We start from the raw sequence: 113,206 nt of genomic DNA on the forward strand, positions 1-113,206 counted from the left end.
CATGGTTTTAAAACTGAAAATAGTAAATTAATTACTCCCATATTGAAGGATATTCAATATCCCAATAAAATTGTACTAATAATGCATAAGAGTGAATGTAAATAAATAACAAATATTGACAACATATGATTGATTATTCATTGTTTATTTCCTACAGTCCACATAAGTATTTTAGTTTTTATACAATTTATTATAAAACAATAGTTACATTTTTAAATTAGTTTACACGTTAAGCTATGAAATTTCAAAAAGTTTGTATTTCAGTGATATATATATAAACAATATATTATAATAATATATATATATATATATATATATATATATAATTAACAACATAGTGTACTACATAGTAATATTTATATATTATTAAGGTATAAACACATCCACGGGGACTCATATCCCCCCGAATCCACTGACATCTAAATTTCAATAAATGTTGTTGTGCCTATAAGGTTCGGCAATCAACTGCGATTAGTGGTAGTCAGTATAAACCATCCAATGCTCCCCCAAAAACTACTACCTCCCCAGGGTTGCTACACACCTCTATTGGGTGCTATCTAGTAATCTAGTAATGGTGGCGGTTGTTTGCGATCGTCAAGCCTGCATGCTACAATCGGTCCAACTTGACAATGCTTACTATTTATTCTGCAACACTAACTGTAACAGGTCTAAAGAAAATTATATTGCTCTTAAGAGAACGTACAAGGCAGAAATTAAAAAAGCCAAACTTAATCATAATAACAACATAATTGACAGTTCAAACAATAAATCAAAAGCTGCATGGTCTGTCATAAATCAGCTTAGAAATGTTAACAGTAAGCCTCCCAATATTAACGCTAATTTAACGCCTGATGCTTTTAACAATTTTTTTCTTACCAGTGTAGAACAAATTTGTAATAGCATACCAACTGATGTAAATAAGCCTAATCATAGTGTTTTTCTTGACAATAGTGAGAACTGTGCAACAGGAAACAATTCAGTAGGGCTATTCAATCTTAGAAGTTTTACAGTAGAAGAAGTCTACCTAGCCATAAACCAACTGAATAACAGCACTTGTTTTGATATATATGGCACCAATGCAGCAATACTGAAGTTATCAGCTAGGTCTATTTGTGAAGTACTAACATATCTTTTCAACTTGTGTATTAAGCAGGGTATTTATCCTGACAAACTAAAAGTAAGTAAGGTCATTCCAATACACAAAAGAGGGCCTAGGGATGATTGTGCCAACTATAGGCCAATATCCATTGTTCCGACGCTGTCAAAGGTCTTGGAACGTCTCATTCATGAACAACTTTCCTCCTTCTTGGAATCAAATAAGTTATTGTCCAAGAATCAGTACGGCTTTAGACCTAACCATAGCACTGTTGAAGCTACCCAGGATTTGATCTTGAATTGTTTTGAAGGACTGGAGAACAACCTGAACGTTCTTTTCAGATCATTTGATATGTCCAAGGCCTTTGACATAGTGTCGCATCATATTTTACTGGATAAGATGTATTTTTATTCTATTGACAACAGTGTAGTGCAGTTCTTAAGATCTTATTTGAACAATCGATGGCAATCCGTATTCCTAAATGGCTCTTACTCAAAACAGTTAAGTGTAAAACAAGGTGTCCCACAAGGGTCCATTTTGGGACCCTTGCTTTTCATACTCTATGTTAATGACCTGCCGTACAACCTAAATGCTCATTCAGTAAAATCATTTCTATTTGCTGACGATTTGGCAGTGTGTGTCCAGGGTAACAGTGCAGAAAATGTGGGTTACATAATCGACGCCAAAACTAAAACCATTCATGACTGGTGTAATGCAAATAAGTTAAGCCTTAATGACGGGAAAACTCAGGACCTTGCTTTCAGCCTTAGCAAACGGGGGGAAGTAACCCACTCAAAATTCTTGGGGTTCACAGTCCAGAGCAATCTTAAATGGCATCAGCAAATTGACAGTCTTGCGAACAAAATTTCAAAAGGCATTTTCATGATCAGAGCACTTAAAGGCAGTGTCTCTGTTGGTGTTCTGCTCTGTGTTTACTATGGCCACATACATAGCTACCTCTCTTATGGAACTTCAATCTGGGCAAACCATGGATATGTACAGAAGCTTTTTTGTGCTGCAAAAAAAAGCAATCCGTCTGATTTGTGATGTACACTGGCAGGCCCACTGTAAAGAGCTCTTCATTAGGTTAGGTGTCCTTTCATTGCCTTCTATGTATATATTTAGCACACTCTTGTTTGTTAAGAGGAACTTGGCACTTTTGCCTGCAATGTCTGAGGTCCATAACTATGCAACTAGAAACAAAAATAAACTTATAAGTGAACGATGCAGATACTCTGCAACTCAGAAGAGTTTTCTATACCAAGGCATAAAAATGTTTAATGTTTTGCCGGAAGGTATTAAAGAGCTGCCACTCACTAGATTTAGACAAAAACTAAAGAACTTTCTAGTTGCAACCTGCTTATACGATGTAACAGAATTTTACGAAGTTGTTAACTCTTTAAGTTAGGTTAAATAACCTTTTAAGTTGACTTTGTTATACATGTGAACATGTTTACAACAAATAAATATTTGATTTGATTTGATTTGGTCTGCTCGTATGAGCCGTTCTGTTTAATCAGGTACCTCTACTAAATCGTGCCACAATTCTCCCTCATGTTTGAACCATGTGCCTTACGACATAGTCACAGTGAGGACACATGTTGATTAATTTAATTGCAAGTTGTAGAGATTATTACGGTTTGTAAATTAAATTCACGACTTAAAGGTTTTTTTGGTGGAGGAAATTTGAAGTTTATTCCCATTTTCATGGCTGGAGGGGGAAGGATCCTGTAAATCATAAATCTTAGGATGTTTTCATATCTTGCAATACAGAAAGTCAACTTTAGTTATATTTTACCTAGTTTACAGAACAGATCTTCCAACAGAGAATCTGTATTCCAACATATATGAGACATTCCTCTTTTCTAACATATTTTAAGACATGTTTAGTGTGCCATTAGCGATCACTGCACTTTTAGACTAAATCATGGAATTGTTCATAGAATAGCAATAAAACCAGAAAAGCACTAATAATAATAAGCTATTTTTACATAGTATCAATATAAAAAAATGATTGATTTTGTAATAAAGACAATAATTGTAAAAAACAAATTATGATTCTATAAAAGTAAAACCAAACAGTACCTTATTTGGTAGTAAACTGGCAAGTTCCATCTCATCATAAAGCTTTGGTACTGGGGATGTTCTCTCAGTAGTTTTTTATCGCACCGACTCTCTAGTTTGTTCAGAAATTGTAAGGTGTCGCTGTAGCACTGGAACAACAACAGTTATGTATTTAACTTGTTTCATCGGGTTTAGTTTCTTCAAATTTGTTGTTAAAACAGTATCAGGTGGGTTTCTTATTATTAAAAGTAAATCTCTAAAATAATGTGGATAAAAAGTCTAAGGAAAAATAAGATATTTGAGTTATAGATGTTAAACTCTGCAATCACTGTGGTAAAAAATTTTTATAAATGCTTATAATATGAAAGCTTTATTTTACATTTTTACTTTTTACTAAGATAATTATATTTGCCTTCCTGGCAGCTATTATGTTGTGATTCTGAGTCAGTTTTGGAAGTAAATAGTGATAGAATGTTATTTTAACATTATCTTCTTACTCAATTATATATTTTATAACCTTATTCATCAAATTATATTATTTTACCTAAATAATACATTGCGTTCCCCATGCTCAACCAATTCTTTATGTCCAGGACCATATGTATAAATTTGATACACGGTTTGAGTTTAGTCAAATTTTTCCGTCTTCTAATGAAATAAAAGGAGTTTTCTCTTATATTGTTCATAAAAACCATAATGGCCTGTAGTGATTTTTTTAACCAAAATTCAGGGCTGCACTGCTAACACAGCTGTATGTGTAGTGAGTCACAGAATACTGAGCCCATCAAGATGGCAATCATAGCTCCACTCCTGCTCACACCATAAGTTATTTTTATGTTACTGTTTGATAAATATTACTGTTCTGAATCATCTTACCATGAAGAAATGATCGGGGTTACCAGGAGCATAGATGGAAGTCAAATTTAATTCAAGACGTTCTTCCACCTCTGGCCAGTAGCTATTTACCACAAAGTCAAACCCATTGATTTTACATCGCCTGCAACATACAACTATCAATTAATACTAGTTGATACAATCAAACATTTATTACAATTTAATTTTAAGAAGATATTACATGAATGAAAATATATAATTATTTGAATAAAATCTACTAGAAAAGCTGTCAATTAGAAATAGTTTTTACTTTCTAACTTATTTCTTAATTTACGTATATCTATTGTTTTTTAATTAATTTGTATAGTATAAATAATACTCTGAAACACAAATACACAATATATACACACATAAAACTTACTTGTCTGAAAGTTGTGTAGCTATACGTAATACTTTCATTTCATCGTCAATGAATGCTATCAATGAGTTATACAGTCCAGAAAGGCCTCTGGGATTACTCGCCAGTGCTTCTTCATGTATCAGTGTCCTCATTGCTGGAGATACCTTCTCTCTGCGGTAAGACCGTTCGGCCTGAGAGCTCATTCCCAAAGACAAGTAAATTCCGAGAATTCTACACAACTGATCCTCTTTGTCCTTATTTTGACATTCAACAAACTGTGTATCCAGAAATTTGTAAAGGTTTCTGCCAATTTCTTCCAAATTCTACAACAAAAAGAACTATTTCAAGTGACCCCTTTCAAATATTTATATAATTCAAAACGTGAAAAAATTTGTCTTCTAGGTTGACTATCTTATATGATTGAAAATTATAATTTATTCATGATAGAGGAAATACTCTGAGACGGTTTTAACATTGTTTTAGTGCTATAAACTATAAAATTTTAACTTTTCATTTCCATAATTTATGTAATTTTGTGATTTTTAATTTCTTAGGAGGAGACACCATGAAGGGTAAACAACATTATTAAGGTAATTCTGGCAGTGGATTTTGTCTATAAAATGGTCTTCATGGAGAATAACATCAAGTACTTCACACATGACAGGATCTTTTATTGTGCTACAATCGGAGTACATATCATGTCACAGTTCTGGTGTGCTCCCATTTTTGCTCAGCAGATTGTATTTTTGCTGTCCATACACACCTAATATAAGACCAATAATTTAATTTTGTAAATTCTATTATCAGACAAAACTAATAATTCAATAGAAAATGTGACCTTTTATGTACAAGATCACATTCCCTCCCAGTCTGTTCTTGCACACTGACAACTCCTTAGCAATTAGTACCCTGGTATTATATAGTAGTCTAAACATTTGGAATGGGACCAGGTTTACCAAGGTACCCATTTAAAGATTTCAAATGTGGAGTAATATTATGTAAGCCATGGTATTTTGTGTTTAATATTTATAAAAACTGGCTCAAAGAATAAATTTTATTTTATAGATTTGAATCATTATTTCAAGCACATATATAGCCGATTTCAAATAGTAAATTAACACTAGAGAACCATTTAAGGCACTATAAGTCACATAACTGCATTTCCTTATTTTTCATAGTACTACAAAACTGCACACATGTGAATTGTTTCAGAAAAATATTTATTATTACTCTATATGTATTTTTAACCTTTTCTGGATCAAAACAATTACAATTAAATTTTCTTTCTTTGTTGTCAAATTGATGCATAGTTTTTTTTACAATTCTCGGATTTTTTCTACCATACAAACCATAATAGTAACAAAATGCATTACAGGAGATGAGATATTATGATAGTGTTTGGTTGGCTACAATACTACCAAATTATATAAAAAATGTACTAAGAAGTGAATTCAGCTAAAAACAAACAAATCAACTTTCAGACATACAAGACGTTTAAAATAGTATGACAAATATTATTTCCACTTCGTAGATTGTTTAGTAGAACAAATACATGTAAGAACTACTCTTGAATTTTGGCTCATTGTTGTAAGGAAGTCAAGAACAAACTTTCTTCCAGACAACACAAAATATTTTCAGGCAGTTTTTTAAGTTTCAAATTTTAGAAACAAAATCCAGTGTTTCCAGTACCTCTTCCCTCTGTCACCTGTTTCAAGGCGTAATTGACAGCATACTGGGTTTGCAGACAACTCTACCTCTGTAATGTTTCATTAATTCCACATGTGGATTTATTCTAACTGTTACCATCATTAAATACTGTCATCTACCTCTGTAATGTTTCATTAATTCCACATGTGGATTTATTCTAACTGTTACCATCATTAAATACTGTCATATACCTCTGTAATGTTTCATTAATTCCACATGTGGATTTATTCTAACTGTAACCATCATTAAATACTGTCATCTACCTTGTAATGTTTCATTAATTCCACATGTGGAATTATTCTAACTATTACCATAATTAAATACTGTCATCTACCTCTGTAATGTTTCATTAATTCCACATGTGGATTTATTCTAACTATTACCATCATTAAATACTGTCATCTACCTTGTAATGTTTCATTAATTCCACATGTGGAATTATTCTAACTATTACCATAATTAAATACTGTCATCTACCTCTGTAATGTTTCATTAATTCCACATGTGGATTTATTCTAACTATTACCATCATTAAATACTGTCATCTACCTCTGTAATGTTTCATTAATTCCACATGTGGATTAATTCTAACTGTTACCATCATTAAATACTGTCCATTTACATAAAAATGTATATATATATATATAGAATCTACCTGTATTTATGTACAACTATACTAAATACTATATATTATATAGATCAAATAAAAATTTGCGATTGTCTATTTACCGCTGAGCAGCTAACATCCACGCATAGAACCAGCAGACACGCTGTTGTTGACATAGAAAATACAAACTTCAACTAAAATATTAAATCACGTTATTTTGTTATTATATGTCTATAAATAATTTTGATAAACAAAGAACTATAAAAATATGTTTTAAGAAATTGGTAATTTACCTACTGCCGATCAGTTGTCCACGAATAGACACAGCAGACTATCAACATGTCAAAATAAAAATAGAAAGTACTAATTATAATTTAAATATTATTTGTTAAACTATAGTAATTTGTTAATTTGGTTATCTATCTACATGTTTTCATATAGAAAGCACAAAAAATGTTGGCAATCAGTAATTTGTTTTCTACCAATCAGCTGTTGTATAAAAAAAGACTTGTTTGGATTCGAGATTTAGCTTCCACACATCACTAGTTCTGTGAAATCGTAATTTCCCAAGTGTATTTTAAGCACTTCTGCTGGTATCTGAATCAAAAGAAAAGAACTGTGATATAAAGTATCGGAATCAATCCATTTCTAGTAAAAATGCCAGGGACAACATTAAAATTCACGTATAATCCACACATTTTCCTGGGGCCCAAAATTCATGCAGAATTCACTTTTTCCAGACGATCATTATTGGTGGCTGCCCAAGTTATGGGCAGCCCAGGTTACAGTCCTGTAAAAGTATTATGGTCCTAAATATATCCTACTGCCGGCCAATATATGAAGAATGCATCAGAAATTTATCTGCTACAGAAATTACTGAAGTGCAGTTAATTCACGATCTGTAGAATAAGTAGACAACAGTACAGAACAGAATTTTCAATAGATTTCACTAGAATACGAGTATAATTTATTAATGTTACCAATTACTGGCTCTTAAATATTATTATATATTGTACTTGCCCTTTAATTTGAATAAAATTACTCCATCATGACAACAGAACTACAAGTAAATAAATACAAGAAAGGCTGTAGTTCAGTTGATCAGAGAACTGATGGAATTTCTACCAGCCTTCATCCAGCTAATGCTGCAGTGATTATGAAAAATGTGTGGTAAATTTGTCTAAATGGCTGTCTACAGACTGGCGATGATATTAAGCTGCATTAAGTAAAGAGAATTTGTGCAACTACTGTCGCGTAATGTGAACAAGATAGCAATTTTACTAGTGAGAACTACTTGACGTGGATGTATCGTTGGTTGTTGCGGGAGTCAATATGAAGACTGTCCAACAGATGATAATATTCACCAAACTGAACTCTAAGCCTGTTTATAGGGTGAACATTGTATCCGGCTTATTCCCGGTTGGGTGGCTATCCTGTTTACTATCAACTCTATTTTGCTACAACAAAAATAACTGAGCAATAGAGATTTTACTTAGCCTCATCCCTCAATTAAAACACATTATTCGCATTATTAATTTTGTTTAACTGTTGGTTAATAAACCACTAACTATTACATTTAACAACTGAAATTTACTTGCTTAGTATGGATGGATTACATGTTATTTTGTTGAATTATTCTATAGTTTTTTGTATAGTTATATTATTACAAATACCACTTATTAAGTACAATATGAATATCCATGTTGCTGTAACTGCCAACAATGGCATATCGAACAAACTAAAAAATTAATACAATTTAAAACAATTTGGTAATTGTTCAATAATTTGTGTATCAATAGGTGGTAGTCAATAGTCAATAGTCAAACGTCTTTATTCGTGAATCATGTACATTGGTGGTACAGTGAATAGTGTCAAAATAAAATATAAACCTAAAACAAAAAATAAATACATACTACATGCAGAAATGTTGTGTAACTACAGCTAACTATGGGAGGTGGAAAACTCATCTAATGAATAAACTGCTAAATTTATTATATATTCTTTGAGCATTTTCTTAAATTTTGACCAATCATTCACTTTTTTAATATTTTCAGGAACACATTTTAAAAATGTGTTACCTGCATATGAGGGCTTTTTCTCAAAAAATTTTAACCTGTGAGGCTGAACTATCTCATTTCTCCTCCTAAAATTATAAGAGTGGGATAATGGTAGTGATTTTGCCTCTAGTTCTTGTTTTTTGGCAATAAGAATTGTTTCAAATATATATTGACCAAAAACTGTAAAAATTTTTAATTTTTTAAAAATGTTCTCTGGCTGAATCATCACGTTTCAGCTTAAGCATAATTCTAATGGCCCTTTTTTGTTGCTTCAAAATGTTATCCATATTTAATTTTTTTGTTGATCCATATAACGAACGCTATACCGAATAAAAGGTGGGAGTGAACATGGGCAAAATATATACTTTTTAAGGTTTCCAAATTACAATAAAAGGACATTTTTGATAATGCAAAGATTCCGGAATTAATTTTAATTAAAATTTTCTGTACATGTTCATCCCAATTTAAATTCTCATCAACTGTTAAACCTAAAAAGTTAATTTGATTTTCCTTTTCAATGTTAAATGAGTTATAAGTTATTATTGGTTCTGTTGTGATTTTGTTCCGTGTTGTTTTAAAATTTATAAATTTGGTTTTCTGTGAATTTAACAATAAGTTGTGATTGTGAAAATAGTTTCCAATATTATTCAATTCCACAAATGTTAAGATTTCTATTTCTTCTGGAGAATTAGATGACATGATCAAATTAGAATCATCAGCATAAAGACATAGTTTTGAATTTTGCCTATAGGTTAAGGTATCTTCTATACCCCTAAGATAACACACAAAAAAGCAGAGGCCCTAAGATTGAACCTTGGGGCACCCCAAACTTAATCGCTCACAACCGATCTTCCATTCCGGGATCCATGCTGATTATCATCTAAAATATTAAATTTTTCAAAAAATTCAGCTAATTGTAAATGGACTGATTTTTTTATATACTTTAGAAATTGAAGGGAGAACAGATACTGGGCGATAGTTTGATATATTTTTCAGGGTCATTTTTTTATGTAAAGGGATTATTTTTGCCTGTTTTAATTTGTTTGGAAAAATGCCTGATAAAAATGAAGAATTTATTAGGTGACACAAAATTTTACTGATGCTGGTTTTCATTTGATAATTCTGTTATGATTTGTCAAATGGGTAATTTCCACAGATTGAGATCTATTTGTCAAATAAGAAGAAAACCAATTAAGAGCCCTTTTAGATATTCCAATGACATGAAGTTTTTCTAATAATTTACTATGTTTTACACTGTCGAACGCTTTGGAAAGGTCCATACATATACCAGCTGTATATTTTCCTTTGTCAACGGACTCAATAACAGATTCAATAAAAGAAACAGCGGCGCTCACAACCGATCTTCCATTCCGGAATCCATGCTGATTATCATCTAAAATATTAAAATTTTCAAAAAATTCAGCTAATTGTAAATGGACTGATTTTTCATATACTTTAGAAATTGAAGGGAGAACAGATACTGGGCGATAGTTTGATATATTTTGAGGGTCATTTTTTTATGTAAAGGGATTATTTTTGCCTGTTTTAATTTGTTTGGAAAAATGCCTGATACAAATGAAGAATTTATTAGGTGACACAAAATTTTACTGATGCTGGTTTTCACAGCTTTTATTACCGTCACAGGAATTTCATGCCCACTGGAGTGTTTATTTTTTAAAGATTGTATGATTTTTTCCACCTCCTTTTCATTAATCGGTTTCAGTTCAAACTTTGGTTTTACAAACACTGCATCAATAAAATCAGTTTCCACATCAATCTCCCCATTTTGATTATTACTATTTACATTCAAATCTGTAACAATAATTGTACTAAAATAAACTATTTCTGAATCTTGTTTTAAAATTATATTTTTAAATGGTTTCCCTTCATTTTCCCCAACTTCAGAGTTAATGAAACTCCAGACAGTTTTTTGAATGTTGTCGGAGTTTTCAATTTTTTTTTTTTTAATATTTGTTTTTAGCTTTATTTAATTCTTTTTTGTAAATAGTCTTTTCCTGATCTAAATATGTTTTAAAACTATTACTTCTTTTATTTCGATATTCCTTTGTTAATTGGATAATATGTTTTTGTTTATCTTTTAAAACTTTAGGAATCCATGTACATTTTTTATTTCTTTTTGTAACCAATATTTTGGGAAAAGCCTGATCAAAATAGAAAACGAAAATTTTGAAAAAAAACGTCATATTTTGTTTCTACTCTAGAGTTGTAGACATCGGACCACGATTCTTTAGAAAGTAATTGTGAAAAAAGATTAATGTTTTCGGATGAGAATTTGCGTACTACTTTTTTTATTGGCAAATTTACAGTTTTCACTGCATGTTTACACTTTAAATTTAGTAGCTGGCCATAATGATCAGATAAAAAAGTAATTAGGCCTTTCTACATCTAAGTTAGATAATTTTATATTTTTAATCAAAAAGTTATCTATTGGTGTCTCTGAGTTTTCTGTAACTCTTGTTGGGAAGTTGACAAGGTACCTCATATTATGACTTTTTAACATCTGTTTCAATAATCTATGTTTGCTATCTAACACTAAAACATCAATATTCAGATCACCTGCAACGATAATTTTATCATATTTTTTACAAAAATAAACAATTAAAATACTTAACCTATCCAAAAAAATATTTACATCTGATTTAGGTGACCTGTAAATACCAATAATAAGATATTTTTCCTTATTTATACTCCAAGTACAGGCACAAAATTCAAATTGCAACTCCTCAAGCAAAACATTACATAATCCATCTGGCACAGTGACCCCTCTCAACTCAAAACCCTTCTCTGCCAGAATAATAACTCCACCTTTAGTTTTCAATTTTCTAGAGAAACAAGATTTTGTTAAATAAGAATCTATATTAAGCCGTTTTATTTCTTCTGCTTTCATGTCATGTTCTGTCAATACAACTATTTGGGGATTTGTTTCGTCTAAAATTGCCTGTAATGAATTTAATCTAGAAGGGAGATGTTGAATGTTTTGGTGGAAAAGTTTGACTAAATTATGTTGTGTTTTTATTTTATTGGTGTAGTGGTTTGGAGAATTAAGTTTAAAGTTGAGAAGGATAACCGGGCCGCACCACAGCTGGATATCATTGTTTCCAACCCAGCACTGACTCCACCACACTCACCATTACTCTGCTTTACCACTTCACTGTATGAGAGGTCACCAGGTGCCACATTAACTTGCCCACTTTGTCTTGATGTCTGCGCTGTGAGTTGACCAGCCGCTCTCGCCGCCGCCATGGCTGATGGAGTTAAGTGATCCGCAGCTGGAGCAGCCGGACTCTGACTTGACTTCTTTGATGTTTCCTGGATATCTGCCGGAGACTGAGACTCCTCCACAGTTGCTGTAGGGAAGTGTGACATTTGAGCGTCTAATTGGTATAGTTCAGGATCAATGTCATCCGCTTCAAGATCGTCATTTACTTTGGGTGGTTTTGCAAACATTCCCTTATTATCGTAATGATATTGCTCTATAACGTCTGCCATATGAGCTTCAGTTCTTTGTATTGGCGCAGTTTTGTTTTTTGTCTTCAAATCTGGGAATTTTGCCTCCTTCTTCATTAATGAATCTTCATTTAATGGAAATATTTTTGCCAAAGTGTCTCTTATACAATACCCTAGTTTTTTTTTACCTGTTCGATTTAAGTGCAGTCCACGTTTGCTAAAGTGGAAATATTTAAACTTGTAAACATCCAAATCAATAAAATGCATGTTTTTAATCCTATTTGTCAATTCTCCGATATAACTGTTAACTTGATCGATTTCAAGATGCACTGGGTCCATGATATCGGCGTCAAACCTCCTTGGAACAGAAGTAATGAGTATAGTTTTATTTTCACTCAGCTCTACTAGATTTTTTTCCAGCGATGTGAATACAGATTTAAAGCCACTGCAAAACGAATCATTTGTCCCTCCCATTATAACGATAACCTCATCAGATGCTTGCTTAGCTGAATCAACTACATTTAATAAGCGGGCATTAGGGTAAACAAACCCAACTGCTTCGATTTCCCCCACTTTACAACTCTCTTCAATGAACTTCTGTACATATCTTCCTTGACTGTCTGCGAACAGTGAAAGCTTAACCTTTTTACTTAAACATGGTTCTGTTTCTTTCTTCTTCTTATTAGCTTTGTTTCCTGCTTTAGATATTTTATTATCATATTTGATTCCTTTTGTTTTGCACTGTACCTCGTTTTCCTCCAAAACTTGAAATCTGTTTGAAGTGGTGATAGTTTCTTCTTTTTCCCTTATGCTTTCCGGTGTTGACTTTGCTTTTCTATTTGGTTGCTGTACCTTCCATACAGATACATTATCATCATTAAGTTGAACTTCCCTAACATAATGGTCATCATCAGGTGATGGAGGTATTTTTATCATCATTTGAGAAACAGTATAGGAATCCACATCAAGAGTAGGGTTAAAGTACATCAGGGCCAATTGTGCCCGTTTTCCGATCAAAGTGTTTTTTTTAATATCTGTAAATGATAGTTGTAAAGAGTCAAAGGATTCTTTTTCCTTTTTGATTTTTTGTACAATTATTTCGGTAAACAGGAGCAAGTAGATCCCGCAGTCAAAACCATTACTTTGCTGAGGAACGTTTACCAGAGTGATTTTACATTTAACATTTTTGTTTAGGAATGTTTGTAAAGCAGAGCTTATCATTACTGCGTGATCAAAGTTTTTAAGACCCAATGAGTCATAGTACAAAAATTCTTCCATTTCAGCCACGTAAAGTAAAAGACTCCAGTGTGAGCCGGAACCTCCAGGCTTATCCACCGCAGGAGAATCATTCACTGGAATGACTATATGAGTTTTACCCTGCAACTCTACCTTATCTAACACATGTTCAAAATCTGATAAACATTTAATCGCTTGAGAAATTATTGGGTTCATTAGTAGAATTTTTGTGTTGTCAATTACTTTTGCAGCTAATACTTGGTAATAAAACTGTATGGATTCATCAGTTAGTCACTCATTTCCCAATATTTCCAGACTAATTTGAGTTCTTTCAGGTAACTTGTTCTGCTGTTGTGTATCATGTGTTGTAAAAACATCTTTTTTATCCAAGTTATTAGGGACTGTTTTGTCAGCAACCATCGACTCATTCATGCTCAAGGATTGAGAAACTTCTCTACAAACCTATGTGTTTAGTGGAGTGTTTGTAGTATGAGTAAATTCCTGTAGACTTTTAGAACTATCTGTCAATGAATTAACCTCTGTTTTTAATATATTACTGTTGGTTGTGTCGTTAAAACTTATATTCATATATTTTTTTCTGCCTCCTTCATTGCTTCATTGAATTTAAGATTTCTCGCCCTATGTTTTCCATAAAGTGATTTGTTCTCTTGAAATGAAGAAATATCCACTTCCTTAACTACACCAACTTCATTTGTGCCATAGAAATTTACAGTGTATTTTTTTTTATATTTTTTGAACAATCTACACCAATAATTGCCGCTGGCCAGTGTGGATACCCTTTAACTTTTACAAAAACGGTGTCACCATGATTGAATTTGTTTTTTATTTGGCTCATAATTAATAATAAAACTCAAATACACAATATCCAGTCAATTATATACAAATAAAGGTTAGTAGGGATTACAGCAATGCAATATAAAAAATAGCAGTAAGCTGAAGTCTAGATAATAAAATAAATATTTACAATTTAAAAACAACTTGGAAAGAATAGTAGAGTAAAATAAAGTATTTTATTTTATTTGTTTCTTCCAGTCAGGTGTATTAGTTCATTAATTGAGTGCAGAAAGATAAGCAAACCAGACCAGATCAGGTGAATGGATGACTCCATTAAGGTTCTGATGTTATCAGCTGTGACCTTGCTCCAAACTTCCTGGTTATCTTGTCAGCCAGTCTTATCTTGTGGGACTTTCCAATAATCACGATCTTGATTTAAATAGTTAAAACTCACACATCCTTTCATCACTAATTCGTTTCTGGTATGTAAAACTTTTCTCTCTGACAGTTCATTATCAATTTAACATTATTTAACCACTTGAATTTTAACTTTTCTTTAGAGCCAATTCACTAGTAATGGACACTATCCGCCATTTTCAAAGTGTTAAAGTCTATAGTAAAAGTTAAGTACTAAGTTAAGTACTAAAGTAAAGTCTATAGTCTATAGTAAAAGATAATTCTAATGTTTATATAATTTTTAATAATATTATTAAGTAGAATTTATAAAATAAAACTGTGCTTCAATGTTCTAACATTCTAAATAAAATATTAATGAAAGTGAAATTAAAGATGTGAAATATTATCTCCTATAGACTTTCTTGTTCAGTTCTTATTTTACCATACAACATTGGATCTACCAAAACAAAAATCTTAACAAAAAATATTTATCAAGCTTTTAGTTAGCTACATTATTATGACCAGCAAACTAAGTGATAGTTGGTAAAGCTGTAAACATTACAACAGTGTACTTACCTGGTTATCAGTTTTTGATAGGTAGCTAGAACATCTTGACACATGAAACTGCAGCTGATTGTATTCCATGGCTGCTCTCTCGAGCTGCAGACAGTTCAGAGTGAAATCCTTTTCCCTGCTCATCTCAGTTATCAAACAATTTAGTTTCTTCAAGGAACAGTGAACCCTGTTTAAACTTTTAAGGCTACGTTTCTTTTCTTGGATCTTTTTTCGCCTTAAAAGCTGAGCAGAGACTTCATTTAAGGCATCTTCAATATTATTTTGTACCACCTAAAAGCAATAGGAAATGTAACAATTAAGAATGTATATTTTAATTTAGACATTAATGTTTGTTGTATGGGGATTGTATGGAAAGTAACTTCAATTTGGTAGAGTATGAGAAATAGCATGAGTAACAAAATGGTCGCTGTATTAATGCATATAAGCCAGTAAGTCTAGAGGTGCAGTGGAGAAAATGTGCTATTTGTTAAAACAGCCTGATAAAATTAAAAAATGCAATTTAAAATCCTAGTAACTTAAATGTAAAGTATGTTCAGTAAAATAGCCAAAACCCAAAAACTTCAAATCTGTTGAGAATTATTGGGGATTTGAGGTTATATGAACCAAATTTTGATTGATATTTTGTTCAACAGTGGTGTTATATATTAAGACGTGGATTATTTACTGAGTACAGAAACTGCTCTTTTACTATTATTCAACTTCGAAAGGGATCTCCATCAGTGCCAACAACCTCTCATGATTTTTTTTTCATTAGTCAGAAGAGAGAAACTGCAAGTTCACTACATAATTGAAGCTTCCGAAGGGATTTGACCTGCAGCAGTGCCAACAATCTTTCATGTTTTCATCTTTTTTATCAGTCAGACATGTATCGGGCTAATAGTTTGGCAGATCAACAAAAAGTTCAGCGTATAAGAATCAGCGTTTCAACCCTCAAAATACTTAATAAAGGTGGTAGTAACCTTATAATCTAGTAAGATTATTTCTAAAAATTTGACATTTGATTAAATCTCCTAATCATTTTATGACAGTTAAATTTGTGGGAGCCATATATGAGTGTTTGAATATGAGTCACTCCAACAATGGTAAAAAACAACTATTTATAAATAAAATAATGTACGTAATATTCTTTAGGAGCAATGGACTGGTGAAGGCTCTAAAGCTGAAAGTGCAGAGGAATGTCATAGCCAATTGACAAAATCAACAATATTTACCACAAGTTTTTCAAGAGACTCTAATGCTGCACAGCAATACCTCATCTCGCTCTGTTGCACAAATCTTAGAAATTTGTAAGAAAAATAGTATTAAAATTATGTCTTTATTGCCTGATCTTGCTATGAATGACTACTAGTTATTATTGAACCCAAAATAGCACTTGCACGGCCATCAATTTGCCCTTGAAATTTACATTCGAATTGAATATTTTGATTAAATCCATAAATTTAGTGGTTGAATGCTTTCATCAAATGCGAAATTCGACTTTAACAGTGCACTGAGATTACATTGAACAAATGTGAAATATCATATGCCTATCATAAAACCTATTCTCATATCTCAAAATTTTTGTGACGACTCTGAACACAGCCAGGTTCTAGCAATTGATATAAGACATTACCAAAACAATGATTTTAGAGTCATTTTCTCCTCTTCGTGGAGAGGAACTCCTCGTATGAGTCCAATCAGAGTCACCTAAATCATGCTGGGCCAGACAAAAAAAATTAACTTTTTGGTTTGAATCCTGAACACAAATTCAATATTTTGAGTTATGTGGGTAACCAATATATTTTCTAAAAACATCAAATTATCTTATATTATAAATTAACTATTTCACTGTTAAATTCTTAACCTTATTAAGTTACAGCTTCTTCATTAAAGAAGTAAGGAAGAGTGAAGTGTATATTTTGGTTTATGTGCATTTCACAACAAACTTTCTAAGCTTGAAATTAGGTCTACCATGGAGATCCAGTAAATAAATAAATAAATGTTTTATTGCGAGAATATAGTACATGTTATGACAATCAGAAAACAAATAAGCTAAAACTTTCCACTCATTCTTGTATCAGTTTCATTCAAACATATAGTTTTGACATTAACTCTCTCCCAGTCATTTGAATTGTTCCACCCTTTCTCCAGTCAATAAACCAATTGTTAGGTCTCCCAATTATGTGCCATGAACTCGTCTGTACTGTAAAACGTGTTAGATAGGTGCGAGTTCTCTGGGCGTAAGCCAAAATTAGGCCTAGCCCAAATTTTAAAGCGATAAGCGGTTTCCAGGCTAGAATCCTAAGAGTAGAGGAGGTTTTTAGTGGGTATTCTACGTAAGTAGGAGTCCCACACTACAGGCTTGCCACCTGTGTGCGCAAAAGCATTTTCCTGCCTCTCCCTAAAAAAAAAAAAAAACTGTAAAATGTGTGTGCGGTCAGTGTTGTTTTTAGACGAGTCTTAAATGCTTTCAGCGTTGGGGCACTTTTAATTGAGCTTGGCAGTTTGTTGAAAAATTGAACTCCTGTCTGAGAAGGCAGTTGTTCATGAACTACCGTTCTGTCTAACAGATTGGTAGTCGTCCCTGCCTCTCGTTGCATAAGGGTGGATGTCATTATGGTTTCGCATTTAGACTTGAAAAAACATGCAAGTTTCCAAGATGCAGAGGCAAGGAAATGTCAACAGTTTCAGGTTTTTGAAAGCTGGTCTGCACGACTCTCTCCATTGCAGTTTTGCAATATTTCGGACTGCTTTTTTTTTAAAGATGAAAAGTAGTCACATTGTTAAAAGTATGAGTATATAGTTAAAGAAAAAGCAGAATCCTGCCCTACTGATTCACTTTTTATCATTACTGATTATCTTATTCTGTTCCCATTCTTTTCCTTAGTTGATTTTTTTGGTTTAATTTCCAATGTAGATGTGAGGTCTTTGCAAAATAAGCTTAATAAGGCTTCAAAGGAAATTAACCTAACCTTTTTCATAAAAAGATTTAAAAAAGCTTTTGATTGATTATACATTTAAAATAAAAATCGCCCAATAAAATTAACACAAAATTTATGTATACTGTGCAAACAAATATATAACAAATTATTATCAAACAATATAACTGTTTTTTAATCGAATTGAAAATAACAAAAATAAAAAATTTAGTGCATATGTTTGAGCACACATCTGTGACTCCATGAATTACCTTCAAGCGCAGCAATTAAATTACGACAGAAGATTTCACTAACATAAGATGTACTACTGTACAGTATCATCATAGAAATTGATATAATATTAATCTAAAAATACAGTAAAAGCTGAAGTGATTGTAGGTCTACCACCTCCACTGAGATAACAACATGCTCGATTTTAAAAAGTACAGCTTTATAAATTTTATGCAAAAGCTAATGCAGAACAAAAACCAATGATCTGTTGGTTTTTGTTCTGCATTAGCAAAATCAACAAAAAACCATGTGTTGAAAATGTTTATAGTGAAGGTAATTTATTCTATTAAGATGCTTCTGCAGGTGTAGTAAAACGTTAATTCGGATGACATTTTTGGTCAAACTTGAGAGCATAAATTTAGTTGCTCTTCCAAACCATATACAGGAATTAAGGTGAGTTCAATCAAAGGACACGCTTTTCATAATCAATTCAAATTGCCAAGTACTGTTCAAGGAGGCTCTGTTTCTGTAGTGTAACTCTTGTGTTACACATAACTTGTTGCATGAACATAATTCAGAGATTGTTGTATTTTCAGCAATATAATTGATGGATTGGTTTGAGATTTGACAATGAATCCTGATTTGAGAAAGTTGTTAAATCATTACTGGAAAGTTAGTTCTGCTCTCAGGTTCTTTGACAGAAACTACCTGTTGTCTCACATACAGAGTGTGCTGTAAATCTTTAACTTCATGCAAACAATCAGATGTGGCCAATGAACAAAACAGAATTCAGATCAAACACTTGTCAAATTTAGAGGAGAGGAATTTGCAAAATGCTTGTTAAAAGTTGATGAACAGTTTTTTGTACCGTCTTAAGGTTATTTGTTTGTAACAATTAAGTATCCTTGCAATATCAGCACCAACACTCTGAGGATTATATGAAGCAAAAGTGTCACAATCATCATCAACTTACAAGTAACTCTTCTTTCAGTTGACCAAGTGGCAGTTGTATACTAGTGATAGCTTTATCTAGGCCAATAAGATTGCTGGATAAGTTTACAAAGTCAGCATAGTCTTTATTTATCAATTCTATCATAGCTGAGCGGAGAGTCTTCAGGTAAACTCCCAAATCATCACGCATTGTCTCCAAATTGGCCATATTGCGGTGTTCTTGTAAGAACTGATCCACAGAAAATGAATCCTGAAACATAAAGTATCAGTTGTTATATATAATACGTTATATTAACAGTTAATCATACTTTTAAAGACTTTTACAATCTGAATAAAACAAATCTAATTGGCAGATTTTTAACTTAGCTAACTTAGTTATTTATCATATTTACAACAACCAAGGATATTAATTTGTAATGGCGAGATACCAGTATTTATTTAACCAAATGTTATGCTGTAGATGTCTACTTAAGATCTCAAGATTTAAATTTCCTAAATCTACCTAACATATCAACCATATTGTCAGAGGATAAAAGATTTTTAAACATTTTGTTAATCTTACAAAAATTTTATCTTCCCCTAACCAAACCATTATTCGTCCCTTTTTATTTAAAATGATGAGTCATTCTACTAAGGCAGAGTTCATATTGGATTTTTCTGTCTTTCAGAGTTGTCTTTAGTGTGTGCAGTCAGAGTTGTCTTTAGTGTGTGCAGTCAGAGTTGTCTTTAGTGTGTGCAGTCAGAGTTGTCTTTAGTGTGTGCAGTCAGAGTTGTCTTTAGTGTGTGCAGTCAGAGTTGTCTTTAGTGTGTGCAGTCAGAGTTGTCTTTAGTGTGTGCAGTCAGAGTTGTCTTTAGTGTGTGCAGTCAGAGTTGTCTTTAGTGTGTGCAGTCAGAGTTGTCTTTAGTGTGTGCAGTCAGAGTTGTCTTTAGTGTGTGCAGTCAGAGTTGTCTTTAGTGTGTGCAGTCAGAGTTGTCTTTAGTGTGTGCAGTCAGAGTTGTCTTTAGTGTGTGCAGTCAGAGTTGTCTTTAGTGTGTGCAGTCAGAGTTGTCTTTAGTGTGTGCAGTCAGAGTTGTCTTTAGTGTGTGCAGTCAGAGTTGTCTTTAGTGTGTGCAGTCAGAGTTGTCTTTAGTGTGTGCAGTCAGAGTTGTCTTTAGTGTGTGCAGTCAGAGTTGTCTTTAGTGTGTGCAGTCAGAGTTGTCTTTAGTGTGTGCAGTCAGAGTTGTCTTTAGTGTGTGCAGTCAGAGTTGTCTTTAGTGTGTGCAGTCAGAGTTGTCTTTAGTGTGTGCAGTCAGAGTTGTCTTTAGTGTGTGCAGTCAGAGTTGTCTTTAGTGTGTGCAGTCAGAGTTGTCTTTAGTGTGTGCAGTCAGAGTTGTCTTTAGTGTGTGCAGTCAGAGTTGTCTTTAGTGTGTGCAGTCAGAGTTGTCTTTAGTGTGTGCAGTCAGAGTTGTCTTTAGTGTGTGCAGTCAGAGTTGTCTTTAGTGTGTGCAGTCAGAGTTGTCTTTAGTGTGTGCAGTCAGAGTTGTCTTTAGTGTGTGCAGTCAGAGTTGTCTTTAGTGTGTGCAGTCAGAGTTGTCTTTAGTGTGTGCAGTCAGAGTTGTCTTTAGTGTGTGCAGTCAGAGTTGTCTTTAGTGTGTGCAGTCAGAGTTGTCTTTAGTGTGTGCAGTCAGAGTTGTCTTTAGTGTGTGCAGTCAGAGTTGTCTTTAGTGTGTGCAGTCAGAGTTGTCTTTAGTGTGTGCAGTCAGAGTTGTCTTTAGTGTGTGCAGTCAGAGTTGTCTTTAGTGTGTGCAGTCAGAGTTGTCTTTAGTGTGTGCAGTCAGAGTTGTCTTTAGTGTGTGCAGTCAGAGTTGTCTTTAGTGTGTGCAGTCAGAGTTGTCTTTAGTGTGTGCAGTCAGAGTTGTCTTTAGTGTGTGCAGTCAGAGTTGTCTTTAGTGTGTGCAGTCAGAGTTGTCTTTAGTGTGTGCAGTCAGAGTTGTCTTTAGTGTGTGCAGTCAGAGTTGTCTTTAGTGTGTGCAGTCAGAGTTGTCTTTAGTGTGTGCAGTCAGAGTTGTCTTTAGTGTGTGCAGTCAGAGTTGTCTTTAGTGTGTGCAGTCAGAGTTGTCTTTAGTGTGTGCAGTCAGAGTTGTCTTTAGTGTGTGCAGACATCTTATTTAGTGCAGTAACTTGGTTGGAACATGCTCTAGTCACCCTGGACTCTCTCAGGTATATGCTTGAGTTTTCTTTTACATACAATGTGTTCTGTTGTTGACCATGACTTGGATAGGTTTATCACCACATCTATATTATTAACCTTTGGAACACTAAAGTAAGAGCCACAAAAGAGTGCAGTTGGCGGTAATACATAATAAAATGGACAGGCCCGCACAACATTACCACAAAACACATCAACTGCCACCTGACAAGAAGTGCTGTGGTTTTAGCGAAGATCAAGTGTGACAATGTCGCTCATTAGCTGCTCCAAGGTCACGTGTCAAATAGGCTCCTCCATCAACTGCACTTTCTGGTGATTCCTATTGTAGATAGCTTATACATATCTTTGTTTCTTCCAAGTGTGCAATTAGTTAAAACAAAATTAATGTTAATTTTCTTAATTTTTTATTTGAATTAAGATTTCTGAAGTTAGTATATGAAGTAAAAAAATAAAACTGCTTTTTTCACTGTCATATTTTGTACAAATAAAAATGTTGGCTATAAATGAAATAAAACAATACTAACATAAAACTTTCCACTCCATTGAAAACAGAAAAAACAATCATAATTTTAAAGCAACACAACTGAAGTCCCATTTAAAGTCATCCTATAACTGTAAGCAATCATATAACACGGAATTCTAGATCGGAATCAAAGCTTGCAGATCCCAAGAATTGCTCCGTTATCCTCTCTACATGGAAAACAAATTTCAAAAACACAAGCATACAAAACAAAATGGCGTAAGATTACTACGACAACCAGTTTTGACGTGATAACAGGCGGCAGAGCGCAGTTGTCTAGTGTTCAGTTAACGCATTTTATCACTAATTTTACAGACTATAGTAGACCTACATGATGAGGGACATAAACTTTGATTGCGACATTTACTTTCATATGTGTGTAGAGTAATTTTTACCCTGCAGGATTTCCCATGATACATGTGGAAGGTTTAAAAGAATTCCTTGATGTTCAAATACCAATTTTAGGTAATCTATAAGTATTATGTTATATACACATTTGGTATTAACTAAAAAATCTTATATTCTAGATATGCCCTTTTGTGGGTTTCACATACATTTGACTATAGGGCTCTGCCTCATTGGCTTCCAAAGCTCATATGTTAATCTTATGAGAGTTGTGTAAAACAGCTAATTACAAAAGCATACATTTGGCTGGAGTATAGTAAGTGGGCACCATCAAAATAAAATCAGAGAACCAAATTATCGATTAGAAATACTAAACTCTCGAATATAAAAACATTCTAATTATAGTTAATAACAATTAATTATTGCCAGCTTTTTTAATATATTGAGTACAAATTTTGTTCCCAATTAATTCAATCGAAGTAAAATCGTGTACATGTTATTTGAGTTAATAATGGCCACAAGTAGGTACAACAGCAATGTACGTGTGTTGTTTATGTTCTATCACTGTCAGACAAGTTACCTTTCAAGAGAGTAAAACGTGACAAAATGTTACATGGTTTTGTTTGTTACATTTTATAAATAAACATCGCCTAGATAGTTTTTTATTCATAATTAAATTATTACTTTTTTAGATATTAAAACAGCTGAACTATACTGTCATTTGAAAGAGGCCTACTTATAAAGTAATTTGGTTTGACATTTTGGTTTTGGTAGTTTAGATAATCATGAATATTGATAATTCGATTGTGATGGTGGCTGCTTATTATAATGAAGCCATACGTTTTGCTCAGCAGTGACTTTCAACCCATAAACAAACTTAATATTACCTGATTTTCTACGGTATAGTATGTATTTATAGGTATAACAAACTGATTTTATGGTAGTACAAATTTTTAACAAAATGTGTGGGTAGAGTACAAAAAGTGGATCTGGTTTTATAGTGGGTCTACTTTAATAAATGGTATTGTATGATTTATTACACCCACTGTTACAATCAACCAACATTGATTAATTAATTTAATAGTTATCTTAATTCATGTCTGTACACCATAATAAACACATCTTAAGAATGTAAACATATTTGATAAGTGATCTTTTAAAATAGAAATGTTAGTTAACATTAAAAAACTAAACAAAATAGCACTGAAAGAAAATATCTGTCTTTCATGGTTTATTTTAGTTGATTTCTTTATTATTTAAATAAGATTATTCGACTATTACATATCCTAATTGTTAGTTTGATGGTTATGTTTCCTTTATTATTTATAATTTTTTGCTATAGTATATGTGAAATTAACCCTTTAAATGTCATACTTATACCATTTATTTAGTTTTTTAGACAAATAATTATATTTATATTAGGCTATTCCGTAACTTCAGTTACAATGATGAAACTAAGCGATATATATACCAGGTCCGCCTATCGTACTCTATCCAAATGTGTATTTATGTGTTATTGGCAGTGTTTAGTGAAGCATCTGCCAGTTGCAAATCGCAAAAATTTAATTTCTATCTGTTTTTAAGCGTAATAACTGTTGAACGAGTTGACCTAATGCAATGAAATTTAGAATGGGATTATATCTCGGGTAGGGTACGATAAGCGGTTTTTTATATCAAAATTGGCAAACAATATTACTTAATCACAACCATCGATATAATCAATCCTTGCTGATTAATTATTTTGAACAATTAAATTAAAAAATGTACATCAACAGCTGTAAACACTTTCAAATAATACACATAAGGTTACATTTTAATTTTACATAAGTAACATTTGATTATTAAAAATGGCAGTCAATTTTAGAAAACTACACAATATTGCTTTGACATACATGTTTTTCGTGGCTTCAACATGTTGGACTCGTACTGAAAAATCTATTGAAATTTGTAGGAAAGAAACAACTGTAACTGTGAGAGGAGCAAATATGGTCGTCTTCAGTTTTCCTAATTTTGGTTATAATAATTTGTTTGATCACTGTAAATATTAAATTCCGTACCAGTAAGATTAAACGCCGGGGCGGCAAATCACGAATTTGACGTTACCAACGTATATTCTGCTCACCCTCCTGAACAAAAAATATATATAGTACTATGGGGTGCAAATGACAAATAACATGATTTTAGGGGGTATATTGATAAGTGGTTAAGTTCCTAATGTTTTAATGTTCAGTTTGTGTGCTGTGTCTGTATAATCTGTTTACTTGAATATTATCCTGCGGCCGGGACTGATAGCAGCCTGATAACGTACCTGTTATCTGAGTTCTCCGGGGCATGGGTCAGTTCTACACAAGATATCGTGTTCAGTAGGTCGGATTGAGTGAGTGCGTTTTACAATGATGAATCAACCATCCACTAGTTCAAACCAACCCTAGTGAATTGTGTGTGTCGGAGTGTTTCGTAGGGCACGTAAAGAGTTTACGGTTTTAAACCAAAACGAAATTATCTCTTTTTTAATTGAAACATGGAATTTTTAAAAATGAGTGTATGTGTTCGTCGTGCGGTCGAGTGGTGTTTTTAAACCGGGAGACTTTGTCGTTTCGTTGTGATAGACGACTTTTTTTGTTGCTGCTGCTCAGCTGTATCCGCCAACACACTAATGGTATGTGTTCTCTGATCCATCTATATATTTGAGTTTTTCCATGATTATTTAGTTTTTTAACTTTACATAATTGCCTTTGCATTACATTTCAATTTATATTTTTGATCAGCCCCTCTAGTCTATATATATAAAAATGAAACTGTTTCGTGGTGTAACAGCATCACTCACAAACGGCTGGACGGATTCGCCTAATTTTTTTTTTAATTTGTTCGTCTTGATCTGTAGAAGGTTATAGGGATACTTTTTATCCCTTTCCCGATTCAGGATTCCGCCGCCACTGGTTACAGAAATACCCGTAAGAAATGCATTGCAGCAAACATATGTTATTAAGTGAAAGAGTCTTTTCAAATTTTTAATCAGCTGTTCTTTGTAAAACATATATAATGCGATAAAAAATATATTTATATATAAATTTCTTTACACTTATAGTTTTTAAAGCATAGAGTAAGCTTAAGAGAAACGACAAATTTTGTTTAAACTGTTTCTGCAATCATAATATATAAAAATGAATGTTTGTGTGTTTGTCCTTTAATAGACTCAGAAACTATTGGGACCGATCACTATGAAAATTTGTATTTTTCTATGTAGAAGGTTTATACGCAATTGCCCATTGATGTAACTAACCACCAGGCTGTACTGCAAGATATAAAAGTTATCAAAGCGCCTGCACATTATAAACTGCAATTACAACACAGTAAGTTACGTATATTAAAAATATCTAAACACTATTTGAAGGCAAAGAAATATACGGGCAAAGCTTAAGAGACGCGTGCGAAGCCGCGGGAAACAGCTAGTATTTTATATTTTACTGATAGGTACTATCTCGAGGGATGTTTTTCTTTATTGACATCAGCGCGGGCTTCGGCAGCACCTTCGGTTGAATGGGCCGGAGGCACTCGTAATTAAGTTTTTTCTCAAAATTAAGAAAAAACATTTATTTTTATAAAAATTCTGCTCATTTCTGTATTATTTTTCATTTACGTTTGCAAAGATGGCGGCGCAACGGTGACGTCATCACGAGGTTCAATCATTGGCCACAAAAGGTCACGTGACGCTAGACGTGGATGTAGAACATGGGAGATATTACTGAAAAGTTATTTAATTTTTCATTTTCTAGAACTTCGTTATTTCTCATTTCCACCCCATCAAACCTTATACTTTTTTGTTCTATATGACGATTCCAATAAGTTTTTAACGCAAAACTCGTATTTTTCCGCCCCGGCCGTTAATATGATAATTACCTTAAATTCATATTTAAATTTAAAACGTGTGATTGTTATTGAAGAATATAGATACTTTTATATCAATTGATAGTCTAGAATTTGAGATGCGAATATTAGATATCGATGATTACATTCTTTGATATAAAAAAACCGGGTCCGCTTATCGTACCCTACGCTATATCTCTATATCAGTATTGAAAGTTGTATAAATTGGCCTATTAGAAGTCTCAGTCTCAATTTTGTTTGCAAAAAGTGACTTAAGTTACATTGGTCTTGAGTAACCATTTTCACAAATATAACAACACAGAATTAACTAATTATTAAACATAAAATTTATTTTATTTTGTGTTTAAGTTCCAATAGCTTCATAAATTTATTTAGATTCAATTGTTTTTGTGGCCAGAATTGAATTGTAGTCCCGCAAATATATTCCTCAGCATCCTTGTCACCTTGACAACACAAAATTAAAATTATACCATTTATAGTATATATTTATTGTTAATGTTCCATGTAAGTTAGCATTGGCACTAAATTTATAAAGTCAAGGAAATACTGAACCATAACTAAGGCCTACCTTTGTGAATTCATTGCAGTTGAAACACAAATCACTTGGAGGAGATGATATAAGATTGTCCAGCAGATTTGACATTGTATTAAACAATTGTATGTTATGTCAAAAACTCAGAGACCGACACAAATTTCATTAAAATACACTACAAAATACGCCCTTTCTGAACACTAAACGAATACGACACGTCAGATAAATTTATCATGAGCGTTAACAATTATTTTAACTTGTTTAGAATTAGACAATTTGGAAATACACTCCCATTATTATTATTACCGATTACTTGTAAACATAATATTTATTTCAGTTTATTAAAAGGTAAAAAACTAAACAATTTTTACGACCAAAGGTTAGATTTAAGTTGACAATCTAACTTGACTAGTGATGGTCGTTACAGAACGTAATAGGATTTAAATAACACTATTACCACGTAGTAGCCGTCACCGTTGTAAATAGGTTACAACAAACACCCTATTATTTTTGTCACGTAAACATAACAGTTACTTAGTAAACGGCTATCTGAGAAACCAGTCTGGATCTGTCACTTCTACCCATCACCCTATTACAAAAAACTACGAGTAATACGGAACGAACGGTGTGTCACTGACACTGGATTCGTTACGTTATACCGCAGTCACTATCTATTTGAGTTTTGTCACGTCATTCACACGTGATTCACAGACCATTCGTGTCGTGTTATGACACGAAAACTTCAATGCACTTGCGTTCTGACTCTGAGGGCTACTATCGTGTTTGTGCATTTCAAGTTGGTTATTGACAGTTCTAACCGTATTAATAGTTTTAATAGTAGTGTTTTTTGGACTTTTTCCCACTAGTTTTATACATTAATAAAATTGTGTTTAATAGTTTCACTCAGTTTTTGTAGTTAAAATCTTTAATTTTGTGTGACTGGTGTGTGAAACAAAATGAACAGAAAACAGAAGACTAGTTATTTGTGGTCTTTACTTCACAACTACGGATCCCGTAAGTAAAATTGCTAGGTGCGATTTATGTGGTCAATTGGCAAGTTTTAAAAACTACAGTTTTCTAACCTTAGAAAGCATTTAGAAAGAAAACATACCACTGTTGCTTTGCCCACCGCCAGGAGGGAAACACTTACCGGTATCAAATGTGGTTGAACCCCTTGCTGTTCCTTCTTTGGCCTCTACTTTAAACAGGACTACATCGAACACCCAACATTGCCATGCAGAATGTAAATTCTGACAACATTGCCACCAGTGGCGTAATACATACCCCCGCAACCCCCGCAATGCGGGGGGGCGCGGCGTGTCAAGGGGCGCCACACGAAGGAATGAAAAAAATAAAAAATTATACCGATTTTACCAAATTTCTTAAGGTTGAATATCACTATTTTCATTGTAATTTCCTTATAATTTTTTTTGTATAAATGAGCTAGCGAGGAATATCGTAGGCCTATTATCATTTCTTGTTTTAGTTAAACGCCTTCAAAACTAAAGCAGGCAAACTATTTGCTGAACCGCCACGGAAGTGTATTTTAAGGCGCTTTAGGACCGCTGTGTGAGCGTGGGGGTGTGCGTGCGTGTACTGCCTTGTTTCATGTTGCGACTTGAATACTCCCCTCCCTCCCCTCCACACTACCAAGTACCAATTATTGTTAGGTAGTTCCTTCACAGTATACTGTGGTTTCCCTTGTCACTCAGTCATATTATTCATTACTCTCGTTACGTATTACTGCATTTTCGAAAGTTGTGATTTATTCAGTAGCCTACAACTGTGGTGGCGGTGAAAAGTGAGGGTTTGCAAACTACACCTCTTACAGGAAACTTATATTATGGGACGATGTACTAGAAAACTAAATCAATAATTAAACAAAAATGTCTAAAAAAACCTAGTGGTGCAGAATACCGAAAGCGGAAGAAGTGAGGAAGGAAGAAAAAGCAAAAAAACACCAAAAAATTGATCTATTTTTTAAATCTGACATATCTCTTAGTAAAAACAATGACAGTGTAAGGAAACAAATAACTTCCGGTTTTAATTTGTGAGTGTAGTGAAATAAGTATTCTGACCTACCTACCATCGAGACAGAAAATGGAACATCTACTCAGACCCCACCTGAATTCACAAATAACGAAACCCAGACGTGAGTCTAGACGTTAAGATAAATAATGATAGCTTTAGCTGTACCGTAGACATTGATAAAAACGGTGTTTTGCATATTGATACTAATGAAATCAGTCAACAACGTGGTGTTATTTTAAAACTGACATTGGGCTCTACACTAAATGACGGAGTATCCCTCTTAAAAGAAGAAGATAAAACTTTCATTTTGAATTCTGAACCATGTAGGCCCACAGGGCCTTTTCCTAAAGACTCGACAAACAATAGATCTTTTAGCAGTGATTTTTATTACAAAATTGCCAAAACGGGCCAAAACTAGAACGGTTTTTGGCTTGTGTTATTCACCTTTATTAAATGGCGTATACTGTGAACCTTGTTGGTTGTTCGCTGACAGAACTGACCCTAAATTTAAAGATGCTTGGTGTAAAGGTCTAATTAAATGATTGGCAAGGATTTAAGCAAAAAAAATTAAAGAACATGAAACATCTCGTATACACTTAAATTCATGTTTAGGCATATAGTAACCGTAAAAAATAGCCAAGATGCAAAAATCACTTAATTCAAAAGTATGAACCTGAGTATTGTGAGATTCTCAAAAAGACTTTTAGATGTAGTAATAACTATGGCTACTTGTAACTTAGCGTTCAGAGGGCATCGGAATGAAAATATTGAAACAGTGGACACTACTTTCTGGAAACTTTTTGAATATTATAGATTTGTTGTCACGATACGATCCTCTTCTAAAAAGGTCACTTAGAAAACGATCAAAGCAAAGTTAAGTATTTGTCTCCCAAAATCCAAAATGAAATGATCATGTTTGCGTCACAGCATGTTCTGGATGAAGTTGTAAGTGAAATCCAAGCAGCTCCTTTCTTCTCTCTGGTATTAGACACCACTCCAAGACGTCCTCAAAAACTGATCAACTATCGATAGTAATACGACATGTGGCAGTCCCAAAACTACGAAAAACTTGAAATTAAAAGAATCATTCTTAGGGTTCATAGCTCTTACAGGCCAAAATTCGGAAAAAAATTACTAACGAGGTTTGTAATTTTTTTGGAAGAAGAAAACAACATTAAAATTGAAAAGTGTAGAGGCCAGGGTTATGACGGGGCAGCCGTAATGACGTGGGAAAAAAACTATTCTGGAATCCAATCTAGAATAAAGCAAAAGTCGCCAAATGCAGAAGTAAACGTGCATTGTGCCTCGCATAATTTTAAATTTGGTACTCAATGAACTCAGTTACTGACATAACAGAAATGATTTTTATTTTACGATTTGGTCAATCAAATTTAACGTGTTTTTCGGCGAAAGCCTGCCAAGATGGCAAGCTTTGAGAGAGAAATCTATGGAGCAAAGGGGGGTCTATACTTAGCAAGACACTCAAAAGATTGTGTCCGACCCGTTGGTCATCTAGGTACGATTGTTTACTGGCCATACAAGTTGTAACTTTGTTTCTGTCTTAAGCTGTTTGACGAATATTATTCTGACTTTCTAAAAAGAATAAAGAGGTTTTTTAGAGGCAACTGGACTCAAAAAACAAATGACGTGTTTTCCAATTTGTATTGATGCTTACTTTCCAAAGTAAGGTTTTAGAGAGAATTAATATTACATCTAAAACACTACAAAAAGAGGATGTATCAATTGACGAAGCTACAGCCCTTCTTGGAAAGAGTATGACTGAACTAAAGAGAGCAAGAAATGAGTTTGAAGGTGTTGTTAAAGAAGCTGAAAACGCTAGCCAGGGGATGGAATATTGAGTCTTCTCTGCCGACTAAACGATGTAAAAAAAAGTAAAAAACATTTTTTGACGAACTGACCAACGATGTTGAATTTTCTAATCCATTGCAAGAATTCAAAGTAAAAGTATTTATACAGGAGCTTGGATATAGTTATTGCTCAAATCTCCAGACGTTTTGAGAGCATGGTCAGGATTAACGATCAGTTCATCTTTTTAACTCCAAAGTACCTCACAGAGAAAAGTGATGATGAACTAATTTTTCAGCCAGGAAGTTTTGTGAGAAGTATGAGGAAGATGTTTCACACGGGTTGAGACACAAATAGTGTGTTTCAGAAAACATTGTTTCGGATGAAATAAAAACAAGAGGATTGAAAAAAGTTAAGGATTTAGCCTCATATTCTAATGATAGATAAAAACGTGACTTTGTCAAGACAGCCTTCCTGATGTCTGCACAGCGATGATGATGTTCTTGACTCTCCCAGTTACGTCAGCGTCAGCGGAAAGGTTCGTAATCACCAAAATATCATAAAAACCCGTACTAACTAAAATTAATTTTTGTGTTAAGAAGAGTTATTATACCCTTTAATTATATACTTGTATTATAACCTGAAATGGCATATATGTTAACAACATAGTTTTTTTAATCTTATATAAATTTTCAGGTCATTTTCTAAACTCAAGCTCATAAAGAATTATTTGAGAAACACTATGACCAATACCAGGCTGAGCGCTTTGGGAGTCTTGAGCATAGAACATGAAACGGGCTCGTAGGATCAACTTGAAGATGTTAGCTGAAAAATATTTCAGATTTTAAGAAGAGGAGAGTGGTTTAAATAAATGGAAATAATTAACATGTCTACAATTTTTTCTATTTTTATTTTTTTTTAATGTTTGAGATAGTTTCATTAATAAATAATTATGATGAATAATTCATTTTAAAGTTTTCTTTTCCTTTTTGATCTTTTTACAAAATGTATAAAAATAAACATTGCACAGCACGGACTATCAACTATTTACACAAATTTAAAGCCACTCTTAAAAAGTAAAGGTTTGTTTTCTATTACAATTTACCGTAAGTAGAGTGAACATCATGAGAAATAAAGGTAGACCAGGGGTAAGTAGGCTATAATTATAACGATGCGTGTAGGTCAGTAGGAGGAAGGGGGGGGGGCGGTGTTAGGAGCCGACAGGAGGGGCGCATTTCAGTACGCTGCGGGGGGGGCGCGACTTCTCTGTCTAGTTACGCCACTGATTGCCACTAATAGTTCAATGTGTAATATTGTACCAAATAACCCAACCAAGCATTAGGTCCATGTGTTCATACCTCAGCAGAAAAAAAATTAGTGAAACCCAAAAGAAGAAACTAGACAAGCTCCTCTTAAATGTGTTTGTTCAAGATTAACCAACCCTTTTTCAGTATTAGAGGACGAAGGTTTAAAAAGTTCGTCAATGGTCTAAAATCCAAACTATGTTCTGCCAAACAGAAAAAACCATTTCATCTTCTATGATTACCAGCAGAAATATGAGATGTGTTTTGAATGCTGTTCGACAAGAAATGCTAACAGTATCAAATGTTACTTTGACAACTGACACTTGGACCTCTTTCAAACACAGAGAGTTATATGGCTCTAACTTCCCCACCACATTTCTAACGATTTTGAATTAAAATCAATTTTACTTGAGTGTTCTGTCATCAGATCTTCTCATACAAGTGTAAACTTGGCGGTAGAAATAGACAAAAATTGTAAAAAAATTTCACCTTGAAGGCAAAATCATGATCATTGTCTCTGACAATGCCAGTAATATTGTAGGGGGCTATAACTAATGAACTAAAACTAAAACACTTCGGATGTTTTCGCCCATACAATTACAATTTAATTTTGCAGGATGCATTGAAGGTTTGTCAGAGCTTAACAGATCGCATAAAAGCTATAGTTTCTCATTTTAAAAGAAGCACTAAGTGCTACAGAGAAGCTAAGGGAAGTACAGAAAAAATTTGGACTGGAACCCAAAAAACTAGTTCTACAAGTAGCTACAAGATGGAACTCAACATTTTATATGTTGCAAAGAATTTCAGAGTTGAAGGATGCTGTTTAAAACGACAGTGGCTTTAATCAATAAAGAAAATTCCAGTGCTCACCGAAGATGAATGGAAGACTTGCTCCGAATTGGTAATGGTTCTGGAAACCATTTGAAGAAAAGTAACCAGAAATATCTCTGGGAAAATTACCTTACAGCTAGCCAAGTGATTGGATTTATCAATGGACTAGTTTTCTGTCTGCAATAAAATGAGAAAAGAAACCCTAAGCGAAGTCTCCAAACGTGTATTTGATGAATTGCTCAAAGGACTAAAAACCAGATTTTTCTAACATTGAAAACAGCAAGACTATAGCTTTGGCGACGTTGTTAGATCCACGTTTCAAGCTTGCAGTATTTTCAGATGAAAAATCAGCTGGAATCCATAAAAAACCTACTGCACTGTGAGCTCATGTCAGCCATATGGAGCAAGAAGACAAGCACTTTCTGTGACGTCTGTCAGTGGAAGTCAGGAAAAAGACGATGGAAATCAGCCTCTTACAAAACAGGCAAAGTTTTCTATCTGGGCAGACCTTGATAAGATATAGCATCCAAGAAACCGTCAGGTACGTTAAAATATATTAATCTGTAAACCAATATTAAATTGGGTTTAAAAAACACTTTATTATCCACTTAAAATAATTGTATTTTCAGGGTTAAAGGCATCTGCTGTCATATTCAATTACGTGTTAAAAACACTTTATTATCCACTTACAATAATTCATTGTATTTTCAGGTTCAAAGAGACATCTGCTGCAATTGTTGAAATGAACCGTTATTTAGACGAGGAATGCATCGGACGCTCAGAAAACCCACTTACTGTGGTGGAAACAAAATGAAGTTTTTTACCCTCTGTTGTCACAAGTTGTAAAAAAACATTTTTGTGCAGTGGCAACATCGGTCCCCTGTGAGAGATTATTCTCAAAAGCAGGATACATAATTACAGAACGACGTACCAGATTATCAGGGAAACGATGTGAACAACTGTTGTTTTTAAAATGCTAACAGATATTTAGTGCAATAAGTTTTTTTAGTTGTTCTTAGTTTAGTTTTTCTTATTATATGTCAGGCAAACTGTGTTAAGAGCTGTTGTTTTATAATGCCGACATATTTTTAGTACAAGTTTTTTTTAGTTGTATATTTTTACTTGCATATTGTAGTTGTAATATACTTTGTATATTTTTTTCAATACGTTGTATCTCATAAATTACATTCTAAAAGGTATTGGCTTATCAACTTTATAGCCCTGGTTTTAAGACTTAATAGTAACTTAAACTTAAGTAAATTTTAAATGACACACTAGTTCATAAAGCAATTTTAGAATTACGAATAATAATATGTTTTAGTATTGCAACTCTAACCTGTAATTTCAAAAATTAAGTTGAATTATCAGTGTTTTGCGGTTGACGGGTGTTTGCTGAAGTTACGAGAGCTACGGCTGATAACGTAACTGTCCACCATTAAATAATATGGTGACAGTGACAGACCGGCCGAGCGCGAGCGGAGCCACAGCGCCAGGCGGAGCCGGAGCTGTCCCGTAATAGGTGACAAAAATAATAGGCTACTGGAACCTATTACGGCTCCGTCACGTAACGTTGGAACCTATTACGTCAAAGTAACCGTAATTTCCATCACTAAACTTGACTTGACTCGTAGTTTTTTTTCCTAGGCTGGTGTTGAATGTTGATAATTCCTTTTTTTTGTTTGCGTAAATGCATGTTGCAGTTACCTAGCCCATAGAGTATGAAAAGAAACATTTCACCATAGCCGTTTCCATGCAAAGACTCTAGTGCCTCATTTCTTTTGACTAAAGAGTGAAAATGGTTGCGATTTAATGTATAAGTAAGAAAATAAATTTATATATAAAAAATGGTTAACAACATAATTCTAATAAAACTAAAGTAGCAAATAAAGTTTGATTGCATTAGTTACAAAAGAGATTAATCCTCCGTACAATAAGGTGTGCTGAGGTCCTAGGGATTATTTCAGTTTCGAGGTCCAACGGACGGCTGCGCCACGTAACTTTGATAATAACCATTCAAACATTTGCAATCTGAGCTACCTGAGCCTCTCACTACACAAAAGGCAGTTCAAGCGCTAGCTTGGCCATACCTCAATAAATTTATAACATTGGATGAATTATGTCTTATGTAACTAGTACAATCAAATATAATATACACATATAAAATAGTGTATAAAGTAACAAATACATAATATGTTTTTATTTTACATAAGGTGTCTAGAGTAGGTCAAAATGAAATACAGGGACACATAATAAGATTATTACCGCAAAGAATTAATTTAAATGTTGCGTTATTGTTGTTGTAAATTCCTTTCCCTTTAGCTTTTTTTAATAAAATAATATAAGTAATGTTACTTCTTTATCCAAATTTGGGCAGTTATTTGTGTTAAAATATTTTTAATAATTTATGGTTTATGTTGGGGAGTTTGTAATATATTCGGATGTATCTAGGAACGACTGGATGGAACTATGAATGTCTTAATATGCCTTCTTGCCAATTGTAGCATAAATCGTTATAAAATATCAGCGAATAAAGAGTTATATTAGAAACAACCCTATACACATCTATACCAGACTGGTCTATATAACTTGAACTAAATAAATTGTGTAACTAATGATTTATGTGTTTTCCTGGACTTTGCCTTCTGTAATAGTAAAAACGCGATCACGTCTAGAGGTGAAGTTTCTTCATTGCCAGAAGAACATTGCCATCTGGCTCCTTACTCCAGTCTTGACCATATGGACGAACCTCCTCAGTGGCTGATCACCACGGATTTCAGAGAAAAGAATAAAAACTTAGGACCAATCGCATTATTTTGCTGATACGTCAACTGACTGTTGATCACCGACCGGTGAAGTTAAATTATAGAGAACCTAGGACAGGAACAGACACTAAGTAACATGTTATGATAGAGTGAGTGACAGATCATGAAAGAAAGGTTCAGGTGTCTATTGGCAAGTAGAAATCATTATTCGATTGACCAAATTATTTATTTATTTAATATAGAATAGTGTATTAAATAAGGAGGGCGTACTGTACCCCCCTGTATTTCAAAATTGAAATAATGCGTAGAAGTACCATTGAGCTTTTACGTATTAGGTGGGTGTGCTTACGATAATCTCTCTCTGATTTAGATTATAATTATTAGCGTTAATAGTTCCTTTCATCTTACTTTTAGTTTGTATTGAAATATATAATCATCAAAGCTGACAGGAAACAATTCGTGTAATATAAGCCTGTGGTCACTCCACATCATCTTGATGTTATTATCTAATTTTTCTCATAGTACTGCACTATATATTCCAAATTTTCCAATAGGCCACTACACATCCACTGTACGGACGCTCTGAATAAACACATACTATCTATTGTTCAGCCTACCGTCACCCTGTAGCCGCTGTCTTTCTCGTCGCAGATAAGTTTTTCTCCAACTTTTTTAATACCGGCAACGACATTATTGGCCTGTAGTTTTTCACTAATCTTTGATTCGTTTTCTTACTCTGTACAAACACTTTTACTAGATAAATAAATAGTACAAATTGGGGAGCATTGGTAGGCTTAGGGCGAATGAATGAATAAGCTCTTTATTTTGACGACCGATTTTAAGATCATTAGGTTATTACTTTCACTTAACCTTTTGGACGTAGAGAATGCAGAGAAGCTGATGAGTATGTTCTTTGAAAGAAGCTGATCTGAAAGTAACAAATCTGGTGGGGACGAAGACTATTATAATAGTGTGCGAAGTAATGTAGGATATGGATGACGAGTAGTCAAACAAAAAGGAAACGACACAAATCAAGAGGAATATCAGAAATATGGAAAGAGTGGTGACTGTGTTATATGGGTGGTTGAAAAAGACAACCTTAAAAACAAATTGCGAAGCCCTAAGTGATGGCACTAATGAAACATGTTGGTACAATCAGGTATGAAGTAATTCGGCGAGAGAGGAAAGAGTAAGATAAATGAAGGACGAAAACTTCTAAAATCGAAAAATAGATCTGAAAGAGTGAAACTGGAAATGATAGATTGGAAAATAGGTAAAGTATATGTATTCCGATATACTGGGAAAGAAAGAAGTTGCATAGTAGGCGCAAGAGTTGGGAATGACAGGACTCGTAATTATAGCACCAAAGTTGGCCATAGTGCAGATGTGAATGAAAAAGGTAAAGAATTGTAGAAAACCCTGAAAAATTTTGTTGAATCTTCAGAAATTGGTTGTGAAGGACCAAAATAATTGCTGATATCTGTTTTTTTGTACGCTGTAAGGACATGTTAGAGTAGTATAAACCAAGTCTGCACCATAAAAATCCTATATTTACTTTTAGGAGCCGAAAACCCTAAAATTTTCTGACTGATTGTTTTTGGTTTATTAGAAATATTATCAATGGACATGCAGTAAATAATTGTGCTAGCGTGATACCTAGTTTTTCATATTGTCCCGGTGAGTACGATTACAAAGCTTGTCAGAAGAAAGTGGAAAAGAAGCAGTGGTCTGTGTAAACTGTAGAGGAGAAGGATAGGTAGATGTTCGAAATGACACAGGTGGGAGGTGGTGTCCGGTATATTAAAGAGAAAAATTAAAAAGAGCAATGCGAGTATTAATTAATAGTAGGCTAAGACAGCTGGCTGTAGGAAGAAGACGATGAGTGAGTGGAAGTAGGTAGTTACAATAACATGATTGATAATACAGGAGCCATACGTGTAAATTGAACTATTATGATAGCCATTAAAACATGCTTTAAAACAGTTGATGGAGACGATGGTAACGCTGTATATCTTGAAGGCTAGTATTAATAGAATCTTACAAGTGATTTAACATAATAGTACGTATGACCAAAGGTTGGAAAGGTAACTAGAAGAGGCATTTCATGTTGTCAGTCAGTACTAGCGACTATCATTGGAGATCGATAGACATCTGAGAAGAATTACTAAAATTGTAAGGAAGAAGGCGGAGAATGTGGTAAAATGAAAATGAAAACAGAAGAAGAAGCAGTGTTAAGGATGTAATGGGATCTGGAAGTGATAGGGCAGTTAAATCTTCGTATAAATTGACCAGGTTAACCACGTTTGAGAACACTTAAAGAGGCTCGTCAAATATATACGTTACGCAAGATAAAAGAGATATGGGTAGAAGGATAGGTAGTAGTGAAGTCTTGGAAGAAGCTTCAAGTGGCCATAGGTTGATTAAGTTTGACGTAACGCAAAATCTTAGTGGCTCACGTAATGCGGTAAAGATTTTGAAATTCGAGAGAATCGGAACTGCAAAATGTCGATAGCTGTACATGAACGAGGTGGGTGGGCTGAAGTGTGAAAATAAGCATGCTAACTGCTGAGCATAGGAGCTTAAAGATGCATAGTGATTGAGAGAAATATTTAGAAAGAAAAACAGAGTTAAAGATAAAAATGAAGTAATTGTAAATGGTTGAGAATGAGGCCTGAAAAATACAGACGGAAGTTTTTGATGACAAGGGTGGGTTCAAATTGAGAAATAAAGAAATGAATAGAATTCCATGCCAGAAGGTTGCTGGAAGAAGGTGATACAAAATCAGATCCCTGGGGGAACGTAGTTTTTAACAAAGAAGAATGTGGAAGAGAACTTTAAGAGGGTTCTTGAGGAGTTGTTATCAAATTGTAAATCGAAGGAGGATAATTAAAAGCAGCGTAAGTTGGGTGCACACGTGACTCTATACAGTGAAGGCATTTACGATCCAGAGTTGACAGAAGATGGTAAAAAAGCCATTAAAAGGGAGTAAGAACCAGGATATATAGTTACAATGATTGAAATTGAAGCTACTATTAGAAAGATTTAAGGTAAAGATATTTAACCTTTACAACAAGATGATGATAGAAGGTATTACCGACGGAGGAGTGTGTAATACCCTTCTCTGCATTCTCTACGTCCAAAAGGTTAAGTGAAAGTAATTACCTAATGATCTTAAAATCGGTCGTCAAAATAAAGAGCTTGTTCATTCATTCGTTCTTTATGTGCCAATGCTCCGCAATTTGTACTATTTATTATCCTTACTTCCAATCCATCTGTAAAATTTCACTTTTTCCTTCTTGCACAGTCATTACTAGCTTTGGTGTTTGATGTTCAAACTCTGTAAATTGTGTTTTTTTTAATTAAGATGTAAATTCAGATTGTTTAGAAATTGGTAGGCCTGTGACAAGACTACGTTACTGTTAATTTCGAGTTCTTCTGTACTGTAATTAGAAAATATAAAGGCAATATCATCACCATACATAACAGCATTTTCGTGGTTTATAGTGAGCACTAAATTATTTATGTAAAGGTTAAACAAAATTGGTCCAAGTACTGACCCTTGGGGGACTCCAAATTTAATATCAATCAGTTCCGAGCAGTGGTTATTGAGTTTGACAAATTGTTTTCGATCCCTAAGATACGACTCTAGCCACCTCAGTATCTCATTTGCAAAACCTAGGCGTTGCAAACCCTCCATCAGTCTGTCATGACTGACACAGTCGAACGCCTTAGCCAAATCCATCATTACACCGTGTCCGCTGTCTTCTCTCCAGTCCCGTGACCACATGGGATATAAAAGTCGCCAATGCCTCACCAGTAGAGCGGCCTTGTCTGTTAGAATATTATTTGTGAGCAAGTACGGTGATAATCTATTTTAAAAAATCAGTTCAAATACTTTACTTAGACTTGAAATTTGTGTAATTGGTCGGTAACAGTCAAGAGACGCACTGTCCTCCACTTTGAATACAGGTATCACTAAACCAATTTTTAGTAAATACGGAAAAGTAGCTTGCTGGAAAGAAGAACTTATTGTAACAGACAGGAATTTACATATTCCATATGAACAAGCCTTCAATAATCAATTGGATATATCATCAGCTCCACTTGAATGCTTTAACATTTTGATGGCATTTACAACCTCAGCAGGGCTTACAGGATGTAACAAAAAAGGATATTCTAATCTCGGCAAGAAATGATCATTATTAAGTGGTGGTTCATTTGATTTTTCATTTAAATTAGCTCCAATTGATACAAAATGGTTATTCAAAATATTACATACTTCCTGTTTATCTGATACAATTCTGTCGTTGATATGTACATGTTATTGTTAGTACTGATACTATTGTACTTTTCCTTTATTAACTTCCATGCATACTTGCTTTATTAGTTGATTGCGGTAGTATGTTTTTTTTTAAATAGTTAGCTTTAGCCCGGTTAATTGTTTTAGAATATATGTTCTTGTACTTTTTTAATGAGCTTTATTTGCTTCACTGTTATCCAATTTTAAATTTTTCATGTAATGTTTTCATTGTTTGACTTGACACTTTAATACCTGTTGTTACCCATCCTTTATCCTGATTTCTTCGACCTTTGCGTATTTTTTAGGGCAAACAAAATCAAGAGCATAATTAATAACACTTATAAAAGAATTAATCTGCTCATATACTGGCTTGGCAACATCGATAGCGTCCCAAGACCCTTGACTTAATATGAAGTTCAGAGTAGTCAAGTTCCTGGATGTTAGACAGCGCCTGGCAGAGGAACCTTTCAGGAGGTTCATAGATATGGAGACTAGCTGAGCGAAATGGTCAAATAACACAGTACCCAAGATATCAACACTTACATATTCGTCGACTATGTCAGTCATGACCCAGTCCAGCAATGATTTGCGACCAGCAATAGGATACACTCGAGTTGGGGAGTTAACTAGCGCAGTTGAACCAGCCAACCAATCAACATTTATATCGCCAGTGATAACAGTGTATGCTTTATTGAAAAGTACAAATCTCTTAAATAAATCCGCAGTTAGGCGTGTAAAATCTCTACAATTGCCACTTGGAGAGCAGTACACACCAAAAATGTAAATTTCAAGCGATTGTTCTAAGAAGAATTCGATCAGCACCTGCAATTTCTAAATTCATTTCTTCGGCCAAGGAGTGCAGATCAAAAGACTTTATGTTTAATTTGACTTTTACAGTATATAAGTACTCCGCTTGATTTATGGTGTACTCGACTCTAACTGCACTAACCTATATCCACAAAAATCATATATAATTTATTTCATGATTTTTTTATCCCATGTTCAGTTATTATGAGAATGTGGGGTTTCTCATTTAAAAGCAAAATATCAAGGGCATTAGCTTTTTCCTTATGTACTGTATGTTGAGATGCAAGACCTTGCAGCGATTGCCAATTACATTTTTATCACAAATATTTCTAACATATGAGTTGTCAGTGTTTATAATTATATTTTAAGGACAGTAAATATTATTTAAAGGTTTATATATATATATATATATATATATATATATATATATATATATATATATATATATATATATATATAAATGTTATATAATTTACTCCATGTAAACATAACTAGATCATCTGTTATTTTTAAATAAGATATTAAGTAATTGTTTATACATTCTGATTGAATATTTAAGGTTATCTAGTTGAATTTTGTTGATTAAAGCCTTAGTTTGTAAAAAGGTTTTCTTAGTTTCATTACAATTTAATCAACATTTTTGCTATACTAACTTCAATACTCTGTAATGGAAAAACTACTGAAACCTGAGAAATTTGCATGCAGCCCTGAAACAACAAATGCTTCTAAAACAATGGAAACATTGGTTTCAAACGTTCAATACATTCATAGAAAATGCTGAAGTTAAAGAAGATAAGAAACTTGGAGTACTAGTGAACTTTCTAACCTATGAAAACTATGAAATTATCAGTGAGTGTAAAGATTACAACAATGCTATACAAACTTTAGAAACATTATTCATACCTAAGAAAAATGTACTTTTTGCTAGACACTTGCTTGCTAATCATAAACAACAAGAAGGAGAATCAATAAATCACTATTTGCAAACGCTTAAATCTCTTAGTAAGGAGTGTGATTTCGTAAATGTCGATGCTAAAACCTATAGTGATGAGTCTATCAGAGATGCCTTTATTAGTGGTTTAAATTCTTCTCAAATCAGACAACGTATTCTGGAACACAACGTTTTAACCTTGGAAAAAGTTGAAGAAATAGCTCGTTCTTTAGAGTCAGCTCAGAAACATGCGGACGCTTATTCCATGACTTCAGGTGTACCTCAATCATATTGTCACAACGTTGATACGAGTAGTAATTTAAAGATTCCTTCAGACAAACTAAAAACTCAGGAAGACAATTCTACTGCTGCTGCTGTATCAGCACACGGACTCCGACAGAAATGTTATTTTTGTGGAAGAGCACGACATATTTCAAGAGATGACTGCCCTGCAAAAGATGCTATTTGTAAAGGTTGCTCGAAAACTGGTCATTTTCTCAGAGTTTGTTTATCTAAGAATCTTAAAAAAGGTAAGATAAATTCAGCCTCTTTAACAACATGTCCCGTAATAACTTCAGCAGTAACACCCAAAGTATTATCTAAAGCAATTGTATCCGGAAATGTAAACGGAATTTCTGCTAAGTTTTTAGTTGATACTGGAAGTTCTGATAGTTTTATTGATAGTAGTTTTGTAAAGGCTAACAACCTTAAAACATTTCCAGAAGTCAAACAGGTGTCGATGGCATCTACGTCACTCGTTTCACCAATTAAAGGGTATGTTAGGGTAGATCTGTATGTACAAGACAATGCTTACAAACAAATCAAAATGCTTGTAATTGAAAGGTTATGTACTGATGTACTGATAGGACATGATATCATGAAACCACATACAAATGTTACTGTAGACTTTGGGGGGCCAAGATCATCTTTCTCCGTTTGTAACGTTACCTGTGCTAATGTGGAACCACCATCATTATTTCAGCACATGACTAAAGATTGTCGACCTGTTGTGACTAAGACAAGGCGGTTTTTTGGGGAAGATGAAAAATTTATACAATGTGAAATACAGTCTCTTCTGAAAGATGATGTTATCGAGGAAAGTGTTTCTCCATGGCGAGCTCAAGTGCTCATTACCAAAAATGAAAACCACAAGAAACGACTTGTAATAGACTATTCTCAGACAGTAAATAAATTTACATTATTGGATGCTTATCCTTTGCCAGATATCGAATCACTTGTGTTAAAAATTGCTAAATTTGATACTTTCAGTTCATTGGATTTGTCTAGTGCTTATCATCAGATACCAATTCCAGAGCATGAAAAACAACTTACCGCTTTTGAAGCTAATGGGCAGTTGTATCAGTTCAAACGCATTCCTTTTGGAGTAACCAACAGCGTGTCCGCTTTCCAAATGACTATAAATAAGATAATTTCAGAAGAAGGACTCGAAGGTACTTTCGCATATATTGATGATGTTACAATAGGAGGAATGGGTAAACAAGATCATGATAAAAATTTAGAAAAGTTTATGGCTGTGGCTAAGAAATACAATCTAACATTGAACCTGAAGAAATGTAAATTTGCTCAAGATACTATATCTATCCTTGGTTATCAAATAAGAAATAGAACTATACGTCCCGACCCAGAGAGATTACAACCACTTTTGGACATGCCTCTGCCTCATGATGCTGCTTCTCTTAAACGAACACTTGGATTGTTATCATACTACTCCAAATGGATACCAAGGTTTTCTGACAAGATTAGAAGTTTAGTAAGCTGTAAGAATTTTCCTATTGAACCAACCTCCATTGCCGCTAATGATTTTCAAAACATTAAGAAGGATATAGAAAGATCATTTCTTGTGACTGTTGAACCGGAAAATCAATTGATAGTCGAAACTGATGCTTCAGGAGTTGCAATAGCTGCTACACTGAGCCAAAATGGACGTCCTGTTGCCTTCTTTTCTAGGACTTTGTCTGGAAGTGAAAAACAACACTCAACAGTAGAAAGAGAAGCACAGGCCATCGTAGAATCTATTAAGAAATGGAGACATTTTTTGTTAGGGAGACAATTTATTCTCTTAACTGATCAAAAAGCTTTGTCATTTATTTTTGACCAAAAACATTCTAGCAGAATTAAAAACGACAAAATCATGCGCTGGCGACTAGAGCTTTCTCCTTTCTCGTACGACATTCAATATCGACCTGGTAAAGAAAACGTTTCTGCAGACGCACTCTCTCGGATCTGTAATGCCTCTACGACTGACAACAAACTTTTTGAAATGCACCAGGCTCTTTGTCATCCAGGAATAACGCGTTTCTATCACTGGGTACGCAGCAAGAATTTGCCATATTCTTTGAATGAGATCTTTTTATATCTTATATATCTTTTTCTAAAAAACGTGGTTGTACGATTACAGGAATGGCAGAATCACTTTTAGTACTTAACACACCATTAACATCACTAGGCACATTCTTCTTACAAGGTAATGTCGGTTACTCAACTAGAGACTCCATGTCAAGAGCCGGACAGGATGCACATCTCCGCTGTTGGTCCACTGCGTAGTTTCCTTTATCATCTCCAGAAGTAGTTGCCGTCTCCGCAGCGACATCAGCACAAACATCCCGAGGGTCACCGGCGCAGCAACGTTTTGTGTCCGACAGTAGAAGTTGCGTGTCTAAACGGGTGCAAGAGGTCTCGGGAGCGTTGTCATGATCTGTGTCGGACAGTTGTATACGAATATTGGAGAGCAGTGGCAGGCATTAAAGTTTAATTTGTCGATATATTACTGTAGTGTGTAAACAAATTTTCCATTGAATCCCGCAACAACCAGCAATGCAGCTGCCATAATTACTTGTGCCAGTGCTCGCGATTAAAAAAGGATTATCAATCTGTTTACATTATGCGATAGTAGTTGCTCAAGGTCTCTCGCAAACTTTACTCGCACATTAAAAACTCGGCTCTATAACAATCGATGTGTCGATCCTTGATATCGAAGACTAGCAGACGATTTTATTAAGTGACAGATCGTTTTGTGTGACGCATGCGCTCGTTGTAGAACTGCCATCTTGTGGATGATCCTACAAACATTTTGTCAATAAAGTGTTAACCAGGGTTTTGTATGTGAAATTACTGTGGTTTGTGCAGTGGTTTTAAAATTTGTTACAATGGCAGACAACGAAAGTAAAGCCATGCAATTAATGGCTGAAGCAGAGAAAAAACTAACTTCCTCTAAAGGATTCTTTGGTCAACTATTTGGGTAAGAACGCAATTTTATTATTACATTATAGTGTACTTAGTCATCGCTCTGTAATCAAATCGATCGACCAGTCCTACTTTTCCTGGGAAGAATGACTAAGTTGCAACAATGTAAAATCAAACAATGATTTTAAACAAAATGTTAATGTTTTTACAACATTAATGATTACATGAACGAACAAATATACAAAAATCAAGTGGCCTATTTAGGGTATAAAGGTTACTGATTTACTGTCTCCCTTATTGATTCTCTAAATATAAAGGCCTATATCAATGTAATTATGATATTATCATTGTAAGCAAAGCCCACAACAAAAATAGGCCTATTTTTATAGAGAGATTCTGAATGTTTTAAATCAATCCAAATAAGTAGGCTACAATTTGACTATGTTTGTGATGATCTGTTAAGCCTATGTAAAGTAACTTACTTTGTAGCTATTTTAAAATTAGAAATAATAACCAGCTAGAATGTGAATACAATTCTTATATGCAAGTGGTGAGGTGGCATTCCTCAGTTATCCCATATAGACAATGAATGATTCAAAAAGATGTATTTCAACATTCACCATTTTTATATGGTACCAAAAAAAGAAACTACATTTACAAAAACGAAAAGTATAGCAAATTTTTGTGGTGATGAACCGACCAAAGCTGTGGATAACAATTGAAAAAGTTCTAAGCCTAAATCAAAAAACCTCGAACATACACCTGAGAGTCCACGATGACTGGAGCAAGCATGAACGATGTCTCTGGAAAGAATAGTCGCAGTGAACAACACAGTGAATTACTATCTCCGTAACTGATCAGCAACTGTGAAAATTTCTGCATTTAAAACTTAAATTGAGATCTTGAAAATACACCAGATGATTTTGGTAGAGTACCTATGAAATACTAATCAGTTACAGACTTTATAACAAAATAATCAAACTATAACCCTCTAACTGATGACCGACGGCACAGACATTCATCAATACTGCTCTTGTGAACTGATCAAAGATGGCACAGAAGTCGGTCAACTTTCTGCTATTATTATGCGAAAACTGTTTAAGTTACAAAGATATAACTTGCACCAGTTGAATCCTTTACTGTTCATTAATTCATGTTATATAGTTAGTAATATTACTCGATATCGATCCAAATGCTGCTGCATGCAGCTGGTGACACGCTGCACTGCCTTGACATTCTTGTTGCTAGGTTAGGAATATTATGTAGGCTAGTTTTGTGCAATTGATTGTTATGTTGTGAAATGGGCGATCTTCGTTGTTCAAATTATATACGTGAACTATTGGATGATGAAAATATTAGTTCTGAATATCAAAGTGACATATCGGCAAATTAAGTGCATGATAATATTTCTTTGTCAGGTAGTCTGGATGATAATAAACTGGAATGTGAGTTGGGTTGAGGAAATTGATAATGACAGTGAAAACAATTCATCATTATCTGATATTCCTCTTGCATAAACAATTCATCAAACACCAATATGGACACACGTAATGCCAATAAAGTTGTACATACTTTATGTTTTTAAAAACGTTTGTGTTTTAAATAAGTGTATATACACACACACACACACACACACACACACACACACATATACGTAATGATCTTTTTGTTCACTACAAAACTATACCTATATTTTGTACATTTACAGTGTCTTATTATCCTAAGTCTTGTGAAAGTTACATGTAAGTGAAACTTGGAAAACAAAAAAATTGCAATATATATTTTTTAATTGATGTACAAATAAAAAAAAACAATACTCTGTAAGTTCATATTTGTACTATTGTAGATGATTTTTCTCTGGGTTCTAACAAAAAAAACCATATATGTCACTTATTACTTAGCATATTTAGCACATATTTTTTTTTAATATCCACAAAAATATTGTGCGAAGACAAAAACCAGTGTATCATTCTGGGAGTTTCTTATTATCAGTTGGAGGGTTAACCTTCGTTTTCTATAAGAGACTTTAATAAGCGGCCTTCACTTGTTATTCGATTGTTATCATTAAACTATTCTCTATATTATCCAAATTCGATTTTATATATTAATCGTACGAAACAAGAAGTATGATACATTAACATCAAGAATAATACATTACAATTTGTAATAACATAAATTTATCAATAACATTATAAAATACAAATCCAACTGTGGCCTAGACCTACACTACAGAAATACATTATAATAGTTATAGATTGCCCCCACGGAAAGCAGTGAGCAACAGCTTTTGTGAAGGCAGTAACCAAACTCACATTTATCTAGAAATTTATTACATCATTTCCTCATATTCATCATTTTCAAATTCTCAACAAATTAGTTACTTCCTTCTGTTTATTGTTTACATGATAAAAGATTGTAACTTATAAGTAGAAATCATGTTTTGTTAATTAAATTGGGTACTTTGGGATTATACCGACCACACCAGTATGAAGAACACAAAAATAGAAATTTATAGAAACAAACATGATAGAACGAAAAAACAACTCTTCAATTACAAAATTACAAACTTACAAGCATTTCCAGGTATTGTGATCGGTATTGTTGTCGCTGTTATCTTATCTTTCTCGAGAATCCTGATTACGGCAGGCCGCGCGGCATCACGTGATTTGCACGGTACATCGTTGCCTTTCCATTACAATTCAATTTATATTTCTGATTAGCCCCTCTAGAATTTGATATTTTACTGATAGGTACTATCTCGAGGGATGTTTTTCTTTCGTCGACATCAGCGCGGGGCAGCACCGAAGGTGCTGCCGAAGCCCGCGCTGATGGCCGGAGGCACTCGCATTTTGGGTGGCGGAATGTGATCAAGAATAAAAACAAGTTTTGAGTGTTTTTTTAATAAAAAGTTTAGTTTGGTAAATGTTTGTTTTTGTTGAATTTTTGTGTTTGGAGAAATGTAGAGGTAAAACACGGAAGTACAACAAAGCGATGCACCAGCTGAACGGGCGGCGAGACTCTGCAATCACGTTATCTACTAGACGCTCGACTTTGACCTCTGTCTGAGGATGGGGAGGGGTTTGCGATAAGACAATTCCTGTTTTATATTGACGAAATATTGTTCTACGCTAATCTAGTAATCAGTAGAAACGAAATGTGAAATAACGATTCATGTCTGGGTGTGGTCGGTATAATCCCAAAGTACCTTAAATTGTAATATTGAATTATTCATTCTGATAAAAAACAATCAAACCATTCGATAAAAAACAACCGAATAAAGATGTCCAGTGTAGACCTCTTATTAAAGTCTACCCGTTTTCTAAAATGCTAGGCTCATTGTTATTATTTTTAATTTTTTGTAGTCTCTTTACACATTTACACATTAGGTCTTAACTATTGGACACACTTATCTACTTACTTACTGTGTGGGGCTCTTCCTTGCTTCTCCCCCAGCTATTGACTTGGCAATGTTTGTTAGATAAGAGTTAAGACGATTTTAACCCTATATAAGTGCTATGTGTTTTAATTGTGACAGATTAAAGACTGCCAAAGCTATAAGTGAGCGAGCACTGCTGGAGCGAAATCATAAGTGAGCTATCTGCAAGTTAAGATGCCTGTGTCATCTAAGGTGTTACTCTTGTACACAGCAGTTGGCTTTGGAGTCTTGGGTTCGATTTCTATGCCTGACATCCTGTGCCTGTGGTCTGGTATACATATGAAAGTCAGTGGTCGTTGGTAAAGCTGGTGGGAGTGCCCACGGCTGCGGTGTAGTAAACGGCTACCTTGACAATAGAATTTTTGACATTTCTGATTATTAAAACTACTGAACAATAAAAATCAAAATGTAGAACCGAATTATGTTATGGGTATTTCTAACTATAGTATAGTTCAGTTTTCATATCCAAAAAACTAATACTTAATTTAATTAAATATTTGTATTTACTAAATTTTAAATGGCCATTATTGAAATACCACAAAAATTATTTTACTTTGTTATAATTAATTTTGCAGAATATTGTTATTTAATAAATTGAATACCGCTAGCAACAATTATCCCTTAAGAGGTTGTGTTTATTATTGTTTCATAGAATATTGCAGCAAAGTCAAAGTTGTCACCTACTGAGCAGAAGGACATTACAGGCTTTTTCACCTGGTGTAAGATCATTTATAATTTTACAGTGTTTTGTAACATTAAAATTTTTTTATTATGTGAGTCAATACAGTACAAGGTCAATGGTACTAATAAAAAATGCAACGGTCACAGACAGGATTTAAACCTGCACTATCTCTCTCAATCTCAAAGTCCAATGTATTAGTCCGCTTGGCCACTGTTTCTATTTATACATAATATATAAAAGCAGATATCCTGCAACTCCTAAATGCAAAAACAATGACAAATAAAGACTGTGGAATTTGTTAGGTGAATTTTGACCTAGAGGTGCACTAATGAAAGATTTTTCTCTGATCTCAAGGCTCCTTCCTACTGGCCTCTAAATTTGCCTAAATTTTTATAAGATTGCAATGCAACAAACACATTATCAATAGAAAAACTGTGTAATCAGCTGTTCTATGTAAACACTGTAATATGACGATACACTCATATGTTTTATCAATTTAATTACCATTTTTATTGATTTCTTTGATTGGGGCAACAATACAAACTCAACCAAGGTGGAAATATAGTAATTCATTCAAACCCAAAATGCTCATACACACATAAATCCTAAGAGAAAAGCCATTCACAATTTCGCTTAACATAATTAATTATATGAACACTGAAATAATATCTACCTAACCCCCTGCCTCTCATTTTAAAATTACATAGAGTCCCGTTATTTATTATATCATTGCATTAACTGAAAGGCTAAGGACTTAAGATTCCTCTATTGGCTTAAAATAGTTTAGTTGTTACTGAAATCGTTGGAGCACTCAATCAAATGTCATGGAATATTTGAGAGAAATTCTAGTTATTTCACAGGTACTTATAAAAACTGTTTCTCTCACTGACTCCATGGCCCCAAATCACTGCTCTTTAAACTTAAATCTAAAGTGGTTCAAAAGATTGGAATATCTTTCAGTGACTATCACTTATATCAGGAGTGTTTAAAATATAAAAAATATAATTTAAAAAGAATATGCACATTGTGGTCCTGTTTCCAGCAGTATCAACAGGTAACTGCTAGTGTACCGTATGTTCCAAATTTTAATGCACACTGAAAGGATCTTCTTTTGATTAGCCAAATAGCATGTTAGTAATTTTTGCATTAAAAAAATGTACTCAAACCATACAGCTCATTTGCTTGAAACATTTTTCATTATAATATTTAAAAATTAGACAACATTTTATACAGATTTCATGAAAAAAAAAAAAAAAACGTTTCATTATAGCTACTAATAAGAGAGCTGTGACATTTTGAAAATTTTGACCGAAAACAGTTTTTTTTTATTGTAACGAGTGAACGATGCAATCAATAATCAACTTGACCACATTAATTTGTTGGTCTTGTTATTATGCACAACTTCGTCCATTTGATCTTTGTTATATCTTTTATAGTTTCCCCCTTTAGTGTGCATACAATTTTGGAACACATGGTTATATATAAGAACAAAAACGTGACTATTCTCTATGAACTGTTAAAAAAAACAGATAAATAATAATTGTTGATTGACTAACATCATTAAATCCTTTTATACTAAAAGTCAAATGCAGTCTGATCTGAGTGATAATTTATTGATCAACTCATGATGTTCCATTGAAAATGGTGTTAAGTAGAGCACAAACAACACATACAGATATAAGATGTGGTAGACAGGTAGACAAAGGGTAAACATAGTGTATTACAGCTAGGAAGATGCAGATATATAACACTAGTATACTGCCTAGTCTGTAGTAAGCTTACTTCTCATAAACAGCTTTTTATGATGAGTTAATTGTCCATGTACTTACATGATGGGACGCTGGTATTGAAAGGGTTATATTTATAAAGATTGAATCACAAAAAGTAATTGCTTCACCAGAACTTAAACCCAGATCTCTCATGTGCCAGAAGAGTGCTACCAGTACACCACAGAGGCCTTACTTTTTACGATTCAACTATTTTGTATTTGTGTGTTTCTTTCATATTGTGTTTAAATAACCAAACTAACTTATTATTGGAGGACATAGCCTTCTAAAGGAAACATCTTATGAGGGTGGGCCTTAGCCAGACTGATGAATGCAGACTCTGCGGAGAAGAGGAGAAATCAGCGATGCATATTTGGCTAAATTGTCCTGCCATATAAAAAAAATTCTGAAAAGGTTCCTGGGAGCATATCTCCTCAGCCTCAAGGACATCAGAGAACAGGAGCCCTCAAATCTGATCGGCTTCTGTAAAAGTCTCAGATTCTGAGGATACAAATATAAGTAAGGGAGGCGCAAAGGTCCTTTTAGGACTAAGCACGGGGACAATCCGTCTTTTTCCCTCGGGATAAATAAAAAAACTTATGATCGGAAGACTACATAACTGTCAAACAAAATTTTTACATTAATTAAATTTGTATAAATGGCAATAGTCTATAATTTAATTTAAATAAAGATTGAATCACAAAAAGTAGCTGAGCCTCCAGGAATTGAACCTGGATGTGTGTACATACACATTTACATATACATAATTCAAGTTTTATACATATTCCAGGTTCTATTGGTTATAGTTCAAAAGTGATTGGAATATTTCTGAATAGTTTTTGTCATAGTAATGTACATATTTTAGAGGATCCTCCAAGGTGGAGGAGGCTGTGGAGTGCTACCAACGTGCAGCCAACATGTTCAAAATGGCTAAGAAGTGGGCTCAGGCTGGTAATGCCTTCTGTGAGGCAGCTGCATTACACTCGAAGGCTGGCAGTAGGCATGACGCTGCTACCAACTATGTTGATGCTGCTAATTGTTATAAGAAGTCTGATCCTAATGGTAAGTAACCTGTACTGTTTAGCTAACACCTTTAGTGCCCAAACTACTTATACAATTCACAGTTTGGATGCATACAGCTACTTCCAGTTGAGACCAAGTTTAAATCCATTTGGGATCAATCTAAGTCTCTACATTTGATGTAAATACAGGGGTGCTGAAAAAGTCCCGGGGCGGTCTAATAACTTTTGAACTAATTACAATATAAGAACCAAAATTTACATCAAGCTTTTGCTCATATAAAACTATTATTTTATGTATTTTCACCATGATATCCTGCTTATGGGGGACGTCCCGCTAGGGGTCTGTGAAAATTCTTAAATAGAAGCATAGGTCGAGTCGTACATCAAATTAAAGCTCTTTTTAATTAGAAACATTTTGGCGAAAAATCTGATGTAAAAACAGTTGACGCATTACAAAATGGCGGACACTCAAAGATTATAAAATACAGAATTTTTCAAATGCAAACATTCTGGTTGTTAGAGAAAACTGAGACACTTAATCTTTTATTTTACTTCTTTTACTTCAAATCACTAACCAAAACAGTTACAACAAATGTTCAAAGTGTTTGCCTTCAGTTTGCTGACAATATCCCAATCGATTGTAGAACGCATTGTTTAAAGCTTGGACAGGAACACCCTGAGCCTCTCTTACAAAACGGTTTCTCAACTCATCCAAATTTTGAGGTTTTGTTTTAAACACTTTTTCTTTGAGGTAGCCCCAAAAGAAGTAGTCTAAAGGGGACAAATCTGGAGAACGGGCAGGCCATTCTATTGTTCCCCTTCTACCAATCCACTTATGTGGAAAGACATTGTCTAAAAAATGTCTTACATGTACGCCATAATGTGGAGGGGCTCCATCTTGCTGAAACCAGATATTTTTCAAAATTATCACCGGAAACACGTTGAATTTCAGGAATTATCTGGTTTTGGAGTAATGCTAAATACACTGCAGAGTTTAAATTTCCCTCTACAAAGAATGGCCCTACCACATGCCGCCCCAAATACCGGCCCAAACATTTAACTTTTCTGGATGCTGAGTATGTGTTTGTATCATCCAATGTTGGGTTTGTATAGCTCCAATAGCGGCCAGGTTGTGGCGGTTTACTGTTCCATTCAAGCAAAATGTTGACTCATCAGTAAATACAATTGTTTGCTTAAAAAAATCCCAAGTTTTCATTGATTTTATTCATCATAACTTCGCAAAACTCGATTCTACGATCAAAGTCGTCTTCGCTTAGTTCCTGCACCAATTTATCTTTATATCCTTTGTAACTATTAGTTTTTAAAATATCTGAGACTGAATATCGACTAATTCCTTGTTGTTGTGCTATTGAGACAATCGATTCATGTGGGTTCTCAACAAAACACTGTTTAAAACGTCTAAAGCTTTGTCCTCATTGGTCGCGGTCTTGGGCCTTCCGGATCTAGGAAGATCTGCAATGTTTCCTGTCTGTTCAAAACCGCTGTATTGTCCTTCCCACAGTAGATTTTGAAATTGGAGGTCTATTGGGAAAAAGTATCATTAAACAGATGCCTTACCTCATCACATGATCTAATACGGTCACCAAACCCGCGCATCATTAATAAAGTTATTCTTTCTCCCTCGGAAAGCGCCATAGCAAAATAAACTAGCACTACTGAAAACTACTTGCAAAATTAGGGGCTTGAAGACTTCTAAGTGACTGAGTTGATAAAACAACTGTATCTGTCAGCTGGCAATTTCATTGTTGTCTTTTTGGTCTTGTTTGCTCCAGCTGATTACCTTCCAGATAAGGAAGGTAATAACCTTACCTGCTGATAAGGAAATTTCCAGATAAACAATGCGATATCAGCGTTCTACAATCAATTGGGATATTGTCAGCAAACTGAAGGCAAACACTTTGAACATTTGTTATAACTGTTTTTGGTAAGTGATTTGAAGAGTAAAAGAAGTAAAATAAAAGATTAAGTGTCTCAGTTTTCTCTAACAACCAGAATGTTTGCATTTGAAAAAATTCTGTATTTTATAATCTTTGAGTGTCCGCCATTTTGTAATGCGTCAACTGTTTTACGTCAGATTTTCGCCAAAATGTTTCTAATTAAAAAGAGCTTTAATTTGATGTATGACTCGGACCTATGCTTCTATTTAAGAATTTTCACCAACCCCCTAGCGGGACGTCCCCCATAAGCAGGATAATCATGGTGAAATACATAAAATAATAGTTTTATATGAGCAAAAGCTTGATGTAAATTTTGGTTCTTATATTGTAATTAGTTCAAAAGTTATTTAGACCGTCCCGGGACTTTTCAGTACCCCTGTATAATTGTCTGTCTTTTTGTTGTTTACAAAATAACAGCCAAAAGGATTAAGCTAAACAATAATTCATCTTATAAAGATTTATGTAGGTGACTGCAACTCAGGGAAATACCTTAGCCAAGTAGAATGTATTGGAACTGTTAAACAAGCACAACAATATTAGAATACAATCAGCTCATGCTAATATTGATTGGCAGATATGTTTACAGTTAGATCACACTATGTTATGCAAACTGTGTGATACTCAGGGTTGTAATTAGCTTCTTGTCACCATTAGGCTATGCTAGGATTAAGTTCAACTCATCTTCTTACGTAAGTGCAACTAACAAGACACTTGGGCCGATCATCACTGATGAAAGTGAGGGTTGGTACAGAGCAGAAATAATGCTATTCTATAAGAGTTCGCGATTTAAAAAAGAGTTATTAAATTTTTTCGTATTTTGGTGAAGCGATTTTAATGTGAATTTAATGTAGATGCACCCACCTTGTATTTGTTATATGAGACGTGTTCATAAAGTAAGAACCATTAAAAAAAAACAAGTATAACAATTTTTTTAACACAATTTTATTTCAACATGAAAGCCCTAACCTTAAAACTATTGTTTAACATAGTTTCCACCGATGTTCAAACACTTGTCGAAGCGGGTGATCAATTTGTCTATACCCTCTTCGTAAAAGGTTCCTGCCAATGAATGTAGCCATGACTCCACAGCAGTTTTCACTTCATCGTCGGTTTCAAAAAGTTGGCCGCCTAACTCGCGCTTCATGTGCAGGAATAAGTGGTAGTCAGACGGTGCCAAGTCCTCGCTGTAGGGCGGGTAATCGAACTTCTCCCAACCAATGTTTGAGTGTCACCAACGGTATGGGGCTGAGCATTGTCATGGAACAACACAATTCCGTTACTAAGATTTCCTCTCCATTTGATTTCTATTTTCCCGCCTTAGTTTACTTAAGGTTTCGCAATACCTTACCACATTAATGGTTTCACCTCATGGGAGAAAATCAATCAGCAAAACACCTTTCCGTTCCCAAAAGACAGTGCTTATAGTTTTTTGAGCAGGCATTGAATTTTTGTTTCCTCGGGAATTGCATGTGTCGCCACTCCATTGGCTGCTGTTGGATTCCGGTCTGACATAACAGATCCAAGTTTCATCACCTGTCACAATTTTGTTTAATAAAAAATCCTCACCCATCATCACTGTACAGTGTGAGAAAAGTTAAAGCACTTCTGAGTCTCTTGGTTTTGTGTACATCAGTGAGCATTTTTGGAACCCATCGTAAACACATGGGTTGCGATAACCTAAGCGGTTCATAACAATTTTGTACAAAAGAGTGCATGAAATTTGTTAGAAAACGTCAGATAGCATTGTCATAGTGAAACGTCTGTTCTCTTGGATTTTTTCGTCAACTGCCCTTACCAGATCATCGGTGACGAGAGAAGGCCGACCGCTCCGATTCTCATCATGCACATTTGTTTGACCGCCATTGAATATTCTAACCCACTTTCTCACCATTCCTTCACTCATTACGTCTTCCCCGTAAACATCTTGAATTTGACGATAAATTTCAGCTGGTTTCACATTCCTTGCGTTCAAAAATGTTATTACAGAACGAATCTCACAAGTGGTGGAATCACTAATAGTCTTAAACATTCAGAGAAAACTGAAAACACAATGTAGAACAAAATGGCATGAATCGACAGCCAGTGAACAAGGATGACTAGTGCGCATGTGTGGAACACCAATTGCAGCGCTATGGCGGCAATAGAATGAAACGGATTTACTTTCTGAACATATCTCGTATCTGACACATGAATTCTAAACAGTCTATCCTACTAGTTTTTGGCGTATTCTGAGAGTCTTTTTTAAATGTGTGCCGCTAGTGCCTATCACCTCCTGCTTACCTCACTGTATTGGCTCTCTGGAGGCAAGCATGTAAGAGTTTGGAGTGAGGAATGTTCAACCTCTTATGACAAAATGAAATTGTATTGCTACATTCTACTAATTTTTGTTCTAACAGAATTATAAGAGAGTAAAGCTTGTTTGTATTATGTAGTTGTACTAAAGTAGAAATATCTGTTATAGAGGCTGTAAATTGTCTTCTGAAGGCAATAGAGATATATACGGATATGGGACGATTCACGATGGCAGCCAAGCATCATCAGACGATTGCTGAAATGTACGAGACGGAAGCTGTGGACCTAGATCGGGCAGTGCAACATTACGAACAAGCTGCTGACTATTTTAAGGGAGAGGAAAGCAATTCTTCTGCCAACAAGTGCATGCTTAAAGTTGCACAGTATGCTGCTCAGTTGGAAAATTATGAGAAAGCTATCAAAATATACGAATCGGTAGGTACTTAAACTAGCCAAATATTTTTATCTTCTGCTGGATGACAAGTATATTACCTGGAAAATATATATTCAAAAATGAGAAAACAAATTTTTGATACATGCTGTAGATTTTAAGCAGAAGTCATGAAAACAAATAAATAATTAGATATTTTAGAACCAGGTAATTATTTGATCTGATAATTTTATAATATAATCATCTATTACCCAATCTCTCAGAATTTTTACTTAGAAAGTCTCTTAGATTTTAACAATTTTGTTATTTAGTAATGTCTTGTAAAAAAAAATGATATATATTAGTACCTAAAATTCCTGAAAAATAAAAATACCCCTTATGGATGAGTCAGACTTGATTAGTTTGATTCATCTAACACTTTTAGGAGGGCTTGAGATTACATGGGTATAACTCTTAACATAGTAAAATGACGTTACATTTAATAAATAAGATATACTATTCACATGTAGGTCATTTCAGTCTTAACAAGCAGAATAGTAGTGAGTTTCCAGAGGTCAAAATGTTAAATCACCATTAATCTAGCTATTGTGTATAATATTAATATTTTGGCTTTCAAGTAATGTAGGTTAGTAAGATGTGGTGAGTGCACATTCAACTTTGAAAGATTGGTAAAAAATAATATATAATGTTGGTTTTATACTGGATGTGATCTTTTAGTGACATAAAAGATAAAATACATCCAGATGTGATACAAACTTTAAACATCCAATGTTCTTAATATTGTATAATTAGAAATCTCCTGACTGACTAACTTTTCAAAGTTTTAACCCTACTTGGTATTGTAATAGGAAGCGGAAATTTAGCACAATTATAGAAACACATCCATGCCAAATGACAAATTCCAAAATTTTTATTTTTTAAAGTTTTATCCTGTTAAGGTAATTTTTTTACTAATTTGTTTGAAGTTTTATATGGTCATGTGTAAATTGATTTTGGTCAGGTGCCATTTTTATTTTATATTATTTCAATTTTATAGTGTACATATAACAAATGTTAAAGAATTTCAAATTCAAAACATTTCCACTATCCATTCATGTTCCATTGTACTTACAGTAGATACAATATAAGTGATAGCAAGTGTGTAAATTATACATTTTGAAATCATTGGATCTCATAGACTTTTTCAGCGAACATCACTTATCATTCTTTTATTACAGAGTTAGCTATTCAGTTGTTTAATATGACCTATGATGGTGCACAGTCTTGCTGGTAATCCACTTTCGTGTTTTACACTTATCTATGTTTCATTTGTAGAAAAATGTACAACGCCAACAAATCCAAATAGACCATCACAACAAAATACCAAAGGACCCAAAAGAGCGTAATGAAAGGGTAATCAAACAGAGGGATGTACTGCCCTGTTACCTTAAAACCCCAAAAACAATACAGTTCTTCCTTGGACCAAGGTGAAACCTTTACAACAAATTTGAAGTCTGTATCACCTTTCCATTTAGATTTATTGCTTTGATCTTTTGACCGCAAAATCGTTAAGGATTTTCTTTGGAACAAGAGGAATCTATGTACGAAGTTCATTAAGAGTTGTTGCACAAACAGGCAGTTGGATGGACAGACTGCTCTTTGTGACATTTTGACTCCAAAATCATTAAGCTTCTTCCTTGAGTCCAAGAAAAATTTATATACTAAGTTTCAAGTCTCTATAACCTTTTTCTCAAGAGCCAATGACACGATTTCAAGAAGGCTCTATGTGCCACTATCAAAGTTTACTTGTTATTGTACATTTAGTGAAGAGAAATGGGCCTATCATGTGATTGTCCCACATTTGATAACTTTTAGTGAATCTTGCGCATACACCTTCACTTCATTACATTGCTCTAATCTTCAAAACCTTCAGTTATATGGATTTATACATGTGTTAGTCAGAAAAGAACATTCTATTGAAATACATAGCCTTATGGTCAATAACATTAAGAGTATCATGTACAAACTTAACACATTTCAGTCAATTAGTGGGTTTTATTTCGTGACAGCTGAATTTTGTTGGCTTGCCTTAGTGAAACATGTTTTAGATTGTGATTTCGATGTTCCAAGCTATAAACCCTGCCAGATTAGATTCTTTGGGTTTCGTGTAAACAGGATTGGCATAGGGTTGACAAAATGTTTTCTTCTCACATTTTGGTTAGACTAAGAATATTTTTTCCATGGTACAACTTTCTTTGGAGTGTTTCAACATGAAATGTTCATTATTTTAAATATGTCTAAAATTCTCTTTGCACACTAATCACCGATTCTATTTGTATTTGGCAAACCACAAACTGCACTGCTAAGCTTTCTGCAGAACAGTCAAACTTGCACTGATTCTTTGGTGGGATGTACAGAACAAACTTTTATTGTTAACCCTTTAAGGAGTGCGTGTAAACGCTACATAATGAGTAAGGCCGTCATATGACGTATATTCTTATAGTGGCCCAAAGGAGTACGGACGTCGTATGACGTTTAGCCTCTGTATTTTTGTATTATCGTAAATGCATTGCTAATACTGATTGCCTTTAGGTAGATTAGTCTGTAAAGTGGTTCCATCTATCGGCAACATACTTAACTTACATGTTTGTGCTCGCATTTACTTGTAATCTGATTTTACCACCAGATCGCAGTAGACACCTGGTAGAAACCACCAACTCAAGGTCGCGTCGCGCACGCATCGCTTTGCTGTCAGAATATGCCGCCACATTATACTAGCCATTCCTCGTATACTGCATACTGTGGCTATATTTATCTTGTGAGAGTGACATATTTTTTAAACAACCATCTAGTTTGTTACTGTTGTCCAAATGGCAGACAATACTGATTGAGTCTGCCATAGTGAGGAAATAAGACCTTTGATTTTGAAAAAAGTACTGAAATATTGACTTGTATAACACATAGTCATTTTTTATTAAGCTTTCAAATGTACATAAACATTTTTTAAGAGATTTTAAAAATTTTAATTCTTTCCTCCTTTTGGTATTTTTTTGGATTTCATCAATTACTCATTTTAGACTATCAAAGGAAGACGTCATATGACGTCCATACTCCTTAAAGGGTTAAAAGAAAGTTTTGTTGTTAATCAAAAATTAATTACATAAAATTGTGTATAATGTAAAAAAATTTAAATAGTTTGAAATATAATTTTAGTTTTTAAATTTGAAACCAGACTTATTTATTAGTACAGTTACTAATATTTCATTTTTCAGGTTGCCTCAAACTCATTAGAAAGCTCACTGCTTAAATATAGCGCAAAGGAGTACTTCTTCCGAGCAGCTCTGTGCCACTTGTGTGTGGACGTGTTGAATGCCCAGCATGCCTTGGAGCGGTACACAGAGTTATATCCAGCATTCCAGGACTCCCGAGAATACAAACTTCTCAAGGTGATTGATTATGATAGGATTAGACCAATGAGTTCCTTTATGGAGGTTTTTTAACATATTTTTTTAACAACTGTAATTTATTTCATTATACTAATTTATTGTTTATTTCTTGTTGGTAATTTTATTTCAGTTCTAATTAAAAACACCCATTCCCTTTATATTGCTTACTGACAAAAGCAGTTTAATAGCTAAAATTATTTGAACCTCTCTTAGTGACGGTGTCGGAAATTTCTGACCTGTTACTTTTTTGCAAATACAATTTAACGTATTACAACAGTGTAATAATTACTAATATAGAATAATAATTACTAATATGCATACTAATATAGAATAAAATAGACAGTTTGAGAAACATCTAAAAGAGACAGTACAAATCCGCAATAGACAGATTGTTTAAGCATCAGCCTTTATTTTATTTAGGACTTTCTGATATCAGTTTTTGTAGTCTCCAATTCTCGATTGCTCTTTCTGGCCGCTGATATTCTTTTTTCCTAAAATTTTAAAGTATATTACTGTTGAGGCCACAAGTAAATTAATGTTGTATCGTTTTTTCTTAACTTTTGAATGATTTCAAAACCAAATGACATATCAGTCTGGTAACTTAAACTTATGGGTTTATCACCTTTCATTTAAGTATATTGATGACTGATTTTAAGTGAAGGTCAGTATTTCTTTTACAAATTATAAATATTCATTCTGACAAAAACTGCCTACCACCAAGCATATTTTATATCAGTGCCAGTTGGTCTGTTTAGAATGAAACAGTTAATATGCATGAAGTAGTCATTTATTGCTTAAAAAATAATTTTACATAGGTGTTAATCCAAGCAAAATCTCTTTAGATAGATTACAATAAAATTCAAATACCAGCTCAAGTGACCAATGTTTAAGTTTTATATGTATACTTTATATCATCCTATAAGTATTTAGATTATTCTCATTGCTTCTGAGCTATAAGTTGTTTCAAAGGGAAAAAAATATTAATTATTTATTGTTAATATTTCTTTAACTATTTATTTATCGTCTCTCTTTTAGTTACCTTTTATTTTTTCTACTAGACTTTGTATATTTTTTATTGTGTTGTTTGTGTAATTATTTTGAACTGGTTATTTAATAATAATATAGTAAACCATCAGAAACAGTTCAACAAGTACCTTTAAAATATATATGGATTATTGTAGGTCCTTATTGACCATATGGAGGAACAGAATGCTGACGGGTTCACAGAAGCTGTCAAGGACTACGATTCTATCTCTCGACTAGACCAGTGGTACACGACGATCCTCCTTCGCATCAAGAAACAAGTCAATGACAACCCTGACCTACGTTGAAACCCAACTATCCACCTCAATAACAGACTGAGACATGTTTTGGCATACTTGTTGTAGTTTAAGCGCATGTCACATAACTTCAAATTTATAGGATGATCTGTGAAATGTAGATCCTACATCATTTGTCCGTATTATCAACCACTGCTTGTTTGGCAAGTAAATTATATGGGAAGTATTTTCCAATGATCTAAATTTGCTTTAATATCTTATTTCTTATTGTTGTTCGCCTATGGTTACCAGCTTAACACTGATTAGTTTTTAAATATATTTTACCGATGTTGAATAACTAATAGTCCAATAGACAGTGTTAATGTTAATTAAATTTAAGCAAAAAAAGTTAATAATTTAGATTATTTTCCAGAGTAATGTTATATTATAGACGGTTTGGCCTATTTTTGCAGGAAATTTCATTTTACATAAACTTTATCATGATTATTTTAATATATCCATATTTGATGCTGAATATGAATATACATCCTAATGTAATACATTACATTTAAAGTCTTGAACTTGAAGTATATAGTTCAACTGTGATAGTAGATTTGTTGTGTTAATATTGTTATAGTTTTGTTACTTCACTATGTATATTTGAAGTACCTATATAATTATTTAAATTTGAAATATTTACAATTTATTTTTAAATGATTGTATGTACATATAAAATGGGGCTAATGAGTCAGATAATTCTAAACCAATAAAATAAATCTTATTTTAATTACAAATCAACCCTAGTGTCTTTTTCTGTACTTGTAGTTAATTTAGAGAGAAAGAACTAAAAGTGATTTTAGTTATAACATTAAAAATATATTTTTTCCATTTAACTGGCACGAACTATTACTCTCATTATGTAGCACCATGTTATTAAACATTACAAAAGTCAATCATCTTATGATATTAGTGGATATCAATCATCAAAGTATTAATGGAGACCAGCCGATGATGTTAATAGATATAGTTTGTAACTGAACACATAATATAAAAGATGGCCATATAAGGATAAAATTTCTTAAGAATATTGGCAATGTTTGCGATTCCTAGCAATATAAAACATAAATTTTTGGTAAAATTTTATTCACAAAAAAATAAATTTTACTTTCTTATAATTTCTATACTCTTGAAAAATACAAACAGCTTCTCTCTAGTCTGCCTAGTTCCAAAATGTCTTAATGGATATTCCAGCGTGCTGTCAGCCCAGTGTTATCAGTAAATTATTTGCAGCTTTTTTGTGCTATTCTGCTAGCCTAATGAAGTTTGTTTTAGTCTGAAGCTGGGCGTACAAGTGAATTTTTAATAATGTGTTGGCTGGATGGCTAGTGCCTGTACTGTTGCCTATTCACTTGTAGTCCTTGTTTGTACCTTCAGGTCAAAGGTTCCTTCCTACCTTCTTAGTGCATTCAGTTGTTGGATAATACAGTGAATACTAATAAAGTGATTTTCAGTTTGATATAATAATTAATATTGTTTAATAAATAAATCATCAGTGATTTAACCACATCAATAAATGTTATTAATAACTATTATTTTATCTAAAAAATTGACTAGGCAGAATGAATAGTATGAGATGATGAACCAAGGGCTAGTTTGACTGTAACACAAATAATTTTCATTATCTAGTAAGCTAATTTTGTCAGTAATAAAGAAGCTAGTATTCAATAATTATGTTTATCCCAAAATGAAGATTGAAAGGAACAAGACATAATCAGTTATATCAATGATAAGCAATAACATTTTTGCATTAGTTTTGTGATTTTAATGCAGAATAAGTGTATTGTGTTTATTCTCAGAACTCATAGCCAAATAACTATTTTGAATTTTGAAAATAACTATATTATATTGATTAAATATATGTGATAGATTTCAGAACTCATAGCAGAGGTTGTTGTGATACATTTTGGGAAAACGTAATACCTCATAAGACACCAGTTTGGTGTTCTTCATGTTGGGGCTTATATTTATTTGTCAACTCCAATTGTCTTACTGGAATTTAACAATAACAAAATAATTGTATACACTGAACAGACTTTGAGAAAATTAGTTACTTCTTAGTGCTTAAAATCTTAGGCAAATCTCTTCTCTCCTTTTAATATTCAAAAATATATTACTAATTAAGCAGCAGCTAAAAATATACATGTATAGTTTAATGTACATAATTACATGAGAGGTTAAATCAGTGTACAGGTATGGGATCCTGTTCATCTTAAAACTCACTCTTATTAATACATATAAAGGCTTTACTTCAGAATATAGTAGTGGATTGTTCTGATTGATATTGTTTTGAAAAGTGTCTAGATAAAAGTTATGTAACCGATAAGAGTTACAGACTCTTTAAAGTCATACTCCTTGCAGGTGGTTGCCTATTCTCATACTAGTAATGAGAAATATATGGGTTTTATTCAACTTGAAAGTATTTAGTGTTAATGTGGGTGTTTCAAGAGGGTGGATTTTGTGAACTTACAGGCTTTTCCGCATTTAAGTTCATACATTTCAAGTGATAATGATAGCAAAATTATGATACAAAAATACAATTAACTTATAAATTAAGTAACATTTGTTTATTTAATGATAGGGTAGTTAAGTCTGCATTGAATTTTTCAAAACTACTATCCTAAATTATTAGAAGTATTCTAAAAATTACTTCTATCCTTGGCGTATCACTGAAAATTATTACTAATGTTCAATTCAAAACAAATATTGTTTTACTGACAGTAAATTGTAAATTTTGTAAAGTCTCAGAAACCAAAAGTTGAAATATAAAGGTTAACTTGTTTTGTATTGAAAAATAGCCACTAATAGTTGACTTGTTACGCACTATCTAAAAAGTGATAAAATTGTTCACAACATTTTAATACCTAGTTTACTGCAAATGTGAGTGGGGACAATGCTTCTATTATGCATAAGACGAGGACATGTTGACTATCAACATCTGACTCGTTTGTGTCTGGGACAGGAAGCCTTGATAGCAATCAGTTTATTTTTGCGTGTAAAATCAATTACGTAAATTTAAAGTGTACTGTTCATATCTGTTTACTACATTGGATTATCTGCAAAGCAAGTAAATTTTTACAATGAATTTGGATTTGGTCCACTCACTATACTTTTAAAGTTGTAAGTTTTCAGTGTCAGTAAGTAGGCCAAAGCCTGTTGAATTTTCCAGCTTGACATGACTATGCGATATGGAAGTGGATGTTTAGTGCTTGGTAATAAATCACTGGCAGATGATCACGATGTGAGGTAGCAATGTAATATTAATAGAATGATTTAGAATGGTTACAGATAAATTAGTCAATTTTTCAGGACATTTTAGTCTATTTGGTTGCTCTGCAATAATGTTTGTTGCTTTCTCTAAATAACTTTTTATTAATTTTTTTGTTTATATATATTTACAATTTTTTTAGTAAGAAAAAAAATTAAAAGCAACTGTCAATATTCTGTTACTTGTTTTGTTTATCTGTTTAAATAATTGTTTATTCAAAACAGCACAATGTTTTCAATATGCTTTTCATCAAGCTTTAAATTAATTTAAACTATTGTAGTAATCGGATAGAAAGAGCAGGCTTAAATTTACCACATTTGAACAATATTACTCAATTTCTTAACATAAAGGTGTAAAAGAAAACAAATTGAATAGTTCATTCATGATTACTATGCACTTTTTCAGCCACATAGTGTAAGTGCACAATGTCAAAGTGACAAAGTGTTCATCGGGCATATATCCAACTTGTGTTTTCTTTTTAATGTCCATTTATGTTAAGAAGAATAGAAATAACTTCCAATCTGGTAAATGCAAGCCTGTTCTTTCTGTTCTCTTAAAAAACTGTTACAATCTGGCGTTTAGCCCTCTTTAATCAATAAACCCATTTTATTAACCAGCAATCTTTGGACAAATGAAGTAGGATTAAATAATTGCTCGCCCCTTTCCAATGTTATGCTAATACTTTTTTTCTTTGTAATTGAAGTAAATCAAATTTTGTCCTAATAGATAATTAAATAAGTGACCACTTGTTAGCCAACGACATTGTTCATTTATAATTCATTTTATAGGGTCATTCCTTTTTGCTGTCTAAAAAGGTTGTAAAAGGAAGCCTTGAAAGTCTTCTATATAGAATGATGTAATGTAAAAATGGAATAGATTCTCACATTCATCTAGAAATGAAAAATAAACAATAAATTCTGTCAGAGTATCATGAAGTTTGTATTGTCAGTGCTTAGCCTCAAATGTTAGCACATAATTCGTACTTAATTTATTGTCTTGTTTTAATTTAATAATAATTGGTAAAAAAATAGTAACATATTTTTTATTGACTTTAAATTTCAATGTTGGTTGTTTAAAATCAAATTGAACAAGACTCAGACAAAACAATGCACTGACAAATTATATCAGTTGTAGTTAGTGGTTGACTACATAATTTGTTTTATGCATACTTGTAAATACATTCTTATATTTGTAAATGTTATATTAAGGCATATCACTGCAAGGTTAATTACAAGTTGTCAGGCTAAATCTTAGTTTTATATAAAAGTTGTGAATTTTGTGACAAAGCAAAATTTCAAATTCTAAAATGTATGACAAAATTCAAACATTTTTTCAGTAACAGTTTTTGCTTTCATGTTGTTATTCTGAAACTGTACATTTTGTTTTGGTTTTTCTTATCTTAATTTCCTGCAGAAAGGGGCAGATGTAATTCATAAGTGTTGGTTATACATAAAACATGTAAAAATAATGGTTTTAACTAGCACTTGCCATATACACCTTGGCACTCTCAGCACTAAATGAGCAAATACGTAAAACCATAATATTTTTAAGATCTTCAACATAAAATGTTGTGCTATTTAAACTCCCAAGCTAAGAAGTGGAAATTAGTTTAAGTTGTTTTCTCATTTCGTAGAACCTCTGTTAGTAGTAAAACAAGTTGTGGTTAACACTCTCAGTGGCTGTGCTGTGTGTGTATGTCCCATTGTTATGAATGTGAATTAACATCTCACAGATCATTGTAAGCACAAGCACAATGCTTGATTTCCTAAATTTCCTGAATGTTATGTAAGCAATTATTGTGTTACAACTTTTACACAATTGAATTTTTCTGATCAAAGCTTGTCAATAAATAGTATTGACCACAACTTTAATACATTTTCTCTGTACCAGTAGTTTAAATAATCGGATAAACAGTCATTTAATAGTTGACAACTAAGAATAACCAAGCAATTTATAATTTTACAATTTTTGATGACTGAGGTAAACTTTAAAAAACTAGTACATAAGTAATTTATTCTTACAAGTGTTTTTGTTTTACTCGATAAAAATGTTCTAAAGTAATCAATGTTACTAACTTTTAAGTAAATGGTTGTGTTATTTTTTTAATGACTGTATCACAAAATCTTAGACATGCATCAAATGTAAATCAAAATGCTAATTGATATTTTAAAGTGGCTGTCCAATGCTATGATTGGCCTTAAATACATACTGTATGAATTAACATTTTATTCATTTATGCACTATTAGAGGATAGTTTTAACTTGTCCTGGAATCATGAAGTTGCTCCTACTTCTATTATTATAAACAATATTAAAATAAGTTTAACATTAATGCAGTGGTTTAACTGCATTAATAGTGGAAGGAATAAACTCGTTCCTCTTTATCCAGTTTATCGTAAGACTGTGTTGCGTACATTAGATCTTTGATTAACTTTGAGCTGGTGGTAATCAATTCATATACTGGTTAATAGGGACACAAACTGGAATGATGTGAAACAAGGCAACAGTGACAGGACATAAACCTAATGTACATTGGTAAAAAGCTCACGTTTTTTAGCATATCTATTGCACTGTTAGCAGGCAAGCTACTTCGGAAGTTGTGTTTGGTATTTCTAACAGGTAAAAAGTACTTGACTGAATGAGCTTACCTGATCAGCTGGTGAAACACAAGTGATGACAATTAATATGTATTGAGCATGTTGCGAGTTATTTCAATCGACCAAGAGCAACCTATCCACACCACTGTTGATCGTGTCAAGTAGTCATTGGATATGAGATAGCAGAGACTTTGGGTAAAAGAATTGTAGTTCTGTATTTGGCCTAACAGCGATGGTAAATAAGTGCAACTGAGTTGCTTCCACCATGACTGGTACAATTTCTAACAACACAATATTTCTTTACTCTTATTTGAGAAATTATATTAGCTTGGGGGTAAATTTCTTACATTCCCAGAAGCGGCAGTCAGGTGTTATTTAATATATTTTGAGATTTCAAATAACCTGGCGTACTGTATGTAATAAAGTTATAAATTCCCTCAAAGAGTTAGATGTAGCTAATAGAAACTGCACTGTGTTGATCTTACTAATTGTATAGTTATTTCATGTAAATAGTTATGTGTACTGTTATATAGTTTTTGTTATTTTGTCTGATTAATTTGTACAGTTACACTCTTGCCAGCAATGTATAAATTAAAGATCACATTTGTAATAGTGAGTGGTGAGCTTAATAAAATTCAATAATAAAAATATTGACAGAATACCTGATTCACTTTATTGGAGTCCCGATTTCAATAGTTTTATTTGTCAATACAATTATCTTGTGGAAACTAAAAAATTTAGTTTAATTATTTCTATTTAAGTTTTTTAGGTATATAATTAAGGATGTTTTTATGCTGGATTTTTAAAGATCTCTTAATAATCCTTAATATAATGTTAAACATGTCCTATGATGAACCGACATCCATTGCATTCAGCTCTGCATTAATGCAGGTTGTTGATTGAAGCTTTATAATGGTAGATGGCACACTGACTCCACATATTATGTTGTCCTCCAACATAAAATTACTGACAGTGCATAACACATGGTTATCTAGTTCTGAGCTATTAAAATTTCAAAACTGTAGGTCTTCACGAAGTTGATGTGAAATCAATTTTTAACATTTTTTAACTGATTTCAACTAACAGAAACACCAAATACCAATAATAGAAAAATAGTTTTAAACTAACAGAATAAATTATTCCTATGTACAGAAAAAATATTCAGCCCAAACGACTAATAAAAATCAATAATCATTCATCATACTATTCAGAACAAGAACTGCATGATCCACTTCCTTGAGGTTTCTTGATACAGCAACTGATTATATCTGAAGGATGATTCGTTCTAGAACATAGAGAATTTAACCTGGATAACCTTTAATTCCTGGATAAGTCATCAAGACAATGCAGACACTACATTATGAAGATTATATGGAAAGTACTTCCAGTTTAAATGGTAGGGAATTTTTAATGCTTATCGAAACATATTTTAAATTAAGTCAATGGAAACACCTGGTCTCCGAGACCTGTTTTCCTTTCTGTAACCTTCAATTTCAATACTAAAATTTAAATTAAAGATGTTGATTTTCTATTAAAAAATCCAATGTTTTTTTACACAATACTTATTTTTATTACATTTTTGTCAAAATATTTTATAATACAATAAAAAATCAAATGCATTTAGCTTCTCCATCAGAAATCTAATTCCATCAAAGCTAACATTTGAATCCTGGAACACAGAGATTTATTTAATTTTGATGTTACTAATAATCTATACAAATCCAAAATATTGATGACTTAGAGTACATAAATCTTTTACGTTGGTTTTTTTGGCACAATCTAGATAAACTTTATTACTGCACTCAAACACATGGGCTTTTTACATGAAATCCATGTATACTCAAAGAAATCCTAAACTAAAGTTCTGTTCAAAGGGAAAACCCACCTCCGCTCTAGTCTTTGTAAAGACATGTTATCCTTGGTCACTAAAGTAAAATAAGAAATTTAGTTAAAATGAAAAGCTGGTCTGCTTTATTAAGTATTCTATTACCGTCTACATACAGTAAACACATGAGCTCTATTCCATTAATCCTAATGTCCATAACTTGGTGTTCCCTTGAGAACTCCTGCACTGCACCTGGAGCTGGATGGACGAGTTGGGTGTCGAACCATGATCTCATCAGGTGCAGTTCCGGGAATGACTGGTAGCCCCGTAAGCGCCTTAACCTCTGTTGTCGAGGTTTTAGAGCAGGCTTCTGAGATTGGCATAACTGTCATGACTATGATTTCCGGTTGAAACGATTGCATATGATGCCCCTTTAACTCGATGTTCTCTCGGCTGCTGGTTGGCTGACTATTATACCAAACTTTACTACTCCTATGAGTATCTATGGTCAGGTTACGACACTGTATCGGAATGAGATCTTAATGTGGCCGTCCGTTGGCCCACGGGCTCATCATGCCTTTGCGGAGGTTTCTGTGATAAAACACGCCCGTTGGACTGTTTAGGTCTTGAGGGCCCAACTGCCTTTCCAGCTCCATGTCAGCTGTTTATCTAGTAGAGAGGGGAGTGGGTGTCTGATATGGTGGGGGGGGATGTCTTGTTACTTTCCTGTTTCAACCCTTTCATCTATACTATAGTACCGTATGTTTTATTAAGTGCCGGTTCCTAATTATTCTTCTTATCGTACCAATACTTAAGAACATCAAACACTTCATTACAGGGGTTTCCTGGGTGTTATTTTTCTGTAATTTGTACTTGCAGCAACGGGTTCATAATTTATACATACAAAATAAAACGCTTTAGTTTGAACAGTTTTTTTTTCTAATCTCTACTGCTTATAAAAAATAACAAAGTGAAAATTAGAACATATTCGTTGTGTTGACGTATCAAAGTTTGGGAAAAAAATGACTAAATTTGAAAGACAACATGAAATTGCCATATTATTTTCTGTAGAATATGAATGAACGGAAAACATTTGCGTTTCAGTTGAAGAAACAGATGTGATACCATGATACAGAGAGAAACTTTTAATATAGAGGAATAAAAGTTTCTAAAACATAAAAGTGTAATCCAAAACTTAAAAACATCTTTTTGAACACTATATAGTCCTTATAAGGTGTTATATCTGTTTTTCCACAGGAACAATTTTTTTATGAATTAATATTTTATACAAAGGGGCAGTTTCATATTAAAAGTATTTTCTATTAAATTATTCAATTCTGGAACCAATAGTCATAAAACATAATTATTGTGTTCCATATTTCATGTTCCTATATATTACATGAACAATCAGAATTAGAAAGTCTTTCAGACGTTTTTTTATGTAGAACACGAATCTATTGAGAAAAGTAAAATGTATCCATCAGCACCAAATCCTCATAACACAAGTGAATAACAATTTTTAACTTACACATTTTATTTGAATTTTTTCTCTCAAGATGGTTTTTAGTAGCCTATATATTCTAGAATTGAGGAGGTAACATTCAAAACCTCACATGTCCATCAAATCAAAATTTACACGAAAAGAGAAAAACTCTTCTCCAGCAACCTTGTTAATTGAAACAAAAAATAAGCTGCCCTACACCTTTTCCTTGTCCCCAAAACACATTTTCTAAAGCTTTCGAGCCTAAAATGTGCTAGGTTTCACTAAATATTTAGGTTTAAATTTTGGACATGTGAGGTTTTGTTTGAATCTTTGGGACATGTGAGCTTTTGTTCAGAACTGAGGTTTCATTTTTGTGTTGTTTTGACTGGATTCATTTGCAGTAATTGAATGATAAATTAAACTTAAGTAAGCACAAAATTTATGTCTAGGTAAAGGTTAATAAGAACATTATATACAGATTACAATATTATATTTAGTTTAACACCACAAAGTTAAAAATACCAAAAAGATAAATTACTTAAAGAATATTAAAGAGTTGAATTTATATTCTAGGAATTAAAAAAATCATGTATAAAGTGAAATGAAAATCTCTCATTGTGTTTTAATAAGTCTTTACACTAAATGTGAAGCGCACAATCGTCTTCTAGGCAGTCACACTGGGGCACCTCGATCTCTTCCTCAATGGTTGGTGTATTTTCTCCGTGTATTATATCATTGTACAAGGAGAGGCTTTCATCCCTACCCCAATGTTCACCAAACAGGATTTTCAATAGGCCATCAACATCCTTTTTTCTTTGCATTGGTAATAGGTGAATCAAAGGCACTTCTCGAAGCGGAGCCTTTAAAATAGTTGCCCAATTCATTCCCTTTTTTTAGTAGGGTTAACTGTTTAAGGTTTTCATCCTCGAACCTAAAATATTCGTTGGCTTTTACCTCACTGAGATGGTGCCTTTAGAGGATACTTTCTTTGTCATAAATATTCTCTTTTTTTCACTGATCATAGCTAATGGTTTGAGAAAACCTTTCTTTCCCCCCAAACTCTTCAAATCCTTTAGATTCCAGGTCAGTGCCTAGAACTTTGACAGGACCCACTTTCCTATACTCTTCCAAATATTCCTCTTTATTTATTATTGTTGGTTTTTTCTTCAATATTCTTTCTACTCTGCCAAACACTCTGTCTGCGGGGTAAAAAAAGAATGTCCACGGACAGGAAAAGTAATTGAAATTGTCTCCAAGTTCCCTTCCGTTTTAGCCAAAAAGTACATCAAACAATGCAAAATATGGTTATTCTTATTTTGGCCCGTGCACCCCATCACAGAAAAGTCTAAGATGGGTGATAGATTCATCGAATTTGTAGGAGCTCAAAAAATTTATCAGAGCAGACCCCAACTTCTGTAGATCCACGTCCCGCCTGCTCTTCAGACCACATAAAAAAATTCAGGCTTCTTTGTATTCACATCCGTAATACAAACATTGTATAGGCTCAGCTGCCTTGCATTAGAATGCTTGTTGTACAGGTGTTCGTGGAAGACTCTGAACCTGTTGCATGTCAAAAACATAATGTTACTTCATTGCCTTTAACTTCTTTCAAGAGTTCATAAAATGCTTTAGCGCGTTTTTTGTGAATAGTCTTTTGGACAAAAAGTCCTTGCTTCTCATGAGGTGTTGCGCTTTTTATTTTATTATCCATCATTTGCACAAAACTGCAGATGTCCGATGCTGGGGATTTGAATCCGATATTGAACTCATTGCAGAAATATACGTCTAAACATAGATTTTGTGACTTTAAGATCATTGGAAATTGTAGAGCTATCATAAATAGTCCACAACTTTTTAATTGACAGGTCACTACTGAGGTAGACTCTTTTGGTTTTTTTCCTGCTGTAATGGCTCTCTGAACCTTTTAAATTACCTATAAATTCTCTAACAGAATTTTTCTTTAGAATACTCTTACCACTTACTCGATCCCCACCTCGGTTTTCCTACAAAGTCCTTGCCAAGACGAAGTTTCTTCAAAATTTGCCTAACCCTGTCTGATTTGAATTTAGTTAAGTGCAGAAAAAATGATTTGCAGACTGTGATATTACTTCCATTAGCCACAGGAAACACGTAATGAGCCGAAAAGCTGTGAGATTTACTTTTTTTAGGTAGGCCTAGGCCTAGGCAATTAGTTGTGCGGGATCTCTGACGCTTTACTCCAGAATGTGAAATAAGTCTACTTACTTTTTGATCTTGTAGTTGTTTGTTAGAAGAACAGTACAGGTTTTTTCGATAGTTCAATGCATCCTGAGGGCGCACTTTTACAGCACTGAAATACCTTAGTATTATGTTTACACGGGGTAAAAACATTGCAACCAGAATGGAGCAGAATGTCTTAAATTCTTAGCAATTTCACGCTTTGTAGGTTTCTTAAACTTCTTCCTACTTCCTTGAGACGTATTTTTTAACTAATACACCACTTTCACAGGTAATATTTTCCATATTTTCACATGAAAACACTATGACTACTATTGTAAATGCAAAATCTACAGTGCATAACCTCAAACTGATGGACAGCTATAAAAAACAGCTGACACGTCTTTGACAGGTCACGTGACTTGCAAGGCGTGCTCCTATTGGCTCTTGGTACATGTGAGGTTTTGCTTGGAACTGTCAATAAAATAAGTGAGGTTTTGCTTGGAAAGTGATATTTATATATTGATTTAAAATAGATTGTGTGAGCTTTTTGACTGGAAAAGATGTGTAGTCATAAAGACATTCACTAACAGTTTATAATCAGTGCTCAGCTCGATTTTTTTCAATTTTTGGACATGTGAGCTTTTGAATGTTACCCTCCTCAATTGTGGGACTTGTGGCATACGTGTAATTGAGTGTTAGAATTAGTACTCTATCTCAAGAAGGACAGAAAATGTGGGCTTTATATACTTATTACTAACATTAAAATACAAATCTAGAATGACTCTGTTTTCTAATAAGTGAACTATCAATATTGTGTTCAGGATCAGTACCATAATAACAACTTAGCGTAATTAAAAACTCGCCAACATGAGTTATAAGTATAAAAATCGAACACTATAGGAATATAATGATCGTCATAGCCGGCAAATAAGATGTATAGGTATTACAAGGCAACTTAAAGATCAATCTACTTCTCTACTAGAAGGTAGCAAGGGTGGTTTGACGCACCCTTGTAACAAAACATAATAATTGATTAGTGAAAATAGTGAACAAAGCTAACCACCAGGTCAAGAAGTCTTCTATATGTATGTGTATAGACAGCCAACAAAGAATAAAACTATAACAATTAGCTCAATTTCTTAATGTTAATATCAGATTCTCTTATCACAAGATCGTAAATAATTTATTACTATAAAATATTTGTTCTTGTATTAAATGAATGTGTATTATATACAGGGTGTTTCTGAAAAAAGGTGCCCATAAGTCAGGGCGTGATTCCCTCACATCAAAATAAGAAAAAAAGGTCTAATTAACATAGTCCGAAAATGCTTTAGTTTACCAAGTTATACAGGGTGAAAGATTTCGTCTGAATTTCAGTTCCCCTGCTGCAACGAAGCCCTACGGGTATTTGTTGGCTGTTAATTAAGATGTACAATTTAGCGTACTTTATGTAAAATGAACTGAAAAAATTGAATAAAACCGTTTTCCAGACCTGTAGCTACAGTAATTTTTAAGATATGTGACGAAATACGCGAAACTTGGTCCCGAAAAACAAGTTACATTTAGGTTTGAAGCAGATTTACTATGTTAAATGTACAATAAACACAAAATATTTTTTTCACGGTACTTGTAGAAAATTTAATTTCGAAGAGAAAGATGTAAAATAAGTCTATAATAGACAAACGCAAACTTTAAAAAATAATCCTTAATTACATACAAAACGCATGAAAAATAGACAAAATCTGTTTTAAGCTCTCTCTACAAATGTAATATTGAAATTAAAACAGCTGTTTTATTAAAACAAATTAATGAGTTACTATTATTTTTTTATCAAGTAAATATTTTTAACAATCATACATTATCATACATAAAAAAGTTATCTGAATTATCATTCAACAAAAAAGTTACACTTGTCCCTAAAAAACTAACCACGTCACAGTAGATGTTCAAAATGTTTCCCCTCATTCAAAATACAAGCCATCCAGCCATCTTCTCATAGACTCCCGAACTCTTTCGAAGATCCCAGGTGTCTCACGTATCCTTTGAATCCCGTTAACAATCCTTATTCGCAACTCTTCTATGGTATCTCACAGGCGAGTCGTAGACAAGCGTCTTTAAATGTCCCCATAAGAAAAAGTCTAGAGGATTGAGGTCAGGTGACCTTGCAGGCCATGCTACTGGGGCTCCTCGACCAATCCATCTGTTTGGATATGCTTCATTTAAAAATTCTCTTACTTGTAATGTGTAATGAGCTGGAGCTCCATCCTGCATGAACCACATGTTGTTGCGTGTGTATAGTGGCACATCTTCGAGTAACTCATTCAGATTAGTCGTCAAGAAATGTAAATAATTTTTCACCATTGAGCGTATCAGGTAAAAAACTAATAAAAATTTTATCACCCCAGAATAGCAGCCCATACGTTTATAGAAAACTGATATTGGTGACGGTTTCTCCTGAAATAGCACGTGGATTTTCAATTGCCCACATGTGAGTATTGTGGGTGTTAAGAATAGCCATTTCTTGAAAATTTTGCTTCATCAGTAAAAGATAATGTAATTTAAAAAATGTGGATTTCTGCACCTTTGGATAAGCCATTGGCATAGCTGAACACGAGGAAAGTAATCTCGAGGCAAAAGAGCCTGGACCCTTTGATAGTGATAAGAATGCAACTGCTGCTCGTGTAAAATCTTCCAGACAATTGAATTACTAACACCGAAATCCAAGGCAAGTTCTCTAGTACTTCTTCCAGGATGATTCTCTATTTCGTCCCAACACGCCCTCCTCCAATTCAGCTGTACACGTTGTACGTGGCCGTCCTGATCTACCAACTTTTCCAGATTTAAAGGTTCCCGTCTCGCTTAGCCTTCTATGAATATGAATGGAAGAAAACATTTTATGAGTCGGTAACTGTCTATGAGGAAAATGTTCCTGATAGAGTCGTCTAGCCTGACGACTGTTGCAATGTGCAAGACCGTACATTAAATGCATGTCTGCCATTTCACCATTAGTGTACATAATATTCATATTACCTGCCATGATGAATAAGATATTATTAGCTATCAAAAATTAACTTCAACGGCACTCGCACTAACTTGTATTAAAGTACAGATCAACACACGCACTTAATGAGCAATGGAAAAATAGCTGCATGTAATGTTTATATTAAATTATTATAAACAATGTTACATTGTTAAAACATATGTTTTTAAATAGAAAATTAATTTTGTTTCTCAAATCAAATATTTTAATAAAACAGCTGTTTTAATTTCAATATTACATTTGTAGAGAGCTTAACAGATTTTGTCTATTTTTCATGTGTTTTGTATGTAAATTAAGGATTATTTTTTAAAGTTTGCGTTTGTCTATTATAGACTTAATTTACATCTTTCTCTTCGAAATTAAATTTTCTACAAGTACCGTGAAAAAATATTTTGTGTTTATTGTACATTTAACATAGTAAATCTGCTTCAAACCTAAATGTAACTTGTTTTTCGGGACCAAGTTTCGCGTATTTTTCGTCACATATCTTAAAAATTACTGTAGCTATAGGTCTGGAAACGGTTTTATTCAATTTTTTCAGTTCATTTTTACATAAAGTACGCTAAATTGTACATCTTAATTAACAGCCAACAAATACCCGTAGGGCTTCGTTGCAGCAGGGGAACTGAAATTCAGACGAAATCTTTCACCCTGTATAACTTGGTAACTAAGCATTTTCGGACCTATGTTAATTAGACCTTTTTTCTTATTTTGATGTGAGGAATCACGCCCTGAACTTATGGGCACCTTTTTTCAGAACACCCTGTATAGTACTAGCACATATTAGGAGATAGGTTAAAAATGTAGCCTACCTACAATTTTAATTTATCTTGAAAAAATTAATTCCATTAACAACATATTCTGTTGCTAGATATGTATCATACTCAGTTAAACACATTGACTGCAGTGGACGCACATTACTAACGGTACTACTCCAATTGCCATACAGTCGTACATGATTAGTGCCACTGTGAAGATGTTAAGTTATTGGCACATGTGGAAAGTTATTGGCTGAGCATTAGCAAAGCCAGAGCAAACTCAGAGCACTGATAAAGCTTTCTTCTCTCTTTTTGTTCACATGATATTTTGAGTACACATTTGAGGTGTAGATTAGTTATCCATGAACTTCCACTTAAAAATTAGAAATGCTAGAGGGAATTGGATAATTTTCTATGCCACTTGTGGGATTTAGGTGGCTGTTAGTGAGGCCTGTCACCCAAGGAGATCTATTTTCCGACGTGAGATATATATACTAGAAATTTTAATAAGTAAAGTAACCTTTCACCCCTTTAAGAACCAGTCAGTTTAATTCCGCAAAACTCTCCAATTACCCTTTGCAAGCTTATTTTCATGGTTATTTTGTAACTCAAACACATACGCAAATTCTAAAACAGTTGGGAGATTGCTGAAGACATGACATTTGTCACAACTGAACTTGTCAAACTCAGTGAATCAATCAGAAATGTTAATACACGCTTTGGTTTACTTAAATATCTGCCTAACCTCATCTCCGAATTCAACTTATTAAATTTTCTTCTTATCCCTGAATTTGGCCTAACCCGAACAGGAGTATGGGGTTGTAAAATTGACACGTGCTTGTATTTTGTCCAGCTATCACTAAGAATTCTGACAAAATACCTTTTCTGCCTGCCTGTTGTGCCGTTCTACCTGATGTTGTCTGTTTTCCCACTGGATATATAAAGAACAAATTAATCTATGGACTTTCGCATGTAACTTTATTTCTAAATAGGCAACTTCGTGTTTGATGATGCGCATGTCCCTATCTGAGATTTGGCTGAGCGTTTGCATAATCTATCTATCCACGATATGTTGCCAATAATTGCATCTGTAGATTTTGAATTTTGCATGAAACATAATTTCTACGTACACAAATATGCTGCATGTCTATCCATGGAATTTGGCTGAGCGTCATTTAAGCCTATCACTCAGTAGGCTGGTAAAATTTTTACTCTGCTTGCTTGTGGATCTTAAACATTTCTTTTTTGTCTGATAGTGCCTATATGTCTTCCCGCAGGACATCTCAAGAATGAAAAGAACTGTAGACTTGAAATTTTGCGTGCAGTTTCAGAGAAGCGTGCTACACAGGCATTTGGTCAGGCGTACCTCTACTTTGATTCGTTCAATTTGCTAAAATTAAACATACAATTTCTATTGGAAATACTTAAAAAAATGTTAAATTTTCTTATATCCCTGTAAAATGAGGGGGCTAGAATCAAAAACTCGTCATATTGTCCATTATGGGTAAATGTTCAGAAATCCAAAAAAAACTGTTTGGGATATTTTCTCTTTTGCAACATAGTTTTTATGGTAATTTAATGTGTTTAAAGGATGAAAGTAAATGTCTAATAAGATCCATTTCAAGCCTAAAAGGTTGAATACAAGGACTTTATAGCATAAAATAGTTTGGACATGGCAAGTTTTGTTACAAACTGTTGGACATAACTAGTTTTGTTTCTTATCTTCAAGGACATGGCTAATTTTGTTACTGAGAAATAGAGAAACAATTGGTTTTAATGCTAGTAATAATAATGAAAATGTTTACAGGTTTGATAAAAAACATACTTTTATTGTTACAAAACTGTACAGTGTTACAAAATCTAAACTAGTTGCTTTGCTAAAAAAGTAATAAAATTTATTTAAAAGCTAAATAAAAGGCTTAACTAGGCTTGAAAATGAAACTATACCGTAGCTTCCTCAATAAACTCTCGTGGTTCACACCAATCTTATCATTGCCATTATTATTATTCACAACACGATCAGCTGATGTCAAAACTTGTTTATAATATAATAGTGAAGGTTCATCTTGCCAATCTTCACTGAAATGTTTTTTTCAATAAATTATCCACATCATTGAGTTTTTCGGGTTTTACTTTGACATTGGAAGAAACAAACACTTTAGACATAAAATTAATGGACTTCCCTTTCTTACAAACACCCTTGTATTTACCAAAATCCCTCCTATAATGCTCTTCGCCTCTAACAACGACACCACCATTTCTTGATCTTTTAATAAAAATCCTTTTCTATTTATTAAATTGGAAATGCAATTTGTTGTGTGCGCTTAAACACGTCATCCTTGCTAAGCTTCAAATAAAAAATGTCACTGTCCTTACCATGTTCGATTGTTGGTTCCATGATCTTTAAAAACTTGCAAATAATCCTCTGGAAGAACGATCGTATCTTTCTTCCTCAACACCTTCTCTATCCGTCCAAAAACACGATCTGGAGGAATATATGAATGCCCGACTACTGGGAAAATCTGCACTTTATTTAACATGATTTGGAGCATCATGTGCAAGCTAATAGGATAACATTGCTACCACCGAAGTGTTATTATTTTGGCCCACCACACCCATCTGATATCAGCCTTACCTCTTCACGATCGTTTGTAAAATTCTGTATGACAAAGACTGTGATAAATTTGCGGATTGCAATATCATTCGAGCCTTAATCTGCTTCATTTTTCTTTCCAAACATAAAGAAAAACATTTTCTTTTGGCTGAGGATCTTTTGATCATCCTTTACACATAGTAAAGTTGTAATAATATAACTGGCGGGAATAGTATGCTGCCTGGTCAGGAACCTTGAGTAAGACAAGATTTTTTTTGGTAATCATATAAGAAAATAACAACTCTATCATCACAGACTTTGACCTCTTCCTGGGGTTAGCTCGTAATTTTGTATTATTCATTATAATGTTTAAAACTTTCCACCTAGAAAGTTTTTAACTAATATAATGCTCCTAGCAAGGTAAATTAAAAATGAATAACAGTGTATAGGTCAGATTTAGAACCTACTACAAATACCATCTCATTTCAAAGAACAACAATAAAATGCTATTGCCGGCTGTTAGTATTTTTTTTCAATTTACACCATGCAGTTTCCATAGTAATTAAAAACTAGGAATCTGTTCCAAATTAAAAGGGAAAGAAAAGGAAAAGTGTGTGTAATGTTAAAATGGTCAGTTATGATTCTGTCAACTTAATCAGCCATCTGTTTCTAAGGGGACATGGCGAGTTTTGTTACCAAGTGGACAAGGCCGGTTTTGATTCTAACCCTGATATTTAACTATATATTTAAACAGGTTTTGGCAAGTTTTGATTCAAACTATCTACACATTTGAATAGAGGCATGCATAGAGAATAAGATCACACTCTAACTCAATTTCTCAAAAAATTGGACATGGCGAGTTTTGATTCTAGCCCCCTCAAATATACGTTTTTTTGTGTATGTATTTCTACTTTTCGTTAACAATATATGCATTGTGCAAAACATAGCAATCATGTGGTAAGTATTGTTATGAAAGTGACAGTAAGGCGTATCTGCTCTAGTCACTTTGGCAGGCACTGATACTTTTTTTTGACAATTTTATTTACAATCTGTTCAGACATTCTTAGAACAATAAGTAAATTAGATAAAATAATAAATTAACACGAGTTAGACTCTATCCAGCGATAGAGCTAACACAAATAAACAAGAAAGTTTGAAATTAGAACCTAAGAGGTAAGTCCAGGATTGAGTGTCTCTTCAGACGTGTAACTGACGCACTATTATCCAACAGGTTCATCGCAAGATAGTTCGGATGAGAATACAGCTTGTCTTGGTACTTCTTGCTGTAGCGAGTTATTTCCTCTTTTACTGTGGGAATTTTGGTGTCTTGATGTATTAATTGATTAGTTATATACCACGGAGCTTCCAGGATGTTCCGAAGGACTTTAGACTGAAAACGTTGGAGAATTTCGATGTTGGAGTTACTGGCTGTACCCCAAAGCTGTATACCATAAGTCCAAACAGGTTTCAAAATCACTTTGTATACTAACAACTTATTTCTTAATGATAATTTCGACCTCTTGTTTAAAAGCCAGGATATTTTTTTGAATTTTGAGTTTAAAAATAATCTTTTGTGCCAGATATGAGAACGCCAAGTTAGTCTTCGGTCTAGATCAGGGCTGCCCAACCTACGGCCCGCGGGCCGAATCCGGCCCGCGAGTCAGTATTATGTGGCCCGCCTTGTTGCCAAAACAACCAAATTTGTTTACAAGCATTTGAAATATTAAATAAATACAATTTTGAGAACCAAGCAGTCCAGCCGATTTCACGTAGAACGAGCCGTATTCATTTGTTGGAGTATGAGTGTTGAAAGAAGTAAAGTAGTTGCAGACAGATATCACTGACTACGGTGGTGGCTGCCGGCTGGCGAATAGAGCGCGCGTAAAGCACTCGCCACGTAATTTGTATGTCCTAGTATCCTAGTAGGATTAATTTAAATCAATGTATTCAATTTATTGGTGACTTTTTTATTGTTCCCCCAGAATTAGAGCAAACATCCAAAAGTCTGGGTTTATATTTATCTCTATTAAAAGAACCTAAAAACATAATATATTATAAACCTTTACCTAACAACTAATAAATAATAAGAAATTACAATAATCAGGAAACAAGGGCCAAATAACCTTAAAACTCATATTTTGCACAAGATTTCTGGAACAAACCCCAGGCAATACGTTATGTTTGGGGTTCCAAATCCCTTGGGATGTTGGCCCGCCTGTCCATAAAGCGTTTACAATGTGGCCCTTGAGTAAAAACGGTTGGGCACCCCTGGTCTAGATGCATACCCAGATATTTCACTTCTTCAGATTGGGGGAGGAGGACATTATTAAGAGAGACAGATGGGCAGTTAGCAGGCCTTGTTGTGAAAGTTACATGAGTGGACTTGATTTCATTAACCTTCACCCTCCATCTCACAAGCCACTCCGACAAGTCATCCAGCTCAGATTGTAGTCGTTGGGATGCAGTTTCTGGGACTTCATGAGATGCTAGTATAGCGGTATCATCAGCAAAGGTGGCCATGGTGACATCGGCTCGTACAGGTATGTCAGATGTGAAGAGGGTGTAGAAGATGGGACCCAATACACTGCCTTGTGGAACGCCCGCCTCAATTTTGTGGAGGTCGGAGTATTCGTCTTGAAATTTGACTCGAAAAAACCTGTTTGACAAATAGGACTTGATGACATTAAGGAAAGAATGAGGAACTAGTAGTTTTAATTTATAGAGGAGACCCTCATGCCAAACTTTATCAAAAGCCTGACTGATATCAAGGAAAACAGCCGAGCAGTATCTTTTTGCTTCCAGATCTTCCTTCACTACATTTACAACACGATGAATCTGCTCAATGGTAGAGTGCTTCTGGCGGAAACCAAACTGATGGTTGGGGATAAGGTTGCCGCTATCAATAACTTGCTGAAATCGTTTTAGAAAAAGCTTCTCAAAAACTTTTGAAGTCACAGGCAATAGACTTATGGGCCTATAAGAACTAACCTGATGTGGAGGCTTCCCAGGTTTAGCTACCATGACAATTTCCGATAATTTCCACTGTGCTGGAAAATGCTCAATTCTCAATATTGCGTTGAAGACAAAAGTCAAAAACATAATAGCTTTCCTCGGCAGTTCTTTTAAAATCCTTCCTGTAATGAGGTCATACCCAGGAGCTTTGTACGGCTTCAATTGTTTCACAATTATTTCAGTTACTTCAGAGGGAGTAAAGGGCTGAACAGGAAATGATAGTTGGGTAGGTGATTCTAATAAGTATTCAATTTCTGGGTCAGGAGCTTGAGCTGAGTCACTGGGCTTGAACACATCGCGTAAGTGCGTAGCGAATACTTCAGCTTTCTCCTTGTTGTTCTTGGCCCAGCCACCACCTGGCAAGATAATCGGAGGAATCGGCACTCTTGGACTAGTCATGTGTTTAGTAGTTTTCCACATTGAATATTTCGTGTCTTCTGTAGGAGTTAGACTTGCAGTAAAAACCTGAAACCTTTCATTATTGAAGTTAGATAATAAACGTTTCAAATCCCGCGCCGCTCTATTGAAGTTGTTTTTATCACGAGGATTCCTGGAATTTTGCCAAATCCTACGAAGTCTTCTTTTTTGAGCAATCTTTTTCTTGATGCTAAGAGGGTAGTTCAGGCCATTAGTGGTTCCATTTCGTTGATACGGCGTTGATTGCGAAGCACACTTCTGGACTGTCCTGTTAAACAATTCAACAGCTTCATCTATTTCACCATTTGTCTTCAAGGAAATGTGTAAATGCAAGTTTTCATCAAGAAGAGATCGAAAATGGTCCCAGTCAGTATATTTAGAACTTAACCGCAGTGGACCCTCTGTAGTATTGGCAGATGAACTTAAAGTGAAGATCAATGGAGAATGGTTTGAGGATAAATCAAGACAAGATTCTACACGTGTGTACGTTTGGGAAATACCTTTAGTCACGAAGAAATGAAGCAAATCAGGAATTTTTAAGGGATCAGTAGGCCAATAAGTCGGTTCTCCCGTAGAAAAATATTGATAGTTATTGTCGTTGATAGTCTTAAGGAGATTACGGCCTCTGGGATTGCACAGCCGAGAGCCCCACATGGTGTGTTTCGCATTAAAGTCACCCCCCGCAATAAATCTACAACCCAAGGTATTGAAGAAGTCGCTGTATTGCTGGTATGAAACGTTATGACGAGGAGGGGTATACACAGAAGATACCGTGAGTGGACCTGACTAGTCTTCAATCACAACACTGGAAGCTTGAATATAATTATACTTATAAGCAGGTATTTTATACTATTTATAAGTATGGCATGGTGTTTTATACTATTTTTAACTAATACCGCACTACCACCATGAGCAGTATTATCTGGATGATTACAGTGATACAGAGAGTAAAAAGGAATTTTGAAATGTGTCATATCTGTGAAGTGAGTTTCGGAGATAAGCATAATATCAACTTTATGAAGACCAAGAAATATTTTAACCTCTTGAGTATGGTTACTCAAGCCATTGGCGTTCCAAAGTGCTATTCTATAAAAATTATTCATTTTAGCTTCGAAATGACGGAAGACAATAGGTTCATTAAAGTACCTATCTGTTCAGCCTGTTGTATCATTATTTTTTCAAATTTGCTGAAAAAGTCGTTAAGTGTTTTACTTAAAGCGTTTTGAATACTGTTATCTTCAGACATCGAGTTGGATGCCACCTGTGCATATGATCGTCCCGGCAGGATTCGAACAGTGGATGGACTGGGAGGTCTTACCACTTCTTGGGCTCCCCGAGGTGATTGATCATGAGTTTTACTTTCATGTACTTTGGGTCTGATCGGGGGAAACGATTTTTGTTTAAGTTCGCGGTACACAGAACAACCTTTGTAGTTCGCCGGGTGGTTCCCCTCACATAGAGCGCAGGTGGGTGGGGTATCACTGGATTTCAAACACGCCCGTGTGTCATGGTTCTGGCCACATTTAACGCACCTGTAAGGGTGCCAGCAATACGTTTTGGTGTGTCCATAACTTTGACATCGCTTACACTGAACGATCTCGGATTTCCTGAGCGGTGGTTCAAAGGTAATTTTTGCATTAAGGAGGTACTCGATATTAAATATATCTTTGTTACACGGATTTGGTTCCAGATCAACAAAGAACATTGAAAGAGGTGCTTTGGTTTTATGCTGTCTCATATTCATTACGTTGCGAACCTGGAACCCACAGGATTCAATAGCAATCTTAATGTCCGCAACATCAGTGGAAAAGTGCATATTTTTTAAAACCACGCGATATGCTTTCTCTTGTTTGATTTGGTAGGTATGAAAGGTGACCTGCAACTCTTTTAGTTTGTGCACCAGCTTCCGATAACCGTCAATAGTTGTTGTATTAACTTTGAATTTGTTTTGGCTGAGGCATTTAAATGTGTAGTTGTCATTTGGGATAACGGTTTCAATAGCGGTTATCATGCTCTTAACGTTTACAACGTTGGGTACGAAGATCGGAGGTGGTTTATCCTCACCAACATGAGACGGCGGCGTCGATGTGGTGCTCTCATCAATCGTATTTGACCCTCCAATAGCATCGAAACGATTATTTGTAGTTAATGAGAAGCTACTTGGGTTTGAACACAATTTCTTCGATATGTCGGAACCGTTCGAAACCAATTTCCTAGGTCTTTTGAATGAACCAGTCACTGTTTGCCAGTGGATGCCGTCATTACTTTCTTTCTCCTTAGAGTTTCGGGAGTTTGGAATACCTGTAGATATTACTGCTGTCTGATTATAACCGTGATCATGTAGAACATGAGCACTATCATCAGTGAAAGCATTTTCACAAGTGGAACCTGTTTGCATCATAAGAATCTTCAAAAACGTAAACAATCAAAACATAAACACAAACAAGACAAGGTTATGTAACAGGAAGAACAAAAAACATTACATTACGAACAATAAACTACATCAAAACTATTATCAAAATAAACGAAGTCAATTAATAACAGTCCTTATTATCAGTTTGTGAACTATTTCACGAGAAAAAAGCAAGTTTATAACAAATTTCACAGAACCAAATACAATACATGTTTACCAAATAACAAAGTCAGCTGTCCGTTTTCACTGATACTTGATACAAAACAAATTAGGCCCGGCCATTGTGGCCAACTTACTGAGTGTACAGAAATGTTCTATGTTTGTATTTTATTATGATACTGTAACAAAAATTACGACTCTGCCAAGGAATTCAATATTTACGTTTCTAAAAGCCCAACTGACAATAATGTTTCGTCATCGAAACCGTCTCAAGAATAAATAAATAATGAAAATCAAGGATTGTTAAGGTAAAATACGTTTTTACCATACGGTTTAACGTTTTACTAATCCAGAGGCTAATAAACATGAACAATTTAAATTAATAAATCAATTGTGTGAGCAATGTTTCAAAACTTAAGAATTTTAAATGACTTTCAAATCAAGGATACCAGTTAATGGCAAATTAAATACGGTAATAATAATTGAAATGACTTCCTTAGTCATTTGCGAAAGAGCTGTAAAGTGACAAGCAATGCTGAAGAAGAGCGTTGATGACAGCACGGAAAAAAGTGATCTCAAAATAAACTTATTGAATTAAGAATTTATTGAGAACAAGACTGATCCTGTAGCATTTATAAAAGGGTGAATCAAGACGACAGGGATGCAACGTTAAGATGTAATATAAGGATAGGAAATCAATTCACCCAGGTTATTCTGGAAATTTCAAAAGAAAAATGTCAAATTATCACCTGTTGGTTTGTCACTACAAATTAGGAAGCACAGTGTTCGTTGCTCTTACTTCAAACATTACTCTGTTTTCGATAAGTAGACTATGTACTCCTTATCACCACATTCCAGGTGTTTCACTCATGTCTGCGAAATAATAATTTATTTACGCCATTGACGCGATGTCAGTTATTAATTTTAAATTTATTTATTGCCGATATATGATTTGAAGGAATGTCATAATTAAGCACATTTGCCATTATTAAGTTTTATGAAAGAAATGTTTTTTCTTCTAGCACCTGACAAAGGCAAATATCATATTACAATGATAATCATGTTGTTATTATTATTGTTTGTATTTTACTAAAACGAAATAAATAGATAAATAGGGCATTTATAAAAGTTTATGAACAATGTTTTTCCCGTTTTTTAAGTTTTCTATTTTTCTATTTTCTTACTACATTTTCCATAGCTCTATTTTATTTACAATACAATATGTTTGTTGTAACTCGAATATGATTTATTTTCCTCTATGTGTGATGTCGCGCGTTGCCATGGTAACCAACGGTCTAAACAAAATAAACACGAAAGGCAGAATATAGGTGTAAATAATAATATTGTTAGTTTTGGTTGTATTGTGTTGTGATCTATATTTTGTATTATAATTGTGTTTGTATTATAACATTATACATTTTCCGATTCTTGTTATTGTCGTGTACGAGGACATTCATTTTTTGGAATCATACAGAGTTAGCCTAATATTATTAAGTAGATATTAATTTTAAATAGATTTCTAAGTAGATATTAAAGTCTTTGAATATTTTTATTTTAATCACCATTAGTTTGATTTATTACGACAAATTTAACGTTATCATAACGTAACATAGCATAACAACACTGTGATAACAAACCTTTTTTTTAATGTCTATTTAATGGTGTTTGTTGCATGGTTAATAACAATACCTGAAATATATTGACCTTTCCTGATGTATCAAAAGTCAAATGAAAATTGATAAATCATCTATTTTATATACTGGGCAAAAGCTATGCAGACTGGACACATATTCTAAACTGATATTGATAAAACTTGTGTAAAATTTGGGTGAACATTGCATACCTTCAATAAAAATCTCTTGTTCCCTTATTTCTCCTTAAAATGTTTCTCTCGATTGGTTTTTTAACTCCTGCAAACTAAGTACAGTACTTATACTGAAGAATCTGAGGGCCAATTGTGTAAGCCTGATTTCTTGTGAAATCAATAGAGGAATTTTCTTTATAAACAACTGAGTCTATAGTATAATAAGCGGCCACCACCACAATCGAATCATCAATGTTCATGGTTATCTAAACAACCGAAACCAAAATGCTGAACCAATTACGTTGTAGCTATTTCAAATTATAGATGGTTTAACTGTTTTTATGGAAAATGGTTTTACTTTGAATAAATTTTGAACGATGATCTCGAATTGAATTAAGTTTTAGGCTGTTTTTAATTGTATTTAAAGTAGCCTACTCTTGAGCCACGTAGTACTAACTGTTACTTCACAGGGTAGACATGTTTGATAGCATTTAAAAAAATACAGAACATGTTCAATGTTTTGGACACTTTAATAACAGGACATTAAAATCGGTTAATGTCTGACATCAAGTTTGATAATATTATGTAATGTTTTCTCAGATATGGTTTTAGCCTTGAGAATGTTACAGGTAGGGATAGCAACATTTTTTTCTCTCACCGCTTAAGAGGTACTTGTATATAGGAAAGAGTTACAGGAAGTAAATCCAAATCTGCTATTCACTTATAAATTCACTTTGCTCCAAAGTTCATGAAACTTCTTATGTCTGTCCTCAAGGCTGTTGAACGAGATTTCATATAATCAACTTTGGTCAAGTCATAGCATATGCTGATATCACTTATCTGCAGCTTCTTAGCAAGTTTGCGAGTTATTTAAAAAAATCAAGACTCAGAGTTCTAAACGAAACTCTATAAATTGCTATATGCTTTAGGAATTTATGTTCTATAGTCTTTATTATAAATTGACTTTTTATAAGTATTTAAATCTAACTGTCCGTTGTTTTCATCTAATTTAGTGGTTTTTTGTCAGAGCAGGATTGTTATTCTCATTTGATTTATAATGAAGCATAAAGTCATTCCTTTTGGATGAGTTTTTTAAATGCTTAGCTAGTTTATACATATTTTAAAAATTCAAGAACAGCCTCAATAGCAGTTTACTAAATTCAGCAAATGATTAAAACAGTGTTTGTAAGTTGCACGTGGTTCCAATTAATTTATTCAAGCCTGAGTTATTCTCATGTGTCCTTTAATATTACCAGCCTCATCATAACACTGGCCATAGCAATTCTTGATGCCCAATTTGTATCTTATTAGAACATCTTGTATTATTTGGTTAAAGTTTTCCTAGTTGTTGAAGATGTTTTATATAAGCCGATAAAATTTTCAAAAATCTTAGAGTCACCATTCACATGTCCAAGACAAGGATATCTGTTCTTTTGTCAAGACGTCTGTTGTCTTGGCCACTATTAATGCAAAATATTCATCATGCTATGTTATATTTTACTCCATAGTTTCTGAATCACCTCAAAAGGTTCTTGTTAGAAAGCCACAATCTCTTTCTTAGTAACTTAGCCATTCCTTTAGTATATCTTATGCCCTCAACTGTAAAGGGTCATAAAAATTTCCTTCACTATCAGTGTGGCTTCTGAATGCAAGCATGTGAGTTGCTGAATACCTAATCAAAGACATGATGCTGATAAGAGTTTTTTGTGCACTTAGCATTTGAGAATTTTCTTGGCTAGATAACTGAATGCTAACTAACTAGAGTTTGGTTAAAAGCCATTAAAGCTGTAACAACAGCTTGAAGGAATTCACTGTTTCCATGAGAAAAAAATATTTCTCGGAAGCGTTTTTCCAATTTAAAAATCTAGTAACAATAAAAGTTTCTTAACTAATAATGATAAATTCTTAGTCACGATTCACGATCACTGCTGGCACATCAGCTACAGCGATTTCTAACTTACTACTTCCACTCAGTAACTGTTAACACAATTGCATGCCAAAGTAGGTACGCAAATCATGACATCCACTTGTTTGTTGAGCATGAGTCATCCTTTTTGTAGATTGAAATAACTTTCATGGTTTTTAGGAGTGTGGGAAACACTTCTTGTTGAAAAGTAAAGTTGATTAGTTTGTCTACTGGTCTCAGAATATACTTTGAACATTTCTATGGGCTAAATTGACATTTTAATTAAAATTATTTGAGTTTTTAGTTATGTGTTCGATCAAGCTCTTCTTCAATACCAGGTGTTCAGTTCCAGTGACATCACTGGACCATGTTTTCATGTGGAATATACATTAGGTTGTAATAGTTAATTACAACCATTTCCTAATTTACGAGCTATAGACATGAAAAATCTGTTCAATTCATTTGCAGCCCCCCTCAGTATCACACTTAAGTTTGTCCCGAATTTAGATTTAGATTTGTTTGTATTGGAGAAGTCCCATACAGTTTTAACAAATTTTTTGAAGAAATAATATAATTTTCAGACATTATATGAGTTTACTGCTTGAATAACTTTTATATGTGTTTTCTGTATTTCTCGAAAACATTTAGAAGTCATTGCTTCAAGGTCTTCTCTTGATTTCTCACAAAAATGTCAAAATGCTTTTCATCATCCAAGTACAGTTTGTTATTTTGGATAAATTTTTTTATTTTTTGTTAGGACAGCTCATATTAAGGTGGAATATTAGGGCATCGCTAAATGTTTGAAAGTGCATTATCTTGGCCAGGCAGGAATGATCAGATTTCAAAGACATTTCATCATCCAGAATTAAATTTAAAATTCTTGTTCCATTCATCATTAATTTAATGTTCTGGTGCAATGTACACAAACACACATACTTTTGAGGATTCTTGTTCCACTTTTTTGAGGAGGGATATAGTCAGTGTTATAGTGATTGAATTAAATTGAGAAAATTCAACTTTTCTTTGGAAAAAGAAGAGGAGATTACTGTGTTAGTCACAGACACTGCAAAATTGGGAAGATTGGGAATGTAATGATTGTCTGTAGCTGATTCAGTCAACTCAACTCAATTAATTTATTATCAAAAACATAAAATGTATGCACAATCATCAAGATACATGTATATACAACGTGATATATAAAAGTACTAAATCCAAACAGAATTAGCCATGTAACCTACAATAATATAAACTAATTGTGGAGGTCTACATTTTTTCTTTTTAAGTATTCTTGAATACTATATTTTTTTTAAATAAGAAACATATAAAGTTTATTCAGGAATTCCCTGTCATCAGCAATACTTTTTGAGTAAAGAGGTAAGGAGTTAAAAAGACGAATGCAGGCATAAAAACTCTGTTTATCAAATAATTTTGTTTTGTGGTGAGGTAAGATAAGGTCATTTCTATTTATTAAATGGTAATTATTATTAACATTGTTGGTGACAGAGAAATTTTGTGATACTTTTTGTAAAGTTAAAGTCATTAAAAAATGTAAATATGTGGGAAAGTCAGACCTCAAACTAGGCTCGATTGCTATTAGAGATGACAGGAGAAGTATCAACCACAATAAGTACCAATGTATTTGGCGGTAAACTGTTGTCTTAGCATGTTAATAAGGTAAGAAAATAGCTTTTAAATATAAAATAGAATACTACATTTTGTACTTAGATCTAAGTTGTTAATTCATTAATTAATAACCAATTCAACTTTTTGTAAAAATAGGTCTATTTCATTAATGGAGCTGTGGGAAGATCGAGAAGTTCGCTTTGATGTTCCAATCTCGTAAGTATTCATTTAAAATAACACATTAAACTGTTTTAACTTTGGGAAGAAATATGAGCATATATGGACAGGAAGAACCTGAACTTTAAATATGAAAAACTAAGGTTGTAATGCTTGTAATTGTGTTTTTGGTGTGTGAGATTGTTTACTTTGTACTATTAAAATCTGTGTTATGAAAATGTATATTATAGTATGCATTTTGATTACTACCACAGATTTTATTTGAACCCTTTCCAGTCAGATGTCTTTGCATGCATCATCGGTATTTGATAGTTGACAATGATACAGCTGGGCCATTCCACGTCAAAACAATCAATGGTCCGATCTTGACCTCTCAGATTTTGATGATTTTTGTATGGAAGTTATACCTACCAAGGCTAGTTAAAATGCAGATTTTTACATTTTTCTGCCTTTTGGATTTTTGAGTAACAGGCTTTCAAAAACCCACAAAAAGGTAGTTTTTGGTCATGTACTAGTATTTTCTAAACAACTTAGCTAAAAAATGTTAAAGCTAAAGAGTTCAAATTTGTGGCATTTCCATTTGAAGTGCTCTATAATTTGATATAGCACATGACTGTGTTTTGTATATTTTGATTTTTTTTTAATCCACCCAAAAAAGGTTTTAATAAATCCAAAATACTTCCCCTTTAATTTTTGGAAAAAAATATATTTTATTCATGCTGTGACTGACTAGATATATGCAAAATTTCGGAATGGGGTGTAAATGGGTTCTTATTTAAAAAAAAAAAAAAAATTGTTATGGAGTACACACCGGTTTGGTGTGAGCAACCATTTTTATGTACCACATTAAGTAAGGTAATAAGGTAACTTTTGCAACCAGTTAGGTGTTAAGTTGTCTCCATTGCTAGTAATTTTTTTTACTTCTTATTTGGTTAGTACTTCTAAATTTACATATGGAATCAATTTGAGTTAAATTCTTAAGAAGTTGTAGACTAAATTTTGGATATAAGTCTTATTAATATTATTTATTTTGACTATGTGGCTAGTTTTTGGATGAACCACTGCAGGGCCACATGAAAAATAGAAAGTGACAGTCTGTCATGGAAGAATTTTGAACGAGAATGTTCCTAAATTGGTGTAAGATATTTACAATTCTGATGATGTGAACACAAACTGTAGAGAATTTTTATTCTGAAAAAATTGATGTAAATAAAGTCAATAGCATATTATAAATTATACAATTCAAATCATTACTGTAGCATGCTAGTTGATCAGTTCCAATTAATCTGATTTTTTATTACTTTACTATTAAAGTAATGGATTTTATACATTTGTTAGCCATTTAATGAAATTACAGTTTCTCAAACATACGAAATGTGTTTTGCCATTAAGTTTTGTCTTTTAAGCAAGTTATTTTACAAACTAAGTAACTTACAGTTCTGGGACCTAGTTTATTCAATTTTCAGGTCAAAATTCATATGAAATGATCCAAATGTTTGTCTTAATTACAGTTCTAATGGTTTTAGTCCGGTATCATTTAAAGTGGAAATCTGGGCAAAATCTTTCGCTAGCCTTATCTCATTAACAATGTATTTTGCAGACATTTGTTTATATGACTTTTTGTCTTATTTTTAGGTGTACCATCATCTGTTAAAATGTTTTCCTTTCCTCCTGGACCATCCTGCATGTAGTCAATTATTAGCATGAATAAAATGTTTTTTTTTCAAAAAAATTGAAAGGGACATATTTTGGGGGTTTTTTAAATAGTTTTTTGGAGAATTCAAAATCTACAAAACATAGTCTTGTCAATAGACAATAGACAATAGACAATATTCTTTAATGACATATTCGTAGAGAACAGTACATTGTGTCAATATAAAGTGTTTTAAAAGCAGGTTCAGGTGTTAAAAAATTCTTTTTCTGTGTAGTAAGGATTTTCTTGCAGCCATATGGTTAGTTGATTCTTGAGCCTCTTGATTGGTTCTTTCTTGAGATGTTCTGGCAGATGGTTGAAATAGACTGCACCTTTATATGATGGCTTCTTCCCATATAGACTGAGGTGGTGAGGTGGCAGCGCAAAGTTCGCAGCATGTCTAGTGTTGTGGCAGTGTATTTCCCTGTGTCTGGTCTGTGCTGTGGTGACTGCATGTAGAACAACTTCTCGAATATGGAGTGACACAACTGTGAGGATCTTGAGCTCCTTAAAGGCATCTCGACAGCTTTCTTGTGGGGCAATGCCTGCAAGACACCTTATTGCTCTTTTTTGTTGTATTAAGAGCCTTTCCATGTTGGCATTACTTGTTCCCCCCCAGGTTGCTATGCCATACCTGAGGTGGGATTCAAATAAAGAAAAATATGCTGTTTTTGATGTTTCCAGGCTACTTATTTGTTTTTAACCTCCTTATGACATAGGTGCTGGAGGCGAGCTTCTTGCAGAGGTGATCTATGTGGGCTGTCCAGGCCAGGTTGGAGTCATATATCAAATTAAAGAGTATTACAAATGAAAAAGAATGCCACAAAGCACATAAGCTATTTAGCTTTAATAGTTTTTTAGCTACATTGTTTAGAAAATGATGACTTGACCACCTAAAGAAATTACCTTTATGTGGGTTTTAAAATGCCTTTCAACGAAGAACCAAAGGCAGAAAAATGTAAAATTGTGCATATTAACTAATCTTGGTAGGTATCAAGCCTTACCAAAGCTGACTTATGCTTGATGTTAAAAATCCGGCTAAGAATATATGTTTATTTCCAACTGGGAGTGTTGGGTTTATATACACACATATTAAACAATTAGGAAAATTTGCATGTATACATTAAAAGAATTTTTAAAATAAACTAATAAATACATCTGTATAGATGTATGTATGTGTAAATTTTTACTATATCTATTGTAATTTGTAATGCACCAAGAACGATATGATTTGGTTAGTTGTGACCGAGTGTATCGTTGGCGTACCTGAGTTCAATTATCAACTTTAGGAGGAAACCCCAATACCATGATTACAATTTCATTGCATCAGACATAGCAACTCTTGGATTGTAGCAATGGTATCATCAGACACCTTAATATTTGAGATTCTGCTTAAGTAACATGAAGTTTATTTCTTTATTGCCAATGGCAGAGCCAATAATACTCATGAGATGTAATTATGATCACAAACCCCAGAAACCTAAGATCAAGAAATGGGATTAAATTGAAGATAGGACTCCACAGCTGGCTGGCCGAACGGCCTTTCTACACCATAAATGAGTCCTTCAACATGGATAGACTGTCCAAAAAACATCTCAATAAGTTTTAACAAGTTATGTACAACATCATTGTAAAACTGACACCATTTCTGTTCTTGAAGAACATGTAATAAAGAATATTTTGATTTGATTTGATTTGATTTGATTTATGAAATTAATAATTAAGGAAGTTAAATCCAAGTGGATTGCTTTTCACAACTGCTTTTGTTGATGTGGATTATTATGCACAGAGATGCTTAAGTGTTTTGATCATGAAGACTGTTAGTTAAGAACGTTGTATTAGCAACTATAATTATAAAAATAGAACCAAAAAGTTATATACTAAAAAATCTTTGGATTTAAAAAATAAGTTTCTTTGTTAATTAAAGTTTTTTCAGTTTTTAATAGCTGATTTGGGTGGCAATATGTCCCTGATATTTCTGCAAGCAGTACAAATTAGTGTGTGAAATTACTGTATAAACTATACATATATATATAAGTAGATATGAATATGAGGGTTCTAGCGCACTTTTTGGAGTAAACAGAAAACCAACGGAAAATACTGTTTAAAGGACAATAAACTAATCTGTAACTCACGAATGAAAAATTAACCGAATCTATAGCTGTTTTACTGTTCATTGTTTGCTTCTACATTTATAAGCTGTTTTAATGAAAAAATCCAGAAATCTTAATAAAAAATCTATAAACGGAAATAATGAAATTTGCTAACAATCACTCGAGAAGTCGGGGAGAATGTGAGTAAAACCGCATTCTTTTCAAGAGGTTCTTCGTTTAATTTCTCCAAATGTACTAATAAATCATCGAGGATTTCTGGTTCAAAATCGTAGTCAAATTCAATGTCCAAATAGTGAAAGATTATAGGTAAAATCTTCTCATAATAAACGTGTGTATTTAAACCTACAAACCTAATGTATTCTTTGAAAAGGAAAATAATTTTGTCAACGGTTCCAAGAGATAAGTAAAAATTTTTATTCTGTTTTCTAAATTCTGTAACAAATTTTTGTTTGCTTCTTGTCTCCGTGTTGTTAATTTCATAAGCAGGTTATTCAAATATGTTAATTTATTTCGAAATTTCTTAGGCTTAGGTCTTTCGTACAAAATTAAATTACAATCTCTACAAACTAATCTTTTATCAATAATTTCTCCTCTATTATAACACTTGTAACAGTTGGCATTATACTCTTCCATTTTTACAAAAAGAATAAATGGAAGCTATGGAACTAAGTCTGCCGAGATATAAATTTTTCAGCGCAAATGTTTATGTTTATATTTCAACTACCGAGATAAAAAGAAATGATTTTATTTTATTATTTAACTATTTAGGATATTTTGTCTATGATTACAAAGATTATTCCGGAAGAAATCGTGATTTTTCATCAGCGAAAGAGTATATTTTTAAAGTTTTAGAAGGAATGAAAGAGAACAATATGAACATCATTAACTACTGAATTTCTCTAATATCGTTCTTAATCACATCATAGGCTAAAAATTTCTCAGAAACCACAACAACATAACAAATCGCGTTTGTAACAGCATTTTGAAAATCCATATTGATAATTATATCGTTCTTTGAACTAGAAATATTTGTCAAACTCTTTGTTGTATCAATGACATAAATGGGTCTATTTGCTATAAATTCTTTGGGGTTGTAATACATTTCCATATTTTTGTAGTAAACTTTCTTAAAATCTTGATACATCTGATACATGATTCTGAAAAGACCACCGGAAATGTTTAAATTTTGTAATTCATCTGGATAATAAGAAACCGTTCAATTTTACTCTGATATTTTTTACATTCAAACTATCAAACTTTGAAGGATTTTTCTCTTGATTATTCTGTCTATCTGTTTGAAAACCTATAATAACAAACTTAGGATTGAAGATATTTCTATAAATATTTGTGATATCGAACGAATAAGTTGTTCCGGAAATACCTTTTTGTTCAATACATTGCCAATCTAGAAAATTAAACATAATGTTTTGAGATTTTGTAATTTCATCAATCAACTGAATTTTACTCGTGGTTTTTGTAATAAATCATCGGAACTCTAATGAAAAACTCGTTAATTGTAATTTTGCCATCAACAGGCATAACATTTCCAGTTGCAGTCTTCAGAATCACATCATCGTCTTCTGCTCTTATAAAACTTAGATAAAATCCTCCTTTATAGATCGGAATAGTAACATTTTCAAAAAATCCTAAGCCGAAATGTGCTAAATCACCGACCGCTTCAAATTGTCCAAATTTAAAAGTTGATTCAAAACTGTTTGAAAATACATCACTTTTGGAATAACAAATAGTTCCTTTAATTGTGCTTAATTGGCCACAGTTTTCGACTTCTTCTATCAATTTATTGTGTTTTCTTACTTCAATCTTAGAAAATAAAAACGGTATAAAATTATCGATTAATCTAACATTATCAGTTCCAAGATATGCTTGACCATCTTGTTTTGTTAAAGTTCCAGAAATATAAAACTGGAAGTTAGACGAGCAAAAGTTATCTCCAAAATCAATATTAAACTCAGTTCTTTTATTCGGTTCATTCAAATGTTGTTTACTAATTGGATAGAAATTTTTAAACTCCGCCCTTTCAATATCACTAGCATATTTTCTGTAGTCCGCCATTTAATAAGAGAAATTTTAAACATCATGTATCATTTTTTCATCGATCTAATGTACGTTTTTATAAGAAAAGATATAAATTTTAGTAAAATAATTAAAAAGATTAGAGTCATTTTTAATGATCTACTTCGTCATATTCAGGATTCTCTTCCTTAAATTTTGCGATCTCGGTCACATATTTCAATAAAATCTGCACAGGATAGTAACCGCTATCTATAATATTATTCCAATCAACTGTATCTTTATTTTCATCCAAAAACTTTATACTCAAGTGTTGATAGAGACAAAGAACAGACATATGATCTTTTAATTGATAATGTATATTTTCTTGAATGAACTCTGATGATAAAGTTTGATATTTAGCAATGTTATACCAATTCAATTTGTTTACGTATAATCTCATCATATCTTCGGATAATTCATATTTTTGAGAAATATCATCCCAATGTTCTTTTTTCAAATCTCTTTCGTGTTGCATTATAAAAAGATCGAAAGCACTGTAATGTCCCGCCATCTCTATTTATTAAGAAAAAATTTCAAGTTTTTATAAATTGGCTCTTTTTTGCGTTACATTCAGCACATTTTCCAGAAATTCTTTTAACTCCATTGATATTTGCATAGTATTTTATATCATTTGTTTCAGTTTTTGCCTTACACCTCACACAATATATGAGCGCCATTTATAAAGGAGAAATTTTGTCATCATAGCCGCCTAATCCATTAAATCTGATGTCGATGGCTCTAAAACTTATAACAACATCTTCTTTAAATTTATTAAAGTTTTCTTCTAATTTTTGAAATTTGACAGCATAAGAAAATCATTGTATTCAACAAATTTATGACCAATATTCTCAAAAGTTTTCGTAGCATCTAAACTAAACTTATCAAAAGACTCTTTAAATCTAGTAAGTTTTTCATTAATTTCACCAACATCGTCTACTGATCTTTTACTTCTTTCATCAAGTTTTTCATAGACTTCTGTTGTAAAATCTTTAACATGCTGTTTATGATTCTCATAATTTTGTTTTAGTTCATTAAACATTTTAATAGGATCTTCTAATTGAATCATTACAACAACATCAAATGGATTAATTCCTTTACTAACACTGCTAATTCTTTTTCCTTTAAAATCTAAGGCATTTTTAACATTCGGATCATGTAAATCAACAATATCGATGTTTTCTGATAATTTTAGAGGTTTTAAAATTTGTTCTTTAACAACAACATCATGTTTGTCAATACCAGGTCGAACACCGACAATTCTTTTCTTATTAGCTAAACTAACATAATTCTTTTCAACTTTGATCGCTTCAGTAATTTTATCAGCTTTTTCGATGTGAGACATTAAATTGGTAAATAATTTTTCTGCACCATCTTTAAATTCTTTTTTCAATGTTTTTATTTTATCAGCAACTTCATTTGAACTCATGAAATTTGCAAGTTTGTTATCATATTCTGCTTTAAAATCTTCAATCTCGACAGCAAACATATCTGAATCTGGAAGGTTTTGTAATAAATTTTCTAACTTGTTATCAAACTCATTTCTCAAACTATCAAAATTCAAACTATTATCTACATTTTGAATAATTTGTGTTCCAAATACGTCAAAAATATTTTGTGAATCCATATTTATTAAGCAATAATTTGTTAACAACTTCTTTAAAATCTTTACCATTACTCAGTTCATTCAAAACAAAAACACATAAATGACCACAAATTGGGGGATCTTTATAGTCTTGAATCTGAGAGTCATTGTAGTAGACGCTTGATTTTTTCAAATATTTAATCAATTCTATAGGTGGTTTGTCTTCAATTCTTCCATACGAATCAAAATAACATGCATTCTTATCATTTTTATAATAACAAATCCAATGCGTTCCACTTCCCATAATCAAGTCTAAATTCACAATTCCACATTCAAATTTCTTAACTTTTTCAGGTAATGTATCTCTCATGAAGATTCCTCTAAAATGTTTAATATTTTTGCAGATTTCTTCCAATTCCCCGAATGTTAAAGGTTTAAATTTTTTTTTCAATGTTTGATTTCACGTAATTCAAAGTTTTTTCATCTAATCCAGATCCTGTAACATCTTCCAACTCTTTATCTAACCAATTTAAAATGTTTCGAACAATAGGAATCACATCCTTTTTAACGATTGGAGCAGCTTTACGAACATAAGGAACAACATTTTTAACAACTGGAATATTTTCTCCAAAATCTAATAAATCTTTCAAAAGTCCACCATTTTTAAGTTCTTTCAACTGATTATAAGAAAATTCTATTCTGGTTCCTTTATTGTTTTTCTTATGTTTTTCGAGTTTATTGTATTGTCTATTTGTTAAAAATATCTTATCTTCGCCATTTTTTAGTTGATCTATTTTAAATTGAATACTAACGGGTATTTTCTTCTTAAAAGCGGATTTTATTTTTTCTTTCTGATTTTTGCTGAAATTTACATTCACCTCCATTTATATAGTTAAAATTTCAAGTTCTCTTCGATTCCCATTCCTAGTTTTCTCTTCAAAAACATTGCTCCAGCTGTTGGAAGCGCAACAAATCTTTCACCTAAACTAGCATCTTTTGATAAAAATCTATCCATTGCCTTATCTTGCAAAACTTTATCTGCTATATGTCTGGAATTTGTGTCTCTATGTTTTGCATAAAAAATATCGTGTTCCATAGCAGCTTGATCTAATTTATTAACACCAGGATCTCCTCTTTTTAGTCTTTTTTCGAGTTTTGTGCCAGGCCCCAGATACTGATAAGTTGGTACGTGTAATTCAAAAGGTAAATTGTTGATAAAATCATTCAAAAGTCCACTACCCTCAATCATAGATGAACTTATTGCCGGCAAAATTCGTTTTAAATATTTAATTCCATCAGGTTTTTCAATCATTTCGTCAAGTTTGTTCGAAATAAAATCTTTAATTGCTTTCTTTTCATTCAAAAAATTGTTATTTCCAGCCTTCTCTTGAGCATAAATATAATTAATAATTCCATCGAGTTTTGTCAAATCGTCGATATATCTGTATTCAATCTTATTATCACTGTATTTTCTTACACCTGATCCTTCGATTCTTTTTTCCCAAATTGGTTTAATCAAATTGAGATATTTTTTACCTTTACTTGACTTTGGTTTCTTAGTTGATGGATCATTATTTTTGTAAATTGAATCAGATTTCCATAAAATTTCTGTATACTTTTTCAAGTCTTCTTCAGAATATAAACCGTCTTTTGGAACATCAGTGCCTGTTAATAATCTCCATAAACCCTGAGTACCTTCGTATGTTTTTTCATTAATAATGATATCATTATGCTCAAAATTCACGGGCAAATTTCCAATCATAAAAACTTTTCTTTTTTCTGTCCCAATACAAACCAAATTTATCATCCTTTGCTCTAGGAAGAAATTTTTTACCAATTTCACCAATTATTATATCCGTTGTTCCAGGACTTATTGGTTCAACTATGGTAGAGTCTTCAATGATTCGAGGTCTAAATGGTGTTGAAGATGGTAATTTTGGCAATTCAAACTCAGATTCTGGTATTGAAATATCAGCAAATTGTCGTACAACTGGAACCAAATTCATCAAATTTTGATTATCGCTTAAAACATTTTCAATTTTGCCCTCAACATTTTTAATTGCAGATGTTACAGGTTGATTAATTTTTTGAATAAATTCTTGTTCTTTTTCATCAATTCGAATCTGTTCTTTAAATTCTTTGATTAATTTCTTTTCTATTTGATCAAGTTTTTTTGCTTCTTCTGAAGTTACGTTCGCCATTTATTTAGGAAAATTTTGAAACGTAGAACGTGAACGTGGAACGTGAACACGAAACGTGAACACGGAACGTAAAACGTGAACGTGAAACGTAAAAACGTGAACGTGGAACGTAAAAACGTGAACGTGGAACGTAAAACGTGAACGTGAAACGTAAACACGAACGTAAAACATGAACGTGAAACGTGAAACATGAACGTGAAACGTGAAACATGAACGTGAAACATGAACGTGAAACATGAACGTGAAACACGAACGTGAAACACGAACGTGAAACATGAACGTGAAACATGAACGTGAAACGTAAACACGAACGTGAAACACGAACGTGAAACACGGAACGTGAAACATGAACGTGAACGTGGAACGTGAAACAGATTTACCGTTTTTCTGTTATTTTCATAATGTAAATAAAAATTAAAGATAATATAAAAATAATTGTAACAAATATTTTATCAAGTAGATTTGTCAGACCACTGAGCAGCATTTATGTTAGAAAATTTATTCAAATATTTACCATTTTTAGGCTTCAAAGTTAGATTAATTGTTAAAAATCCGTAGTCTTCCTTCCAAATTTTATCACACAACTCAATAAAGTGGTTAAAACTCATATCAGATCCCACATAATTGTTATAAATCTTTCTGGAATAATGATCATCTTGTTTAAAAACACACAACATATTCAGGTTATTTCTTATAACTTGTCTATCAACCTTTGAAAAGCATTGAGAAAGATAGATACAAGAGATATTTTTGTGACGGGACATTACGAAATATTCCTTAATAACGTCTTGATTTTCTAAAATACAATCATCAAAAACGATTAACGAATTGGGTTTACATTCGCTTAACGGAACTATGTCCTCAGAAGCATTATAAAAATGTGATATTTTTTTTGTTTAAGTTTTTCTCAATATTTTCAAATCTTTCTTGTAATTTTTTATAGGCGTCTTGTTCTAAAGATTTACTAAAAACATACAAATTGGAATAAGGAATCAACCTATTGTAGATAAAATTCAATAATAAAGTTGTTTTTCCACATCCACTTGAACCAACAATTAACAATCTGATTGGTTGATCTTTCTTATTTTCTTCAAACGTTTGAAGTTTTATCTGATCTTTTTGCTTTAAAAATTTCTCCATTTAAATAGAAGATTTTCATCTTGAAGCAACGCTTGCGAAAATGAAGCTGTTCAAGTTGACTTCAGAAAGCTCTAAATTAGTTTTAAACTTGGAACATCCTATACACTTAGAGGAAGAATCAAATTATTTTATCGGTTTAAGCGGTTTTTATTCTGACAATTTTGTAATAAATATTAGTGAAAGTTCTCCTTATTGTATAGGATTTAGTGAGAAGAACATAACAAAATATTATGGTTTAAACAAAGGATATTATACCTTCGATCAAATAAAAAATTCCCTTAAAAATTATCTGAAAACATTCAAACAATCAGATAAATCTTTAAACTTTGACGAAAACAAGTTTGAAATGCAAAAAAATTATCTCTCTAATAAAATTCAAATAAAAATCACCAGTAAGAATAATGTTTTCAGCAATTATTGTAGATTTATTAGGGTTTGTTCAAGAAACTATTGAGCCAAATCAGGTATATTTAGGAAATAAAACGCCAAAATTTAGACCGTTTGATGTAATTGAAGTGCACTGCAATCTCGTTGAACCTAGTTTTGAAAACCATACCGAACATTTACACAAAGAATCAGAAATTTTGTACACTTTTTTCCCAAATGTTGCTTATGGATCAAAAATCAGTGAAAAACCGAATGAAATCGATTATATTCCAATTAGAAAAAATATTAAAAGAATTCAAAAAATCGTTCTGACTATTCAAGACTCTGAGGGAAATTTATTAAATAATGAGAGTAAAACAACAATATATTTAAGATTGAAAAAGGAATAAAAATGAGTTGAAGATGATGACAAAATTCAATATTTTTACTTAAAAAACAAGGGGCTATTCGAATGGCCCCTTAACAATCTTCATCCTGACACTGTTTTTTATCAATGAATCTTGCCTTTATTCTCGAAATAAAAATTACTAGTTAAATTTCTTTTCTATCTAAATGGAGTCAGTTGTAGACCTACTCAATAATCAACTTAGATTTAAAAGCAAACATATCTTTACAATTGTTGACGAAAACAATGTGATCTGGTTTAAGGCTAAAGACGTAGCAAAAATTCTAGAATATGAAAATACTATGCAAACGATCAGAATAAACGTTGACGAAGATGATAAAAAACTTCTATTTTAATCTAAATATAAGGGGGGCTATAAATAGCTTACCTTCAAACTTCCAAAATAACACTGTTTTCGTTAATGAATCTGGACTTTATTCTTTAATTTTGAGATCGCATAAACCAGAAGCAAAATTGTTTAAAAATTGGGTTACGAAAGAAGTATTACCTTCCATTAGAAAATATGGTGAGTACAAACTCAAAAACGAAAATAAGCAGTTAAAAGATGAAATAAAACAGTTACAAATTTCAGGTCAAATGAAATCCTTGAAAATAGAGAATCAAGAATTGCGAATGGAATTAATGAAGAGAGATATGATATGTAAAAATTTTGATAAGAAAAAGCACCATGTTTTTGTGTTAATTAAGAAGAATCACATGTGGGAATGGCCTTATTATGTTATCAGAGCTCAGAAACGAGAAATACCAAACCGATTAAAACATCTAAAAATAAATTATCCTGAATTAGAGATTTTGTTCATTGATGACGAACCAAATTCTATCAATCTCTACAACCAAATGAAAGAATCTTTGAATATTTTATACAACGGAAATCATTTTACTACAAATATGGCAGAATCTTGACTGATTTATAGAATATCTAAATTACACGATGAAAATGTTTCTAAATTTTACTAAAAACTCTCGATTTATTATATTTTGTTTGTAAATGTTTAGCATAACTAGGTAACCATCGTAGAATTTTTTTTTCATATTCACAAGGCATTTCGTTTTTATAACTTTCGCTGAAAATTTTTTTAGCACAATCTTTGCAAAAAGCATCTTTTCTATCTTTACTATACTGCCAGTTATTAAATTCAGAAATATTTTTAATTTCTTTACAAAAGTAACACTTTTTCTCTTCTAAAGTTTAATTTGTTCATTTTATCATATAATTCCTTACAATAACAGTCTTTTCTATTCTCTTCTTGACGCTTTGTACATTTCTTTTGAGACTCCATTTATATAGAACAAATTATTACACGATGAAAATGTTAAACTCTTGAATTATGATATTTTGTTTGTAAATGTTTTTGATAATTATTTAACCATTTTATAGTTCTTCCACATTCACATTGAGTATCTTCATAATATAATCTATGGTGATTCTTCTTTACACAATCTTTACAATATGAGTCTTTCTTATCTCTACTATAGTGATGACTATTAAACTCTGAAATTTTTTTAGTTTCTTTACATTTAAGACATTCTTTCTCTTCCAAAGTTAATTTTTCTATTTTATCATACAGCTCTTTATGATACTTCCTATAACAATCTTTACAATTATAAATAATTCCATCTTTTCTAGTCTTATCTTTATAAAATTCTTCAAAACCTTTTAATTCTTTGCACATTGAACATTTCTTTTGGGCCTCCATTTATATAGAAAAAATCTTTGACTTTCTCAATTCATATTCATAAAACTTTCCGGTTATTTCTTCATTATTTAAATCTTTTATACTATAAGTTACAGGATCTGTGTTATTAATTTGATAAATCACAAAGATTTCTCTTGACCAATTGTTCTTATATTTGTTCGAAAATGTTGTTTTTTTACTAACAATTCTTACATGATCATTGATTTTAAATTTAGTTTTCGTGTGAATTTCAGGTGGAACATACTTGAAAACGGTCTCTAAAAACTCCTTTTCTGCATCCTTATCTACGTCTTTAGGCTTCATTTTGATTGTGCTATGAACAGTATCGTTATATTTCTTTACGATTTCTTGAAGAATATCGATCCATTTAAAGTTTTTATTAATCTCAAAAATTACTTTCATTCTCTCATTTTGAGTTCTGTTATATCTCTCTACAATACTTGATTTCTCTTCGTTTTCAGTATGATAAATCTTAATGTTGTATTTTCTCAAAACATCGTTAAATTCTTTATTTTTAAACTCTAAACCCTTATCTGTATGAAGTAAGTTTGGGAGGTTTGTGATTGATCCTTATGGCATCTTTTACTATATCTTCGAAAGCTTTTGAAATATCCTTGCCGTTTTTTCTTTTGATAGCTCTTGACCAAGCATATTTTGAGAAAGTATCAATAACATTTAACATATACTTAAATCCATCATTTTGATCTGAATAGTTAGACATTATAACTAAATCTGCTGCCCATAAATCGTCAATTCCTAATGTTATAATTTTTCTCTTTTTAAACTTCTTTCGTACTGGTGCATGAATTTCTCTAGCTTCAATCTCGATTTCTTCCTTATTCTTAGATTCTTTCTTTACTTGTTTTTCATTTGGATTCTTTATAAATTTACTCTTATTTGTCTTACATTTTGAACATTTTGCTGCAATTCTATACAATCCGTTTTGAGTTTGAACGATTTTAGAATCTATATTTTTCGTTTTTTTCTTGCATTTGTGGCAGTGAATCAAATCATCTTCCATTTACATGTCAAAGTTTCCAAGTTTATTTAACTCATCTAATATATCAGATTTTGCTTCATTTTTATAGCCATAAGGTACTGTATCGATCTTATTTTCTAGAACGATTCTCTTATCATCTTTAGCGTTCAGTGCTAACTTGTTTATAGTGACGGTGTACAATTCATGTTTATAGCTTTTTATTACAGTCATCTCCCTAAATTCTTCTTTATCTTCGAACAAACATCTCTTTAAGTTTTCGATATTTATTGTTTTATTTACAACGCTTCTCTTAATTCCTTTACACTTAACTGGGATTTTTGTCTAGATATTTGTACGAGTACATCTTTGATCTTAAACCACAAAATTCTTCTAATATCTCGCCGTTCAATTCGTCTTTGAATTTCCCTATTACCTTCTTATTTTTAGTAGTGAAACATTCATGATCTTTTGGATAGTCGCTCGTATCGAAATCATCTATATTTTCTTTAATAATTTTAAAAGGATCTCGTTTCAATTCTAGGAAATAACTGTCTGTATCCATGTAACACAGATTCAAATCTGGATCAAACTTCTTTAATTTGTTGTAATAAAACTCGTACATTAGCAATTTTGAGAGGTCGAGAACTGAAAATCCTATGTAAATCGGTTTGTTAAATTTAACCTTTTGTTTGTACATGTGACTCGCTATACAGTTGTCGTCAAAGATGTTTAAAGCATTTGAAATTTGTTTTCTTAGCTTGTTTCATTGAAAATTCTTCATTTCCAAGCTTAATATCACATCTGTTTCTCACATTTTCCATAGATTTTCCAAAAACTGAGTTGTTCATCAGCTTATAAAAGTCCTTTTCAAAGTCGCTTGTAGCTTTGGTTCTCATACTAGTATTAAAATCGATATATTCTTTCATGAAAGGTTTCTGATCAAACGCAATAACCCTATTCACATGTTTTAAAATCATACCTTGTTCTAGATAGAATTTCAAATTTCTAGAATGAACAACATATTCTGTTTTGTTTAAAAGAGTTGTGCAAAGTTTGTTGTTATAATGTTCTGGAGCAAGAGGTAAATCTTTGTGATGTTCATGCAAATTTGTTGGATATTCAAGATCAACTTCTAAAATATATCCATAATCTTCGTCGCCAGTGAGTTCCAAAATTGTTTCTTTCCATTCTGCTGTTGTATACGTTTTAGGATCCATCCACTTGATTTCGTTATATGGTAAATTTTGCATAAGTCCATACCCATAAAGGTTGTTTGCATCGACGTACAACAGATAGTTTTCAGGTTTTGTCTTATCAAAATCTTTCAAATATTTGTTATTTGCTTTAACATATCGTTTAATACATTGAGAAATGCCTCCGCGAATACCTTTTTCAATCATCAAATACATATTATAATCACTAATTAATTGTAATTCTATATTCGTTAATTTTAACATAGCATCCCATGCAAGGACTGGGAGCTGTTAGATAGTGTGCTGGATCAAGTTTATAGCAATTCAAACAAATATTCCTAAAATTTTCAAAGATATCAGCGAGCAATAGAACATCTTGAATGTTATAGAGATCGGAGTAATTTCCTAGATTTTTTACTTTTAATTTGTTCCATACATTTAAGTAGTGTTGAAAATCTTTCTCAGATATGCTCTCATCTGTCAAAAGTGAATAGAAATCTTGAATTCTCAATTCTTCTGTGTAATCAAGTTTTTCAATACTGTCGATAAATTCGTAAGGAAATATTCCTTTTCCAGATAGAATTTTAAAGATTTCTTCTTCGTCATTTGGTTGTCTATCTAGAATTGCGTTCAGACCATCTTGTATAAAATGATTTGTATGTTTGAAATCATCTTTTTTGAGGTTTTTAGCTAACTTTTCTATAGACGATGCCATAAATCTGAACGTATCTACGAAAGAAAACTTGATGAACTTTCTTGGTTTATCATCTTCAAACTCATATCCATATCCAGAATTTACAGAATAATTTATATATTTCTCATCTGTGTTTGCGATCAAATCAACATTACCATACTGTTTTGCCAATTCTTTTATGTACAAATGAGAATCGTAATTTGACATATTGTGACAGAAAACTGGAATATTTTGAGGAAATTTGAGATTCAAGTTACAAGATAAATGAGCTGAACCTCTAAATTTACCTGTTAAATGACAATGATCTCGTACTTTTTTTCTTGTTTGATTATCAAAACCATCACATTCGCAAATATGACAAACGTTTGCATTTTGGTATGAAATTTCTTCTTCTTCAGTCAATTTCATAGGTATTTTATTCTTAGAATTATACTTTTTAGCTATGTATATCGATAATTTATTAAGTTCTTCAAACAATTTTGCAGGAACATTTGGCAAATCTTCTTCATTTTTTGCTCGATAACATATCGGCTTGTACATACGATTGGTCACATTAGACACTAAATATAGAGTAAAACCATAAGGAATGTGCTTCTGAATCTTGGTTGTAGTCGACTTTTGCGGATTGTTTTTGCATGTGGGAATCTTCTCTAATATGCTTTCAAAATCCATATAAATAACGTAAGGATGAGAAAATTTCTTTTGATAATTAATAAATGTTGTTGTTTGACCTGGAAACGGCATAATTGGCTTACAAACTTCGTGATTTTTACAAATTTCTAAATGGTCTGTTAAATCTCCAGATTTGTAGAAATGGCTTTTAAACATCTTCTGCATAGAAATTTTTTATTTTTACACTTAGATAACTGAGGAAAAAATACAAGTTTGTTTAAATCTGTTATCAAAACATAATGAGATTTTTCATCTTGTTTTACATACAATAAATTGATTTCTAATTTGGCGTCATAAACTTCTGAAATTTGCAACGGAACAATATTGAGTTTTTCATCAAAACTATAGACATTTACAGACATTTTCGGATAATTATACTTTGCTTTACTGCTTCGTTTTTCAAATAATTGTATATCTTTCAGAGACATTGGATACTCGAAACCTGAAAATATCTCGTCATTTACAAATTTTTCATATTGTTTTGATCTTTCGCAGTCTCTTTCGGGTTTTTCAATAGCACATCGGATAGAATAAATAAAGCAATAATCATCTTTATTTTTGATATTTATACAAGCTTTCTTATCTTTGATTTTCTTTGGTAAATCGATATATGATCCTGCGTTCATAAATTCGTGTTTATTAAGGCTCAAAATCAGTTGTTTACAGCGTTTTAATGTCCATCCAGAACCTCGATTTGGATGATTTGTCTGTTCTCGATGTGTTAATTTATTAAATTGTTTAGAAATAAAGTCGTTTATGTCAAAGATCTCGTCTGCTTTTATAGTAAAGTACATTGGACAAGTTTGTGTTTCACCGTTCACTAAAGTTCGTTCATATTCACATTCCAAAGAGATATATCCTTTACTGTTTTTCACAGTTTCTTGAAATTTTTCTATTAAACTCTTAATCTCTGGCCGCAAAATAGAAAGATATTTGTAAAGTGGTATGAAATTATCGTTTAAATTCGTTAAAATGTATTGCTTGAAAAGACCGTGTATAGACGATAAAACTTCTACATCAATGATATTTTTCAGATTTGTGTTTATCAATTTCTTCGATCATTTCAGACTTTGTTTTATCATTAGTTTCGATAGCCAATTTTTCAGCGATTGAATTAATTTTTTCATCATTAAATAGATTGAGATTTTTCTTTTCAACTTTGAAATTTCTCTTTAATTCTCGTAATTGTTCAATATTGAACATCTTTTCGTGATCGTCAATTTGATTTTCTTTGGCCCATTGTCTTAAATGATTCAATTCCTTGTAGTAAATGTCTTTGTTCTTTAAGTGAATCTTTGAGTTGTAATGTCGATCGAAGTTTCTTCTTAAAATTTCTTTTTTGCAGAATGGACATGACATTTTGTCACCCGCCATTTATTAAGGAAAATTTTGAATGCTTCAATTTTCACTATTTAGTAAAAATATCTTTTTTATTAAGGAAAAATCAACTTTTTATGGTTAAAATCCGCAATAATTCAGTAGATTTTAAGGATTTTTCAAAAAACTCTAGTGTGTTTGCACATTAAGATGCGCGATTTTGACCCTAAAAAACCGTGTTTTTTAGGGTCAAAACCCCGGGATTTTGTATTTAAAAAATGTTGATTTTCAATTTTGTTACTAAATTTTCTTCCTACTAAATAATGGAGCTACTAAAGGAGCTGAATGAAGTTGGTGAACTAAGATTCAAAGAGTATAAGAAATTAATGGAAATTAGAAGAAAAAAAGAAATATAAGATTTTGAATTTGGAGAAACTGAAAGATAAATTTGGGATGACTATAATTGCAGAGTTAGAAGATTGTAAAGTACACTTACCAAAACAGAATTTTTGACTGTTTTGGATGGAAAAAAAAAAGATTAAAGAATTGAACAAAAATGAAAAATTACACTTGGTTGTTACTGGAAAGAAGACTATTAAAGATAAAGACTGTGTTACAATTAAATTAACTTAGTGGAATAAAAGATTTCGAAGATTTCTGGATTTTTTCATTAAAACAGCTTAGAAATTAGAAGCCTTACAATGAACAGTAAAACAGCTATAGATTCGGTTAATTTTTCATTCGTGAGTTACAGATTAGTTTATTGTCCTTTAAAACAGTATTTTACGTTGATTTTCTGTTTACTCCAAAAAGTGCGCTAGAACCCTCATATTCATATCTACTTATATATATATATATGTACACATATATATATATATATATATATGTGTACATACATTTAAAATTATTCATAACTTTGACATCTGCTTGCATTTCTGTATTTTTCAGATACTTCTAGTTTATCAAAAACTTAGTCTTGTGTAAAGTAGAGCAGCCTCATTTTCAAGTACATTCACTTTTCAGCTATTTCTGTCAGTAGATATAAATGATTTGAAATTTCGCTATGAGATCATAAAGATGATATTCTTATCATTTGGCTAACTAAATAACTCATAGTAACTTGTTTGGTTTTAATGATTTAGCTTGATCTGACAAACTCTGACAGTCTGATTTTGGCATTCATACAGTCATTCACTTAGTATTTAAATCAAAATCCACCTAATTAACCCAAACCCTGTTAGTGTTGTATTATTATAATCAGGATTAGACACATATTATGACTTCAGTATAATTAATAATTTTTAGTAATAAAGATTAAAATTTTAATACCCTATATTTGTACATTTTTTTAGTTTTATAAAATATTAAAAGTTTTATGGTACGTTACCATGTCATATTTAAGCTTCAGTTAATAACACTGCATATGTTTTCAGACAAATGAAAAATGAGATCTGGTGAGAGGTGATAGATCGCCTTGATTTTGTTGAAGATACAAAAGGAAATGGTTGGAGATAAAGGAAGGCTAATAATAAACTAATTTAAGGCTACTTTGGCATTCTCTAACAGTTTGCAAGAATAAGTTTATGTAAGTTTAGCATTTCATATTGAGTATTTAAAAATGTATTGTCTTATAAGTTGTATTACAAATAACTATGTATGTATATATAGACACTAGCTGCTACCCATTGCTTTTCATACAATTTTCTACAGAATATCAGAGACGTCATAGACACGTCTTTTTCTGAATGTCATAACACTTATGAGAAAGTGAATGGCCATTTAAAAGATATATTCCCATTTCAATTACCATGCAACATTTCATGATACTTTATTATAGAGCTGAAAATATTTCTACTATTGTAGATCAGAAAGAAGAATCTTAAATTCAGAGTTTGTTTAGCTTTCTTAGTGAGAGCTTTCTTATTGATGTAATATGAAGGGATCCTATGATAATTTTGAAACAAAAATAGGCATATTTGAGGAACATATTTCGCTTTTTTAAGCAAAAATTTCACACAATGATTTATAGGTTGGTTGCCTTGTTATTTCATTTCCATTGCCAGAGGCTTCTGTTCTTGGCTGTTTCCTCAAATTACTGTCATGGAGGAAACAGCTTCATTAAATTATATTATAACATATCCCTCTCCTTTTTCCCTCCAGTTACAGTAAATATTCCATGTCATAACGTCAAAGGAAACTCAATATATTGTATGTAAAGTGCAAATTTTAAAATTTTTGTATCTTTAATTGAATTTTATATCAATGCTAAAATAATATCCAGAACAGAGCTGCAGTTACATATTGTGTCAGGGGGGGGAAGCTCAAATTTTGCCACCCTTTTCCACCACTCAACATCAGCTGTATAAAACTTTCTTGCTGCTTTTAAATCAGATGTAAATAATCCAGAAGTACTTAATAATTATTACCATATTTGTTACTAGCAGTTACCCGCGGCTTTGCACACAATGTTCAAAATCTAAGAGCGTCCTTCTTAGTGAAATCATTTATCATGGAATCTTATGAAATTTTTTCACTCTAATGTAGGCATATAATCTCGTCATTATTATTTTAATGCCCGTGGTTAAGAGATGTAAAAGTCAAATAAAATTGTTACTGGGTTATTTCAGATTTTTGCGCGTGTCGAAGTATATATTTTTGGTTTAATTAAATTACATTTCTGACGCCACAGTTAAGTCCCTTTCCATCCCAATCAAGGAAATAAAAAACAGGTCTCAGAAACCTGCTTTGGTTAAAAACATATACTTCCGGCCCCTTGAATTTACATCCGTTGAAAGATATCTTCAGTGTTTTGTCTTATTGTCTCATTAAGAAAAAAAAAAAAAAAAAATATATATATATATATATATATATATGTTGGTTTTCAAGACCTACTTTTGTCAAAACGTCTACTACTGATCCTTGTAATCTATTTTCGATCTAAGATACTTCAAATGCCATAATTGGGTTTGCCTTTTTATTACAACAAAGAAAATAAATATACTTACATAATTCTGAAAAGTTATTGTGGTTAAATGTATCTATTTCAGTCGTTTCACTTCACTTCTTGTCTAATTTATTTACAGTTTCATAGAGTTTGCGTTGTTGCACCGTTCAAGAAAATATGTACACTTGTAGGTTTTGGAAGATAACTTACATGAAAAGTGTCTATTTCCGGTCTACAATATTTAGGGTAATATATTTGATTTTTGTTTTTACCTAGATCAAGAAAATATATGCATTCAAAAGCTTGAAAAGACTAGTTTGGTCGCTTGTTTTCTTCTTCCGGTATAAGGGATATAATATACAACTGTTTCAACTATGTTCATTTCAAATTTCTATAAATAATTGTCATAATAAGCTTTTTGCAAGATAGAAATTGTATTCTTTTTAGATTGTTTTTCGTAAATATTATAATTATTATTCCAAATTCTAAAGTATATCAGACATTTTTCCGAATATCTCTGTATAAAAACCTTTATCGGACTCCAACGAATATTGTAAAAATGAATTAGTCGAATTGGCCCAGTCGTTAAAGAGATTAGCGCTTATAAACACGTTTCACGATTCATTTTTATGTATAAGATTAGAAAGATGAAAAGAAACGAAAAGGTAAAAAAGAAATATTTTAAATTTCTTTGATCACCCCAATATCCTCCCGCTAGCGACGATACTGTTTGAGAACCACTAAAATATAGAATTTTACCATTTACATCTTTCAATTGTTTAGAACTGGTGTTAATAACGCTAAAGACCTATATAATTACAAGTTAAGAGTACGTTACCCCATGTTTCACGTAACATGCTTCGCTAACGTTGCATACATGAATGTCGTATGGACTGATAGATATAAAGTCATACAGTAAATTTTTTATCCTCCCTTCAGAGAAAAGAGAAAATTGTGTCAGCCTACTTAGAGATAGGCTTCAATTACGTTCAGCCAAAATCCATGGTTGGACATGTACTATCGTAGAACCCTTTCAAGTCTGTGTAGAAATGAAGTGTTGTTCCAAATTTAAAGTCTAGAGATAAAATATTTCTCGAGATATCTTGCCACATGATAAATCCACATTTTTTACTAGTAGGCCTACGACAGATTTTAGGGCAGTGTTAAAATAATAAAAGTTTGGGTGAGCTAGTGAGGGTACTACAACGCAAAAGAGTGCGTTGAAATGAAACACTGTTACCGATTTTTGACATTACAGTCTATTATATTTTCGTTTTACTCTATGAATACAAATTTCATTTACTAAAATCTCAAAGTATTGTACAAAGTTAGTTTGCAGTATGCTAGTTTATGGTGACTGCCACTGATATCATAATCAATATAAATGAACAAGTAAAAATATCATGCTATTCAGCTTTTCATCACGTTTCCAATGGTATATAAATCATGTGGTTTTAATATGAATTAGTAAGTGATGAAAGCGAGTGGTATTAATCAACGGAATATTTGTTAATGCCAGTTGAGACACACCATAAACAATGAAGATTTGTTCATTGCCTGTTTAAAGGGTAAATGAACAATGAGATAATTAAATATTGAGTATAGGACATGCCATTACAATGTTTCCATATAATATTAATTATTATTATTGTAAAGATATATCTGTTTCTATTTGGTGTGCTTGAAGTAAAATTTAGTTGCAATATGTATGGTTTCAGCTATTGGTTTCAACTGTGTGCTGTCTATTTCTACAAAAGTTAGTGAATTCTGTAAGCTTCCACTTATAAA

General features: G+C 32.8%; 2 protein-coding genes across 2 annotated transcripts; one reads left to right on the forward strand and one right to left on the reverse strand.

The window, feature by feature from the left end:
• Positions 1-3,181: 3,181 nt before the first annotated feature.
• Positions 3,182-27,193, reverse strand: LOC124371190 (conserved oligomeric Golgi complex subunit 2-like; the record flags this gene model as incomplete). Its single annotated transcript, XM_046829519.1, is given in 6 exon segments — positions 3,182-3,309; positions 4,037-4,157; positions 4,416-4,717; positions 15,237-15,506; positions 19,338-19,565; positions 26,826-27,193. Coding segments are annotated over 6 exon segments (1,124 nt in total), but the record flags the coding sequence as incomplete, so codon positions are not given.
• Positions 27,194-44,593: 17,400 nt separating this feature from the next.
• LOC124371191 (alpha-soluble NSF attachment protein-like) lies at positions 44,594-61,794 on the forward strand. The gene is made up of 5 exons (XM_046829520.1): positions 44,594-44,820; positions 51,515-51,711; positions 56,091-56,356; positions 59,564-59,737; positions 60,919-61,794. The coding sequence occupies exons 1-5, from the start codon at positions 44,729-44,731 to the stop codon at positions 61,066-61,068; spliced, it is 879 nt and encodes a 292-aa protein (XP_046685476.1). The 5' UTR covers positions 44,594-44,728; the 3' UTR covers positions 61,069-61,794.
• The last annotated feature ends 51,412 nt before the right edge of the window (positions 61,795-113,206 follow it).

Source organism: Homalodisca vitripennis, unplaced genomic scaffold (assembly GCF_021130785.1).
Source record: "Homalodisca vitripennis isolate AUS2020 unplaced genomic scaffold, UT_GWSS_2.1 ScUCBcl_1032;HRSCAF=4141, whole genome shotgun sequence".
Classification (NCBI taxonomy): domain Eukaryota; kingdom Metazoa; phylum Arthropoda; class Insecta; order Hemiptera; family Cicadellidae; genus Homalodisca; species Homalodisca vitripennis.

What these genes read in the sequence shown, in the direction of transcription:
- LOC124371191 (XM_046829520.1), top strand. Translation starts at nt 44,729, where the DNA reads ATGGCAGACAACGAAAGTAAAGCCATGCAATTAATGGCTGAAGCAGAG. An exon ending in CTATCAAAATATACGAATCG is followed by an intron (nt 56,357 to 59,563) that starts GTAGGTACTTAA and finishes TTCATTTTTCAG; the next exon opens with GTTGCCTCAAACTCATTAGA. An exon ending in GAGAATACAAACTTCTCAAG is followed by an intron (nt 59,738 to 60,918) that starts GTGATTGATTAT and finishes GGATTATTGTAG; the next exon opens with GTCCTTATTGACCATATGGA.